A 144,179-nucleotide genomic window follows, 5' to 3' on the forward strand; every position below is an offset into this window, starting at 1 on the left:
TGAGATACCCCCCTCTCCCTGCGCTCACTGCTGATCTCCGGATGAGATACCCCCTCCCCTTGCACTCACAGCTCATCTCCGAGTGAGATACCCCCCTCTCCCTGCGCTCACTGCTGATCTCCGGGTGAGACACAGCCTCCCCCTGCACTCACAGCTCATCTCCGAGTGAGATACCCCCTCCCCCTGCGCTCACTGCTGATCTCCGAGTGAGATACTCCCCCTGCACTCACAGCTCATTTCCAAGTGAGATACCCCCTCCCCCTGCGCTCACTGCTTTTCTCCGAGTGAGATACCCCCTCCCCCTGCACTCACAGATCATCTCCGGGTGAGATACCCCCTCTCCCTGCGCTCACTGCTGATCTCCGGGTGACACACAGCCTCCCCCGGCACTCACAGATCATCTCCGAGTGAGATACCCCCCTCCCCCTGCGCTCACTGCTTTTCTCCGAGTGAGATACCCCCTCCCCCTGCACTCACAGATCATCTCCGGGTGAGATACCCCCTCTCCCTGCGCTCACTGCTGATCTCCGGGTGAGACACAGCCTCCCCCTGCATTCACAGATCATCTCCGGGTGAGATACCCCCTCTTCCTGCGCTCACTGCTGATCTCCGGGTGAGACACAGCCTCCCCCTGCACTCACAGCTCATCTCCGAGTGAGATACCCCCTCCCCCTGCGCTCACTGCTGATCTCCGGGTGAGACACAGCCTCCCGCTGCACTCACAACTCATCTCCGAGTGAGATACCCCCTCCCCCTGCGCTCACTGCTGATCTCCGGGTGAGACACAGCCTCCCGCTGCACTCACAACTCATCTCCGAGTGAGATACCCCCCTCTCCCTGCGCTCACTGCTGATCTCCGGGTGAGACACAGCCTCCCCCTGCACTCACAGATCATCTCCGGGTGAGATACCCCCCTCTCCCTGCGCTCACTGCTGATCTCCGGGTGAGACACAGCCTCCCCCTGCACTCACAGCTCATCTCCAAGTGAGATATCCCCCTCTCCCTGCTCTCACTGCTGATCTCCGGGTGAGACACAGCCTCCCCCTGCACTCACAGCTCATCTCCGAGTGAGATACCCCCTCGCCCTGCACTCACTGCTGATCTCTAGGTGAGATACTCCCCCTGCACTCACAGCTCATCTCCGAGTGAGATACCCCCACCCCCTGCACTCACAGCTGATCTCTAGGTGAGATTCTCCCCCTGCACTCACAGCTCATCTCCGGGTGAGATACCCCCTCCCCTTGCACTCACAGCTCATCTCCGAGTGAGATACCCACCTCTCCCTGCGCTCACTGCTGATCTCCGTGTGAGACACAGCCTCCCCCTGCACTCACAGCTCATCTCCGAGTGAGATACCCCCTCCCCCTGCGCTCACTGCTGATCTCCGGGTGAGATACTCCCCCTGCACTCACAGCTCATCTCCGAGTGAGATACTTCCTCCCCCTGCGCTCACTGCTGATCTCCGGGTGAGATACTCCCCCTGCACTCACAGCTCATCTCCGAGTGAGATACCCCCTCCCCCTGCGCTCACTGCTGATCTCCGAGTGAGATACCCCCTCCCCCTGCACTCACAGATCATCTCCGGGTGAGATACCCCCTCTCCCTGCGCTCACTGCTGATCTCCGGGTGAGACACAGCCTCCCCCTGCACTCACAGATCATCTCCGGGTGAGATACCCCCCTCTCCCTGCGCTCACTGCTGATCTCCGGGTGAGACACAGCCTCCCCCTGCACTCACAGATCATCTCCGGGTGAGATACCCCCTCTCCCTGCGCTCACTGCTGATCTCCGGGTGAGACACAGCCTCCCCCTGCCCTCACAGCTCATCTCCGAGTGAGATATTCCCCTGCCCTCACAGCTCATCTCCGAGTGAGATACTCCCCTGCCCTCACAGCTCATCTCCGAGTGAGATACTCCCCAGCCCTCACAGCTCATCTCCGAGATACTTCCCTGCCCTCACAGCTCATCTCCGAGTGAGATACTCCCCTGCCCTCACAGTTCATCTCCGAGTGAGATACTCCCCTGCCCTCACAGCTCATCTCCGAGTGAGATACTTCCCTGCCCTCACAGCTCTTCTCCGAGTGAGATACTCCCCTGCCCTCACAGCTCATCTCCGAGTGAGATACTCCCCTGCCCTCACAGCTCATCTCCGAGTGAGATACTCCCCTGCCCTCACAGCTCATCTTCGAGTGAGATACTTCCCTGCCCTCACAGCTCTTCTCCGAGTGAGATACTCCCCTGCCCTCACAGCTCATCTCCGAGTGAGATACTCCCCTGCCCTCACAGCTCATCTCCGAGATACTTCCCTGCCCTCACAGCTCATCTCCGAGTGAGATACTCCCCTGCCCTCACAGCTCATCTCCAAGTGAGATACTCCCCTGCCCTCACAGCTCATCTCCGAGTGAGATACTCCCCTGCCCTCACAGCTCTTCTCCGAGTGAGATACTCCCTAGCCCTCACAGCTCATCTCCCAGTAAGATACTCCCCTGCCGTCACAGCTCATCTCCGAGTGAGATACTCCCCTGCCCTCACAGCTCATCTCCGAGTGAGATAAACCCTTTCCCTGTGCTCACTGCTGATCTCCGGGTGAGATACCCCCTCCCCCTGCACTCACAGATGATCTCCGGGTGAGATACCCCCTCCCCCTGCACTCACAGAGCATCTCGGGGTGTGATACCCCCTCCCCCTGCGCTCACTGCTGATCTCCGGGTAAGAAACAGCCTCCCCCTGCACTCACAGCTCATCACCGAGTGAGATACCCCCTCCCCCTGCACTCACAGAGCATCTCGGGGTGTGATACCCCCTCCCCCTGCGCTCACTGCTGATCTCCGGGTAAGAAACAGCCTCCCCCTGCACTCACAGCTCATCTCCGAGTGAGATACCCCCTCCCCCTGCGCTCACTGCTGATCTCCGGGTGAGACACAGCCTCCCCCTGCACTCACAGCTCATCTCCGAGTAAGATACCCCCTCCCCCTGCGCTCACTGCTGATCTCCGGGTGAGATACCCCCTCCCCCTGCACTCACTGCTGATCTCTGGGTGAGATACCCCCTCTCCCTGCACTCACAGCTCATCTCCGAGTGAGATATCCCCCTCTCCCTGCGCTCACTGCTGATCTCCGGGTGAGATACCCCCTCCCCTTGCACTCACAGCTCATCTCCGAGTGAGATACCCCCCTCTCCCTGCGCTCACTGCTGATCTCCGGGTGAGACACAGCCTCCCCCTGCACTCACAGCTCATCTCCGAGTGAGATACCCCCACCCCTGCGCTCACTGCTGATCTCCGGGTGAGATACTCCCCCTGCACTCACAGCTCATCTCCAAGTGAGATACCCCCTCCCCCTGCGCTCACTGCTTTTCTCCGAGTGAGATACCCCCTCCCCCTGCACTCACAGATCATCTCCGGGTGAGATACCCCCTCTCCCTGCGCTCACTGCTGATCTCCAGGTGAGACACAGCCTCCCCCTGCATTCACAGATCATCTCCGGGTGAGATACCCCCTCTTCCTGCGCTCAATGCTGATCTCCGGGTGAGACACAGCCTCCCCCTGCACTCACAGCTCATCTCCGAGTGAGATACCCCCTCCCCCTGCGCTCACTGCTGATCTCCGGGTGAGACACAGCCTCCCCCTGCACTCACAGCTCATCTCCGAGTGAGATACCCCCTTCTCCCTGCGCTCACTGCTGATCTCCGGGTGAGACACAGCCTCCCCCTGCACTCACAGATCATCTCCGGGTGAGATACCCCCCTCTCCCTGCGCTCACTGCTGATCTCCGGGTGAGACACAGCCTCCCCCTGCACTCACAGATCATCTCCGGGTGAGATACCCCCCTCTCCCTGCGCTCACTGCTGATCTCCGGGTGAGACACAGCCTCCCCCTGCACTCACAGCTCATCTCCAAGTGAGATATCCCCCTCTCCCTGCTCTCAATGCTGATCTCCGTGTGAGACACAGCCTCCCCCTGCACTCACAGCTCATCTCCGAGTGAGATACCCCCTCCCCCTGCGCTCACTGCTGATCTCCAGGTGAGATACTCCCCCTGCACTCACAGCTCATCTCCGAGTGAGATACCCCCTCCCCCTGCGCTCACTGCTGATCTCCGGGTGAGATACTCCCCCTGCACTCACAGCTCATCTCCGAGTGAGATACCCCCTCCCCCTGCGCTCACTGCTGATCTCTGAGTGAGATACCCCCTCCCCCTGCACTCACAGATCATCTCCGGGTGAGAGACCCCCTCTCCCTGCGCTCACTGCTGATCTCCGGGTGAGACACAGCCTCCCCCTGCACTCACAGATCATCTCCGGGTGAGATACCCCCCTCTCCCTGCGCTCACTGCTGATCTCCGGGTGAGACACAGCCTCCCCCTGCACTCACAGCTCATCTCCGAGTGAGATATCCCCTCCCCCTGCGCTCACTGCTGATCTCCGGGTGAGACACAGCCTCCCCCTGCACTCACAGCTCATCTCCGAGTGAGATACCCCCTTCTCCCTGCGCTCACTGCTGATCTCCGGGTGAGACACAGCCTCCCCCTGCACTCACAGATCATCTCCGGGTGAGATACCCCCTCTCCCTGCGCTCACTGCTGATCTCCGGGTGAGACACAGCCTCCCCCTGCACTCACAGCTCATCTCCAAGTGAGATACCCCCTCCCCCTGCACTCACTGCTGATCTCTAGGTGAGATACTCCCTCTGCACTCACAGCTCATCTCCGAGTGAGATACCCCCTCCCCCTGTACTCACAGCTGATCTCTAGGTGAGATACTCCCCCTGCACTCACAGTTCATCTCCGAGTGAGATACCCCCTCCCCCTGCACTCACAGATCATCTCCGAGTGAGATATTGCCCTGCCCTCACAGCTCATCTCCGAGTGAGGTACTCCACTGCCCTCACAGCTCATCTCCGAGTGAGATACTCCCCTGCCCTCACAGCTCATCTCCGAGATACTTCCCTGCCCTCACAGCTCATCTCCGAGTGAGATACTACCCTGCCCTCACAGCTCATCTCCGAGTGAGATACTTCCCTGCCCTCACAGCTCTTCGAGTGAGATACTCCCCTGCCCTCACAGCTCATCTCCGAGTGAGATACTCCCCTGCCCTCACAGCTCATCTTCGAGTGAGATACTTCCCTGCCCTCACAGCTCTTCTCCGAGTGAGATACTCCCCTGCCCTCACAGCTCATCTCCGAGTGAGATACTCCCCTGCCCTCACAGCTCATCTCCGAGATACTTCCCTGCCCTCACAGCTCATCTGCGAGTGAGATACTCCCCTGCCCTCACAGCTCATCTCCGAGTGAGATACTCCCCTGCCCTCACAGCTCTTCTCCCAGTGAGATACTCCCTAACCCTCACAGCTCATCTCCCAGTAAGATACTCCCCTGCCCTCACAGCTCATCTCCGAGTGAGATACTCCCCTGCCCTCACAGCTCATCTCCGAGTGAGATAAACCCTTTCCCTGTGCTCACTGCTGATCTCCGGGTGAGATACCCCCTCCCCCTGCACTCACAGATCATCTCCGGGTGAGATACCCCCTCCCCCTGCACTCACAGATCATCTCCGGGTGTGATACCCCCTCCCCCTGCGCTCACTGCTGATCTCCGGGTAAGAAACAGCCTCCCCCTGCACTCACAGCTCATCTCCGAGTGAGATACCCCCTCCCCCTGCGATCACTGCTGATCTCCGGGTGAGACACAGCCTCCCCCTGCACTCACAGCTCATCTCCGAGTAAGATACCCCCTCCCCCTGCGCTCACTGCTGATCTCCGGGTGAGATACCCCCTCCCCCTGCACTCACTGCTGATCTCTGGGTGAGATACCCCCTCTCCCTGCACTCACAGCTCATCTCCGAGTGAGATATCCCCCTCTCCCTGCGCTCACTGCTGATCTCCGGGTGAGATACCCCCTCCCCTTGCACTCACAGCTCATCTCCGAGTGAGATACCCCCCTCTCCCTGCGCTCACTGCTGATCTCCGGGTGAGACACAGCCTCCCCCTGCACTCACAGCTCATCTCCGAGTGAGATACCCCCTCCCCCTGCGCTCACTGCTGATCTCCGGGTGAGATACTCCCCCTGCACTCACAGCTCATCTCCAAGTGAGATACCCCCTCCCCCTGCGCTCACTGCTTTTCTCCGAGTGAGATACCCCCTCCCCCTGCACTCACAGATCATCTCCGGGTGAGATACCCCCTCTCCCTGCGCTCACTGCTGATCTCCAGGTGAGACACAGCCTCCCCCTGCATTCACAGATCATCTCCGGGTGAGATACCCCCTCTTCCTGCGCTCACTGCTGATCTCCGGGTGAGACACAGCCTCCCCCTGCACTCACAGCTCATCTCCGAGTGAGATACCCCCTCCCCCTGCGCTCACTGCTGATCTCCGGGTGAGACACAGCCTCCCCCTGCACTCACAGCTCATCTCCGGGTGAGATACCCCCTTCTCCCTGCGCTCACTGCTGATCTCCGGGTGAGACACAGCCTCCCCCTGACTCACAGATCATCTCCGGGTGAGATACCCCCCTCTCCCTGCGCTCACTGCTGATCTCCGGGTGAGACACAGCCTCCCCCTGCACTCACAGATCATCTCCGGGTGAGATACCCCCCTCTCCCTGCGCTCACTGCTGATCTCCGGGTGAGACACAGCCTCCCCCTGCACTCACAGCTCATCTCCAAGTGAGATATCCCCCTCTCCCTGCTCTCACTGCTGATCTCCGGGTGAGACACAGCCTCCCCCTGCACTCACAGCTCATCTCCGAGTGAGATACCCCCACCCCCTGCACTCACAGCTGATCTCTAGGTGAGATTCTCCCCCTGCAATCACAGCTCAACTCCGGGTGAGATACTCCCTCCCCCTGCACTCACAGCTCATCTCCGAGTGAGATACCCATCTCTCCCTCCGCTCACTGCTGATCTCCGTGTGAGACACAGCCTCCCCCTGCACTCACAGCTCATCTCCGAGTGAGATACCCCCTCCCCCTGCGCTCACTGCTGATTTCCGGGTGAGATACTCCCCCTGCACTCACAGCTCATCTCCGAGTGAGATACCCCCTCTCCCTGCGCTCACTGCTGATCTCCGGGTGAGACACAGCCTCCCCCTGCACTCACAGCTCATCTCCGAGTGAGATACCCCCTCCCCCTGCGCTCACTGCTGATCTCCGGGTGAGACACAGCCTCCCCCTGCACTCACAGCTCATATCCGAGTGAGATACCCCCTTCTCCCTGCGCTCACTGCTGATCTCCGGGTGAGACACAGCCTCCCCCTGCACTCACAGATCATCTCCGGGTGAGATACCCCCCTCTCCCTGCGCTCACTGCTGATCTCCGGGTGAGACACAGCCTCCCCCTGCACTCACAGCTCATCTCCAAGTGAGATACCCCCTCCCCCTGCACTCACTGCTGATCTCTAGGTGAGATACTTCCTCTGCACTCACAGCTCATCTCCGAGTGAGATACCCCCTCCCCCTGTACTCACAGCTGATCTCTAGGTGAGATACTCCCCCTGCACTCACAGTTCATCTCCGAGTGAGATACCCCCTCGCCCTGCACTCACAGATCATCTCCGAGTGAGATATTCCCCTGCCCTCACAGCTCATCTCCGAGTGAGGTACTCCCCTGCCCTCACAGCTCATCTCCGAGTGAGATACTCCCCTGCCCTCACAGCTCATCTCCGAGATACTTCCCTGCCCTCACAGCTCATCTCCGAGTGAGATACTCCCCTGCCCTCACAGCTCATCTCCGAGTGAGATATTTCCCTGCCCTCACAGCTCTTCGAGTGAGATACTCCCCTGCCCTCACAGCTCATCTCCGAGTGAGATACTCCCCTGCCCTCACAGCTCATCTTCGAGTGAGATACTTCCCTGCCCTCACAGCTCTTCTCCGAGAGAGATACTCCCCTGCCCTCACAGCTCATCTCCGAGTGAGATACTCCCCTGCCCTCACAGCTCATCTCCGAGATACTTCCCTGCCCTCACAGCTCATCTCCGAGTGAGATACTCCCCTGCCCTCACAGCTCATCTCCGAGTGAGATACTCCCCTGCCCTCACAGCTCATCTCCGAGTGAGATACTCCCCTGCCCTCACAGCTCTTCTCCGAGTGAGATACTCCCTAGCCTTCACAGCTCATCTCCCAGTGAGATACTCCCCTGCCCTCACAGCTCATCTCCGAGTGAGATACTCCCCTGCCCTCACAGCTCATCTCCGAGATACTTCCCTGCCCTCACAGCTCATCTCCGAGTGAGATACTCCCCTGCCCTCACAGCTCATCTCCAAGTGAGATACTCCCCTGCCCTCACAGCTCATCTCCGAGTGAGATACTCCCCTGCCCTCACAGCTCTTCTCCGAGTGAGATACTCCCTAGCCCTCACAGCTCATCTCCCAGTAAGATACTCCCCTGCCGTCACAGCTCATCTCCGAGTGAGATACTCCCCTGCCCTCACAGCTCATCTCCGAGTGAGATAAACCCTTTCCCTGTGCTCACTGCTGATCTCCGGGTGAGATACCCCCTCCCCCTGCACTCACAGATCATCTCCGGGTGAGATACCCCCTCCCCCTGCACTCACAGAGCATCTCGGGGTGTGATACCCCCTCCCCCTGCGCTCACTGCTGATCTCCGGGTAAGAAACAGCCTCCCCCTGCACTCACAGCTCATCTCCGAGTGAGATACCCCCTCCCCCTGCACTCACAGAGCATCTCGGGGTGTGATACCCCCTCCCCCTGCTCTCACTGCTGATCTCCGGGTAAGAAACAGCCTCCCCCTGCACTCACAGCTCATCTCCGAGTGAGATACCCCCTCCCCCTGCGCTCACTGCTGATCTCCGGGTGAGACACAGCCTCCCCCTGCACTCACAGCTCATCTCCGAGTAAGATACCCCCTCCCCCTGCGCTCACTGCTGATCTCCGGGTGAGATACCCCCTCCCCCTGCACTCACTGCTGATCTCTGGGTGAGATACCCCCTCTCCCTGCACTCACAGCTCATCTCCGAGTGAGATATCCCCCTCTCCCTGCGCTCACTGCTGATCTCCGGGTGAGATACCCCCTCCCCTTGCACTCACAGCTCATCTCCGAGTGAGATACCCCCCTCTCCCTGCGCTCACTGCTGATCTCCGGGTGAGACACAGCCTCCCCCTGCACTCACAGCTCATCTCCGAGTGAGATACCCCCTCCCCCTGCGCTCACTGCTGATCTCCGGGTGAGATACTCCCCCTGCACTCACAGCTCATCTCCAAGTGAGATACCCCCTCCCCCTGCGCTCACTGCTTTTCTCCGAGTGAGATACCCCCTCCCCCTGCACTCACAGATCATCTCCGGGTGAGATACCCCCTCTCCCTGCGCTCACTGCTGATCTCCAGGTGAGACACAGCCTCCCCCTGCATTCACAGATCATCTCCGGGTGAGATACCCCCTCTTCCTGCGCTCACTGCTGATCTCCGGGTGAGACACAGCCTCCCCCTGCACTCACAGCTCATCTCCGAGTGAGATACCCCCTCCCCCTGCGCTCACTGCTGATCTCCGGGTGAGACACAGCCTCCCCCTGCACTCACAGCTCATCTCCGAGTGAGATACCCCCTTCTCCCTGCGCTCACTGCTGATCTCCGGGTGAGACACAGCCTCCCCCTGCACTCACAGATCATCTCCGGGTGAGATACCCCCCTCTCCCTGCGCTCACTGCTGATCTCCGGGTGAGACACAGCCTCCCCCTGCACTCACAGCTCATCTCCAAGTGAGATATCCCCCTCTCCCTGCTCTCAATGCTGATCTCCGTGTGAGACACAGCCTCCCCCTGCACTCACAGCTCATCTCCGAGTGAGATACCCCCTCCCCCTGCGCTCACTGCTGATCTCCAGGTGAGATACTCCCCCTGCACTCACAGCTCATCTCCGAGTGAGATACCCCCTCCCCCTGCGCTCACTGCTGATCTCCGGGAGAGATACTCCCCCTGCACTCACAGCTCATCTCCGAGTGAGATACCCCCTCCCCCTGCGCTCACTGCTGATCTCCGAGTGAGATACCCCCTCCCCCTGCACTCACAGATCATCTCCGGGTGAGAGACCCCCTCTCCCTGCGCTCACTGCTGATCTCCGGGTGAGACACAGCCTCCCCCTGCACTCACAGATCATCTCCGGGTGAGATACCCCCCTCTCCCTGCGCTCACTGCTGATCTCCGGGTGAGACACAGCCTCCCCCTGCACTCACAGATCATCTCCGGGTGAGATACCCCCTCTCCCTGCGCTCACTGCTGATCTCCGGGTGAGACACAGCCTCCCCCTGCACTCACAGCTCATCTCCGAGTGAGATATCCCCTCCCCCTGCGCTCACTGCTGATCTCCGGGTGAGACACAGCCTCCCCCTGCACTCACAGCTCATCTCCGAGTGAGATACCCCCTTCTCCCTGCGCTCACTGCTGATCTCCGGGTGAGACACAGCCTCCCCCTGCACTCACAGATCATCTCCGGGTGAGATACCCCCCTCTCCCTGCGCTCACTGCTGATCTCCGGGTGAGACACAGCCTCCCCCTGCACTCACAGCTCATCTCCAAGTGAGATACCCCCTCCCCCTGCACTCACTGCTGATCTCTAGGTGAGATACTCCCTCTGCACTCACAGCTCATCTCCGAGTGAGATACCCCCTCCCCCTGTACTCACAGCTGATCTCTAGGTGAGATACTCCCCCTGCACTCACAGTTCATCTCCGAGTGAGATACCCCCTCGCCCTGCACTCACAGATCATCTCCGAGTGAGATATTCCCCTGCCCTCACAGCTCATCTCCGAGTGAGGTACTCCCCTGCCCTCACAGCTCATCTCCGAGTGAGATACTCCCCTGCCCTCACAGCTCATCTCCGAGATACTTCCCTGCCCTCACAGCTCATCTCCGAGTGAGATACTCCCCTGCCCTCACAGCTCATCTCCGAGTGAGATATTTCCCTGCCCTCACAGCTCTTCGAGTGAGATACTCCCCTGCCCTCACAGCTCATCTCCGAGTGAGATACTCCCCTGCCCTCACAGCTCATCTTCGAGTGAGATACTTCCCTGCCCTCACAGCTCTTCTCCGAGTGAGATACTCCCCTGCCCTCACAGCTCATCTCCGAGTGAGATACTCCCCTGCCCTCACAGCTCATCTCCGAGATACTTCCCTGCCCTCACAGCTCATCTCCGAGTGAGATACTCCCCTGCCCTCACAGCTCATCTCCGAGTGAGATACTCCCCTGCCCTCACAGCTCATCTCCAAGTGAGATACTCCCCTGCCCTCACAGCTCTTCTCCGAGTGAGATACTCCCTAGCCTTCACAGCTCATCTCCCAGTGAGATACTCCCCTGCCCTCACAGCTCATCTCCGAGTGAGATACTCCCCTGCCCTCACAGCTCATCTCCGAGTGAGATAAACCCTTTCCCTGTGCTCACTGCTGATCTCCGGGTGAGATACCCCCTCCCCCTGCACTCACAGATCATCTCCGGGTGAGATACCCCCTCTCCCTGCGCTCACTGCTGATCTGCGGGTGAGATACCCCCTCCCCCTGCACTCACACATCATCTCCGGGTGTGATACCCCCTCCCCCTGCGCTCACTGCTGATCTCCGGGTGAGATACCCCCTCCCCCTGCACTCACAGCTCATCTCTAAGTGAGATACTCCCCTGCCCTCACAGCTCATCTCCGAGATACTTCCCTGCCCTCACAGCTCATCTCCGAGTGAGATACTCCCCTGCCCTCACAGCTCATCTCCGAGTGTGATACTCCCCTGCCCTCACAGCTCATCTCCGAGATACTTCCCTGCCCTCACAGCTCATCTCCGAGTGAGATACTCCCCTGCCCTCACAGCTCATCTCCGAGTGAGATACTCCCCTGCCCTCACAGCTCATCTCCGAGTGAGATACTCCCCTGCCCTCACAGCTCTTCTCCGAGTGAGATACTCCCTAGCCCTCACAGCTCATCTCCCAGTGAGATACTCCCCTGCCCTCACAGCTCATCTCCGAGTGAGATACTCCCCTGCCCTCACAGCTCATCTCCGAGTGAGATAAACCCTTTCCCTGTGCTCACTGCTGGTCTCCGGGTGAGATACCCCCTCTCCCTGCACTCACAGATCATCTCCGGGTGAGATACCCCCTCTCCCTGCGCTCACTGCTGATCTCCGGGTGAGATACCCCCTCCCCCTGCACTCACAGATCATCTCCGGGTGTGATACCCCCTCCCCCTGCGCTCACTGCTGATCTCCGGGTAAGAAACAGCCTCCCCCTCCACTCACAGCTCATCTCCGAGTGAGATACCCCCTCCCCCTGCGCTCACTGCTGATCTCCGGGTGAGACACAGCCTCCCCCTGCACTTACAGCTCATCTCCGAGTAAGATACCCCCTCCCCCTGCGCTCACTGCTGATCTCCGGGTGAGATACCCCCTCCCCCTGCGCTTACTGCTGATCTCTGGGTGAGATACCCCCTCTCCCTGCACTCACAGCTCATCTCCGAGTGAGATACCCCCCTCTCCCTGCGCTCACTGCTGATCTCCGGGTGAGATACCCCCTTCCCCTTGCACTCACAGCTCATCTCCGAGTGAGATATCCCCCTCTCCCTGCGCTCACTGCTGTTCTCCGGGTGAGACACAGCCTCCCCCTGCACTCACAGCTCATCTCCGAGTGAGATACCCCCTCCCCCTGCGCTCACTGCTGATCTCCGGGTGAGATACTCCCCCTGCACTCACAGCTCATCTCCAAGTGAGATACCCCCTCCCCCTGCGCTCACTGCTTTTCTCCGAGTGAGATACCCCCTCCCCCTGCACTCACAGATCATCTCCGAGTGAGATACCCCCTCTCCCTGCGCTCACTGCTGATCTCCGGGTGAGACACAGCCTCCCCCGGCACTCACAGATCATCTCCGAGTGAGATACCCCCCTCCCGCTGCGCTCGCTACTTTTCTCCGAGTGAGATACCCCCTCCCCCTGCACTCACAGATCATCTCCGGGTGAGATACCCCCTCTCCCTGCGCTCACTGCTGATCTCCGGGTGAGACACAGCGTCCCCCTGCATTCACAGATCATCTCCGGGTGAGATACCCCCTCGTCCTTCGCTCACTGCTGATCTCCGGGTGAGACACAGCCTCCCCCTGCACTCACAGCTCATCTCCGAGTGAGATACCCCCTCCCCCTGCGCTCATTGCTGATCTCCGGGTGAGACACAGCCTCCCCCTGCACTCACAGCTCATCTCCGAGTGAGATACCCCCTTCTCCCTGCGCTCACTGCTGATCTCCGGGTGAGACACAGCCTCCCCCTGCACTCACAGATCATCTCCGGGTGAGATACCCCCCTCTCCCTGCGCTCACTGCTGATCTCCGGGTGAGACACAGCCTCCCCCTGCACTCACAGATCATCTCCGGGTGAGATACCCCCCTCCCCCTGCGCTCACTGCTGATCTCCGGGTGAGATACTCCCCCTGCACTCACAGCTCATCTCCGAGTGAGATACCCCCTCCCCCTGCACTCACAGCTCATCTCCGAGTGAGATACCCCCTCCCCCTGCGCTCACTGCTGATCTCCGAGTGAGATACCCCCTCCCCCTGCACTCACAGATCATCTCCGGGTGAGAGACCCCCTCTCCCTGCGCTCACTGCTGATCTCCGGGTGAGACACAGCCTCCCCCTGCACTCACAGATCATCTCCGGGTGAGATACCCCCCTCTCCCTGCGCTCACTGCTGATCTCCGGGTGAGACACAGCCTCCCCCTGCACTCACAGATCATCTCCGGGTGAAATACCCCCTCTCCCTGCGCTCACTGCTGATCTCCGGGTGAGACACAGCCTCCCCCTGCACTCACAGCTCATCTCCGAGTGAGATACCCCCTCCCCCTGCGCTCACTGCTGATCTCCGGGTGAGACACAGCCTCCCCCTGCACTCACAGCTCATCTCCGAGTGAGATACCCCCTTCTCCCTGCGCTCACTGCTGATCTCCGGGTGATACACAGCCTACCCCTGCCCTCACAGATCATCTCCGGTTGAGATACCCCCCTCTCCCTGCGCTCACTGCTGATCTCCGGGTGAGACACAGCCTCCCCCTGCACTCACAGCTCATCTCCAAGTGAGATACCCCCTCCCCCTGCACTCACTGCTGATCTCTACTTGAGATACTCCCTCTGCACTCACAGCTCATCTCCGAGTGAGATACCCCCTCCCCCTGTACTCACAGCTGATCTCTAGGTGAGATACTCTCCCTGCACTCACAGTTCATCTCCGAGTGAGATACCCCCTCCCCCTGCACTCATAGATCATCTCCGAGTGAGATATTCCCCTGCCCTCACAGCTCATCTCCGAGTGAGGTACTCCCCTGCCCTCACGGCTCATCTCCGAGTGAGTTACTCCCCTGCCCTCACAGCTCATCTCCGAGTGAGATACTTCCCTGCCCTCACAGCTCTTCGAGTGAGATACTCCCCTGCCCTCACAGCTCATCTCCGAGTGAGATACCCCCTGCCCTCACAGCTCATCTTCGAGTGAGATACTTCCCTGCCCTCACAGCTCTTCTCCGAGTTAGATACTCCCCTGCCCTCACAGCTCATCTCCGAGTGAGATACTCCCCTGCCCTCACAGCTCATCTCCGAGATACTTCCCTGCCCTCACAGCTCATCTCCGAGTGAGATACTCCCCTGCCCTCACAGCTCATCTCCGAGTGAGATACTCCCCTGCCCTCACAGCTCATCTCCGAGTGAGATACTCCCCTACCCTCACAGCTCTTCTCCGAGTGAGATACTCCCTAGCCCTCACAGCTCATCTCCCAGTGAGATACTCCCCTGCCCTCACAGCTCATCTCCGAGTGAGATACTCCCCTGCCCTCACAGCTCATCTCCGAGTGAGATAAACCCTTTCCCTGTGCTCACTGCTGATCTCCGGGTGAGATACCCCCTCCCCCTGCACTCACAGATAATCTCCGGGTGAGATACCCCCTCTCCCTGCGCTCACTGCTGATCTCCGGGTGAGATACCCCCTCCCCCTGCACTCACACATCATCTCCGGGTGTGATACCCCCTCCCCCTGCGCTCACTGCTGATCTCCGGGTGAGATACCCCCTCCCCCTGCACTCACAGCTCATCTCCAAGTGAGATACTCCCCTGCCCTCACAGCTCATCTCCGAGATACTTCCCTGCCCTCACAGCTCATCTCCGAGTGAGATACTCCCCTGCCCTCACAGCTCATCTCCGAGTGAGATACTCCCCTGCCCTCACAGCTCATCTCCGAGATACTTCCCTGCCCTCACAGCTCATCTCCGAGATACTTCCCTGCCCTCACAGCTCATCTCCGAGTGAGATACTCCCCTGCCCTCACAGCTCATCTCCGAGTGAGATACTCCCCTGCCCTCACAGCTCATCTCCGAGTGAGATACTCCCCTGCCCTCACAGCTCTTCTCCGAGTGAGATACTCCCTAGCCCTCACAGCTCATCTCCCAGTGAGATACTCCCCTGCCCTCACAGCTCATCTCCGAGTGAGATACTCCCCTGCCCTCACAGCTCATCTCCGAGTGAGATAAACCCTTTCCCTGTGCTCACTGCTGATCTCCGGGTGAGATACCCCTCCCCCTGCACTCACAGATCATCTCCGGGTGAGATACCCCCTCTCCCTGCGCTCACTGCTGATCTCCGGGTGAGATACCCCCTCCCCCTGCACTCACAGATCATCTCCGGGTGTGATACCCCCTCCCCCTGCGCTCACTGCTGATCTCCGGGTAAGAAACAGCCTCCCCCTGCACTCACAGCTCATCTCCGAGTGAGATACCCCCTCCCCCTGCGCTCACTGCTGATCTCCGGGTGAGACACAGCCTCCCCCTGCACTCACAGGTCATCTCCGAGTAAGATACCCCCTCCCCCTGCGCTCACTGCTGATCTCCGGGTGAGATACCCCCTCCCCCTGCGCTCACTGGTGATCTCTGGGTGAGATACCCCCTCTCCCTGCACTCACAGCTCATCTCCGAGTGAGATACCCCCCTCTCCCTGCGCTCACTGCTGATCTCCGGGTGAGATAACCCCTCCCCTTGCACTCACAGCTCATCTCCGAGTGAGATATCCCCCTCTCCCTGCGCTCACTGCTGATCTCCGGGTGAGACACAGCCTCCCCCTGCACTCACAGCTCATCTCCGAGTGAGATTCCCCCTCCCCCTGCGCTCACTGCTGATCTCCGGGTGAGATACTCCCCCTGCACTCACAGCTCATCTCCAAGTGAGATACCCCCTCCCCCTGCGCTCACTGCTTTTCTCCGAGTGAGATACCCCCTCCCCCTGCACTCACAGATCATCTCCGGGTGAGATACCCCCTCTCCCTGCGCTCACTGCTGATCTCCGGGTGAGACACAGCCTCCCCCGGCACTCACAGATCATCTCCGAGTGAGATACCCCCCTCCCCCTGCGCTCACTGCTTTTCTCCGAGTGAGATACCCCCTCCCCCTGCACTCATAGATCATCTCCGGGTGAGATACCCCCTCTCCCTGCGCTCACTGCTGATCTCCGGGTGAGACACAGCCTCCCCCTGCATTCACAGATCATCTCCGGGTGAGATACCCCCTCTTCCTGCGCTCACTGCTGATCTCCGGGTGAGACACAGCCTCCCCCTGCACTCACAGCTCATCTCCGAGTGAGATACCCCCTCCCCCTGCGCTCACTGCTGATCTCCGGGTGAGACACAGCCTCCCCCTGCACTCACAGCTCATCTCCGAGTGAGATACCCCCTTCTCCCTGCGCTCACTGCTGATCTCCGGGTGAGACACAGCCTCCCTCTGCACTCACAGATCATCTCCGGGTGAGATACCCCCCTCTCCCTGCGCTCACTGCTGATCTCCGGGTGAGACACAGCCTCCCCCTGCACTCACAGATCATCTCCGTGTGAGATACCCCCCTCTCCCTGCGCTCACTGCTGATCTCCGGGTGAGAAACAGCCTCCCCCTGCACTCACAGCTCTTCTCCAAGTGAGATATCCCCCTCTCCCTGCTCTCACTGCTGATCTCCGGGTGAGACACAGCCTCCCCCTGCACTCACAGCTCATCTCCGAGTGAGATACCCCCTCCCCCTGCACTCACTGCTGATCTCTAGGTGAGATACTCCCCCTGCACTCCCAGCTCATCTCCGAGTGAGATACCCCCACCCCCTGCACTCACAGCTGATCTCTAGGTGAGATTCTCCCCCTGCACTCACAGCTCATCTCCGGGTGAGATACCCCCTCCCCTTGCACTCACAGCTCATCTCCGAGTGAGATACCCCCTCCCCCTGCGCTCACTGCTGATCTCCGGGTGAGATACTCCCCCTGCGCTCACAGCTCATCTCCAAGTGAGATACCCCCTCCCCCTGCGCTCACTGCTTTTATCCGAGTGAGATACCCCCTCCCCCTGCACTCACAGATCATCTCCGGGTGAGATACCCTCTCTCCCTACGCTCACTGCTGATCTCCGGGTGAGACACAGCCTCCCCCTGCATTCACAGATCATCTCCGCGTGAGATACCCCCTCTTCCTGTGCTCACTGCTGATCTCCGGGTGAGACACAGCCTCCCCCTGCACTCACAGCTCATCTCCGATTGAGATACCCCCTCCCCCTGCGCTCACTGCTGATCTCCGGGTGAGATACTCCCCCTGCACTCACAGCTCATCTCCGAGTGAGATACCCCCTCCCCCTGCGCTTACTGCTGATCTCTGGGTGAGATACTCCCCCTGCACTCACAGCTCATCTCCGAGTGAGATACCCCCTCCCCCTGCGCTCACTGCTGATCTCTGAGTGAGATACCCCCTCCCCCTGCACTCACAGATCATCTCCGGGTGAGATACCCCCTCTCCCTGCACTCACTGCTGATCTCCGGGTGAGACACAGCCTCCCCCTGCACTCACAGATCATCTCCGGGTGAGATACCCCCCTCTCCCTGCGCTCACTGCTGATCTCCGGGTGAGACACAGCCTCCCCCTGCACTCACAGATCATCTCCGGGTGAGATACCCCCTCTCCCTGCGCTCACTGCTGATCTCCGGGTGAGACACAGCCTCCCCCTGCACTCACAGCTCATCTCCGAGTGAGATACCCCCTCCCCCTGCGCTCACTGCTGATCTCCGGGTGAGACACAGCCTCCCCCTGCACTCACAGCTCATCTCCAAGTGAGATACCCCCTCCCCCTGCACTCACTGCTGATCTCTAGGTGAGATACTCCCTCTGCACTCACAGCTCATCTCCGAGTGAGATACCCCCTCCCCCTGTACTCACAGCTGATCTCTAGGTGAGATACTCCCCCTGCACTCACAGTTCATCTCCGAGTGAGATACCCCCTCCCCCTGCACTGACAGATCATCTCCGGGTGAGACACCCCCATCTCCCTGCACTCACAGCTCACCTCCGTGTGAGATACTCCCCTGCCCTCACAGCTCTTCTCCGAGTGAGATACTCCCTAGCCCTCACAGCTCATCTCCCAGTGAGATACTCCCCTGCCCTCACAGCTCATCTCCGAGTGAGAAACTCCCCTGCCCTCACAGCTCATCTCTGAGTGAGATAAACCCTTTCCCTGTGCTCACTGCTGATCTCCGGGTGAGATACCCCCTCCCCCTGCACTCACAGATCATCTCCGGGTGAGATACCCCCTCTCCCTGCGCTCACTGCTGATCTCCGGGTGAGATACCCCCTCCCCCTGCACTCACAGATCATCTCCGGGTGTGATACCCCCTCCCCATGCGCTCACTGCTGATCTCCGGGTAAGAAACAGCCTCCTCCTGCACTCACAGCTCATCTCCGAGTGAGATACCCCCTCCCCCTGCGCTCACTGCTGATCTCCGGGTGAGACACAGCCTCCCCCTGCACTCACAGCTCATCTCCGAGTAAGATACCCCCTCCCCCTGCGCTCACTGCTGATCTCCGGGTGAGATACCCCCTCCCCCTGCGCTCACTGCTGATCTCTGGGTGAGATACCCCCTCTCCCTGCACTCACAGCTCATCTCCGAGTGAGATACCCCCCTCTCCCTGCGCTCACTGCTGATCTCCGGGTGAGATACCCCCTCCTCTTGCACTCACAGCTCATCTCCGAGTGAGATACCCCCCTCTCCCTGCGCTCACTGCTGATCTCCGGGTGAGACACAGCCTCCCCCTGCACTCACAGCTCATCTCCGAGTGAGATACCCCCTCCCCCTGCGCTCACTGCTGATCTCCGGGTGAGATACTCCCCCTGCACTCACAGCTCATCTCCAAGTGAGATACCCCCTCCCCCTGCGCTCACTGCTTTTCTCCGAGTGAGATACCCCCTCCCCCTGCACTCACAGATCATCTCCGGGTGAGATACCCCCTCTCCCTGCGCTCACTGCTGATCTCCGGGTGAGACACAGCCTCCCCCGGCACTCACAGATCATCTCCGAGTGAGATACCCCCCTCCCCCTGCGCTCACTGCTTTTCTCCGAGTAAGATACCCCCTCACCCTGCACTCACAGATCATCTCCGGGTGAGATACCCCCTCTCCCTGCGCTCACTGCTGATCTCCGGGTGAGACACAGCCTCCCCCTGCATTCACAGATCATCTCCGGGTGAGATACCCCCTCTTCCTGCGCTCACTGCTGATCTCCGGGTGAGACACAGCCTCCCCCTGCACTCACAGCTCATCTCCGAGTGAGATACCCCCTCCCCCTGCGCTCACTGCTGATCTCCGGGTGAGACACAGCCTCCCCCTGCACTCACAGCTCATCTCCGAGTAAGATACCCCCTCCCCCTGCGCTCACTGCTGATCTCCGGGTGAGATACCCCCTCCCCCTGCGCTGACTGCTGATCTCTGGGTGAGATACCCCCTCTCCCTGCACTCACAGCTCATCTCCGAGTGAGATACCCCCCTCTCCCTGCGCTCACTGCTGATCTCCGGGTGAGATACCCCCTCCCCTTGCACTCACAGCTCATCTCCGAGTGAGATACCCCCCTTTCCCTGCGCTCACTGCTGATCTCCGGGTGAGACACAGCTTCCCCCTGCACTCACAGCTCATCTCCGAGTGAGATACCCCCTCCCCCTGCACTCACTGCTGATCTTCGGGTGAGATACTCCCCCTGCACTCACAGCTCATCTCCAAGTGAGATACCCCCTCCCCCTGCGCTCACTGCTTTTCTCCGAGTGAGATACCCCCTCCCCCTGCACTCACAGATCATCTCCGGGTGAGATACCCCCTCTCCCTGCGCTCACTGCTGATCTCCGGGTGAGACACAGCCTCCCCCGGCACTCACAGATCATCTCCGAGTGAGATACCCCCCTCCCCCTGCGCTCACTGCTTTTCTCCGAGTGAGATACCCCCTCCCCCTGCACTCACAGATCATCTCCGGGTGAGATACCCCCTCTCCCTGCGCTCACTGCTGATCTCCGGGTGAGACACAGCCTCCCCCTGCATTCACAGATCATCTCCGGGTGAGATACCCCCTCTTCCTGCGCTCACTGCTGATCTCCGGGTGAGACACAGCCTCCCCCTGCACTCACAGCTCATCTCCGAGTGAGATACCCCATTTTTCGTTCGCTCACTGCTGATCTCCGGGTGAGACACAGCCTCCCCCTGCACTCACAGCTCATCTCCAAGTGAGATATCCCCCTCTCCCTGCTCTCACTGCTGATCTCCGGGTGAGACACAGCCTCGCCTCCCCCTGCACTCACAGCTCATCTCCGAGTGAGATACCCCCTCCCCCTGCACTCACTGCTGATCTCTAGGTGAGATACTCCCCCTGCACTCACAGCTCATCTCCGAGTGAGATACCCCCACCCCCTGCACTCACAGCTGATCTCTAGGTGAGATTCTCCCCCTGCACTCACAGCTCATCTCCGGGTGAGATACCCCCTCCCCTTGCACTCACAGCTCATCTCCGAGTGAGATACCCCCTCCCCCTGCGCTCACTGCTGATCTCCGGGTGAGATACTCCCCCTGCACTCACAGCTCATCTCCAAGTGAGATACCCCCTCCCCCTGCGCTCACTGCTTTTCTCCGAGTGAGATACCCCCTCCCCCTGCACTCACAGATCATCTCCGGGTGAGATACCCCCTCTCCCTGCGCTCACTGCTGATCTCCGGGTGAGACACAGCCTCCCCCTGCATTCACAGATCATCTCCGGGTGAGATACCCCCTCTTCCTGCGCTCACTGCTGATCTCCGGGTGAGACACAGCCTCCCCCTGCACTCACAGCTCATCTCCGAGTGAGATACCCCATTTTTCGTTCGCTCACTGCTGATCTCCGGGTGAGACACAGCCTCCCCCTGCACTCACAGATCATCTCCGGGTGAGATACCCCCCTCTCCCTGCGCTCACTGCTGATCTCCGGGTGAGACACAGCCTCCCCCTGCACTCACAGCTCATCTCCAAGTGAGATATCCCCCTCTCACTGCTGATCTCCGGGTGAGACACAGCCTCCCCCTGCACTCACAGCTCATCTCCAAGTGAGATACCCCCTCCCCCTGCACTCACAGCTGATCTCCAGGTGAGACACCCCCTCCTCCTGCACTCACAGCTCATCTCTAGGTGAGATTCTCCCCCTGCACTCACAGCTCATCTCCGGGTGAGATACCCCCTCCCCTTGCACTCACAGCTCATCTCCGAGTGAGATACCCATCTCTCCCTGCGCTCACTGCTGATCTCCGTGTGAGACACAGCCTCCCCCTGCACTCACAGCTCATCTCCGAGTGAGATACCCCCTCCCCCTGCGCTCACTGCTGATCTCCGGGTGAGATACTCCCCCTGCACTCACAGCTCATCTCCGAGTGAGATACCCCCTCCCCCTGCGCTCACTGCTGATCTCCGGGTGAGATACTCCCCCTGCACTCACAGCTCATCTCCGAGTGAGATACCCCCCCCCCTGCGCTCACTGCTGATCTCCGAGTGAGACACAGCCTCCCCCTGCACTCACAGATCATCTCCGGGTGAGATACCCCCCTCTCCCTGCGCTCACTGCTGATCTCCGGGTGAGACACAGCCTCCCCCTGCACTCACAGCTCATCTCCGAGTGAGATACCCCCTCCCCCTGCGCTCACTGCTGATCTCTAGGTGAGATACTCCCCTGCCCTCACAGCTCATCTCCGAGTGAGATACTCCCCTGCCCTCACAGCTCATCTCCGAGTGAGATACCCCCACCCCCTGCACTCACAGCTGATCTCTAGGTGAGATTCTCCCCCTGCACTCACAGCTCAACTCCGGGTGAGATACCCCCTCCCCCTGCGCTCACTGCTGATCTCTAGGTGAGACACAGCTTCCCCCTGCACTCACTGCTCATCTCCGAGTGAGATACCCCCACCCCCTGCACTCACAGCTGATCTCTAGGTGAGATTCTCCCCCTGCACTCACAGCTCAACTCCGGGTGAGATACCCCCCTCCCCCTGCGCTCACTGCTGATCTCTAGGTGAGACACAGCTTCCCCCTGCACTCATTGCTCATCTCCGAGTGAGATACCCCCACCCCCTGCACTCACAGCTGATCTCTAGGTGAGATTCTCCCCCTGCACTCACAGCTCAACTCCGGGTGAGATACCCCCTCCCCCTGCGCTCACTGCTGATCTCTAGGTGAGACACCCCCTCCCCCTGCACTCACAGCTGATCTCCAGGTGAGACACCCCCTCCCCCTGCACTCACAGCTCATCTCCGAGTGAGATACCCCCTCCCCCTGCGCTCACTGCTGATCTCTAGGTGAGATACTCCCCCTGCACTCACAGCTCATCTCCGAGTGAGATACCCTCTCCCCCTGCACTCACAGCTGATCTCTGGGTGAGATACCCCCTCCCCCTGCACTCACAGATCATCTCTGAGTGAGATACCCCCTCCCCCTGCGCTCACTGCTGATCTCTAGGTGAGATACTCCCCCTGCACTCACTGCTGATCTCTAGGTGAGATACCCCCCCCCCCTGCGCTCACTGCTGATCTCTAGGTGAGATACTCCCCCTGCGCTCACTGCTGATCTCCGAGTGAGATACCCCCTCCCCCTGCACTCACAGATCATCTCTGAGTGAGATACCCCCTCCCCCTGCGCTCACTGCTGATCTCTAGGTGAGATACCCCCTCCCCCTGTGCTCACTGCTGATCTCTAGGTGAGATACTCCCCCTGCGCTCACTGCTGATCTCCGAGTGAGATACCCCCTCCCCCTGTGCTCACAGCTCAGCTCTGGGTGAGATCATCTGCTTCGCAGACTAAGTATGGGAAGTGTTTCCCTGCTATCGGGCTCTCAAGTCTGTGAAGCAGATGATCTCACCCGGAGATGAGCTGTGAGCGCAGGGGGAGAGGGTGTCTAACCTGGAGATGAGCTATGAGCTGTGAGCACAATGGGAGGGAGTATCTCACCTGGAGATCATCTGTGAACACAGGGGGGAGGTATCTCACCCGGAGATCAGCTATGAGCACAGGGGGAGAGGGTGTCTAACCTGGAGATGAGCTATGAGCTGTGAGCACAATGGGAGGGAGTATCTTACCTGAAGATCATCTGTGAACACAGGGGGGAGGTATCTCACCTGTTGATCAGCTGTGAGTGCAGGGGGAGGGAGTGTCTCACCCCGAGATCAGCTATGAAGCAGGGGGAGGAGGTGTCCCACCTGGAGATCAGCTATGAGCACAGGGGGAGGGGGTGAATGACAGACACTCTGTGTTTACAGCAGGGAGCCTTGTGACAAAGAATACATTGTGCATAACAATAGAGAACAAATGGAAGTCAGCTCACCCTCCAGGATTTCAGTGTGTTGAAGCCAGGAACAACGTGTGGTCACACTTGGAATCAATGCAAAAAAGAAGTGAAAAATTCCATTAAGTCAAATTCCATTCAGCTAATATGTTACTTTAGACCCAAATTTTAGCCTGCACAATTTATTATGTAATTTCTCCTAAACGCAGCATTGCCCCATACATAGCAGACACTAATATTTTCTAGCTATATACAGTACATGGCATTAAGGGTAAACAAAGCGGTTGTGCCACCATAAAGAATACAGTTAACCAACCAGAAAAGGTGGAAATAAATAGTTTTGTAATTTACAGTGATTCAAAATTATGCTTCATTCAAAAGTTACCAAGCTTTTACTTTTATGAATGCTGCTCTCTGGCGCCACCTGGTGTTATTCCCCTACATCCTGGTAGTGGGTGATCAGCTGGTCGGGTTTGGGCAGTTCCTGTCATAACAGCTTCCAACCGGCAGTCTGCACAATGTATTGCAAGAAAAGAAATGAAAAATTCCATCTCCAAAAAAGTTGTATTAAAAAATTCCAAGTTGTTATTACATCATTTTAACATCTGATGAGGTCACAAGGTACATGGGGATTCACATAGCAATTCGTTTCCAAAGCCAACCAGCTTTCTTTGTCAAGCTACTATGACATGATTCTGTGATCTTTTAAATATTTCCGAAACCAATTACAAGTAATACACCAATTACATGACCAATGAGATCACACCCATTACATGACCAATGAGACAAATACATAGAAAGTTACATATCAAATACACTGCTCATAAAATAAAGGGAACACTTAAACAACAGAATATAACTCCAAGTAAATGAAACTTCTGTGAAATCAAACTGTCCACTTAGGAAGCAACACTGATTAACAATCAATTTCACATGCTGTTGTGCAAATGGAATAGACAATAGATGGAAATGATTGGCAACTTTCAAGACACCCTCAATAAAGGAGTGGTTCTGCAGGTGGGGAGCACAGACCATATCTCAGTACCAATGCTTTCTGGCTGATGTTTTGGTCACTTTTGAATGTTGGTTGTACTTTCATACTTGTGGTAGCATGAGACGGACTCGACAACCCACAGAAGTTGCTCAGGTAGTGCAGCTCATTCTGGATGGCACATCAATGCAAGCTGTGGCAAGAAGGTTTGCTGTGTCTGTCACCGTACTGTCCAGAGGCTGGAGGCACTACCAGGAGACAGGCCAGTACAAAAGTAGACGTGGAGAGGGCTGTAGGAGGGCAACAACCCAGCAGCAGGACCTCTACCTCCGTCTTTGTGCAAGGAGGAACAGGAGGAGCACTGCCAGAGCCGTGCAAAATGACCTCCAGCAGGTCACAAATGTGCATGTGTCTGCACAATCAGTTGGAAACCGACTCCATGAGGGTGGTATGAGGGTCTGACGTCCACAGATGGGGGTTGTGCTCACAGCCCAACACCGTGCAGGACGCTTGGCATTTGCCACATAACACCAGGATTGGCAAAGTCGCCACTGGCACCCTGGGCCTACTTCTGAGGCATCTGTCTGTACAATGAAAGTTTCCTTGAAGTTGGGGCTGATGAGGACCGGCTGTCCACACAGGGCCAACTTCATGGACTGAAAGGCTTCTTCTGCCTGAAGGTTCCACTGAACCATTAGTGATTTTTTTCCTTTCAAGAGATCGGTCAGGGCCGCCGTTCTCCCAGGAAAATTAGGTATAAACCGGCGGTAATACCCAAGGATGTTAAGGAACGCCCTCACCTGCTGTGTATTTGACGGTTTAGGCCAATTTTTTATGGCCTCAACTTTATTGATTTGGGGCTTGATAACTCCTCGGCCAATCGCATACCCCAAATATCGGGCTTCCTCTAGCCCTATCGCACATTTTTTCGGGTTTGCCGTTAACTCAGCGACTCTGAGAGAATCCAGCACTGCTTGTACCTGGGATAGATGCGTATGCCAGTCGGTGCTAAAGATGATAATATCATCTAGATATGCGGAGGCGTACTCCTGATGAGACTTGAGCACTATTTCCATCAACCTCTGGAATGTAGCCAGGGCCCCATGTAACCCAAAAGGTAAGACCGCATAGTGATATAGACCCTCCGGAGTTATGAAGGCGGTCTTTTCCTCCGCTGATTTCGTGAGAGGTACCTGCCAGTAACCCTTGGTGAGATCGAGCGTGGTAAAGTACTGGGCCTACCCCAGTCTCTCAATCAGCTCATCCACCCTGGGCATTGGATAAAGGTCAAACTTCGACACTTAATTTAGTTTTCGGAAATCGTTACGGAAGCGTAACGATCCGTCTGGTTTCGTAATCAGTACAATGGGGCTAGCCCACTCTGTCATTTCTCGATGACGCCTAACTGGAGCATCTGTTTTACCTCAGCCGTGATGGCTTGCCTCCGGACTTTGGGTACCCGGTGCGATCTCTTTCGCACCCTTACCCCAGGTTCGGTGACAATGTCATGTTGGAAAACTGTAGTCCTACCCGGTAGCTCTGAGAACACGTTGGTATTCTGCTGCACCAGTGAGCGAGCCGCCCGTCGCTGCTGTTTAGTGAGAGCATCACTTATCCTGACCTCTCCCCCGGACGCATCCCTGGCTGAAGGTAGAGAACTCTCTGGTGATATGCCCGGAGTGATGTCTGTAACTAACCACTCTCGATCTTTCTAAGGTTTTCGCAGGTTTACATAATAAAGCTGCTCCCGTTTCCTCCTTCCAGGCTGATACACCTGGTAATTTACCTCCCCCACCTTTTCTCGAACCTCATATGGCCCTTGCCACTTGGCCATGAGCTTACTCTCGGCTGTGGGTACAAGTACTAACACCTGATCGCCCTTGTTAAAAGACCTGACTCTGGCTCTTTTATTATATGTGCGCCTCTGGGCTGCCTGGGCATCTAACAAATGTTCTTTCACGATGTCCATGACCGCCGCGATCCGGTCCTGCATGCTAGCCACGTGTTCAGTTATACTCCTATGTTGAGTCGGCTCTTGTTCCCACGTCTCTTTGGCTACGTCCAACAGACCTCTAGGGTGTCTGCCGTACAATAACTCAAAGGGAGAGAACCCTGTGGAAGCCTGGGGTACCTCACGGATGGCGAACATCAAATAAGGTAGCAACATGTCCCAATCCCTTCCGTCCTTAGAAACCACCTTTTTTAACATGAACTTGGCTACTTTGAAGAACCTAGAATATAAGACATATTTTCAGTTGTTTCACACTTTTTTGTTAAGTATATAATTCCACATGTGTTAATTCATAGTTTTGATGCCTTCAGTGTGAATGTACAATTTTCATAGTCATGAAAATACAGAAAAATCTTTAAATGGGAAGGTGTGTCCAAACTTTTGGTCTGTACTGTATATATAATGTATATATATATTATTTTTTCACCCTTACTAATAAGTGTTTCATTACTATACAGAGGAAGATTCTGAGGGAGATGATGCTTCACCTATAGGTATGTACTGCACAATACCATTCCATGTTTCTTAACCCTGTCTCGTGTAAATCAGCCTTAAACTTCCTGACAGCCCCATTTTTCAAGTCTGATACGTCACTTTCTGTGGTAATAACTTTAAAATGCTTCTGTCAGTGATTCTGAGATTGTGATTTTGTTGTTGTAAAACATTTTACCTGTTACTACCGGTAAATTCAGATCTGTTGTTTTGTCTTTATTCATGAAAATATTCCAAATTTTCTGAAGATTTTGAAAAATGTGCAATCTTTAAACTTGTATACCCTTAATGACATGTATATAGTGTAAGATGGCTGACGGACAGGTCCTTGAGGGGAAATATGTATCATCGAGGTTGGTAGCTTCGGTGATGTAAACCCGAGAAAGCATGCTCCAGCACTTATACTGCTGACAGGGTTAATAGGGCGTATCAGGCCGGTTTTAAGAGCAGTCATAAAAAATGGGTGGGAATGGCTGCCCACATATCCCCACCTCTGGAGCGTGGTTTGGTAAATAAAATAGAGACCAAATGTCTCATTCAGTGTCTGTGTCTGGAGACCTGTGGATCTCCAAGGCGTTAGTCTGTACTAAGGATTGGACACTGACCTGAGCAGGCGAACCTGCAACATTGTGTGGACATTTTACTTTGTGCTTCCACTTTGTGCCGGAAAAGGCTGTTTTTGTTTATGCTGTCTGAATAAACCAGTTTGGATTTCAATGAAAATGCTTCCTGTGTCTACCTCAACCGCAGACGAGTGAGTATTAAACCCTACAATTGGTGCTAGAAGCACAGTCACAAATCCCAAGGGGCAGTGTGACTGCTACAGGAAACCGTTTAAGTCTTGGGTGAGGGCCGTCAGCCAGTAGGGGACGTCTGGCATCATGGAGGAGCTGATAAAGCAACTTGTGCAGGCTAATCTCCGGCAGCATCAACAGCAGTAGTGGCAGCAACAGCAGTACAAGCAGCAGATAAACCTCCTAGCCGAGTTAACCCATGGCAGTTCAATCGCCCCACCCCCAAGTCTAAGTGATGACTCACTTGCCAGGAAGATGTTAAGAAGAGCCATACAAAAGATGATCCCGGGTGATGAGGACGAGGCGTTCCTGACAATTTTTGAGAGGGTGGCGGAGCGAGAGATATTGCCTCCAGAGCAGTGGGCGGAGGTTCTGGCATCATATTTAACAGGGCAACAGCAGAAGGCCTATTATGACTTGGCCTTGCAAGATGCAAAAGAGTACACCAAGTTGAAGACTGAGATTTTGACGTGCTTAGGAGTGACTCTGACTGACATGATGCGGGTGTACCACTGGGCCTATTGCAGTGACAAATCTTCCCGGTCCCAAATGTTTTACCTCCTACACTTGGTCCAAAAGTGGTTGCAACCGGAATCTTCCTCTCCAGCACAGTTAGTGGCGAGGATTGTGATGGACAGGTTCATACACTCCCTTCCAAGGCTGGTGCAATCCTGGGTTGCCCAGGGAGATCCCCATAATGTCAATGACCTTGTGAGGTTGGTAGAAAGGTACCAGGCGGTCAAGAGTGCTTTGGGGAAGTAAGGGGTGGGAGCATCTCCATACTGTGGTTCCCAACAGGGGGGATGGACACCCAAAAGAGGGGAACTAGAACCACATCTGGGGGGCGTCCTAGAGTTCAGGAGGGGTCTGAGTTGCTACCAAAGGCCCCATCCAATAACTTAATTTGTTGGCAATGTCACACCCCGGGTCTAATAGTGACCTGTTGCCCTATGACCAACGAGCCAGTAGACTGCAGCACAGGACGGCGCTACTTTGCATATCCTGCCTGCAGTGCTGTCCCTCCACGAGGTGTGGGACCGCAGGCATGCCCCGTGTCAGTGAATGGAGCGCAAATGACTGGTCTGTTCGATTCTGGGAGTTTGGTAACCCTAGTAGGGCCATAATTCCTCATCGTCTGATTCTGCAGAAAAAGGTGGACATCTGCTGTATCCATTGAGACGCTAAGGACTACCCTGTGGTCCTAGTGGTCATAGGCACAAACTGTAGCACTGAGTCCCATGAGGTGGGCGTAGTCAAGGACCTGTTGCACCCTGTTATAATAGGGCAGGACTTTGCCTTGTTTTGGGACTTGTGGGAGAAAGGGAGGAAGCCGGGTTGCCCAGACCACAACCAGGTCGCTCCTAAAGAAACCTCGTCGCAGGCCGCAACCGACAGTTTTCCCTTTCATGTGCTTGTTGGGGGTGAGGATGAGGCAGCATCCCTGAGCTGGAGGTGGGGAAACTTTGGAAACGCCCAGCTCAGGGACTGAACTCTAAAAGGTGTGTTTAATAATGTCACTGTTCTGAATGGTGTTGCTCAAGAGTCTATGGCTGATACCTGATATCCGTACTTTGCTGGAATTGAGGAGTTAATATGACAGGTCACGAAGCTCAGAAGAGAGGTAATCGATCAGTTACTAGTGCCAGGGTCGTACAGACGCAGGGTGTTAGATATGGCCAATGCACATGTCTTAGGTGGTCATCTGGAGGTAGAAAAAACCCAGGAAAGAATCTTCCAGAGGGTCTACTGTCCCAGTTGTCACCGAGAGATTGTGAATTACTGTAGGTCCTGTCACACCTATCAGCTGACCTCCCCTGTGGCTCACTTCCGTAGCCCTTTAGTGCCACTACCTGTCATTGAGGTCCCAATCGATCGCATCACCATGGATCTAGTGGGACCCCTGGTCAAGTCCGCCAGAGCACATCAGTATATCTTGGTGGTACTGGACAACGCTACATGTTACCCGGAGGCTGTACCACCACGAAACTCCTCTGCCAAGTGCATAGTCCAGGAGCTAGTGTTACAACTCTCCTGTTAGGTTTTTTTTAGTTTGCTGGTCACATGACCATTTTTGCCTATTTAATCCGGCTCCACCCTCCTGGCTTTGCTGGACTTCATTTGTATTTACTACTGTTGAGCTAGCTTGTTGCTCTGTTGCCGTTCTTTGTTAGTTTTGCTAGGTCTTCTGACCCCTATGCCTTTTTGTTGTGTGTTTGTCTTTGACTGCTACTATTTCTGCTAGGAGGTGTCCAACTTTTCCCAGTCCCTAGATCTTGTAGGGATCCCTCCCTCACATCTATAGGTCTGCGTTCAGACTAGCCGAGGACTTTAGCGGGTCTGATCGCAGGATCAGGTTCCCCGTTACGTCGTAGGGATCTAGTTTAGTTCTATTGTAGGGACAGATCTCCTCTCTTTCCTTAGTCTCTGTAGCAGATCATAACAGTAAGTCCAGCCATAAAAGAAAAAAAAAAAAAAAAATTTTCTCTAAGGAAAGACCTCCAGTTTTCCATCATGGTCTCGGTGCAAGATTTTTCTCAACGCTTGCAGGGACTCTCTCTGGAGGTGACCAAGCTCCAACAACACGTGAGTAGCTGTTCTGGAGCGCATTTTGTGGAACCAAAGGTACGTCTGCCTGATCTATTTTTTGGCGAACAACAAGATTTTTTTTCTTTTAAAAATGCTTGTCTTATATATTTTCATTTGAGACCCGGATCCTCTGGTGATGAATCACAGCGCATAGGGATCATAATGTCACTTTTGCGCAAAGATCCTCAGGGATGGGCCTTCTCTCTCCATTCTAGTGATCCGTGCTTTAGATCAGTGGATAGTTTTTTTTCTGCTTTGGGTTTGTTGTACGATGATCCTGATCGTGTCTCATCTGCTGAGTCTGAATTAAGACGTTTGAGGCAGGGATCAGGTAATGTGGAAAAATATTGTTCTCACTTCCGTCGGTGGTCTGCCCAGGTGGGGTGGAACGATTCTGCTTTGAAAAGCTTGTTTCTTGCAGGGCTATGTGAAAGGGTAAAGGATTTACTGATTGCTTATCCCACACCTGGAAACTTGCAGGAGGCAATGCAATTAGCTATACGGGTGGACAGGAGACTGCGTGAAAGGGTTAATGAGAGCAAATCCTCTGCTATGTCAGCTCCGAGTCCTGAGAGGGTCTGTGCTGACAATGGAGAGCCGATGGAGATTGGGGCGATGACACCCCGCTCTCAGGAAAAAGACCGCAGGCTTTCTGAAGGCTTGTGTTTCTATTGCGGAAATTCTGGTCATTTTATTAAGAGCTGTGTACTTCGTAAGAAGAAAGAAAAAAATAAGGTCAGTCATGCTCGTATTGCCTGTTTAAATTCTAAGGGAGTATTCCTATCTGCCACTACTGCTGCTCAGGATGAATTAATTGAATTTCGGGTATTTGTGGATTGTGGATCTACTCTAAATGTGATTGATGGGGGATTCTTGGAAAAACTTAGATTAGAACCTAAAACTTTGTCATCCCCTATTGCTGTGGTTTCTGTCGATGGCTCTCCCTTGAAGAGTGTTACTCACAAGGTCTGTGAATTTCCCCTCACTATTAATGGTATTCATCAAGAGAATTTGGATTTGGTGGTATTGGATAATTTGCCTTCTCCAGTAATATTGGGGTTACCCTGGTTAAAATTGCACAATCCTGTACTGGATTGGTCTACCAATGAAATTAAGTCCTGGAGCCCTAAGTGTTATGACAAGTGTTGTAACGGGCGCATTGCTGCTGTGGATAGAGGGGAATTGCCTGTACCTATTCAGGATTTTTGGAGAGTTTTTTCTGAGGAGGAGTCGCAGGTTTTGCCTCCCCCTAGAGACTATGATTGTACCATTGAATTTGTCCCTGGCGCGACTCTTCCTAAGAGTCGTTTATTTAATCTTACTATTCCTGAGAGAAAGGCTTTGGAAGAATACATACAGACAAGCTTGGCTGCCGGTCACATTAGGCCTTCCAAGTCTCCTGTGGCTGTTGGATTTTTTTTTGTAAAAAAAAAAGATGGCGGTTTACGTCCTTGTCTGGACTTTTGTGAGATTAATAAAATTACTGTACGCAATCCTTACCCACTGCCATTGATTCCTGATTTATTTAACCAGTTAGTGGGGGCCAAGTGGTTCTCTAAAATTGATCTCCGGGGGGCATACAATTTGTTGCGCATGAAGGAGGGTGATGAATGGAAGACTGCTTTTAACACTCCTGTGGGTCATTTTGAGAATCTGGTTATGCCTTTTGGTCTCACCAATGCTCCAGCATTTTTTCAGAATCTTATCAATGATATCCTTAGACCTTTAATCGGCAAAAATGTGGTTGTGTATTTGGATGACATTTTGATTTATTCGCCGGATCTGGAGTCTCATTGGCAGAGCGTATGTGAGGTATTACAGTTATTAATGGACAATTCGCTTTTTGCTAAGCTGGAGAAATGTGAGTTCGCTGTACAGAGAATTAGTTTTTTGGGCTACATTATCTCCAGTGAAGGTTTTGAGATGGACCCGGTTAAAGTTCAAGCTGTGCAGGAATGGCCTAGGCCTATTGGTTTCAAATCGATACAGAGGTTTTTGGGTTTCGCCAATTATTACAGAAAATTCATAAAAAATTTTTCTATTATTGTCAAACCGCTGACCGATCTCACCAGGAAAGGTGCTAATGCGGTTCAGTGGACTTCTGAGGCCATTGAAGCTTTTGTGTTTCTAAAGGAGAGGTTCACCTCTGCTCCCATCCTTATGCAGCCTGATGTGACTAAGCCGTTTTTGGTTGAGGTTGATGCTTCTTCGGTGGGGGTCGGTGCGGTGTTGTCTCAGGAAAACAAGGATGGAGTACATCCCTGTGCCTTTTTTTCAAAAAAATTTTCCGAGACTGAACTTAATTACGATATTGGTAATCGGGAATTGCTGGCGATTAAACTCGCATTTGAACACTGGCGTCATCTCTTGGAAGGTGCTGAATTTCCCATTCAGGTTTTCACTGATCATAAAAATCTGATCTATCTTGATGCTGCCAAGCGCTTGAATGCCCGTCAGGCTAGGTGGGCACTTTTTTTCTCGCGGTTTAATTTTTCCGTTACTTACATCCCGGGTACCAAGAATGTTAAAGCGGATGCTTTGTCTCGCAGCTTTTCTCCCATGGTCGGTGTTGAGGAGGAAGAGGAGACCATTTTACAAGAAGGTGTTGTGATTGCTGCTTTGGACTCCGTTTTGGAGGATGAGATTCTTAAAGCACAGGAGAATGCCCCATCTAACACTCCCCATGGGAGGTTGTTTGTGCCTAGGACCTTTAGGAGAGATTTGTTTGTTGAGTGTCATGAGTCTCGGTTGGCAGGTCATCCAGGAATTTCTGAGACCAAGAGACTTGTGGGTCGCAGTTTTTGGTGGCCTGGATGGCAGAAGGAAGTCATTAAGTGGGTGCGCCAATGTACTGTGTGTGCAAGATCCAAGTCTTCGCATGCTCCTGCTGCGGGGTTGCTTTGCCCTCTGGAGGTTCCTAGTGCACCTTGGACACATCTGGCTATGGACTTTATTACTGACCTTCCTCCCTCTGAAGGTTTCACGGTCATCTGGGTGGTCGTGGACCGTTTTAGCAAGATGTGTCACTTGGTTCCCTTCATCAAACTGCCTTGCGCTAAGACACTCGCCAAGGCCTTTGTCAAGGAAATTGTCAGACTACATGGTGTTCCTACTGACATTGTTTCTGATAGGGGACCTCAGTTCGTGGCTCGTTTTTGGCGTGCCTTTTGTGACAGGTTGGGAGTTCATTTGTCGTTTTCATCCGGATATCATCCTGAGTCTAATGGCCAGACAGAAAGGAAGAACCAGGATGTTGAGCAGTTCTTGCGTTGTTTTGTGGCAGACAATCAAGAGGGGTGGTCTGAGTTTCTGCCACTTGCTGAATTTGCTCTTAACAACCATACATCCTCTTCTGCTGGGTGTTCGCCTTTTTTTTGTTGTTCTGGGAGACATCCGTCTTTTTGGTCATTCTCCAAATTGGTTTCGGCTGTGCCTGAGGAGGAGAGTTTTTCCTGTGATTTGGAGAGAGTTTGGACGGATGTGCGTGGTAATCTTCAGGAGGCTAACAAAAAATCTAAGAGGTACTTTGATAGGAAACGGCAAGAGGTTTTGTTTGCTGTTGGTGACATGGTTTGGTTGTCCTCTAAGAATCTGCGATTGAGGATTCCTTCTAAAAAATTGGGTCCCAAGTTCGTAGGGCCCTTTAATGTACTTCAGATAGTTAGCCAATCTGCTGTTAGGCTGGAGGTTCCTACGTCCTGGAGGATTAATCCGGTGTTTCATGTTTCTCTGTTGAAAAAAGCTGATGTGTCGGATGGTGATGCCTCTGTCACTGTTCCTCCTGTGGTGGAGGACGGGGAATATGAAATTTCCCGCATCCTAAATTCTAGACGGTATAGAGGGAGTTTGCAGTATCTCGTCGCTTGGAAGAGTTTCGGACCTGAGGATAACTCATGGGTGAGGGCGGATGATGTTTCTGCTTCCAGACTTGTCCGAGCGTTTCACAGGAGGTTTCCTGGTAAGCCTGGGCCTAGGGGATCCGGAGGATCCTCTTAGAAGAGGGGGTACTGTTACAACTCTCCTGTTAGTTTTTTTTAGTTTGCTGGTCACATGACCATTTTTGCCTATTTAATCCGGCTCCGCCCTCCTGGCTTTGCTGGACTTCATTTGTATTTACTACTGTTGAGCTAGCTTGTTGCTCTGTTGCCGTTCTCTGTTAGTTTTGCTAGGTCTTCTGACCCCTATGCCTTTTTGTTGTGTGTTTGTCTTTGACTGCTACTATTTCTGCTAGGAGGTGTCCAACTTTTCCCAGTCCCTAGATCTTGTAGGGATCCCTCCCTCACATCTATAGGCCTGCGTTCAGACTAGCCGAGGACTTTAGCGGGTCTGATCGCAGGATCAGGTTCCCCGTTACATCGTAGGGATCTAGTTTAGTTCTATTGTAGGGACAGATCTCCTCTCTTTCCTTAGTCTCTGTAGCAGATCATAACAGCTAGTCCACGTCTTTTCTAGAATGGGGTTGCGTAAGGAGATCCTAACGGACCAAGGGACCCCATTTATGTCAAGGGGGATGAGGGAGTTGTGAAAAATCCTGCAAATCACACAACTCAGGACCTCAGTCTACCACCCCCAGACAGACGGCTTAGTGGAGAGGTTTAATAAAACCTTGAAGGCCATGTTGAAGAAGGTCGTTGAGAAAGACGGTCGGGACTGGGACTGTCTACTGCCGTACCTTCTGTTTTCTATTAGAGAAGTCCCACAGGCCTCTACTGGCTTCTCCCCATTTGAGCTGTTATATAGCTGACAGCCCCTTGGACTCCTGGATGTAGCAAAGGAGGGTCTACACCCTACAGGATTGTAATGGAACATGTGGCCCAGATGCAAGAGAGGATTGCTGAGGTGATGCCTATTGTGAAAGAACACCTCCTCAAAGCACAAGAGGCACAGTCAAGGGTGTACTAAAGATCGGTGAGGGTGAGACACTTCCACCTTGGCAATTGGGTACTAGTGCCTACGGTGGAGAGCAAATTCCTGACCAAGTGGCAGGGCCCCTATGAAGTTCTTGAAAAGCTTGGCAATGTCAACTATAGAGTCCACTAACCAGGGAAAAGGAAGCCCTACCAGGTGTACCACGTCAACCTGATCAAGCCAAATGACATAGGGAGTTTGTGGAAGCTCCTGTTTGGTGGCGAAGACCAAAGCCCACGTGGAGGAAGTCAAGCTGGCAAAGTTGCTGTCACATGCCCAGAAGCCACAATGCCGAGAGTTGCTACAGCGGAACTGAGACCTGTTCTCAAAACTACCAGGGTGTACTCGGATCATAGAGCATGAGTTTCTTCCGGGTCATCATGTCCAAGTAAATATGAAGCCGTATCGGATTCCTGAAGCCCACCGAGAGGTAATTGCAAAAGAGGTGAAGCGGATGCTGAGCATGGGAGTCATTGAGGAGTCCAGGAGTGGCTGGTCCAGTCCCAAAGTCTTAGTGCCAAAACCAGATAGAGAATGGCAGTTTTGCAATGACTATAGGAAACTCAACAAAGTCTTGAAGTTTGACACCTACCCAATGCCCAGTGTAGATGAACTGTTTGAAAGATTGGGGCCAGCCAGGTATATTATCACCCTTGACCTCACTAAAGGAATTGGCAAATACCCATGTCCCAAGATGCCAAGGAGAAGACGGTCTTCTCAACGCCAGATGGTTGATTCTACTTCACAAGGATGTCGTTTGGGTTGCAAGAAGCCCTGGCTACCTTCCAGAGGACCATGGACTTGATTCCAGCTCCCCACAAGAAGTATGCAGCAGTCTACTTGGATGACATCGTGATCTATAGCCAGGATTGGGGAAGCCATCTGAGCAAAGTCCAGGCGATACTTGATTCTTTAAAGAAGGCAGGGTTTTCTATAAACCTGAAGAAATGTGCCATGGGCATTGAAGAAACCAAATACTTGGGTTATGTCGTAGGGAGAGGTGAAATAAAGCCCCAAATAAAGTCGACGTGATCAAGAGTTGGCCACAACCCCTCTCAGGGAAACAGGTCAAAGCGTTCCTAGGCATCGTGGGCTATTACCGCCGGTTCATCCCTAACTTCGTCATGATAGCGGCCCCTTTGACAGACCTCCTTACAGGGACAAAGTCGGTTATGGCTAAGTAATCTCCAGAAGCTGAGACTGCCTTCGCGGAACTGAAGGTAGCTCTGTGTAAACAGACAGTTATGGTGGCACCGGATTTCTCAAATAAGTTTGTGGTCCAGACAGACATGTCAGATGTCGGGCTGGGTGCTGTCCTATCACAAGAAGTGAACGGGGAAGAGCATCCCATAATGTATTTAAGTCAGAATGTGACATCCTGTGGGAAGAATTACTCCATTGTGGAAAAGGCCATCAAGTGGGTGTTGGACACTTCAAGATACTACCTCTTAGGCAGGAAGTTCAGGCTAGTGTCAGACCATGCCCCACTAAGGTGGATGAGGGACAAGAAGGGGAACGATGCCGGAGTGACCAGATGGTCCCTAGCCCTTCAGGATTTTAGCTTCCATGCAGAGCATAGGCCCGGGAAACTGCATGGCAATGCTGATGCACTGTCGAGGGTCCACTGCTTGATAGCGTGTCGGGGTGGCGACGCTGCACCGTATGCCCCCTCTACTCCAGACTCATACACAGGTATATAGACTATTCTATACCCGCCTATATTGGTTTATTATTATGGAATAGTTTATACGTTAGGAGCTATTTCCATCATTGCCCTCTCTTGCGTCCTGTGGTTCTTTTGCACAATATTTATTTACACCCTGATAGAGGTAGTACATATGTTTTCCCCATATCTAATACATATAGTCTGTATTGATATACACCTGGTTTCTTATTGTTTTATTTATATGTGTATTATATATATATATATATATGTATATACACATATACATAATGGGTATGGAAAGTATTCAGACCCCTTGTGATCCTCATTGAGATGGTTCTACTCCTTCATTGGAGTCCAGCTGTGTTTAATTAAACTGATAGGACTTGATTTGGAAAGGCACACACCTGTCTGTATAAGACCTCACAGCTCACAATGCATGTCAGACCAAATGAAAACCATGAGCTCAAAGAAACTGCCCAAGGAGCTCAGAGACAGAATTGTGGCAAGGCACAGATCTGGCCAAGGTTACAAAATAATTTCTGCATTACTCAAGGTTCTTAAGAGCACAGTGGCCTCCATAATCCTTAAATGGAAGAAGTTTGGGACCACCAGAAGTCTTCCTAGACCTGGCCATCCAGTCAAACAGTGCAATCGTGGGAGAATATCCATGGTGAGAGAGGTAAAGAAGAACCCCAAAATCACTGTGACTAAGCTCCAGAGATGCAGTAGGGAGATGGGAGAAAGTTCCACAAGGTCAACTATCACTGCAGCCCTCCACCAGTCAGGCCTTTATGGCAGAGTGGCCCGACGGAATCCTCTCCTCAGTGCAAGACAAATGAAAGTCCGCATAGAGTTTGCTCAAAAACACATGAAGGACTCCCAAACTATGAGAAATAAGATTCTCTGGTCTGATGAGATGAAGATAGATCTTTTTGATGATAATTCTAAGCGGTATGTGTGGAGAAAACCAGGCACTGCTCATCACCTACCCAATACAATCCCAACAGTGAAACATGGTGGTGGCAGCATCATGCTATGGGGGTGTTTTTCAGCTGCAGGGACATGACGACTGGTTGCAATTGAAGGAAACATGAATGCGGCCAAGTACAGAGATTTCCTGAGTGAAAACCTCTTCCAGAGTGCTCTGGACCTCAGACTTGGCCGAAGGTTCACCTTCGAACAAGACAATGACCCTAAGCACACAGCTATAATGACAAAGGAGTGGCCTCACAACAACTCTGTGACCATTCTTGACTGGTCCAGCCAGAGCCCTGACCTAAACCTAATTGAGCATCTCTGGAGAGACCTGAAAATGGCTGTCCACCAACGTTCACCATCCAACCTGTCAGAACTGGACAGGAACTTCAACGAAGAATGGCAGAGGATCCCCAAATCCAGGTGTGAAAAACTTGTTGCTTCATACCCAAGAAGACTCATGGCTGTACTAATTCAAAAGTGTGCTTCTACTCAATACCGAGCAAGGGGGCTGAATATTTATGACCATGTGATATTTCAGTTTTTCTTTTTTAATAAATTTGCAAAAATTTCTAGATTTCTGTTTTTTTTCCAGTCAAGATAGGATGCAAAGTGTACTTTAATGAGAATAAAATGAACTTTTTAGAATTTATCAAATGGCTGCAATGAAACAAAGAGTGAAAAATTTAAAGGGGTCTGAATACTTTCTGTACCCACTGTATGTATATATATGTATTCTGGTGGTAATGGTATATATTCCATTGATTTGTACTGTACATTTGCATGTGGGAAACACATGTTGTTCAGCGCTTTCTCCTGGTTGCTTTGTTCCCACCCCTATTCGTATTTTAGCTTGATCCATTAAAATTTGTTATATTTTAGCATAGTCTGGTCTTCTTTTTGGTTCTATATGAGTGGTTTTCTGTGTTTTAGTTACCGATTGGTCTATACAGTCCTTTTTAAACATGCACCCTGACTAGGTAGTGTATGTATGTATGTATGTGTGTATATATATATATATATATATATATATATATGTTTATATATATAATATATATACATACAGTACAGACCAAAAGTTTGGACACACCTTCTCATTTAAAGATTTTTCTGTATTTTCATGACTATGAAAATTGTACATTCACACTGAAGGCATCAAAACTATGAATTAACACATGTGGAATTATATACTTAACAAAAAAGTCTGAAACAACTGAAAATATGTCTTATATTCTAGGTTCTTCAAAGTAGCCACCTTTTGCTTTGATGACTGCTTTGCACACTCTTGGCATTCTCTTGATGAGCTTCAAGTGGTAGTCACCGGAAATGGTCTTCCAACAATCTTGAAGAAGTTCCCAGAGATGCTTAGCACTTGTTGGCCCTTTTGCCTTCACTCTGCGGTCCAGCTCACCCCAAACCATCTCGATTGGGTTCAGGTCTGGTGACTGTGGAGGCCAGGTCATCTCGCGTAGCACCCCATCACTCTCCTTCTTGGTCAAATAGCCCTTACACAGCCTGGAGGTGTGTTTGGGGTCATTGTCCTATTGAAAAATAAATGATGGTCCAACTAAACACAAATCGGATGGAATAGCATGCCGCTGCAAGATGCTGTGGTAGCCATGCTGGTTCAGTATGCCTTCAATTTTGAATAAATCCCCAACAGTGTCACCAGCAAAGCACCCCCACACCATCACACCTCCTCCTCCATGCTTCATCGTGGGAACCAGGCATGTAGAGTCCATCCGTTCACCTTTTCTGAGTCGCACAAAGACACGGTGGTTGGAACCAAAGATCTCAAATTTGGACTCATCAGACCAAAGCACAGATTTCCACTAGTCTAATGTCCATTCCTTCTGTTCTTTAGCCCAAACAAGTCTCTTCTGCTTGTTGCCTGTCCTTAGCAGTGGTTTCCTAGCAGCTATTTTACCATGAAGGCCTGCTGCCCAAAGTCTCCTCTTAACAGTTGTTGTAGAGATGTGTCTGCTGCTAGAACTCTGTGTGGCATTGAACTGGTCTCTGCTGTTAACCTGCGATTTCTGAGGCTGGTGACTCGGATAAACTTATCCTCAGAAGCAGAGGTGACTCTTGGTCTTCCTTTCCTGGGGCGGTCCTCATGTGAGACAGTTTCTTTATAGCGCTTGATGGTTTTTGCAACTGCACTTGGGGACACTTTCAAAGTTTGCCCAGTTTTTCAGACTGACTGACCTTCATTTCTTAAAGTAATGATGGCCACTCATTTTTCTTTACTTAGCTGCTTTTTTCTTGCCATAATACAAATTCTAACAGTCTGTTCAGTAGGACTATATCAGCTGTGTATCCACCAGACTTCTGCACAACACAACTGATGGTCCCAACCCCATTTATAAGGCAAGAAATGCCACTTATTAAACCTGACAGGGCACACCTGTGAAGTGAAAACCATTTCCGGTGACTACCACTTGAAGCTCATCAAGAGAATGCCAAGAGTGTGCAAAGCAGTCATCAAAGCAAAAGATGGCTACTTTGAAGAACCTAGAATATAAGACATATTTTCAGTTGTTTCCCACTTTTTTGTTAAGTATATAATTCCACATGTGTTAATTCATAGTTTTGATGCCTTCAGTGTGAATGTACAATTTTCATAGTCATGAAAATACAGAAAAATCTTTAAATGAGAAGGTGTGTCCAAACTTTTGGTCTGTACTGTACATGCATGCATACATACATACATACATACATACATACACACACACAGTGCTATACTTAATACATTTCCTTCTCAGAACTGATTATTCCTTTTCTAATCTTCATGTGTATCGTGATTTTCGAATTTTGAGTTTTTTTGCTTATTGATAGCCAAGCCCGCCAGCTTTGGGCAGAGGAGGGTATGTAAGATGGCCACCGGACAGGTCCTCGAGGTTGTTAGCTTCGGTGATGTAAACCCAGAAAAGCATGCTCCAGCACATATAGTACTGAAAGGGTTAATAGGTCGTATGAGGGCCGCTTTTACGAGCAGTCATAAGAGATTGGTGGGAATGGCTGCTCACATATCCCCACCCCGGGGGCGTGGTTTGGTAAATAAAATGGAGACCAATTGTCTCATTCTGTGTCTGGAGATATGTGGATCTCCAGGATGCTGGTCTGTGCTAAACACCTAAGGATTGGAAACTGACCTGAGCGGTCGAACCCGCAACATTGTATGGACATTTTACTTTGTATTTCCACTTTGTGCCGGAAAAGGGTGTTTTTGTTTTGCTACCTGAGCAGTTTATGCTGTCTGAATAAACTAGCCTGGATTTCAATGAAAATGCTTCCTGTGCCTACCTCAGCCGCAGCCGAGTGAGTACCAAACCGTACAATAGCTATACAATATTAGTGTCTGCTATACAAGGAGTAATGCTGCATTCAGGAGAAATTGCGTAATAAATTGTGCAGTCTAAAAATTAGGGCTGAAGTAACATTTTAGCTGAATGGAATTTGACTAAATGGAATTATTAATTTTTTTTTCTTATATTTTCATTAATGCAAAGCACCTCAAGGAATAGCAAACTTCTTGTATGCTTTGAAACCTCCATTCTTTAAATTGGGGTGTTTTTTAGGGGGTTACAATAAAAGGCTCTTCAAAGTCACTTCAAAAGTGAATAGGTCCATAAAAATGCAGTTTATTTTAAATTTCCTTGGAAATATGAAAAATTGCTGCTAAAATTGTAACCCTTTCATGACCTTTGACATACCTATACGTCCTGATCGGGAAGGGATTCCCAACCACTGACATACAGTAACATCATGACGATTGTGCGGGGCCCAGGGGCTGTGCCCTCACCATCATCGTCGGGAGCTTGGCTTAAGTGATAGCAGAGCCTCAGCTGTCACTGTCAGGAGCATTGCCCTCACCATTCCCAGCTTTTTAACCCCTTAAATGTCGATATCAATAGAAATAACAGCATTTAGAAGGCTTGAGGAGGGAGAGGGCTCCCTCTCCTACGTGATCTGCATCGGGTGCCATCATACACTGGGAGATCCACTGAGGTGCCATAACAGCCTGAGGACCGCATTTTACAAAGTACACCTCTCAGTGAACTCATCTAGGGGTGCAATGATCATATTAACACCATGGGTGTGTCACAGAATTTTATACCATTGGGCAGTGAAGAAAAAATAATTACATTTTTATCTCAAATATTTTGTTTTAGCCCCAGATTTTACGTTTTAAATGGGGTTAATGGATAAAACTGGCCCCTAAAATGTGGCCCACAATTTCTGCTGAATGTGGCAATACCTCATATGTGGCTGTACAGTACTGCTTAGCCACACGGCGACACTCGGGAAGGACGGAGCGCTATTTGACTGCTGGAGTATAGGTTTTCCTAGAATAGTTTGCGGACTCCATATACAGAGACCCTAAATGCTAAAAGAGCAGAATACCCCCCCTCAAGTGACCCCATTTTGTAAGTTATACCCCTGCCAAACATGTGGATGGTAAATCTGATGTAGGCACACACTGGAGCTCTGGAGGGCGGGGGTGGGAGGGTAGCATTAAAATTTCGGAGCACAGAATTTGCTATATTTCTTTTGGGGGCGAGGAGTTATTTCACTTTTCCAGTGCCCTTGTGCTACCAGTAACGTGGAAGCACCCTATATTTACATTGACAGATGAAACCAGGGGAGGAGTCCTGAGGAGATAATTTGCATACTCCCACTGCATTTTGGGATAAGTGAAGAGTCTCCGCGAGCTCAAAGAACACTGGATTTTGGCCGTTGGAGCTGAAAGGAGGATATCGGTAAACCGAATTTTGGAGCGTTTTTCACTGTTTTCATAACACATTAACAATAAGAACATGGAAGAGTCCAGGAGCCATTTGGTGAGCTGCATATCCTGATACATGTTCACATACTTGCCAGGGAAAAGCCAAACTTCACATGCCAGAAATGCAAGCTTGTGTCCCTGTTGGAGGAAAAGTTGCAAAATCTAGAAGAGAGGTTAACTACCTTGAAAATCATTAAGGAAGGTGAAGAGTTCTTAAGACAGAGGAGAATTATCTCTTCATGATACAGGAAGAGAAGAAATTCGAACTGCACCTGATGAAACAGAGGAATGGAAGCATGTGACCCAGAGAAGCAGGAGTATCGAGAGGCAGTCAGCACCCATACTGCTCAGGAACCAGTACCAGGCTCTCACACAGGAGAACCATGAAGAAATACAGCAAGATAAGACTTTGCCCACAATGAATAAACTTGTAAGCCCTCAGAATCCTCCTGGATAGAGAAAGAAAATGTTGTGAAGAAAAAACGGAGAGTGGTGGTCATGGGGGATTCCCTGTTGAGAGGAACAGAGGCCGCTATCTGCAGACCAGACATAACCTCAAGAGAAATGTGCTGTCTTCCAGGAGCAAAAATTAAAGATGTGTCTGACTGGATACCAAGACTTTTCAGACCTACAGATCACTACCCATTCCTGCTAATACATGTGGGAACAAATGACCCTGCAAGAAAGGACCTGGAAACCATCTGCAGTGACTTTGAAGACTTAGGCAAGAAAGTGAAAGAATTGGGAGCGCAGGTGGTCTTCTCATCCATCCTCACAGTGGATGGCCATGGAGCAATGAGGTGGAATAAGATTCTAAAGGTAAACAACTGGCTAGTTCGATGGTGCTGTCAACAAGGATTTGGATTTCTGAATCATGGAATAAATTACCTATATGATGGACTACTTGCTAGAGATGGGATGCCCCTTACGAAGACTGGAAAACATGTATTTGGAAGTCGCCTTGCTACACTCATCAAGAGAGCTTTAATCTAGAACAATATGGGAAGGGAAGCAAAAGGCCAGAAAAAGCCATACAGCTGACAAATACTATTGAGATCTCTGCTATTGGAAGTGGAAAGGAAGAACAAAGACAAAAAAATCTAAGTAATAAAAATATGGGAGGAAGAGAAACCAATCACAAACTAAAATGTTTTTATACAAATGCACAAAGCATGGGCAAGAAACAAGGAGAATTGGAACTACTAACGCAGGAAAAGAAATATGATGTCATTGGAATCACTGAAACTTGGTGGGACGATACACATGATTGGAATGCAAGGCTAAAAGGATACAACTTATTTGCAAGAAGCAGACTTGATAAACGAGGAGGAGGTGTTGCATTGTATGTTAGAAAAGCGTATATCTGCAGAGAGATTGAAGCAGAGACTTCGAGTTCTGTGGAAAGTGTTTGGGTCAGAATGCAAGGAGAGAACAACGGAAAGGACACCATTGTAGGCATTTACTACAGGCCACCTGGGCAAGCTGAAGATATGGATGAACTCTTTATGTATCAAATGACCAAGTTCTCCAAAAAATATGACGTAGTGGTCATGGGAGATTTCAACTATCCAGACATTTGTTGGGAATCTCTCTCAAGTAAACTAACAGGTCAAGCAAATTCTTATCCTCTCTTGCTGACAACTTTATCTTCCAAAAGGTAGGGGAGAAAACAAGGGGATCTGCTACTTTGGATCTAATCCTTATAAACAGGGAGGAAATGGTTGAGGAGATAAAAGTGGCTGTGACCCTAGGAGGCAGCGATCATGCTATTATAGAATTTTGGATAACTAGAGGAGGAAGACATGTGAAGACTCAAACTTCAAGGTTAGATTTTAGATAGGCAGATTTTAAGAGACTCAGAAAGAGAATAGGAGGGATCCAATGGCTGGATGTCCTTAAGGACAAAAATGTCCAGGAAGGATGGGAAATTTTTTAAAAATGAGATTCTCAAAGCACAATCGTTAACAATCCCGAAAAGTAGGAAGAATGGGAAGCATTTAAGGAAACCAGGATGGATGAACACAGCACTTAAACACATGCTAAAAAGAAAGAAAGAAATGTTTATCAAATGGAAAGAAGGAGTCATATCTAAAGAAGATTATAATGCAGTCTGCAGATCCTGCAGGGCACGTATCAGGTCAGCTAAAGCTGACAATGAATTAAGGCTTGCAAGAGATGTCAAAAGCAATAAAAAAGGATTTTGGGGGTATGTCAAAAGTAAAAGAAAAGTCAAAGATGCTATAGGATTTTTACAGGATGAAAATGGTGAAATGGTAAGAAAGGATGTTGAGAAGGCCGAACTTTTTAATTCCTATTTTGCATCTGTTTTCTCTCAGAAAGAAAATGGAACATCAACTGATCTTCACTGTCCTATTAAAGGAATTAAAGAATCCAGGTTATCTGTAAACAGAAAGATTGTGAGGGAATATTTAGCTAGCATAAATGAGTTCAAGTCTCCAGGTCCAGATGAATTAAACCCCAGAGTACTGAAGGAGATCGTAGAAGAAATTTTAGAACCACTCTCCATAATCTTTGAAAATTCTTGGAGAACAGGAGAAGTCCCAGAAGACTGGAGAAGAGCAAATGTTGTTCCTATCTTCAAAAAGGGGAAGAAAGTGGACCCAGGGAACTATAGGCCGGTGAGTCTGACTTCTATACCAGGAAAGATCTTTGAACAAATTATTAAACAACATGTATGTAAGTACCTGGATAAGAATGAAGTGATTAACCAGAGTCAGCATGGGTTTGTAACTAACAAGTCATGTCAGACTAACTTAATTTCCTTCTATGACAGAATCACTGACTGGGTGGATCAGGGAAATTATTAAGGGGACGGTTGCAAACAACTTTTATTAAATAATGGAAAGCAACCGTACACGGGGTCCGCGATGCAGCCTGGTGGACTGCGGCCAAACACCTTCCGGGTGAGAAGGTAAAACAACCAACTTAAATAACAATCCCTTCCGTGTTACTGCACACCGGAACGGGAATAGGGATTCGCACTATCTTCGTTAACAGCACGAGAGATGTGCGATAAATAATATATCTGTAGCCCTGTTAACTGCACAGGGACTACACAGCAGACGCTAGGATGCGTGTGTGACTCACGTCGGCGAATACGTGCTCCCAGCCTGCGTGCTACCGGACTGAGGAGAATCTCTCCACGTGGCTTACAGGCGGTGCCGGGAATAGGGTGTCTGCAGACTGCTCGGGGTGTATGGTGACCCCTTTGTCGGAGCCAGACTGTCAGATGAAGCTACCTGCCTATTTCATCTAAGCCTGCCTATTTCCACTAAACCTGCCTGCCAGAAACTAAAGCACACGTGGAGCCCAAAAGACCAAGCGTCCACACAACACCATCACAGCTCAATGATCAGAGCGCGCCGCCATATCTGTGGGCGGGCTATTTAAAGATTAAGCCCTGCCCACCATCGCACTATTGGTGACGTCACCCGCAACCAATCAGGTGGCGCCAGGTCACCGGATCAGCTGACTCCCAAACCACCAATCACGGTCCACCATGTCACGGGCATGCTCGGTGCAGAGAATCCTGGACTTAAGCTTTAGCAGCCCTGTTTCCCTCCGCAACCTATCCTTCATGTTGCTAGGAACAAAGACCAAAGAGACAACCTGTATATCTCGTGCACCAGCTAGGCGTTGGGACTGATGATGATGCTGAGCACCATCAGCCCTGGCTGGACCAGAATGGGAGACTACAGAATCCACTGATGGTTCTGAACCCATTTCAAATCCAGCAAACACCCGACGCCTAACAGAAATGCTGTAGATATAGTATATCTTGACTTCAGCAAAGTATTTGACAAAGTATCTCACACCATCCTTATTGAAAAAATGACCCAGTATTGAAAGGACAAGGCAACTGTTAGGTGGATTCATAACTGGCTTAGTGATCGACTCAACGGGTGGTCGTAAATGGCTTCACATCCAGCTGGATGAATGTCTCAAGTGGGGTACCACAGGGCTCTGTCCTGGGACCTGTATTGTTCAACATCTTTAGCAATGATTTAGATGACGGAATTGAGGGTAAACTGATTAAATTTGCTGATGACACAAAGCTAGGAGGGATAGCTAACACTAGAGAAGAGAAAGAGAGGATTCAAAAAGACCTTAATAAACTGGAGCAGTGGGCAGCAAGTAACAGAATGTTTTTTAACAGGGAAAAATGCAAAGTACTACATCTGGGCAATAAAAATGAAAAAAGCATGTACAAAATGGGAGGAATAGAGCTAAGCAACAGTACATGTGAAAAATACTTAGTTATACTAATAGATCATAGACTGAACATGAGTCAACAGTGTGATGCAGCAGCAAAAAAAGGCAAATACAATTCTGGGATGTTTTAACAGAAGCATACAATCTAGATCACGTGAAGTCATTATCGGACTTTACTCCTCTTTGGTGAGACCTCATCTGGAATACTGTGTCCAGTTTTGGGCACCACATTTTAAAAAAGACATCGACAAACTGAGCAAGTTCAGAGAAGAGCGACCAGAATGGTGCCCGGTCTGCAAACCATGTCCTATGAGGAACGGTTGCAGGATTTGGGAATGTTTAGCTTGCAAAAAAGAAGACTGAGAGGAGACTTAATAGCTGTCTACAAATATGTCAAGGGCTGTCACATTGTAGAAGGATCATCTTTATTCTCATTTGCACAAGGAAAGACTAGAATCAATGGGATGAAACTGAATGGGAGGAGACACAGATTAGATATTAGAAAAAACTTTTTGACAGTTAGGATGATCATCGAGTGGAACAGGCTGCCACGAGAGGTGGTGAGTTCTCCTTCAATGGACGTCTTCAAGCAGAGGCTGGACAGACATCTGTCTGAGATGATTTAGTGAATCCTGCTTTGAGCTGGGGGTTGGACCAGATGACCCAGGAGGTCCCTTCCAACTCTACAATTGTATGATTCTATGGATCTGAGTGTTTTGTTTGTTTTGTGGATAGATTTGAAGCTTTTATTGGGAACATTTAACATAACATTTTGGATCATATTTATCCTGTGCTCTATGCTGAGCACTTATTTTGGGGTTTCCATCGAAATCTCTGGGTGACGTGATTCAGGTGACACCCCCCAGTGGATCCATTCATTATAATGAGGCAGCAGAGTTACTCTTCTGGGCTCCATCTTACCTCTGTTCAGCGTTGTCCTACTTTTCAGAGGTGTCCAAAACTGCGGCCGATCGCGCATTTATGCACACCTAAAAAGACGGACAATACCAACTCACAGGCCAGACGGCGTCCAGTGTTGCCATCTGCCTTGTTTTAGGGAATCGTCCTCTGGGACAGTCATGTAAGGGCTTGTTTTTTGCGGGACGATTTGACGTTTTTATTGGTACCATTTTTGGTCACATGTCATTTTTTGATTGCTTTCTATTCTAAATTTGGGGAGGGAAAATAAACAAAAACTGGCAATTCAGGAATTGTGTTTTTTTTTTTTTTAATGCCGTTCCGCGTGTGGTAAAATTGATAAGGCAGAGTTATTCTTCAGCTCTGTACGTTTACAGCGGTACCACATTAATAGCGTTTTTATACAAAAAATATATATATTTTTTGCATCGCGTTATTCTGAGAGCTATAATTTTTTTATTTTTTCACTGATGGGGCTGTATGGCGGCTTGTTTCTTGTGGGACAAGATGACGTTTTCAGCGGTACTAATTTTATTTAGATTTGGTTTTTTTATCGTGTTTTATTCCCCTTTTTTTTTTGATGATAAAGCATCGTTAGCCTCGTTTTTTTAAGTTTTTTTTGTGCGGCGTTCACTGAAGGGGTTAAATAGTGTGACACTTTTATAGGTCGGGTTGTTCCAGACTCGGCAATACCAAATATGTGTACTTTTTTTTATTTTTTTATTTTTTTTTACATAAAAATGTGTATTTATTAGTGAATATTTTTTTTAATTATTATTATTATTATTATTATTTTTTTTTTACACATTTTTTGCCATTTATTTTTTACTTTTTTACTTAGTCCCTTTATGGGACTTTCACTTGTTTCTCTTTGATCACAGGTATAATGTATTGCAATGTACTAGATTGCAGTGCATTCATTATACCTTTAGTGAACGCTCCTGAGCCCATGCTGTGAGCATGGTCTCAGCAGCTTTCCGTAGCTTGGTGACCAGGGGGTCGTCATGACGACCCCTGGTCACCATGGCAATGATTGGGCCCCACGACATCGCAGGGGCACCGATCTGTCAGGGGGTTAACAGCCAGGGGTGGTGCTGACACGGCTACTAGCTGTTTAGTGCCGGAGCTCAGCCACTGGCGGCGCTGAACTCTGACACTGATCGGGCTGGAGACGCTGATATTTCAGCATCTTCTGCACGATCATGCTGAGATCGGTCAGTCAGATTGACTGACCGATCGCAGCGATCTAGGTGTGCGGACCGACCATATGGCTCCCTGCACCCCTTCTTGTGCTGCTCAGCTGTCACAGATAGCTGTCCGCACTTATCTGTCACTGCGTGTTTACACGCTGTGACAGTTTAAAGCCATAACGGACACTGCACGGCAAGGAGCATTAACTTACACCTGCTCATGCCGTGCAGTGTCCGTCATTGGGCGTTATGGGGTTAATACTGCTGTCAAGTGTGATGGTGACATGTAACAGACTTTAACATAATGGCCATCAGTTCTAATGAACATGGGGCCACCGTGCAGTATGAATGCAGATTGACGAAGGGTTACCTTGACTGCCGGATGACCACTTTAAAAAAATATATATATGGCTCTCAGAATATGGTGACAAAAGCCAAATTGTTTTTGTAAATGTTTTATTTTATTTTTAATTAGTAAATCATGAATAGAAATATATAGCTTTGGTTTCCCGTAACCATACTGACCCATAGAGCAAAGGTAACAGATCACCACTAGATTAGCACAAAGTAAGGCTGAGTTCACACGATGCGTTTTTCGTGCGTTTCCGCGGCGTTTTTGCAGTTGCGTAAACGCCGCGGAAAAGCATGAAAAACGCATGGTAGAAGGGCAGCAATGTTCCCCAATTGAAATCCGCATGTACTGTGCCCATGATGCGGATTTTTCCGCAGCGTAAACGCTGCGGTCAAAAATCCGCAGCATTTCAATTAATTTTGGGGAAACGCTGCTCTTTTGCCGCCATTAACTTGCATTAGACTGCATGAAATCCGCATCACTGTATATGTTGATGCGCTTTTCATGCGGTCTAATGTGCGGATGGTACCCGGGTGTGGAGGAGAGGACTCTCATCCAGACCCAGGTACCATTAAAAAAAAAAGAATAAAATAAAAAAACATATATTCTCACCTTCTGACGGCCCGCGCAGCGTCCTCCAGGCTTCCCGGGCACTTTGCGGTTGAATGAAGGACCTTCGCTGATGTCAGAGTCATGTGACGGGTCACGTGACGCTGACGTCGGAAGGTCCTACAGTCTTCACTGCCGGCAGCCGGGACCGATGAAGCAGGACACCGGGGGCCATCAGAGGGTAAAGTATAGATTTATTTTTTATTTTTTGACATTCACATACTATATAAATCCATGCCGTTTGCATGGATTTATATAGTGTGAAGTTGACAAGCACTTTCCCCAAGTGATGCTAAAATCGCTTGGGAAGCGCTTGTCAACCCGCATGCGGAAATGCAAGTGAAGAAAGCTTCACATCCGCATGTCCCTGGCAGGAAACCGCATGTACAATCCGCATGTACAATCCGCATGCGTTTTTTCCTGCCAGAGAGATGCAGAAACGCTCAGGAAAAAATCCTGAGCATTTCTGCATCGTGTGCACATACCCTAAGTGGCGCTAGTACAAAACCTTGAAAAAGAAAATGTGGAATTACAGTTTTTTTCCTCACCGTTTCCACTTATTTCATAGAATAAGTTGTGTTCTGCAAAAAACAAGCCCTCTTGCGGCTATGTCGAAATATTAGAAAGGTTATGGTTCTTGTTACAAGGAGAGGAAAAACTAAGTTACAATATCCTGGGGAAAAGCTCTGTGTCTGCCTCCTGAAAACCTCCAGCTCAGGGTTTGTTACCCGACCGACGACATGTTTAACAGATTCCTTTGACTAAACCACCCTTCACATGTCCATATAATACCGGTACTGGAAAAATGGTACCGGTGTCATAAGTATTTTGGATCAGTGTGCCGTCCGTGTGCCATCAGTGTTCCATCCGTGTGCAATTCATTTTTTTTCCACCATGACTTAAATATCAATTCCAAAGCTTCTCCTATACTTTGCAATGTTAAACATGTACAGCACACGGTTGTCACAAGGATGTTTCACACGGAGCCAGAAATGTGTATTGGCCCTTGTAATCCATGCGGACGGGTCTCATGCAAAGATCACCATAGATTATGATAGGTATGTGTGGATACGTGTCTTCAATGCATGTGAAAGCGAATGCCACACGTGCTGAAAACATGTACATGTGAAGGAAGCTTTACACACTGTGTGAACAAGTATGAAAAGTCACCTCTTAATCATTGAATTAAGGTTTTCTCTTTTGGTTCATTGCCATGGGTATAAAATCCAGCATCTAAGCATGTAGTCTGCCTGTGCGAACAGTTGTGATAAAATGGCTTGTTCTAAAGAGCTCCCTGAATTCAGCATCTTGCTGTCATATGTTGTCACAAGTCAGTTCATGAAAGTTCAAATAAGACATGGCTGGGTGAGTTTGGTGTGGAAGAACATGACTGACCCTTCAAGAGACCTAACCTCAACTCCCTCAGATAGATACCTTTTGGATTAACCAGAGATTACAAGCCAGGTCCCCTTGTCCAACATCAGTGTCTGACCTGATAACTGCTCTTCTGGAAGAATGGACAACAAATTGCACAGAAATATCCCCAATTTTTTTTTTTAGAGTGGAAGCTTTATTAGCTGCAAAGGGAGATCAACTCCATGTTAATGACCCTGGATTTAAAAAGCAATGTCATAAAATTTCCTCCAGGAGTAATGTGTATGTGTCCCAATAATTTTATCCCTACAGTGTGTAATAGGTTCTGCTTCTTCCATGGTGAGAGGTGGAGACTGCTTCTCTGATGATGTGTAAATCTGGAGGTGAATGAGAATCATAATCAGTTTTGTTATATATTTTAGGAAGGACGTCCAGAATAAGAGGCAGAAAGCGTCCGATTATTGAGGACGACAGTGAGGAGGAGGTGCAGCCAACGTAAGCACTAAATACGACTATCATTCGTTACATTGTATTGTAAGGCTATGTTCACATGTCTGGTAGTTATACCTGTTTTTGGATTTGTTAGGGGTGATAAAAAATGAAAAGATACAATGCAAAATTAGTTCATTCAAATAAGGACGGGAATGTCTTAAATAGTTTTCTTTTTTACTGCAATCTGTTTTTTAGCAGGATCATGTGCCGATTTGCCATGAGCGTTACCCGTTGGCCATCGCTCATAGCAGATGATCATTTTAACCATGTGTAGCACAAGTGATCGGATGAAAGCACCTTCAAGTCTTCTAAGGAAACTATTAAGGCCAGAAAAAAGTAAAAAAAAAAATTATTTTTTTTTTAAATATAAACGTTCAAATCACCCCCCTTTTGCCCCATTCAAAATAAATGAATAATAAAACAAAAATATACATATATTGCTGCATTCTGAATCGCCCGATCTATCAAGATATAAAAAGAATTAATCCAAATGGTAAACTGTGTAACGAGAAAAAAAATCAAAACACCAGAATTAAGTTTTTTTGGTCGCTGCAACATCGCAATAAAACGCAATCACCGGCGATTAAAACATATCTACCTAAAAATATTATCAATAAAACCTTCAGCTCAGCGTGCGAAAAATAAGCCCTCACCCAGCCCCAGATCCTGAAAAAGGGAGACGCTACGGGTCTCGGAATATGGTGCCATTATAATTTTTTTTACAAACTTTGGAATTTATTTCACCACTTTAAAAAAAATAACCTATTCATGTTTGGTATCTACAAACTCATAATGACCTGGAGAATCATAATTGCAGGTCAGTTTTAGCATTTAGTGATCATGGTAAAATAACAACAACCAAGAAACAAGTGTAGAATTATACTTTTTTTGCAATTTTGACGCACTTTTGAATTTTTTCCTTTTTCTCCAGTACACGACATTGTAAAACCAATGATGTCGTTCAAAATTACAATTCGTCCCAGAAAAAATAAACCATCACAGGGACATATTAAAAAATAAAAAAGTTATGCCTCTGGGAAAAAGGGGAGCGAAAAACGGAAAATCCCAAGGTCGTGAAAGGGTTAAAGGATAGAGATCCTCAACTATATTGATTGTATTGATTGAACAGTACCACCACATACCACCATAGCATTACTGAATCTCTCTATACCATGTGTGGTTAATACCGTAACTAATACTGCCATATAGTTACTAAATTATACTTTTATAACATGATTTTAGAACCACCATACTGTAACTGAAAAACAGCATCATATTGTGACTTTATCACTTGGGGTCTGAGCTGTTTTGATGCCCAGCGATCAAAAAGTTATTTAATTCTAAATGCCCTGAGACTCATGAGATAGAAGTTGGCTAAACCCGGTGATTTTGGCTTGAATCGGTTAGCTTCCTAACGTCTGTGGGGACAGGCCTGATTCTAGCTTTTTTTTTGGTGCCCAAGGCGAAAATTCAAGTGGCACCCCTCCCAGCAGTTCATGGTATACCTGCAGTGAATAAACACAATCCCATCATTGTTTTTTAGGTTTTGCTTTTAAGATATTCTTTATGTGGTAAAAGTGACGTGTGAACATGATTCTCCAGGTCTTTGTGATTACAGTAATCCCTAACTTTCAGAGATTCTTATTTTTGTAAAAAAAAAAACAACATTTAGCTTGTGATGCTTTTTTTAGGACCTGTTAGAACAATAAAAATATATCTATGAAGCTATGTGAGGGCTGTTTTTTGCATAGTAAGTTGAAATATTTATTGCTATCAATTCAGGGTGCATACATTTGGATGGCTTTTTGCTGTAAGAGGTGTGGTGACACAAAAAAGTAGTTCTTCTATTTTTTTTTCTCTTTACTGCATATGTTAGTTCTTTTTATATTTTGATAGATCAGACTTTTAAGGATGTGGACATACCAAATTTTTTTTAATTGTTTAATTTGTTTTTAATGAGGGAAGACCGCACCAGATCCATGATCATTAAATGAATACATCACCAGAACATTCCATCAGTACATGAATGGCACCAGCATCATCATCAGTACTTAGATACAGCACCAAAACAACCATTAATACACTAATTCATTATTAGAACCATAATCAGTAATTGAATATAGCACTGGAACCATCATTATTAATTGAATACATCGCCAGAACCACCAACTGCACATGAATACAGTGAAGAGCAAAAGAGTATCAATGTTTTGAACTTTTGACTTTCAGGCTCCATATCTCACCATCCACTACTTCTTTTATTGTGACACTATCCTCATTTTATAGACAATCATCTTGTCTATCTCATATATAAACTTGAGTTGCAACTATTTAGCATATGATTAATTATGCAGATTCTTGTCATGTCACTGCACTGTTACTGTTTTGCTCCTAAAAATCTAAATACAATTTTTTATTATTTTATTAGTATTTTGTAAATCCACCTTTGGCTTTCAACACTGCCTGAATCCTTCTGGGCATGCTCTCGATCAGATTCAAACATGTCTTGACCGACATCTAATTCCGGTTCTCTTTTACATGTTCCCAGTTGGTGCATGCTCTTCGACTCGCTTGGATATGTATATAGTTTTTTATTCCATTCTACCCACAAGTGTTAAATTGGATTAAGGTCTGAGGTCTGTGGGGGCCAATCCAGCACTTTGACTTCATTGTCATTGAACCATTTATTTGCCAATCTCAACGTATGCTTTGGGTCGTTGTCCTGCTGGAACACTATGTTGTCCTTTTCATACCGATGGTACTCGAGTGTACAAAGTAATTCGTCTTGTAGGATACTCACATATAGCTCAGCATTGAGACCACCATTGATTCTGGTAAAGTATCCAACGCCTTTAGCTGTGAAACAACCCCATATCATCAGGCTTCCTTCACCGAACTTGACAGTTCCTTCAATTTCTCCATCCGTTAGCCCCATTTTCCTTTGTTTCTTCCAGACCCATTTGCACCCATCATAGCCTAGTCTATTGACTTTTGTCCCATAGCTCCAAACCACCCGTTTCCTATCTTCTACAGTTCACTTTTCATACCTTTTTGCAAACTTGTGTCGACGCTTCTTATGATGATATTGAAGTTGATGCTTCTTCATCTTTTTTTGAGCCACCATTCAAGACTTGTGTAACATGCGTTACACGGTGCTTGCATAGACATCTGTGATCTCACTATTACGAAACTTACAAGTCACTCCAGCCCGTGATATTGGAAGCAGACTTTGCATCCGTAAGTATGGCAAAAGAGGTGACGGGGAATGCATGATTGGAGCAGTAGGCTGGTACTTAAAAGGAGTTGGATATGCTGGAGACCTTGAAATGGTCTGGGAAGAAGCGCTCCCTGAAGGATGATACATTGCATACCGCATAGACCGCTCTTATCTAGGAGAGGTATCAGTGAGGAAGTGGTGGGTGCTGCCTTTCATGGTAATTGTAGGGTCTTGTGATGGTGTAGGTGTCTATCTGCCCTTTCTGACACCCACCTGGTTAGGTAAAATGCAATATCCAAGTCGTTGTTGGTGAATTAAGACCCATGAGAACAATGAACATTTCTTCACTCCACATTTGCAAGTACAACTCCCTCTACCTTGATGGTTTTATCATTTAAAATAGTATTTTTCTTTTCACTTTGACTCTTAACACAGACCTTGATTTGTATGTTTCTACAGAAAGAAATTCACAAGAAATGAGGAAACCCCTCCGTCGTCTTTTGTGGCTTTTGAAAGCGACGTTTTGTGAGTAATTTTGACAACATATAATAAGTTCAAGTTAAACTTCACTTAAAAGCTATGTTCACGCATGTTGTGTTTTTTTTTAGCATTTTTTGCTGCAGATTTTTATGCAAATTTTCAGCTGTGTTTTGCAGTACCTACCAGCAAAGTCTATGAGAAACCAGAATTGTCTGTTCACACATCATGCTTTTTTGTTGTTGTGTATTTTGTGCCTTGGTTGGGTTTTTGGAAAATAGAGCATGTCACTTCTTTCAGCATTTTTGTCAGTGTTTTTTCACCCATGGGAAATAATGGGTGGTTGTAAAGGGAAGTGTCCCAGGTTGTACATGTATATACATGCTAGCCATGCTTGCAGATAAGTATACATGTATATATTGGCCCCACATCTCCCCATGTGTTTCAGTCTGTTTGCTGCTGGGGGAGGTTTCAATAGAATGTCCAGCCATGTGCTAAAACAGGTTTTGCGAGTATGGTTGGACTTGAACAAAGACCTTAGCCAGTGAGCAGGGAATAATACATCATTTCCTGTGACATGAAGCTGGACACTGGCTGGACTTAAAACCCCAGAATGCACATGTGCTAAGGCCCCTTAGACTCTTGAAGATGGACATAACAACACATGGCTGAGTATCTCTCTTCCCCTGTAACTTCTTTACTTACTAGCCCTACATACCCTGTACTAACCCTCCTAGATATTGATAGATATATATAGGCAAAGTTGGTATAGTTGGGTGGGCCGATATTGCATGAGTGATTAGCAAACGTGGGTGGAAAATATATTAGGTAATTGGGAATTGTGAATCCGTTTTGTGTACTGTGTTAGTGTGATACATAGTAGTATATTAACTGTAGACTTTTGTGTAATAAATACCTTTTATTAGCACACGGTTTTGTCTCAGTTGGTATATAGTATAGGGCTCAGATAACGTTAGTGGAAATTAATTATTAATAGTCAAGTTTGATGTTAATAGTTAATATCGGACCTCAATAGAGGTGTAGGAGAGTTCCCCCATTAATTACTGATAGTTTGGAGGAAAATCGCATCCTTATACAGTGGTGAAAAAAACGCTGAAAAAATGCACTAAAATTTGCAGCAGCGTTTTTGATGGTGAAATAGAATGGGGTTCTTTTTTAACAGAACTTTATGTACATGCATAAATAGAGACAGGACAGTGAAAAAAATCGCTGAAAAAACTCAAAAAACGCAGCAAAACGTTTTTGACACAGCTGATTTCCTGCCAGAGATTGTGTTTTGATGCAGTTTTCTGAAGCTGAAAAACACAACATGTGTGAACACAGCCAAAGTAAAAAAGTTAAAGGGGTTTACCCGCAAAGTTCATTTTAATCAATAGATCTTGATAATAATAAATTCCACAATTGGATGTGTTTATCTCTGCACAGGAACATTTTATTTAATCTTATAAATGGGCCCCTGCTGTGTACTGTGTAATGGCTTTGTCTGACGGTACAGGGACATGGACAGATAATTCCACAGCTCCTGGGAAGGGGGAGACGCAAAAGAGTCTACAGACATTACAGGACTGGATCACAAAAAATTCTTTCTTTGAGGTAAAACATTTTTTAAAAACAGGCAGGGAAATGTTTTATCTCACATTCATTTTCAAGGAAAACGAACGAGTGCAATCCGATAAAAAATTGGATTCTACTTTGACCAATATTAATTTATGAGTTACAGCTCATCTGTGATTTTTTTCACAGCTGAAATCGGACTTAGAAAAAAATCGCAAGTCAATGGGTGCGAGAAAAATAAAATCACACGGCTCTCGGACCTTGCGAGTGCCGCTCAATTTTTAAATACCTAGAATCAATTAATTTATTTGAAAGAAACACATAGACTCCTTTAATAAATCTAAATTTAACTAATAACATAACACCCATTCCATTGAAGCCGATGTCAATTGAAATAAAATAATAAAGCATCATCATCCTCACCTGTCCCTGACGTGAATAAAATCATCCATTTGTTGCGCGACAGGTCTAGGTCTGCTACATCAAGATGGCAGGCTGTATTGTCGCAAGATACGACTATACAGTCTGCCATCCTGCAGAGACAATTAGCTGTGCAAGCTTGCGCACCTCAGTGTCTCCCGTGCTGGCAGAAAGGTCATCGGAGTCCTTATCCAATGAACTCTGTTCACCTCACTGACATTAACGCATGTGCGGTGAGAACTTTCCAACAGCACTGCAGTAAAAAAAGAACACACTTTGTAACGTGTGTTTTCACAGCGCAAATGCACCCAAAAACACATGCATATCATAAATAAATAAAAAAAAATGATGTATGTTCCCCCCTACTTTTTATAACCAGCCTATGTAAAGAACAGAGGTGTGCTCTTGTATTAACAAGATAGGAAGGTCCATAGATATTGGCCCTTTCCCAGCCTAAAAATAAAAGCCTGCAGTTACCCCAGAATTGGTGCATCGATGAGATGCGCCAACTCAGGCTCTTTGCTGGCTTTTCCTGATTGCGATGGTGCAGTGGCAATTGGGGTAGTAGTTTTATCAGGTTGATGTCAGCTTTGTAATGTAATGATTGACAAAAGTCTGGGATGGGCTGAAATGTTTTGTATGTGGACCTCCATTAAAAAGAACTTTTAATCAACCACATGAGTGACGGGATTTGTCATTTTAAGCCTTGTAATGTCAGCTGGCATCAAAACCAAGGGTTAGTAATGGAGCGGTGTCTATCAGACACCCCCATTACTAACCCAGTAATAAAAAATAAAAAAAAACACACACACAGGAAAACATAGTTTATTTTAAAGAACACTCCCCCACACCTCGTTCACCTATTTATTAAAAAGCAAAAAAAAAACATGAAGATCCAACGTAATCCAGCCAATCAGAAGAAGTCCAAAAATGGGAACCTGAAAGACATAAAAGGAAAGTTAAATAAATAAAAGGAAGAAACTCTCGCTCATTCGCCAATTTATTTTTAAATTACAATCTCTGCACCTGCGACGTAACCCATTGGGGTTCCCACGACATCTAACGATTCTGTACAGCAAGCTATGGAGCGTCGTTTTGAGAACCATGCTTCATAGGTCACTCCCGGTTATGTCTCACAACTAGTGTTGAGCATTCCGATACTGAAATATCGGGTATCGGCCGATATTCGCGGTATCGGAATTCCGATACTTAATTCCGATACTTTTACAATATCGAATACCGGAATCGGAAGTTCCCATAATGCCTGTGCTCTGCAGTGTCTCTGAAGGATGACAAGCTGGATGGCAGCGCTCAGCTGAGATCCATCCTGTCATCAGAACGCCATCCCAGCGTGAGAGAATTCTCCTGATTGTTTAAAAGCCGGCGGGCGGTAAAAAGCCGCCGGCTTTTAAATATTCACACAGTCCCATACTGCTTCCCCGCAGCCTCCCACCCCGATCCTCCGCTCCCCTCGCCACCTCCCATCCCGATCGTAAGTTAGGACCGGGCGGGGAGCACAGCACCAAGGAGCGGGGAGCGAAGGACCCGGGCGGGGAAGCCGGCAGTGAAAAGTCTTCACCGCCGGCTTTCCCGTTCTGTGCTGCGCTTTCCCGCCGGATATTTCAAATGAACAGCTGAGGTATCAGCTGATGCCGATCAGCTGTTCATTTGAAGTCGCCGCGTTGCCCTCAGAGGGTTCATGTGAGTTCATGCTTGACTGCATGAGCTCACATGAACTTTCCCACGGCCGCACAGGTCAGCCACACCTCCCAGACCCGTCATGATTGGTGTGTGTGGGTGTCTGTGCGATGTGTGCGGGTGTGCGCGGTGTCTGTGCGATGTCTGTGCGGTGTCTGTGCGATGTGTGCGGTGTCTGTGCGATGTGTGCGGGTGTGTGCGGTGTCTGTGCGATGTGTGCGGGTGTGTGCGTGCAGGCAGACATAGGCCGATGTGACACTACTACTCCCATCGGCCTATGTCTGTCCCCCGTCCACTCGTGCCAGCAGGATCAGCTTGATGGGAGCAGTAGTTCCCATCAGCCTGATCCTGCTATTTAAATTGCACTACTGTGTCCCCAATAAATGTTAGATACATGTCATTGGTGGCCAGTGGTTACCTAAAAGAAATTAGTTCATACATTACCTGTCCCCGCCGAACGCCACCTAAAATAAAGTAAAAAATAAAAAACTACACCTATACTCACCTAGACACCTAATTCCCCGAAGCCATCGATCTCCTGTAATAAAATATAAAATAATAAACCACAACCTTATCCTTACCCCTCCGTAGTAGTCCACGAGTGTCCCACGAAGATCTCCATTTCAGAGCAGCCACATAGAATGTGACCGCTCTGAACCGCTGCCGCCGCTAGAATGATGGGGCCGTAAAGCAGCCCCGTCATTGCATAAGCGGGTTCGCCGGAGTTCAGGCAGCGCTGCTCCGGTTAGCTGCTTTACGGCCCTACTGTATCGTGAGAAATTCCCATGGTACAGCAGTGCCGTAAAGGAAGTCTCCGGAGCTGCGCTGCCTGAATGCACTCCGGTGACCTCAGTCAGTGGCTCCCGCTGCCGGGAGCGGACGTGTTCCCGGCAGCGTGAGCTTACAGCAGCCATGCACAGCTGTCACCTTCTCCAGATGTGACAGCTGTGCATGGGAGATCAGCGCAGGAACGTGGACAGGTAACTATTTTTTTTTAGTAAACTAAGAATTAAATAAAATGGTGTGTTTTATTTCAAATAAATTATTTTTTTCTGGGTGTAGTGTGTTTTTTCTTTTTAACACTTTGTAGGTTAGTAATGGGGGTGTCTTATAGACGCCCATCATTACTAACCTGGGCTTCATGGCAGCTGGCGCTGACATGAACCCCAGCCCTATTACCCCCTGCCACCGCACCAGGGCAGCGTGGAAGAGCGAGGCTAAGTGCCAGAATTGTCGCATCCTATGGATGCGCCATTTCTGGGGCGGCTGACGGCTGGTGTTTCTAGCCTGGGAGGGGGCCAATATTCATGGCACCCTTCCTGGGCTATTAATATCAGCCCCCAGCTGTCTGCCTAGCCTTTGCTAGCTATTAAAATAGGGGGGACCCCACGTCATTTTTTTGGGGGGGTCCCCCATTTTAATAGCTAGTAAGGGCTAGGTATTCAGCTGGGGGCTGATATTAGTTGCCCGGGAAGCTCCGTGGGTATTACCCCCTTCCCAGGCTTCAAACATCTTCCCCAGCCGTCTGCTTAACCTCCGCTAGAGACTAAAATTATAGGGGATCCCACGCCAATTTTTTTTAAAATAAATCCTTTATTTTAACACTAAATGACATTTGATGAGTTAATAAAGATGCAGTCCCTAAATTATTATTTATTTTTTAATTAATTTTTCCCAAAAATTTTGACGTGGGCTTTGTCATATTTTTGTATGCCAGCCAGGTATAGCATCCAGCTTCTATGAACGCGCCATTTTCCGGGGCGGCTGCGGACTGCAATTTGCAGCGGGTGGGGCCCAGAAAGCTTGGGTCTCCCTGCGCTGCAGATTCCATCCCCCAGCTGCCTAGTTGTACCTGGCTGGACACAAAAATAGGGCGAAGCTCCACGTATTTTTTTTTTTAATTATTTCATGAAATTCATGAAATAATAAAGAAAAAAAGGGCTTCCCTATATTGTTGTGTCCGGCCAGGTACAAATAGGCAGCTGGTGGTTGGGGGCAGCCCGTTCCTGCCTGCTGTACCTGGCTGGACACAAATATAGTGCAAAGCCCCACGTCAATTTTTTTTTAATTATTTCAGAAAATTCATGAAATAATTTAAAAAAAATTGATGTGGGGCTTCGTCCTATATTTGTGTCCAGCCAGGTACAGCAGGCAGGAACGGGCTGCCCCCAACCACCAGCTGCCTATTTGTACCTAGCCGGACACGACAATTTAGGGAAGCCCTTTTTTTAAAAAATTATTTCATGAAATAATTAAAAAAAAATTGACGTGGAGCTTCGCACTATATTTGTGTCCAGCCAGGTACAGCAGGCAGGAACGGTCTCCCCCAACCACCAGCTGCCTATTTGTACCTGGCCGGACACAACAATATAGGGAAGCCCTTTTTTTCTTAATTATTTCATGAATTTCATGAAATAATGAAAAAAAAAAAATACGTGGGGCTTCGCCCTATTTTTGTGTCCAGCCAGGTACAACTAGGCAGCTGGAATCTGCAGCGCAGGGAGACCCAAGCTTTCTGGGCCCCACCCGCTGCAAATTGCAGTCCGCAGCCGCCCCGGAAAATGGCGCGTTCATAGAAGCGCCATCTTCTGGCGCTGTAGCCAACTCATCCAGGGCCCTGGTCCGGTGGCTCACTGGGTAATAAAGGGGTTAAGGCCAGCTTGGCATTATCAGCTGGCCCTAAGCCCGAAATTCATGGGGTCACGCCAATATTAGACATGACCACCATGAATTTCTAGTAAAGTATTTAAAAAAAACACAACACCCAGAATAAAGTCCTTTAATTGAAATAAAGACACAATTCTTTATTGTTCTAAATTAAACTATACTTACCATCATTCCCATTCCAGCTGAAGCCAACGATCTCCTGCAATAAAAGAAAAATAATAAACCAACCTCATCCTTACCTTCCCATGGATCCCACGACAGCTTCAGCTCTGCTACATCGAGATGACAGGCTGGACCGCAGCAGAACGCTGCCATCCAGCCTGTCATCCCGCAGACACTGAGAAGCGCAGGCATGCTTGCGCTCCTTAGTGTGTCTCTGTGACGGCATAAAGATGAGTCGAGTTCATGTCCAATGAACTCAGCTCACCTCATGCACGTCACTGACAGCGTGGGAAAATTCTCCTGCACTCAACGCTTCAGCGTGAGAATTCTCCCACGCTGTCAGTGACGTACATGAAGTGAGCTGAGTTCATTGGACATGAGCTCACTTCATGCACGTCACTGACAACGTGGGGAAATTCTCATGCTGAAGCGCTGAGTGCAGGAGAATTTTCCCACGCTGTCAGTGACGTGCATGAGGTGAGGTCATGTCCAATGAACTCGGCTCACCTCATGCACGTCACTGACAGCGTGGGAAAATTCTCCTGCACTCAGCGCTTCAGCGTGAGAATTCTCCCACGCTGTCAGTGACGTGCATGAGGTGAGCCGAGTTCATTGTCGGCTCATCTGGATGCCGTCACAGAGAGACACAGGAGCGCAAGCATGCCTGCGCTTCTCAGTGTCTGCGGGATGACAGGCTGGATGGCAGCGTTCTGCTGCGGTCCAGCCTGTCATCTCAATGTAGCAGAGCTGGAGCCGTCGTGGGAACCATGGAAAGGTAAGGATGATGTTGGTTTATTGTTTTTCTTTTATTGCAGGAGATCGTTGGCTTCAGCTGGAATGGGCGTGACGGTAAGTATGGTTTAATTTAGAACAATAAAGAATTGTGTGTTTATTTCAATTAAAGGACTTTATTCTGGGTGTTTGTGGTTTTTTTTTAACTTTCACTATGGGGTTAGTAATGGGGGTGTCTTATAGACGCCTCTCCATTACTAACCTGGGCTTGATGTCAGCTGGCATTATAAGCTGACATCAACCCCAGCCCTATTACCCCACTGCCACCGCTACAGAGCAGTGGGAAGAGCGAGGCTAAGTGCCAGAATTGGCGCATCCTATGGATGCGCCATTTCTGGGGCGGCTGACGGCTGGTGTTTCTAGCCTGGGAGGGGGCCAATATTCATGGCTCCCTTCCTGGGCTATTAATATCAGCCCCCAGCTGTCTGCCTAGCCTTTGCTAGCTATTAAAATAGGGGGGACCCCACGTCATTTTTTTGGGGGGGTCCCCCATTTTAATAGCTAGTAAGGGCTAGGTATTCAGCTGGGGGCTGATATTAGTAGCCTGGGAAGCTCCGTGGGTATTACCCCCTTCCCAGGCTTCAAACATCTGCCCCAGCTGTCTGCTTAACCTCCGCTAGAGACTAAAATTAAGGGGAACCCCACGCCAATTTTTTTTTAAATAAATCCTTTATTTTAACACTAAATGACAAGTACAGTAATCAACACTATCACTGTACTTCATATATATGTGACTGACATGTTTCTATCTATCTAATCTATGTATGATTCTCTATTCCTTCTATTCTAAATTGTCGGGTACAGATGCTGAATTGCCGGCCGGCTTTCTTAAAGAGACGGTGCATGAAAACACTATTATTTTTTTAAATAAATCCTTTACACTAAATGACAAGTACAGTAACCAACACTGTCACTGTGCTTCTTATATGTGTGACTGACATGTTTCTATCTATCTAATCTATGTGTGAAGCTCTATTCTGTCTGTTATAAATTGTCGGGTACAGATGCTGAATTGCCGGCCGGCTTTTTTAAAGAGACGGTGCATGAAAACACTATTGTTTTTTTAAATAAATCCTTTACACTAAATGACAAGTACAGTAAGCAACACTGTCCCTGTACTTCATATATATGTGACTGACATGTTTCTATCTATCTAATCTATGTGTGAAGCTCTATTCTTTCTGTTGTAAATTGTCAGGTACCGGTGTATGCCGCTGCTGAATTGCCGGCTTTTCGCATAATACATTCTACATTATTCTTAGTTGTTTTACTTCATGTAGAATTAACCTACAAGGAAAGAAAGGGTTTATTTTCATTCCGATATTAGTGTCCCATTGACTTCCGGTTTCCGGTATCGGAATCGGCGATATCCGATACTTTTTGAGTATTGGTCCGATCCAATCCATACTATATTTCCTGATATCGGAAGGTATCGCTCAACACTACTCACAACCGATAACATCAGTAACTTAGTAATGTCATCGCTCATGAGTAGTGTTGAGTGATACCTTCCGGTATCAGGAAATATCTGGGGGCGGCTGACGGCTGGTGTTTCTAGCCTGGGAGGGTGCCAATATTCATGGCACCCTTCCTGGGCTATTAATATCAGCCCCCAGCTGTCTGCCTAGCCTTTGCTAGTTATTAAAATAGGGGGGACCCCACGTCATTTTTTTTGGGGGGTCCCCCATTTTAATAGCTAGTAAAGGCTAGGTATTCAGCTGGGGGCTGACATTAGTAGCCTAGGAAGCTCCATGGGTATTACCCCCTTGCCAGACTTCAAACATCTGCCCCAGTCGTCTGCTTAACCTCCGCTAGAGCCTAAAATTACGGGGAACCCTACGCCAATTTTTTTTGTAATAAATCCTTTATTTTAACACTAAATGACAAGTACAGTAACCAACACTGTCTCTGTACTTAGAAACATGTTAGTCACATACATAATATCTATCTAATCTATGTGTGATGCTCTATCTTTCTGTTCTAAATTGTCGGGTACCGCTGTTGAATTGCCGGCCGGCTTTTTTAAAGAGACGGTGCATGAAAACACTATTATTTTTTTAAATAAATCCTTTACACTAAATGACAAGTACAGTAAGCAACACTGTCACTGTACTTATTATATATGTGACTGACATGTTTCTATGTATCTAATCTATGTGTAATGCTCTATTCTTTCTATTCTAAATTGTCGGGTACCGCTGCTGAATTGCCGGCCGGCTTTTTTTAAGATACGGTGCATGAAAACACTATTATTTTTTTTAATAAATCCTTTACACTAAATGACAAGTACAGTAAGCTGAGCGCTGCCATCCAGCTTGTCATCCTTCAGAGACACAGAGACCTATGAGCCCATTCCAATAAAATGAAGGTAAACTATTTCATCAACTGTTGTGTTCAAACTTTTTATTGGTATTGTACATGAGCATCCCTTTATAGTGAACCCCTTCAGTGCTGTTACTTTTTCTTCTCTTTGTAATTTATTACTCAAGAAGCTGTCCTCTTTTCTCATATATCCTGAAGTTCTAAATGTTGAAGGGGTTGTCCGGTCCAAATGGATAAGTCTGCAGTCACACTGTGTGACTGCAGACTCATGAATCCCCCTAGCGCAGGCACTTTGCGCTATGGGGATTTGCCGATATGAGACCCGGGACCGGAGGCTATGTATGTGTTATACATACCCCTGGCCAGTCAGCGCCGCCTCGCTTCGTTCACTTGTATGGAGTGAGGCCAGGCCCTGTCTAGTGCCGTGGATTGCCAGTAGGAGCTTCGACTAGAAGACGCAGCCTTTCTCAATACAAGTGTATGGAGAGTGAGGCCTGTCCACTGGCCAAGGGTATGTATAACACATGCATACCCTCCATTACCAGGTCTCATACCGGCAAATCACCGCATCGCACAGTGCCTGTGCTGGGGGTTGGGATTCATAAGTCTGAAGTCACATAGAGTGACTGCAGACTTATCACTTTTGACCAGACAACCCCTTTAAATTTACTTGGTTTCATGTATGTGTATGTGAATGGTTAAAGTGGATCTGTCTCCAGATTTCACAATCCTTCCTGCACTGCTACTGGTGACATCTCTCACTGCTAAGTGCAAACAGATACCGTGGGTATGGAAAGTATTCAGACCCCTTTAAATTTTTCACTCTTTTTTCCATTGTAGCCATTTGGTAAATTCTAAAATGTTCATTTTTTTCCCATTAAAGTACACTCTGCACCCCATCTTGACTGAAAAAAACAGAAATGTAGACATTTTTGCAAATTTATTAAAAGATAAAAACTGAAATATCATATGGTCATAAGTATTCAGACCCTTTGCTCAGACACTCATATTTAAGTCACATGCTGTCCATTTCCTTGTGATCCTCCTTGAGATGGTTCTGCTCCTTCATTGGAGTCCAGCTGTGTTTAATTAAACTGATAGGACTTGATTTGAAAAGGCACACACCTGTCTGTTTAAGACCTCACAGCTCACAGTGCATGTCAGACCAAATGAGAATCATGAGCTCAAAGGAACTGCCCAAGGAGCTCAGAGACAGAATTGTGGCAAGGCACAGATCTGGCTAAGGTTGCAAATGAATTTCTGCATTACCCAAGGTTCCTAAAAGCAAAGTGGCCTCCATAATCTTTAAATGGAAGAAGTTTGGGACCACCAGAAGTCTTCCTAGACCAGGCCGTCCAGCCAAACAGAGCAATCATGGGAGAAGAGCCTTGTTGAGAGAGGTAAAGAAGAACCCCAAGATCACTGGCTGAGCTCCAGAGATGCAGTAGGGAGATGGGAGAAAGTTCCACAAAGTCAACTATCACTGTAGCCCTCCACCAGTTGGGCCTTTATGGCAGAGTGGCCCAATGGAAGCCTCTCCTCAGTGCAAGAAATATGAAAGCCTGCATAGAGTTTGCTGAAAAACACATGAAGGACTCCAGACTATGAGAAATAAGATTCTCTGGACCGATGAGACGAAGATAGAACTTTTTGGTGATAATTCTAAGCGGTATGTGTGGAGAAAACCAGGCACTGCTCATCACCTGCCCAATACAATCCCAACAGTGAAACATGGTGGTGGCAGCATCATGCTATGGGGGTGTTTTTCAGCTGCAGGGACATGACGACTGGTTGCAATTGAAGGAAACATGAATGTGGCCAAGTACAGAGATATCCTGGATGAAAACCTCTACCAGAGTGCTTTGGACCTCAGACTTGGTTCACCTTCGAACAAGACAATGACCCTAAGCACACAGCTATAATGACAAAGGCGTGGCTTCAGAACAACTCTGTGACCATTCTTGACTGGTCCAGCCAGAGCTCTGGCCTAAACCCAATTGAGCATCTCTGGAGAGACCTGAAAATGGCTGTCCACTAACGTTCACCATCCAACCCGACAGAACTGGAGAAAGGAAAAATGGCAGAGGATCCCCAAATCCAGGTGTGAAAAACTTGTTGCATCATTCCCAAGAAGACTCATGGCTCTACTAGCTCAAAAGAGTGCTTCTACTCAATACCGAGCAAAGGGGCTGAATATTTATGACCATGTGATATTTCAGTTTTTCTTGTTTAATAAATTTGCAAAAATTTCTACATTTCTGTTTTTTTTTCAGTCAAGATGGGGCGCAGAATGTACTTTAATGAGAAAAAAATGAACTTTTTAGAATTTACCAAATGGCTGCAAAGAAACAAAGAGTTAAAAATTTAAAGGGGTCTGAATACTTTCCGTACCTACTGTATATTGTCCTCTATTTGGTTCTTCCTGAACCTTGGTATTTGGTGATTCTTCCTATGGTCAGAATACACCTAGGTCTTTCTAGTGTCTCAACTGATGTAATATTATTTTTTCTTTCCTTAAAGGGAACCTGTGACATGAAAGAAGCTATTTTTCTGCATATATGGAGTTAATCTGCAGATTAATAGCGTTCTGAACCTGCCCAGCACTTAGACCCCTACTGTCATGAGGAAATGATCTTTATTCCTCCTTTTAGCATTCTGGTTTCAGTCACGGGCGGCGCGGGTTCAGTCACCGTTCTCTGTATAGAGAGCGGCGGCTGTAACCTCGTCCCCGGCAGTGATTGACAGCCGACCCTACTGCTGAGCTGCTGTAAGTCAGTGCAGGGGAGTGTTTGCTGCCACTTCTCACTATACACAGAGCGGTGACTGAATCCAATGGATGCCAGGAGAAATAAAGTTCAGAGCAGGGTTAATCTGGAGATTATCCCCATATCTGCAGGCTGATTGTGTTTTTTTCAGGTGACAGGTTCCCTTTAAGGAAAGAACCATTTTTTATTGTAGTTAATAATTCTTACATGCATGTAGTAATGTCTTTTTTTTTCTTAAATCTGCAGTGCAAGTGGGCCTAGCGGACAACTCTACGAGCATTCAGAAGGTATAATGAAATCTATGACTTTATATTTTATTGATTCCAAACTTTTTATAGGTTTTATAAAAGGTACATATAAACAATAGCTTGACACCGGCAACAAAATCTAAAAGGGAATTTGTCGGCAGGTTTTTTCTACTCATCTGAGAGGAGCGTAATGTAGACAAATAGAAGCTGAATCTATCAATGTATCACTTAGATTACTGGGTGCAGCAGTTCTGACCCAATCAGAGCTTTTAGATTTAGAATGAAGCAGAGCTGAGAAAGCTGTCCCCACCCACACCAGGCTCTCCATGTACAAAGTCCATAGACGGTGTGCTGCTTATCACAGCAGGGGGCGTTGCTGGACTAGTGTTGTCCGGCAATGTTAATCTCTTCTTGATAAATCCTTGACAATTACTAAGCAACACCGCACGCACTTTGACAAGTGACACATCTCTGAATTCTGTGTTTCAGCCCCTATCTCCTGCTGTCCTCAGATTACATAGCAAAAACCTGCTGACGGATTCCCTTTAACCCCTTTACAACCTAAGGTGGTTTGCACGTTAATGACCGGGCCAATTTTTACAATTCTGACCACTGTCACTTTATGAGGTAATTACTCTGGAACGCTTCAACGGATCCCCCTGATTCTGAGATTGTTTTTTCGTGACATATTGTACTTCATGATTGTGGTAAAATTTCTTCGATATCACTTGCGTTTATTTGTGAAAAAAATGGAAATTTGGCGAAAATTTTGCAATAAATAACATTTCCCACAGGTCTACTTTACATCAGCACAATTTTGGAAGCAAAATTTTTTTTTGTTAGGGAGCTATAAGGGTTAAAAGTTGACCAGCGATTTCTCATTTTTACAACAAAATTTACAAAAACATTTTTTTTAGGTACCACATCACATTTGAAGTCACTTTGAGGGGTCTATATGACATAAAATACCCAAAAGTGACGCCATTCTAAAAACTGCACCCCTCAAGGTGCTCAAAACCACATTCAAGAACTTTATTAACCCTTCAGATGCTTCACACCAATTAATTGAACATGAAAGGAAAAAATTAACATTTAACTTTTTTTCACTAACATTTTATTTTAGACCCCAATTTTTTTATTTTCACAAGGGTACCAGGAGAAATTGCACCCCATAAGTTGTTGTGCAATTTCTCCTAAGTACGCAGATACCCCATGTGTTGGAGAAAACTACTGTTTGGGCGCATGTCAGGGCTCGGAAGGGAAGGAGTGACGCTTTTGAACGCAGACTTTGATGGAATTGTCTGCGGGCGTCATGTCACGTTCTCAGAACCCCTGATGTGCCTAAACAGTGGAAATGCCCAACAAGTGCCCCCCTTTTGGTAGTGGTAGTTGATTTTTGAATTTTATAATGTAGTTGTTAGGAGGGCGGTTGCAGACAACTTTATTAAAATGGAACGCAACCGACCCCGGGGTCCGCGATTCAGCCTGGAGGACTGCTGCCGAACACTTTCCGGGTGGAAAGGTACGCAACCAACTTCCGTGTTACCGCACACAGGAACGGGTGTAGCGGTTCGCTCTATCTCCGTTAACTGCACGGGAGAAGAGTGACCGGGATAGCACCTACTTAACTGAAGAACCACTCCGTGTTAATGCACACGGAGCGGGCTTCAGCGGTTCACACAATCTCTAAGAACTGCAAGGAGACGTGCGACTGGAGGGAAAGCAGTAGCCCTGTCTTCGATACAGGTGCTACTCTGTAGGGATTGGCGCTAGATGCGTGTGTGACTACGCGATGGGTACACGTGCCTCCAGCCGGCGTGCCACCGGACTGAAGGGTACTACTCCACGTGGCTGACAGGCGATACCCGTGGACAGGGTGTCTGCAGGCTGCTCGAGGTATTAGGAAACCCCATTGGCTGAGCCAGGCTGCTAGACGTAGCTACCTGCCTAAGCAAATCTAAGCCTGCCTGAGTGACCTACGCTAATTAGCCGAGCTAACTCTGGCATCGGCAGGTCACGGAGAGAGCAGCTAGAGAGCACGTGGAATACACTCGTCCACACAAACAACACTTGCAAAATGATCTGAGCGCGTCGCCATGTTTGTGGGCGGGTCTTTTAAAGACTAAGCCCTGCCCACCGACGCGCCATTGGTGATGTTACCCGTGGACCAATCAGGCGGTGGCAGGTCACCGGGTCAGGTGAGTGCCAACCCACCAATCATGATCCGCCAGGTCACGGACATGCTCAGTTCGGCAAATCCTGGACTTAGATTCCACAAGCCCTGTCTCCTTCTGCAACCCAGGCTTAACATTGCTAGGCACAACTACCTGGGAGATAAACAGTGCTCGTGGACCAGCTAGGCGTTGGGGCTGATGGTGATTCTGAGCAGAATCAGCCCTGGCTGGACTGAAATGGGAGACCATATAAGGTCTTGGACCCATTTCGAATCCAGCACCAGACCGACACCTAACAGTAGTGTTATACATCAGTTGTGTAGGACAACCTGACGAGCACTGCACAACTGACGTATGACAACCTGACGAACACTACGTCAGTTGTGTAGTGTTTGTCAGGTTCTCATACGTCAGAAATTAATTTAATAGTCCATCAAAGTATGGTACCTTTTGAAGCAGTCTTTCATACACAGGCCAGGTTTGTCAGGGCAGTTGTCACATTGATAAATGGGTGTCCTTGCGTATTCCACTTTTATAACACACTCGGCACCTCTTTTGTGACTTTCCTTTTTTCCGCTGTGAGGGATCTGCCCTGGGAAATGCTGGCCTGGTACAATTCTCAGTCCTTCAATTCTGGAACTACTAGGGCCTGCTCTGTCTCCGCTGCCAAATATCAGGGCCTTGATAACAGTCTCCTGGAAGTGAAGGTACGACGTAGAAGTCTGGCCTGCACATTGTGACAGAAGGAAAGCGTTGTGCATTGCCATCTGTACAATGTGCACGGCCAGCTTCTTATACCATACCTTGGCCTTTCTCAAAGCACTGTACGGCTGGAGGACTTGATCTGAAAGATCAACTCCCCCCATGTACTTGTTGTACCCCACTACACAGTCTGGTTTGGCGACCTGTGTAGTGGAACCTCTTACAGAGCTGAGGGTGCTGCCATCACCATGTATGGTGGTCAACAAAAGGACATCCCTTTTGTCCTTGTACTTGACCATCAGCAGGTGGTCGCTACATTAGGCTCTGCTCTCACCCCTTCTGAGCAGCTGCCCAATTAGCGTCTTTGGGAGGCCTTTCTAATTTTTGCGGACAGTACCGCAGGCTGCAGTACGTCGCGCAGAGAGGGACTTGAAGAGCAGGATACTTGTATAAAAGTTATCCACAAAGAGGTGATAACCTTTATCCAGCAGTGGGTGCACCAAGTCCCACACAATTTTCCCACTCACTCCCAGAACGGGGAGGCATTCAGGGGGTTCAATCCGGGAGTCCTTCCCTTCATCAACTCTAAACTTGTGAGTGTACCCTGAGGTACTCTCAAAAAGTTTATACAGCTTGATCCCATACCTGGACCTCTTACTGGGCAGGTACTGCCGCAATCCAAGCCGCCTTTTAAAAGAGATTAAGGACTCATCCACACAGATGTCCCTTTGGGGCACGTACACTTCAGCAAACTTGTTGTTGAAGTGTTCGATGACCGGCCGAACTTTGAAAAGACGATCAAAGTTTGGGTCATCTTGTGCAGGACACCTTGCATTATCTTGGTAATGCAAGAACTTGTGGATGGCCTGAAAGCGTCTCCAGATCATGGCCATTCGGAACACTGGAGTGTTATACAAAACGTCAACACTCCAGTATTGCCGAAGCTCGGGCTTGTTCAGGATCCCCATAAGAAGGACCAGGCCCCAAAACTTCATCATTTCTACTGTGTCTCCAGGAGACCAGTTAGAAAATGATGAAGAGGAGTTTTGTTCTAAAAATTGATGAGCGTATAAATTAGTTTGGCCCACCGTGAGGTTTACAAAATCCTCAGAGAAAAAGACTTTGAAAAAGTCTATTTCTGTGAGGCCGGTGGTGTCAAACTTGATTCCTGATTCCGCCACAAAATCAGAAATCAGTGGTTCATAATTTTCGGGGGGCGAGGTCCATATGGGATCAGTAGTGGGGAGCGCTGGATCATTGTCTCTCCTGCGACGACGGCGGGGCAGTCCAGCAGAACCGGAGGAAGAAGAGGAAGACGACGAGGAGTCGGAAAAATAAATAAATGTGGGATCCTCGCCCTCGCTGTCAGTGTCGGTGGCAAGAATAGCGTATGCCTCCTCCGCTGAATAGCAAGTTTGGGATGAGCAGGACATTGTTTGTTATGTATGTGGTGCGTGTGTGTCAATACTTTATTTAGAGTGTGTGTGTGTCAATACTTTTTTTAGAGTGTGTGGAAAAAGGAAATACTGTATGTGGTGCAAACAGCAACGATGTCACTGATCAATACTCGGCGGCTGCTGGATGTGCGCACGGATGTGTGGGGAGTGGGAAGAGGGGAATTGGGGTGGATGAGGAGAGATCAGAGATGATTTACCAAAGTCCTCTCTGTTCTTCTTTCAGGATCAGGAGCCTGGAGCGGGAGCCCGGCGCTGGTGACCGGGAGCCCGGCGCTGGTGACCGGGAGCCCTGCGCTGGTGACCGGGAGCCCGGTGCTGGTGACCAAGAGCCCGGCGCAGGAGACTGGGAGCCTGGAGCAGGAAACCGGGAGCCCGGAGCAGGAGACCAGCGCTGGTCACCGGGAGCCCAGAGCAGGAGACCGGGAGCCCGGAGCAGGAGACCGGAAGCCCGGAGCAGGAGACCGGTACTGGAGCTGGAGAACAGAACCAAGAGAATTAACAGGGACACTGGTGTGAGGCGGATTGGGGTGGGAAGGGGGGGTAAAAAGATGGGGGAGTGGGGAGAGGGGGATTGGGGTGGACGAGGGGAGATCAGAGATGGACTTACCAAAGGGTCAGCAGGACTGGAACAGAAGACCCAGAGCAGGAGACCGGGAGCCCGGAGTAGGAGACCGGGAGCCCGACGCTGGAGACCAGGAGCGGCGCTGGAGACCAGGAGCGCGGAGCAGGAGACCGGGAGCCCAGAGCAGGAGACCGGGAGCCCGGAGCAGGAGACCGATACTGGAGCTGGAGAACAGAACCAAGAGAATTAACAGGGACACTGGTGTGAGGCGGATTGGGGTGGGAAGGGGGGGTAAAAAGATGGGGGAGTGGGGAGAGGGGGATGGGGGTGGACGAGGGGAGATCAGAGATGGACTTACCAAAGGGTCAGCAGGACTGGAACAGAAGACCCAGGACAGGAGACCGGGAGCCCGGAGCAGGAGACCGGGAGCCCGACGCTGGAGACCAGGAGCGGCGCTGGAGACCAGGAGCGCGGAGCAGGAGACCGGGAGCCCAGAGCAGGAGACCGGGAGCCCGGAGCAGGAGACCGATACTGGAGCTGGAGAACAGAACCAAGAGAATTAACAGGGACACTGGGGTGAGGCGGATTGGGGTGGGAAGGGGGGTAAAAAGATGGGGGAGTGGGTAGAGGGGGATTGGGGTGGACGAGGGGAGATCAGAGATGGACTTACCAAAGGGTCACCAGGACTGGAACAGAAGACCCAGAGCAGGAGCCCGGAGCAGGATACCGGGAGTGGCGCTGGAGACCGGGAGCCCAGAGCAGGAGTCCGGTACTGGAGCTGGAGACCAGAACCGAGATAATTAACAGGGACACTGAAGTGAGGGAGATTGGGTGGGAAGGGGGGTAAAAAGATGGGGGAGTGGTGAGAGGGGGATTGGGGTGGATGAGGGGAGATCAGAGATGGACTTACCAAGGGGTCAACAGGATCAGCAGCAGGACCAGAACAGGAGACGGTGCCCGGAGCAGGAGACCGGCGCTGGTGACCGGGAGCCCGGAGCGAGAGCCCGGCGCTGGTGACTGGGAGCCCGGCGCCGGAGCCCGGCGCTGGTAACCGGGGGCGGAGCTGGAGACTCGGACCGGAGCTGGAGACTGCTGCAGACGCAAAAAAAAAAAATGGTGGTGGGGGGGAGGGGTAAAAAGAGGGGGGAGGGGGGATTGGGGTGGATGAGGGGAGAACAGACTTACCAAAGTCTTCTCTGCAGGATCAGCAGCAGGATCAGCAGCAGGCTCTGGAGCAGGATACCCAGGACTCTGGAGCAGAAGATCCAGGAGCAGCAGCAGCAGCGACTGGAACAGGTGAGAAAATGGTCTTGTAGTGTCACAGAATATTCTGTAGCACTACAAGGCCCAGCACAGACACATCAGATGTGACCGCTCTGTAGAAATCCTCACCAAGTGTGAGGGTCTGCAGGGCGGTCACAGGGAGATGATGGGGTGGTGACAGGTGGAGGTAGTCAGGTAATCTGATTGGAGCAATCAATGTCACCAATGATTGCTCCAATCAGAGTTCCTGAATACAGGTGACCGGGCGGTCACAAGGAGGTGTTCTTTGATCTGCAGCCTAGGATCAGTGCTCCTCTGTTTCCGGCAATCACATTGCCGGAAACAGTGAGAAATGCTGTAAAGGGGTGTAAAGGGGTTAACAGAGCATGGATCGGGGGTCGGCAATTAGTTTTCTCAAGGGCTCACATGAAATACTGTGACTGTAGTGCAGGGCTAAACCAACACACTGAATTTAAGAATATTACTGGAAATATTAAGCAAAGTTATATTAATTTATACTGCTTACTATTGATGAGAATTAAGTATGTTGATCCACTGCCACTATTAGGCAATGTGCCCACAATGCAGAAACGCTCTGGATTTTTCCTGAGCGTTTCTGCATCTCCTTGGCAGAAAAAACTCATGAGGATTTTACATGCGTATTTTCAGCCCGGAACAAGCGTTTGTCACGCGTTTAGCACATGCGATTTCCCATGCGGGTTGTCAAGCGTTTTCTAAAAGATTTTGGCTTGGAAAAGTGCTTGACAACTTGGTCACACTATATAAATCCATGCAACCGTGTGACCAAGTTAGTTAAAAAAAAAGAATAAAAATGGTAAAAACTATAAAAAAAAACATTATACTCACCTTCCGATGGCCCCCGGTTTCCTTCTCCGTTCTCCCTGGTGGCCCGCGGTGGTGTAAAAGGACCTTCCATGATGTAATTTAGTCAGGTGACAGGTCACATGACCGCTGACGTTGACGAGCCACCGGGGAGCCAAGACACACCGGAGAGAAGACCGCAGGCCATCAGAAGGTGAGTATAATGTTTTTTTTTATTTTAATTTTTTTTTTTACAGGTACTATGGTACCCGGGTCTGGATGAGAGTCTCCTCTTCTCCATCCGCACATTGAATTGCTTAATTTCCACATGTGTTCATGTAGTCATGCGGATATTATGCGATTCAATGCAAGTCAATGGCGGCAAAAACGCTGCGCTTACGCAAAATAGTTGGTAGTGCTGCGCTTTTTTCCGTAATAATAATCCGCAGCGGAAATTTCTGCAGCATGTGCACAGCACATGTGGATTATCATTGGGGAACATTGCAGACCTCCTACCAAGCGTTTTTTAAGCGTAATTGCCGCTGCGGAAACGCTTAAAAAATGCATAGTGGGCACACAGCCCACTAGAGCTTATTTTATTGTGTTCTTACTAGGAGCAGCCAATCAAAACCATATGATTTATGAATTATTATAACGTCTCATGCAGGGGCGGGCACTGAGACCAAAGGGTCCCTGTGCAAGAATTGTGTATGCCCCCCCCCTTCTTAAAGGGGACTTTCATTTTAATTATTTTTGTGCTCATCGGCTTGCGCTAGGGAAAAAAAATAATAAAATCAGAGTTACACATTTTCACCTAGTCTAAAAATAATAAGATCAGCGTTACTCATTTTCACCTAGTCTAAAAATAATAAAATCAGCGTTACTCATTTTCACCTAGTCTAAAAATAATAAAATCAGCGTTACTCATTTTCACCTAGTCTAAAAATAATAAAATCAGAGTTACTCATTTTCACCTAGTCTAAAAATAATAAAATCAGCGTTACTCATTTTCACCTAGTCTAAAAATAATAAAATCAGAGTTACTCATTTTCACCTAGTCTAAAAATAATAAAATTAGCGTTACTCATTTTCACCTAGTCTAAAAATAATAAAATCAGAGTTACTCATTTTCACCTAGTCTAAAAATAATAAAATCAGCGTTACTCATTTTCACCTAGTCTAAAAATAATAAAATCAGAGTTACTCATTTTCACCTAGTCTAAAAATAATAAAATCAGCGTTACTCATTTTCACCTAGTCTAAAAATAATAAAATCAGCGTTACTCATTTTCACCTAGTCTAAAAATAATAAAATCAGAGTTACTCATTTTCACCTAGTCTAAAAATAATAAAATCAGCGTTACTCATTTTCACCTAGTCTAAAAATAATAAAATCAGAGTTACTCATTTTCACCTAGTCTAAAAATAATAAAATTAGCGTTACTCATTTTCACCTAGTCTAAAAATAATAAAATCAGAGTTACTCATTTTCACCTAGTCTAAAAATAATAAAATCAGCGTTACTCATTTTCACCTAGTCTAAAAATAATAAAATCAGAGTTACTCATTTTCACCTAGTCTAAAAATAATAAAATCAGAGTTACTCATTTTCATCTAGTCTAAAAATAATAAAATCAGAGTTACTCATTTTCACCTAGTCTAAAAATAATAAAATCAGAGTTACTCATTTTCACCTGGTCTAAAAATAATAAAATCAGCGTTACTCATTTTCACCTAGTCTAAAAATAATAAAATCAGAGTTACTCATTTTCACCTGGTCTAAAAATAATAAAATCAGCGTTACTCATTTTCACCTAGTCTAAAAATAATAAAATCAGAGTTACTCATTTTCACCTAGTCTAAAAATAATAAAATCAGAGTTACTCATTTTCACCTAGTCTAAAAATAATAAAATCAGAGTTACTCATTTTCACCTAGTCTATTGATGTCTTTGTGCTCCTGGCCTGTCCGTGTTTACAGGCTGCAGTGGTAATATCTCATGTGACCACTGTAGCCAATCATAGGGTCAGCAGCTTGTTCCATCTACCAGGGAAGGCTGCAAAATACAATGCAGACATTACAGCACGGGATCGCATAGGATTGTGTAACATACCTGGCGGCGTCCTTGCATGGTGGTCCATCTCCCACTGTGCAAGAGAGCGCACTTGATCTCCTGTCCAGAATGTCTCTCTGGCTTCCCTCCATGCTGTCTGTTTGTGTCTGTCTCTGCTGCTTATGGGCGGCGCCCGATCACTTCCTGCTCTTTGTACCTGCTGTGGGTCACGCCCCTTGTGCGTCCTCAGCCTATTGCTGTCTGACACTTGGTATATAGCTCAGCAGCTCCCTTCTATCCCTGCCTGAGCATATGTGTTTCTTTCAGTGTGTGCTTGCACTCTGAAGTTGCCAGGTCCCGTTCCTGTTTCCCTGTCCGCCCTTCCTGGAGGCTGTATTTCCAGGCCTGTCTGAACTGTGTCCTGTATGTCTCCTGCCTTGCGGTGTCAGCTCCCGTGTCTGAACTGTGTCCTGTATGTCTCCTGCCTTGCGGTGTCAGCTCCCGTGTCTGAACTGTGTCCTGTATGTCTCCTGCTTTACGGTATTAGTTCCCGTGTCTGAACTAAGTCCTGTATGTCTCCTGCTTTACGGTATTAGTTCCCGAGTCTGAACTGAGTCCTTTCTGTGTTCTTTAGTCTGTCCTGTCTGAACACGCTCCTTGCCTGTTCGTTCCGCCTCTCTGGGGGCAGTATTCCCAGACCCGCTCCTGTATCCCGCTGCAGTGTCGGTCTCCTCCGTACACTCAGTTCCAGTCTGAACTCTCTCCTATCCTTTACCTGTTTTGCCTCTATGCCCGTTCCCTTCCTTTTTCTGCAGAGTCTGTACTCGTACCTATCTCCTGCCTGTTGTCTCTGTACTCCCGTTTGTGAGTTTGTGGTCCACTCGCTACTTCACTGCAAGTACCCTGTGGGTGTCTGGCTCTGCCTTTCCCTTCCTGTCTGTTCAGTGTGAACAGAGCCCTGTCCTCCCTGCTCAGTCTTCTGCACTCTAGTTGTGCTTGCCTGTACCCCTCTGCCTGTATTGTTCCTGAATCCCGGTGTGTACTGGGTCCTATCCCGCCTGTGTTCCTACTTGCCAGTGCCTCCCTGTCTGCACTCTAGCTGTGCTTACCTTTACCCCCCGGCCTGCATACCCGCCTGCCTGCATACCCGCCTGCCTGCATACCCGCCTGCCTGCATACCCGCCTGCCTGCATACCAGTCTGTTCCTGTATTCCCCTGTGTGGGTCAACAGCCGTGTCCGGGGTCTGTCCTGGAGTAGCACCTGGTCCCTCTGCTCGGTTCCTCCTTGGTGCTCTGGCGTCGTATGCCGTCGTGCGACCCTGGTCGGATCGGGCAGATACTTAGTTACGCCCCTCCAGGCATACACTCTCCGGCACGGTCCAGTGGAATCACTACCAATCACACGCACACGCCGCTTAGCCCGGGCGTGTGCATAACAGCTTGATTCATTTTGTGAGGTAAAATATTTCACTGCCTGTGTTTAAACAATATTTTACCTCTCAAAATGAATCCTATGTGAATCCTTTGTGATCCCCTGATGTAATGTCTGTATTGTCTTTGGCTTCCTCCTCCGCTCAGGAGCTGTGGTATTTTCCATACACGGTCAGACACAGACCATTTTTAAAATGAACTTTTGTTTGTGGGAAAACCCCTTTAAGCTCCAGCAGTCACGTGTTTTAGTCAGGACATCACGGCTGCAGCCTGAAAACAAAGACCAGGGCAGTAGCGGAAGAGGAATTGCTGACCCTGAGAGTATCCCTGATTTTATTGTTTTTCTCTAGGGCAAGCCTAAGGGCAGTAAAAGAATTAAAACAGAAATTCACTTTAAGCAACATTATTTGATGCAATAAAAACATGTTAGGCACACATCAAAAAATCACTTGTCACACACCAGACAAATCGCACAAGCACAGCGCAGACTTGAGAGATGTCACACAAGCACAGCTCTGACTTGAGAGATGTCACACAAGCACAGCTCTGACTTGAGAGATGTCACACAAGCACAGCGCAGACTTGAGAGATGTCACACAAGCACAGCGCAGACTTGAGAGATGTCACACAAGCACAGCTCTGACTTGAGAGATGTCACACAAGCACAGCGCAGACTTGAGAGATGTCTCACAAGCACAGCTCTGACTTGAGAGATGTCACACAAGCACAGCTCTGACTTGAGAGATGTCACACAAGCACAGCGCAGACTTGAGAGATGTCACACAAGCACAGCGCAGACTTGAGAGATGTCACACAAGCACAGCGCAGACTTGAGAGATGTCACACAAGCACAGCGCAGACTTGAGAGATGTCACACAAGCACAGTGCACAAATCACACAAGTAGATGTGCACATATCAGAAAGATCACAAGAATAAGCTGCACACATCTTACAAGTACTCCAACACGCATCACAGAAGTGCAGGACATACCGAGGAATTCTGAAGAGACAAGTTAGAATGGCTCTACATTCAGGTTCTAAAATGGTCGTTCTGGAGGAATAGAAAGAGATAGATGTTACTTTATGTCACCAACTTATTCGTTCCATGTGTAGAAGACTTGGTGCTGTCCTTAACAATCATAGAGGTCATACAAAATACTACATGTAGTAGTTTTGGTGTAGGGTGCATCACTGAATTTGGGTAAAACTGAAGATTTTGTAATGAAAGTTATAATATTAACATTACTTTCATGCTATGGGTGAAAAAAATGTTCTGTGAAACTCCGTCTTGTCAGTATTTTGGAAACTGTTCTTGTGTTCAGTGAGGTATTAACTAAAATCCTACTTCTTGTAGTCACTTTATGCTGGGCACTGAAAAAAAAAAAAGATATTTATACATACCACTCACCTACATGTTACATACATTGTTTTATCACCCTGACTAATCAGTATTTCCTTTTATTACTGGCATGATATGCCTGCACTTTTGAGCATAGGTATGTACTGCACATTACCATTTCATGTTTCTTAACCCTGTCTCATGGTAATCAGTATTAACCTTTCTGACAGCCCCATTTTTCATATCTGAAACGTCACTTTATTTGGTAATAACTTTGAAATGCTTCTGCTAGTCATTCTGATATTCTGATCTTCTTTTTGGAACAAATTGTACCTGTTGCAGCTGGTAAATTTTAAATTAATACGTTTTGTTGTTATTCATGAAAATATCCCAGATTTTCTAAAAATTTAGAAAAATGTGAAATTTTAAACTTAAAGCGGTTGTGCCACCATAAAGAATACAATTGACCAACCAGAAAAGGTGGAAATAAATCGTTTTGTAATTTATAGTGATTCAAAATTATGCTTCATTCAAAAGTTACTAAGCTTTTATTTTTCAAATGCTGTTCTCTGGCGCCCCCTGGCGATATTCCATTACGTCCTGGTAGTGGGTGATCAGCTGGTCGGGTTTGCGCAGTTCCTTGCGTAAGAGCTCTCTACCCGCAGCATGCAAAATGTATTCTCTGTCACAACACTCCCTGCTGTAAGCACAGAGTGTGTGTGATTCACCCCCTCCCCCTGTGCTCATAGCTCACAGCTGATCTCCGGGTGAGATACCCCCTCCCAATGCACTCACAGCTCACCTCTGGGTCAGAAAACCCCCTCCTCCTCTGCTCATAGCTCTCAGTTGATCTCCGGGTGAGATACCCCCTCCCCCTGAGCTCACTGCTGATCTCCAGGTGAGACATGGCCTCCCTCTGCACTCACACCTCATCTCCAAGTGAGATACCCCCTCCCCCTGCGCTCACTGCTGATCTCTAGGTGAGATACTCCCCTGCCCTCACAGCTCATCTCCGAGTGAGATACTCCCGTGCCCTCACAGCTCATCTCCGAGTGAGATACTCCCCTGCCCTCACAGCTCATCTCCGAGTGAGATACTCCCCTGCCCTCACAGCTCATCTCCGAGTGAGATACTCCCCTGCCTTCACAGCTCATCTCCGAGTGAGATACTCCCCTGCCCTCACAGCTCATCTCCGAGTGAGATACTCCCCTGCCCTCACAGCTCATCTCCGAGTGAGATACTCCCCTGCCCTCACAGCTCATCTCCGAGTGAGATACTCCCCTGCCCTCACAGCTCATCTCCGAGTGAGATACTCCCCTGCCCTCACAGCTCATCTCCGAGTGAGATACTCCCCTGCCCTCACAGCTCATCTCCGAGTGAGATACTCCCCTGCCCTCACAGCTCATCTCCGAGTGAGATACTCCCCTGCCCTCACAGCTCATCTCCGAGTGAGATACTCCCCTGCCCTCACAGCTCATCTCCGAGTGAGATACTCCCCTGCCCTCACAGCTCATCTCCGAGTGACATACTCCCCTGCCCTCACAGCTTATCTCCGAGTGACATACTCCCCTGCCCTCACAGCTTATCTCCGAGTGAGATACTCCCCTGCCCTCACAGCTCATCTCCGAGTGAGATACTCTCCTGTCCTCACAGCTCATCTGCGAGTGAGATACTCCCCTGCCGTCACAGCTCATCTCCGAGTGAGATACTCCCCTGCCCTCACAGCTCATCTCCGAGTGAGATACTCCACTGCCCTCTCAGCTCATCTCCGAGTGAGATACTCCCCTGCCCTCACAGCTCATCTCCGAGTGAGATACTCCCCTGCCCTCACAGCTCATCTCCGAGTGAGATACTCCACTGCCCTCTCAGCTCATCTCCGAGTGAGATACTCCCCTGCCCTCACAGCTCATCTCCGAGTGAGATACTCCCCTGCCCTCACAGCTCATCTCCCAGTGACATACTCCCCTGCCCTCACAGCTCATCTCCCAGTGAGATACTCCCCTGCCCTCACAGCTCATCTCCGAGTGAGATACTCCCCTGCCCTCACAGCTCATCTCCGAGTGAGATACTCCACTGCCCTCTCAGCTCATCTCCGAGTGAGATACTCCCCTGCCCTCACAGCTCATCTCTGAGTGAGATTCTCCCCTGCCCTCACAGCTCATCTCCGAGTGAGATACTCCACTGCCCTCTCAGCTCATCTCCGAGTGAGATACTCCCCTGCCCTCACAGCTCATCTCCCAGTGACATACTCCCCTGCCCTCACAGCTCATCTCCCAGTGAGATACTCCCCTGCCCTCACAGCTCATCTCCGAGTGAGATACTCCCCTGCCCTCACAGCTCATCTCCGAGTGAGATACTCCACTGCCCTCTCAGCTCATCTCCGAGTGAGATACTCCCCTGCCCTCACAGCTCATCTCTGAGTGAGATACTCCCCTGCCCTCACAGCTCATCTCCGAGTGAGATACTCCCCTGCCCTCACAGCTCATCTCCGAGTGAGATACTCCCCTGCCCTCACAGCTCATCTCCGAGTGAGATACTCCCCTGCCCTCACAGCTCATCTCCGAGTGAGATACTCCACTGCCCTCTCAGCTCATCTCCGAGTGAGATACTCCCCTGCCCTCACAGCTCATCTCCCAGTGAGATACTCCCCTGCCCTCACAGCTCATCTCCGAGTGAGATACTCCACTGCTCTCTCAGCTCATCTCCGAGTGAGATACTCCCCTGCCCTCACAGCTCATCTCCGAGTGAGATACTCCACTGCCCTCTCAGCTCATCTCCGAGTGAGATACTCCCCTGCCCTCACAGCTCATCTCTGAGTGAGATAAACCCTTTCCCTGCGCTCACTGCTGATCTCCGGGTGAGACACCTCCTCCCCCTGTGCTCACAGCTCAGCTCTGGATGAGATCATCTGCTTCACAGACTAAGCATGGGAAGTGTTTCCCTGCTATCGGGCTCTCAAGTCTGTGAAGCAGATGATCTCACCCGGAGATGAGCTGTGAGCGCAGGGGGAGAGGGTGTCTAACCTGGAGATGAGCTATGAGCTGTGAGCACAATGGGAGGGAGTATCTCACCTGGAGATCATCTGTGAACACAGGGGGGGAGGTATCTCACTCGGAGATGAGCTGTGAGGGCAGTGGAGTATCTCACTCGGAGATGAGCTGTGAGGGCAGTGGAGTATCTCACCCGTTGATCAGCTGTGAGTGCATGGGGAGGGAGTGTCTCACCCCGAGATCAGCTATGAAGCAGGGGGAGGAGGTGTCCCACCTGGAGATCAGCTATGAGCACAGGGGGAGGGGGTGAATGACAGACACTCTGTGCTTACAGCAGGGGGCCTTGTGACCAAGAGTACATGGTGCATAACAATAGAGAACAAATGGAAGTCAGCTCACCCTCCAGGGATTTCAGTGTGTTGAAGCCAGGAACAACGTGTGGTCACACTTGGAATCAATGCAAAAAAAGAAGTGAAAAATTCCATTAAGTCAAATTCCATTCAGCTAATGTTACTTTAGACCCAAATTTTAGCCTGCACAATTTATTATGTAATTTCTCCTAAACGCAGCATTGCCCCATACATAGCAGACACTAATATTTTCTAGCTATATACAGTACATGGCATTAAGGGTAAACAAAGCGGTTGTGCCACCATAAAGAATACAGTTAACCAACCAGAAAAGGTGGAAATAAATAGTTTTGTAATTTACAGTGATTCAAAATTATGCTTCATTCAAAAGTTACCAAGCTTTTACTTTTATGAATGCTGCTCTCTGGCGCCCCCTGGCGTTATTCCATTACGTTCTGGTAGTGGGTGATCAGCTGGTCGGGTTTGGGCAGTTCCTGTCATAAGAGCTCCCAACCGGCAGTCTGCACAATGTATTGCAAGAAAAGAAATGAAAAATTCCATCTCCAAAAACGTTGTATTAAAAAATTCCAAGTTGTTATTACATCATTTTAACATCTGATGAGGTCACAAGGTACATGGGGATTCACATAGCAACACGTTTCCAATGCCAACCACCGTTCTTTGTCAAGCTACTATGACATGGTTCTGTGATCTTTTAAATATTTCCGAAACCAATTACAAATAATACACCGATTACATGACCAATGAGATCACACCCATATTAAAAAAAAACTCTTAACAACACACCCCAATAAGAACAAGTAGAGACAAATACATAGAAAGTTACATATCAAATACACTGCTCAAAAAATAAAGGGAACACTTAAACAACAGAATATAACTCCAAGTAAATCAAACTTCTGTGAAATCAAACTGTCCACTTAGGAAGCAACACTGATTGACAATCAATTTCACATGCTGTTTTGCAAATGGAATAGACAATAGATGAAAATGATTGTCAATTTTCAAGACACCCTCAATAAAGGAGTGGTTCTGCAGGTGGGGAGCACAGACCATATCTCAGTACCAATGCTTTCTGGCTGATGTTTTGGTCACTTTTGAATGTTGGTTGTACTTTCATACTTGTGGTAGCATGAGACGGACTCGACAACCCACAGAAGTTGCTCAGGTAGTGCAGCTCATTCTGGATGGCACATCAATGCAAGCTGTGGCAAGAAGGTTTGCTGTGTCTGTCACCGTAGTGTCCAGAGGCTGGAGGCACTACCAGGAGACAGGCCAGTACAAAAGGAGACGTGGAGAGGGCCGTAGGAGGGCAACAACCCAGCAGCAGGACCGCTACCTCCGCCTTTGTGCAAGGAGGAACAGGAGGAGCACTGCCAGAGCCGTGCAAAATGACCTCCAGCAGGTCACAAATGTGCATGTGTCTGCACAATCGGTTGGAAACCGACTCCATGAGGGTGGTATGATGGTCTGACGTCCACAGATGGGGGTTGTGCTCACAGCCCAACACCGTGCAGGACGCTTGGCATTTGCCACATAACACCAGGATTGGCAAAGTTGCCACTGGCACCCTGGGCCTACTTCTGAGGCATCTGTCTGTACAATGAAAGTTTCCTTGAAGTTGGGGCTGATGAGGACCGGCTGTCCATACAGGGCCAACTTCATGAACTGAAAGGCTTCTTCTGCCTGAAGGTTCGACTGAACCATTACTGATTTTTTTCCTTTCAAGAGATCGGTCAGGGCCGCCGTTCTCCCAGCAAAATTAGGTATAAACCGGCGGTAATACCCAAGGATGTCAAGGAACGCCCTCACCTGCTGTGTACTTGACGGTTTAGGCCAATTTTTTATGGCCTCAACTTTATTGATTTGGGGCTTGATAAATCCTCGGCCAATCACATACACCAAATATCGGGCTTCCTCTAACCCTATCGCACATTTTTTCGGGTTTGCCGTTAACTCCGCTGCTCTGAGAGAATCCAGCACTGCTTGTACCTGGGATAGATGCGTATGCCAGTCGGTGCTAAAGATGGTAATATCATCTAGATATGCGGAGGCGTACTCCTGATGAGACTTGAGCACTATGTCCATCAACCTCTGGAATGTAGCCAGGGCCCCATGTAACCCAAAAGGTAAGACCGCATAGTGATATAGACCCTCCGGAGTTATGAAGGCGGTCTTTTCCTCCTCCGATTTCGTGAGAGGTACCTGCCAGTAACCCTTAGTGAGATCGAGCATGGTAAAGTACTGGGCCTACCCCAGTCTCTCAATCAGTTCATCCACCCTGGGCATTGGATAAAGGTCAATCTTCGACACTTCATTTAGTTTTCGGAAATCGTTACGGAAGCGTAACGATCCGTCTGGTTTCGTAATCAGTACGATGGGGCTAGCCCACTCCGTCATTTCTCGATGACGCCTAACTGGAGCATCTGTTTTACCTCAGCCGTGATGGCTTGCCTCCGGGCTTCGGGTACCCGGTACGGTCTCATTCGCACCCTTACCCCAGGTTCGGTGACAATGTCATGTTGGAGAACTGTAGTCCTACCCGGTAGCTCTGAGAACACGTCGGTATTCTGCTGCACCAGTGAGCGAGCCGCCCGTCGCTGCTGTTTAGTGAGAGCATCACTTATCCTGACCTCTCCCCCGGACGCATCCCTTGCTGAAGGTAGAGAACTCTCTGGTGATATGCCCGGAGTGATGTCTGTAACTAACCACTCTCGATCTTTCCAAGGTTTTCGCAGGTTTACATGATAAAGCTGCTCCCGTTTCCTCCTTCCGGGCTGATACACCGGTAATTTACCTCCCCCACCTTTTCTCGAACCTCATATGGCCCTTGCCACTTGACCATGAGCTTACTCTCGGCTGTGGGTACAAGTACTAACACCCAATCGCCCTTGTTAAAAGACCTGACTCTGGCTCTTTTAATATATGTGCACCTCTGGGCTGCCTGGGCATCTAACAAATGTTCTTTCACGATGGGCATGACCGCCGCGATCCGGTCCTGCATGCTAGCCACGTGTTCAGTTATACTCCTATGTGGAGTCGGCTCTTGTTCCCACGTCTCTTTGGCTACGTCCAACAGACCTCTAGGGTGTCTGCCGTACAATAACTCAAAGGGAGAGAACCCTGTGGAAGCCTGGGGTACCTCACGGATGGCGAACATCAAATAGGGTAGCAACATGTCCCAATCCCTTCCGTCCTTAGAAACCACCTTTTTTAACATGAACTTGAGGGTTTTATTGAACCGTTCTACTAGCCCGTCGGTTTGAGGTTGGTACACCGAGGTGCGCAATTGTTTAATTTTTAGCAGTTTGCACAGTTCCCTTGTGATTTTGGACTTAAAAGGGGTCCCCTGATCCATCAGGATCTCCTTAGGTAGTCCAAGGCGACAGAACATAGCAAACAGCTCCTGTGCAATTTGTTATGCCAAGGTGTGGCGTATCGGTATAGCCTCCGGGCACCGGGTGGCACAGTCAACGACCACCAGTATATGTTGGTGGCCACGAGCGGATTTTACAATGGACCCTACCAAGTCCATTGCAATCCGTTCAAAAGGTACCTCTATTACTGGCAGGGGTACCAATGAGCTACGGAAACTTGCGGTGAATGTGGTCAACTGACATTCAGGGCAGGATTCACAGTACTTTTGGACCTCCGCGTAAATCCCCAGCCAAAAGAACCGCTGCAAGATACGCTCTTACGTCTTTTTAACCCCCAATTGTCCACCCAGCTGGTGTGTGTGTGCCAACTGCAGATGGTACAACTGAGATACCACTAACTGTTCCACGACCTGGTCCCTGATTTTGTCTACCCTATAGAGCAACTCACTCTTGACTACCATGCGTGTAAATACAGTATCTGCACGGGGCTGTTGAGCTACGCCATTTACCTCTAACACCCTTTCCTGCGAGTCAGAGTGGCATCCTGTAGCTGAACTGTCCCAAACGTGTCCCGGGACACTTCCAGCTCGGGGATCGATGGGGTCTCCTCGACCTCTCCTGCCAGCACCTCTAGGGGAAACCTATCGGGGTCACACTCTGTCCCTAGGTTGGATACCACTACGGCAGGTACCCCTGAATCAGGTTCGTCGGGTACAGCGCCTGTAATACATTTTATCGGGGGAGAGTGGATTTTGTTTTTCCACAGAGTCCAGAACAGGGGCAAGTCTCTTTCCAACACAGTCCCATAGGGAAGAGTTTTTACCACCCCCACCACATGTTTTATGTCTCCACATGGCTTGGATAAAACTACCTGTGGTTGGGTACTCTCGGAGGTCCCCATGGATGCACACAACCCCCGACAGTCCGTCCACTGAGGTTGTCTCCTGCCACCATCGACCCATGTACCAAAGTCACTAGGCTCCCCGAATCTAGGAGGGCCTCTGTGGGGTACCCATTAACCAGTACCTGGCACAGTTGGGGTTCACTGTCAGAGGGGTCGGCGCTCGCAGTGCAGACAGTCTGGGCGTACATTGAGACCGGGTGGATAATCCCGCAGTCCATGGGTTCCGTAGTTAGGGGGCAGTTAGCAACCACATGTCCCTTCCCCTGACACCGTCATCACCTAATGGTGGAGGTACTGTTAGGTCTTATGACTGTTTGGGAGGGAACAGGTCTCCTGCGACTCTCATTTCGGGGTACCCCTTCAGCACGGGTACGGTGCTGACTGTCCTCAGCAGAGGGGCGCGACCCCTTTCCAGGTTCCTGAGTTGGCAGGGATCGGTGTGACAGGGGGCAGAGTCCTGGATAAAGTCCTGAATGGCCGAGTAGCGCTCGATCAGGCTGACCACCTGGTCGAGTGTGCTGGAGTCCCCTTGCCCCACCCAACTTTGGATAGCGGCTGGCAGAGTCCTCACCAGCCGGTCAACCACCACCCTCTCCACCATCTGGGCTGGAGACAAAGTCTCAGGCTGGAGCAACCTCTTTACCAGCTGCAGGAGTTCATAAGCCTGAGACCGGGCGTGTCGGGTCTCCACATAAGCCTATGAAATTACATGCTGAGCCCTCACGTATGTATTGACTCCCAGTCGGGCAAGGATCTCACCTTTCAGTCTCTGGTCGTCCTGGGCGTCCTCCCGACTTAGGTCGAAGAAGGCCTTTTGGGCATCGCCGACCAGAAACTGAGCCACCACTTCTGCCCACTGGCCATCCGGTAGGTTTTCCCGCTCCTCTGTGCGCTCATAAATGGTCAGGAAGGCTTCCACATCGTCCTCCGGTCCCATCTTCCTCAACGCTGAGCGAACCTTGTCCCTGGCCTCGCGACGTTCCGGGGCTGGTGCCGTCGGCGTCTCCCGCAGGGCAGCAATCTGTTGCAGCAACAGTTCTTTGGTTTTTGCTGCTGCTGGTACAGTAGCTGCTGCTGCTGATTATGCTGCTGTTCCAGCTCCTACCTCTGAGACTGCAGCTGCTGCTGCTGGGTAAGTACCAGCTGCTTTAACAGCTCCTCCATTTTGTCCACAGGGTGGGGCTGAAAGGTGGCCGGCCGGATTGTGGTCATGCAGCGGCCAGTGGGGTATGCCTCAGTCACTATGCCCGCATTCTCCACCAAGCTGTAAGGCAGCGGTGTTCACAACCTGCAGTAACTGAGGCAGTGACCCAAGCAAGTCCAATATAAACAGCTTTATTCAGCAACTCACCGGTAAACAGAAAAGTCCTCTGGGATAACACAAGTCCTTAAACAAACGGTTGCCATAGGCAACGGCCGCGCCGGGCCACTCAGAGCCTGACAGGTGCAGAGCCTTCCCAGGCGTGGGTTCAGCCACACTCAATCCTGATGAGCTTTCCTGCTATGCTCCTAGCAGGTTCCAACATAGAACCACACTAATCCTTAGTGCAGGGTTTTTAAAGGACCTGTGGCAAGAGCCACTGGAAAACCCGGCTTGGAGGGAGGAGGCCGCCCCACTGCCTTCCTGTAGCCTCCCCCAAGAAATGAAGGCCCTGCCGGGTTTTACTTAATCTGCCTTAGCCAGATAGCCTGACCAGGTCAATGCTCACCTTCATTCCTGCATTGCAGCCGGAGGTGAGCGTGTGACTGCAATGCACTCCAATGGATTTAATAGGTCTCTGTACACATTCTGGGGGATATATCACATCCCTCGTATACAATCCCAGTCACTGCATCATATTGGTTTCAGAAATATTTAAAAGATCACAGAATCATGTCATAGTAGCTTGACAAAGAACGGTGGTTGGCATTGGAAACGTGTTGCTATGTGAATCCCCATGTACCTTGTGACCTCATCAGATTTTAAAATGATGTAATAACAACTTGGAATTTTTTAATACAACGTTTTTGGAGATGGAATTTTTCATTTCTTTTCTTGCAATACATTGTGCAGACTGCCGGTTGGGAGCTCTTGTGACAGGAACTGCCCAAACCCGACCAGCTGATCACCCACTACCAGGATGTAATGGAATAACACCAGGTGGCGCCAGAGAGCAGCATTCATAAAAGTAAAAGCTTGGTAACTTTTGAATGAAGCATAATTTTGAATCACTGTAAATTACAAAACTATTTATTTCCACCTTTTCTGGTTGGTTAACTGTATTCTTTATGGTGGCACAACCGCTTTAATTGTTTATGACGCGCCCCCTGGGACATATTCCTTTTGAGGGGAATACCCGGCACCGGATCAGATGGGGGTTGTAGTCTCCGAGTGGCTGTGACCCGGCCCGTGCCCAGGGCGTCAAACTCAGAGTTATGTGGCAGTCCTACAGATGTTATTTAAAGTTCTTTTGTGTCGACTACGCCACCCGTTGTGTTGCGGTCACTGTGGCCGCCGCTGCAGCAGGGTCCGCTGAGGCTGATGGTGTGGTGCAGCTTGGTAGGATAACCCCCAACGGGAGGGGTATAGCCTCAGGGGGACAGGTGCAGAGGATGGGGGTTGTGGTGGTGCGGTGCAGACGGCAATTAATGACAGAGTCGGGTTGTGCAGTTCAGGGTATTTACTTACTGCAGATGTTGTACTGGTCACTCCAGCTCCGAGTGACCACCCGAGCCGTGCTGCGTCCACCAGGTCCTGGATCCGGCCAACCCCCAAACAAGTCCGGAGCGTGGCCCTGAGCTCTCCCTCTGTCCGTTCTTCTGCCGTCCCCACTAGTGATCCGCCTAGGTCCAGCTCCCTCGGGCCTTCTGTTGGGCAACCCTTGGCCTTGGGTTCCCTGACCCTCCACGTGGTTTGCCTTCAGGGTGGATGTAGTGGGTGGCCGTGGCAGATGCTGCCCACAGCCTCCGGTCTCTGGCTAGGGATGTGTTTTCTGCCCCCACCAGTTTGGGTTCCGGTACCCTTGTGCTGACTCCTCACCCGGTGTTCTGATTTGGGTTCTTGGGTCCTTTCTTTGTCCCCCTCTGGGTCTTTCTTCACTGCTCCTCTCTCGCTCTCTCCAGGGCCACTCTTTCCTTCAGCTGCTCCTCTGCCTGCTTCAGCTCCTCCTCTCCTGCTGACTTGTTCTCTGCACTGACTGACCCTGATCTTAGTTGGTGCCCTCCTTTTATATCCCTCTATGTGTGAGCTCAGGTGACCAGCACCCAATGAGCTCCTATCACTACCCAGACTGCTCCCCCTATCTGCCCCTACACTACTGGGATGTACCAACCCCCTCCCACTCCAGCCAGAGACAGACTCGGTCGTACCTGCACATTTCTAAGTGGGAGTACCGTCGGCCTGCCTCTCGGAAATGGGATGTGTGTAGTGCATGCAGCCTATCTGAGCTCAGTTCCACACTCCTTCCTTACCCGGGAGTGGAATATCACACCTCTGGGTTGAGGTGCAATACCCCTGTAGCAGCCGGATCCTCAGGGTGCTACATTCCCCCCTGGTAAATCACAGCACGTCCTCGGGCTGTAAGACACAAAACACCAAAACATACATTTTTTTTTTTTTTTTTTTTCAATATAACCATATAAAACACTATATAAATATATATATATAACATTCTCGTCGTCTCTTTCTTTCTTCCTCATCTGGTCACCGTGCAACTCGTGACCAGGTAAAGTGCGACAGTCTTTTGAAAAGCAGTTTCTCATAAAACCAGTAGGGGGCGCCTTAAGAAGCGCAGCTATATACAAGGGGAAGTGGCCGCTCTCAGTCCTCGGCCAGGTAAAGGGAAATAGGGGTGGCTGCTCACAGTCCTCAGCCTGGTTATGGATAGGGGACACACGGGTTAAACTGTTCACTGGTCCCAACGGGGACTAAACTTCACAGTAGTCACGGCTACTTGGGTACCCCGACGGGTAACTATATACAGTTTTTCTTTACTACTGTTCTTAATCGTAGTACCTCCTAGCCTTGAACCCGTCCGGGTCTTCTGGCTCTTCCTCCCTACACCGCAACTCCTCCTCCGTCAGGCGGTGTACGTGGAGGGCGTACGGTCCCTTGGCACACTTGTGCCGGGTGAACGTGACCTCGTCACCGACGTAGAGGTCACGGCCTTTGTGACCCTCCGGCAAGTGAGACTCGACGTCCCGTCGGGTAACGAAGACGTCACCCATGGTGTTGCGGTCCTTTATAAAGCCCCACCCATGCTGCGCGTTGAACTTTATTACCGTCCCGATGGTACGGGGACGATCCGCTGCACGGGGGTCCCTCCTGGTCCGGCTCTTTTGCTCCGCGCTGCGGGTCTGGGCCCATTGCTCTCTGACCCGCCTCTCCTCCCGCTCCTTGGCGAATTGCGCAAGCTGCTGACGACAGATCTCACTGCGCTCTTCTGCGGCCGCCCGGCTCTTTTCGGTGAACCCCATCAAATCTTCTCCCGTGGGGTCCCACGCGAATTGAGCCTCTTCAAGAGGAGGCGAGACCCGAGTCACGGGCTTTGGAGCCGGGATCAGGGGCTCACACAAGGGACCTATTTTCTTCTGTCGCTCCAGCTCCAAAAACTCTTCGGGCCAGATGAAAGGCCGCCCGTCCGGCCATGTTAGCTGGCTGAAGGGGTCCTCTCCCAGATGTGGCACCCTTGGTTTCACGGGTGCGGGCGCGATGGTGGGAGCGCCCAGGTTTCCCAGGCCTTGCGGCCAGGCCGGGGGCATCTGGAAGGTGAACGGAACTGTTAGCACGGCGGCGCCCTGGGCTACCTGGCCTTGCGACCAGGCCGGGGGCTCCGCGGAGGTAGATGGCGCTGTTGTTGACGCGGCGCCCGGAAACGCTAGGCCTTGCGACCAGGCCGGAGGCTCTTCCTGCTTCGTCACGCTCCGGGTCACGACGCGTGACGTCACGGGGGTCGCGGCGGCGGCTTCCGGTCGGGGCCTAGTCGGTGGCGGTGTCTTGGCGGTTTCGGGTACTGCAGGGGGACTTTCAGGCTCTGCGACGGGGAGCTGGGGCAGGTGGGCGGTTTCCCGGTATGGGGTATAGGCGTCCCCTTTACCTGCCTCCTTGCGTCCGGCTCCCTTCTCTGCGCCGTCTCCGGCCTTGGGTCCTCCCGCGCCATCCTCGGAGGTGGTCGGCTTCTTCTTCCAGGGCAGCGTGCTCTGCGGACGGGTCTTAGTTTTCTGGGCCATCTCCCGGCTCCACTCCGCCAAGATCTCACGCTGCACCCGGGCCATCCTCCTTGCGAGGCCCTCCAGGGCATTTTGTGCGCACTCCCGGTCTCGGGGGAGCTGCGCCAGAACCTCCGCTAAGCCTAGCGGGGTGGTTGACTCTAACAGGCTCCTGACCATCGGGTCGGTGCTGCACTGTTCTTCTTCTGGCAGGCTCCTGGCCTGCGGGCCGGTGCTGCTCTGCCCTCCTTCTTCTTCTTCCTTTTGCAGGCTCCTGGCCATCGGGCCGGTGCTGCTCTGCCGCCGCTCCATTCCCGGGTCAGCTCTTCCTCTACTCGACTCCGGGTGCTCTCTCTCCATACTCCTTAACTCCGGGTGCGTTCGTTCTAGACTGCACCAGGCGACACCCATCTTCGCTCTTTTCTTTCGTCTCCTCCCCCTTCGAGGGCGGTCCCGGGGCAATTCGGTGACTGTCAGCTCCAGGGGTAGTTCTTTCACGCTGACAGACACCTCCAGCATCACAGTCTCTGTTGGTGGGGGCGGTTTCCACTTTTGGCGCCGTTTTCTGTCCTGGCCCACGATGGGAGGTGGCCTCCTGCCCTCCTTTGGCACGCCCATAATGGCGTCCGCTGCTCTTCCAAGGCGGGAAAAAGCTGGAATTGGCGGGAACCGCTTCCCAGTGGCGGGAAACTCGGCAGATGGCGGGAACAAGCTGGAAATGGCGGACAATCGGCGGGAAACGACTGGTGATGGAGTCCGATGGCGTGGACCCTCCGGAACCGGCAGGAGACTTCTTTTTGAGGTAACGGTGTTCTTTCCCTCAGGCACGCAGTACCCGGGTGTTGCGGGCACGTAATCCTGCCGACTACGCCAAAGTTGACGCGCCCCCTGGGACATATTCCTTTTGAGGGGAATACCCGGCACCGGATCAGATGGGGGTTGTAGTCTCCGAGTGGCTGTGACCCGGCCCGTGCCCAGGGCGTCAAACTCAGAGTTATGTGGCAGTCCTACAGATGTTATTTAAAGTTCTTTTGTGTCGACTACGCCACCCGTTGTGTTGCGGTCACTGTGGCCGCCGCTGCAGCAGGGTCCGCTGAGGCTGATGGTGTGGTGCAGCTTGGTAGGATAACCCCCAACGGGAGGGGTATAGCCTCAGGGGGACAGGTGCAGAGGATGGGGGTTGTGGTGGTGCGGTGCAGACGGCAATTAATGACAGAGTCGGGTTGTGCAGTTCAGGGTATTTACTTACTGCAGATGTTGTACTGGTCACTCCAGCTCCGAGTGACCACCCGAGCCGTGCTGCGTCCACCAGGTCCTGGATCCGGCCAACCCCCAAACAAGTCCGGAGCGTGGCCCTGAGCTCTCCCTCTGTCCGTTCTTCTGCCGTCCCCACTAGTGATCCGCCTAGGTCCAGCTCCCTCGGGCCTTCTGTTGGGCAACCCTTGGCCTTGGGTTCCCTGACCCTCCACGTGGTTTGCCTTCAGGGTGGATGTAGTGGGTGGCCGTGGCAGATGCTGCCCACAGCCTCCGGTCTCTGGCTAGGGATGTGTTTTCTGCCCCCACCAGTTTGGGTTCCGGTACCCTTGTGCTGACTCCTCACCCGGTGTTCTGATTTGGGTTCTTGGGTCCTTTCTTTGTCCCCCTCTGGGTCTTTCTTCACTGCTCCTCTCTCGCTCTCTCCAGGGCCACTCTTTCCTTCAGCTGCTCCTCTGCCTGCTTCAGCTCCTCCTCTCCTGCTGACTTGTTCTCTGCACTGACTGACCCTGATCTTAGTTGGTGCCCTCCTTTTATATCCCTCTATGTGTGAGCTCAGGTGACCAGCACCCAATGAGCTCCTATCACTACCCAGACTGCTCCCCCTATCTGCCCCTACACTACTGGGATGTACCAACCCCCTCCCACTCCAGCCAGAGACAGACTCGGTCGTACCTGCACATTTCTAAGTGGGAGTACCGTCGGCCTGCCTCTCGGAAATGGGATGTGTGTAGTGCATGCAGCCTATCTGAGCTCAGTTCCACACTCCTTCCTTACCCGGGAGTGGAATATCACACCTCTGGGTTGAGGTGCAATACCCCTGTAGCAGCCGGATCCTCAGGGTGCTACATTTACCCTTAATGCTATGTACTGTATATAGCTAGAAAATATTAGTGTCTGCTATGTATGGGGCAATGCTGCGTTTAGGAGAAATTACATAATAAATTGTGCAGGCTAAAATTTGGGTCTAAAGTAACATATTAGCTAAATGGAATTTGACTTAATGGCATTTTTAATTCTTTCATTCCATTTTGCATTAATTAACCCCTTTATGGACTTGGACATATTCATACACCCAGGTCCCTTGTACTTAAAGGGGTTGTCCACTACTATGTAAAATATGGCAAAGCATTTTTATGTTGAAAAGCTGCTTCTTTGTAATTGCCTCCCTCTTCCTTTTCTGCCTGTGAGTGGCGCTATGACTGACCGCTCACAGGCATCACTTAACCCCCGGCTGCAGCCGGCTCTGACATCCGCTGATGTCACGACAAGTCCAGACTGCTGCCGGGGGTCTCTCTCTTCCGCGTTCCATGGTGGCTGCTGGGTTGTGTGCGGGGTTATCCCCTCAAGTCATACCCAGCATCCACCGCATGCTGTCCCTCTCCCCATTCATTGGGAAAACGCGCGGTGGATGCTGGGTGTGACACGGTGGGGTAACCCCGCCTTCAACCCAGAAGCCACCACGGGGACCCCAGCGCTGAGTCACGCCTCAATAAACGGGACGTCAGCGGGGGTTCACGTGCTGCCTGTGAGCGGCCAGTGATAGCGCCGCTCACTGACAGAGGAAGGTAATTATAAAGAAGTTGCTTTTCATTATAAAAACGCTTTGGCATATTTTAAATATTAGTGTACAACCCCTTAAAAGCGCACCTCAGCATAAATCTACCATTAGGTGTAAGAGGACAATGCTGCCAGTTCCCTTTCATCTTGTTTCTGCCGGACATAACGTTTCACAATTACGCTACTTGGAGTCTATTCCTTTGAAAAGGCGAGGTGGCAACAGAATACACAGATTGAAGGAGAGGCAGGCATATGGCCTCAATCCAGAGTATGAACTGTCTTATTGATTAACATATTCCTTTGTTTCCTCTGTGTTATTTAACCAGTGGATTAGCGATATCTGTTGACATAATTTTACTGTTAAATACATACAGTACAGACCAAAAGTTTGGATACACCTCATTTAAAGATTTTTCTGTATTTTCATGACTATGAAAATTGTACATTCACACTGAAGGCATCAAAACTATGAATTAACACATGTGGAATTATATACTTAACAAAAAAGTGTGAAGCAACTGAAAATATGTCTTATATTCTAGGTTCTTCAAAGTAGCCACTTTTTGCTTTGATGACTGCTTTGCACACTCTTGGCATTCTCTTGATGACCTTCAAGTGGTAGTCACCGGAAATGGTCTTCCAACAATCTTGAAGGAGTTCCCAGAGATGCTTAGCACTTGTTGGCCCTTTTGCCTTCACTCTGCGGTCCAGCTCACCCCAAACCATCTTGATTGGGTTCAGGTCTGGTGACTGTGGAGGCCAGGTCATCTGGCGTAGCACCCCTTCACTCTCCTTATTGGTCAAATAGCCCTTACACAGCCTGGAGGTGTGTTTGGTGTCATTATCCTGTTGAAAAATAAATGATGGTCCAACTAAACGCAAACTGGATGGAATAGCATGCCCCTGAAAGATGCTGTGGTAGCCATGCTGGTTCAGTATGCCTTCAATTTTGAATAAATCCCCAACAGTGTCACCAACAAAGCACCCCCACACCATCACACCTCCTCCTCCATAATTCACGGTGGGAACCAGGCATGTAGAGTCCATCCGTTCACCTTTCCTGCGTCGCACAAAGACACAGTGGTTGGAACCTAAGATCTCAAATTGCACTCATCAGACCAAAGCACAGATTTCCACTGGTCTAATGTTCATTCCTTATGTTCTTTAGCCCAAACAAGTCTCTTCTGCTTGTTGCCTGTCCTTAGCAGTGGTTTCCTAGCAGCTATTTTACCATGAAGGCCTGCTGCACAAAGTCTTCTCTTAACACTTGTTGTAGAGATGTGTCTGCTGCTAGAACTCTGTGTGGCATTGTCCTGGTCTCTAATCTGAGCTGCTGTTAACCTGCGATTTCTGAGGCTGATGACTCGGATAAACTTATCCTCAGAAGCAGAGGTGACTCTTGGTCTTCCTTTCCTGGGGCGGTCCTCATGTGAGCCAGTTTCTTTGTAGCGCTTGATGGTTTTTGTAACTGCACTTGGGGACACTTTCAAAGTTTTCCCAATTTTTCGCACTGACTGACCTTCAATTCTTAAAGTAATGATGGCCACTCATTTTTCTTTATTTGGCTGCTTTTTTCTTGCCATAATACAAATTCTAACAGTCTATTCAGTAGGACTATCAGCTGTGTATCCACCTGACTTCTGCACAACACAACTGATGGTCCGAACCCCATTTATAAGGCAATCCCACTTATTAAACCTGACAGGGCACACCTGTGAAGTGAAAACCATTTCCGGTGACTACCTCTTGAAGCTCATCAAGAGAATGCCAAGAGTGTGCAAAGCAGTCATCAAAGCAAAAGGTGGCTACTTTGAAGAACCTAGAATATAAGACATATTTTCAGTTGTTTCACACTTTTTTGTTAAGTATATAATTCCACATGTGTTAATTCATAGTTTTGATGCCTTCAGTGTGAATGTACAATTGTACAATTTTCATAGTCATGAAAATACAGAAAAATCTTTAAATGAGAAGGTGTGTCCAAACTTTTGGTCTGTACTGTAATTTTATGTGTTTCCTACATATATATCCTAATTGTTTTTTTCCCCCTTTTGTCTTCCTTTAGGTCATTTGAACGCTTCACCAGGTATAAAAAAAAACTTATTTTTGGCTCTTACTTTTCTTGTCTATGTTTGCCATCCCATTTCCCCTTTTCTGTATTCTTTCTTTTTCTTTGTTTTATCCTTCTGACTCATTCTACACATCTACCATGCCCTATTTCTTTAATTATGTTGTTCGCGTGTGCGCCGTTTAACCTTGAGTGCTAGATTCATGGTGCTCTTCTTTCAAGTCCTGCTCTATGGTACCATGTTCCCTATGCTCAGACTTTTGAGTAAAATGGTGCTCGCGTGTGCACAGTAGCATCTCTCGGCAACCAAAAGATGCTACTGCACATGCGCGGGCGTCCATGTTGGGGATGTAAATTTCACATGGGCAGAGAAATTACACAGGCAGTATGTAAAAGAGTAGGCAGGTCACTGAAAGCACAGTGACCTGTCAGAGGAAAGAGATAGGAATACATGAATACAGAAGCAGAGCACCAGAGCACATACATATCATTATGGCAGCAGAACTGAAACTAAAGATGATAAAAGAACCACTGGACGTATTACAACATCCAAGGTATCATTTTACTCAGTTTAACGGCGCCCACCTGACAGTGTATGTAGTTTTCTAAGCACAATCCTGCTGACAGGTTCACTTTAACAAACTTGGACGTATGGATACCTCATGGCGATAGACATCGATCGGAGCATTTAGAGAGCTTGTATAGGGAGGAAGCCCTCTCTGCCCTTGGATTGGCGCCCCAAAAATCAGAATAGAAAGCGATCAAAAAATGTCATGTGCCTGAGAATGATACCAATAAAATGTCAACTCGTTCCGTAAAACAAGCCCTCACATGACGCTGTTGGACAAAATCTGGAAAAATTATAGCTCTCAAAATATAGTGATGCCAAAAAAAAAGCGTCTTTTAGTGTGTGACAGCTGTCAAACAAAAAGAAAACGATTAAACCTACAATAATCTCCAAGAGGAATATTCTGTCCCCATGGCTGTGCTGTAAATATAGGGTGCTGTGTCTTCACCTTTACTTACAAGGGAGATGGACACAGATAGCTTTAACTCGGCTGCAGGCAGGCACGTTGTAAAGAATTCAGAAGAAGCTTTATTTATCTTGAGAAATCTTGTAAGAATGCATGCATCAACAGCAAGTAAAAATAACTTTTCCTGAGACAGGCTGTAAGCACATGAGCTCCTAATTGTTGCAAGATTGAGAATTAGGAAAGGCTGGAAGAAGAAGGGAGGGGCTAGCTACATCACAGTCACATAAGAGGGAGACAGGGAGAGAGAAGGGACAAACTTCAAGGAAGGTGAACCTTGCAGCAATGCAATCAAACAGTAATACACAGCAACTGTAAAAAGTTCAGTATATAGTCAGCAAATTTCCCATTCATGGGACGTAACACTCCCCGTCTGAAATCTTTAGATTTTAATGATTCGTTTAATGTGATGTTTTCTGGGAATGTCATGGTAGACCTGAAAGACAAAAGAAAATACACAAGCAAACAACAATAACAGTAATAGTTGTAGTCCAATTTTCCATTGAAGTCTTCAACAGCCGGATAATCCGAGTCCAAAACAGAAACCCATCTTCGGATTGGGGAAGCCGCAATGTGCAAACACTTCCACCAACCTAAGAATCCACTGGGAAAAGTTCAAATGTCCCAACACAGCTGGAAGTATATGGCGGTAGGCTCTCCGTCGTAAGCTGTGTCCTGAAGCAGTGTCTTTCATGTGATGACCTCCTTTTGTAAAAGGAGTAGAAGTTCAGTGACTGGACGAAAGAAAACGCGAGATGACCTTGCCTTCTACCTTACAAGTCTTTCCATCATTGCTTGGTGTAACCTTGGTGATAAGACCCATTGGCCAGTCATTGCGATGAGCTTCTTTATCTTTAAGGAGGATGAGGTCTCCCTCTTGGAGGTTAGGTTTTGCAGTCTGCCATTTGTGACTGGTTTGAAGTAAGTGCAGGTATTCAGCCTTCCAGCGGTGCCAAAAGACATTAGAAAAGTGTTGTACCTGTTTCCACTGACACCTGTAAATGTCTCTGTCCACAAACTTCCCTGGAGGGATTTCAGCATCTCCAACCTTCTGAGTAAGAAGTGTGGCAGGAGTAAGAATCATTGGAGCTTTGGGGTCCGATGATAATGGTACCAATGGTCTTGCATTTATCACAGCAGACACTTCAGCAAGGAAGGTAACCAGGACTTCATGGGTGAGAGGTAGCTTATGATCCAGCAACATCGAATCAAGGATTCCTCGAGCAATGCCAATCATGCGTTCCCAGGATCCTCCCATATGCGATGAATGAGGAGGGTTGAACACCCAAGTGCACCCATTGTCAGTCTAGAAGTTGTCTAACTGTAGTTCCTTGCACGCTCCCACAAAGTTAGTGCCACAGTCAGATCTGAGCTATTTGGCTGGTCCCCAGATAGAAAAGAATCTTCTGAGAGCATTTATGAAGCAAGAGGAATCCATGGATTCAATTACCTCAATGTGAACTGCTTGGATGCTAAGACAGGTGAAAAGCACAGCCCACCACTTACTTTTTGCGGCTCCACCACGGGTCCTTCTTGTAACAACCGACCATGGTCCAAAAACATCTACTCCGACATATGTGCATGGCTGGTCTGTGTTTAGCTGATCTGCTGGGAGATTTGCCATCTGTAGATGTTAGTGTTTTCTTCTTACTTTTTCTCACATAAAGCATTTATGGAGCTCTGAGGAGACACATCTCTTCATCCCCACGATCCAGAGGCCAGCGGACCTTATGATGCCTTCGGTAAACTGTCTGCCTTGGTGCTGCACTTTTTCATGATGGTGATGGAACAATAGCGTAGCATTGTAGTGCCGACCCGGAATGATGATACGATTCTGCTCCTTATTACATAGATCAGACTTCTCTATATGACCATCCACCTTTAACAGTCCGTAATGATCGACCACTGGGTTCAATTCAAGCAGTAAACTGTTCTTGGACAGGCTGGTACCCTTTTGTGATACTGTCGATCTCGTGACCATATTCTTGTTGCACTCACCGCTGAATTGCTCGGCATGTCTGATGTCAGCAACAGTAGGGTATCCTCTACACATGTGCCAGCCACAACACTGATGATTTGTCACTGGCAAAGGAATGAGCGATGTGAACAAGACGAGCTATGGCCCGCACAACAGCTGACCATTTTGAGAAGCTTTCAAAGCGGTGAGATCTTAGTTTTGATTTTGGCATCACAGAAGTGTAGCGAGTAGAGGTGATTGGTCTGATCTCTTTTTCAGACTCCGGTTCCACCAGCTTATAAGTGTTGTTGATGTCCTTTGAACTAGAATCCTTATATAAGAGACTTGGAGGTGACAGCCACATGTTGTCATTGAGCTTAGACGCGGCTGTGAATCTTGTCCCTCGGTCAGCTGGGTTCAGGTCAGTAGAGACGTAGTGCCAGTATTCAGGGATAGAAAAGCTTCTGATACGCTCTACTCTATTGCTGATGTAGACGTAAAATTGTTTTTTTGGTTGTAAATGTAACCAAGTACCGCTCTACTGTCTGTGTAGAATGTAAATGAATCAATCACAATGTCAATTTCATCCTTTATAGCTTCAGCTAATTCCACTGCCTGTACGGCAGCACAAAGTTTGAGTATTGGTACAGAGTGAGACGGTTTCAGTGTTAGTTTTGCCTTGCCAAGGATGAATCCACAATGTACCTTGTTGTTGCTTTCTGAGGTTTTCAGGTAGGCTACTGCAGCTATGGCCTCTGTAGATGCGTCGGAGAAAATGTGGATTTCTCTCCTGGTGGAGGCTGAAAGGGTGCTTAGGGAATAACTGCGTGAGACTTGGACATGCTCTAAGACCTTCAGAGACTTCTTCCATATCTCCCACCTTTGTTGTTTCTGGGATGGTAGCGGAGTGTCCCAATCCATGCTCTCGGGGGTCAACTGTCTCAACAGTATATTGCAGTGATGGCAAACCTTTTACAGACCGAGTGCCCAAACTGCAACCCAAAACCCACTTATTTATCGTAAAGTGCCAATATGGCAAATTAACCCGAATACTGAGGATTTAGTTTAGGAAAAACAACTCGTACAGAGAGCTGGTGAGGGCAGCATAGAGCAGCCACAGAAAGGAGCAGGGTATGAGACTGCAGAAATAAAGAATGTGCTCACTCCCATCTTGGTATATGCCAAAATCCATGTATATATGTTGCCCCCCCCCCACCAATCCATGTATATATGCTTCCTCCCCCCCACCAATCCATGTATACACAGTGGTGGCCAAAAGTATTGGCACCCCTGCAATTCTGTCAGATAATACTCAGTTTCTTCCTGAAAATGATTGCAATCACAAATTCTTTGGTATTACTCTCTTCATTTAATTTGCTTGCAAGGAAAAAACACAAAAGAGAATGAAGCAAAAATCAAATAATTGATCATTTCACACAAAACTCCAAAAATGGGCCAGACAAAAGTATTGGCACCCTCAGCCTAATACTTGGTTGCACAACCTTTAGCCAAAATAACTGCGAACAACCGCTTCCGGTAACCATCAATGAGTTTCTTACAATGCTCTGCTGGAATTGTAGACCATTCTTCTTTGGCAAACTGCTCCAGGTCCCTGATATTTGAAGGGTGCCTTCTCCAAACTGCCATTTTGAGATCTCTCCACAGGTGTTCTATGGGATTCAGGTATGGACTCATTGCTGGCCACATTAGAAGTCTCCAGTGCTTTCTCTCAAACCATTTTATAGTGCTTTTGGAAGTGTGTTTTGGGTCATTGTCCAGCTGGAAGACCCATGACCTCTGAGTGAGACCCAGCTTTCTCACACTGGGCCCTACATTATGCTGCAGAATTTGTTGGTAGTCTTCAGACTTCATAATGCCATGCACACGGTCAAGCAGTCCAGTGACAGAGGCAGCAAAGCAACCCCAAAACATCAGGGAACCTCCGCCATGTTTGACTGTAGGGACCGTGTTCTTTTCTTGAAAGCCTCTTTTTTTTTCCTGTGCACTCTATGTTGATGCTTTTTCCCAAAAAGCTCTACTTTTGTCTCATCTGACCAGAGAACATTCTTCCAAAACGTTTTAGGCTTTCTCAGGTAAGTTTTGGCACACTCCAGCCTGGCTTTTTTATGTCTCGGGGTAAGAAGTGCGGTCTTCCTGGGTATCCTACCATACAGTCCCTTTTCATTCAGACGCTGAGTGATAGTACGGGTTGACACTGTTGTACCCTCGGACTGCAGGGCAGCTTGAACTTGTTTGGATTTTAGTCGAGGTTCTTTATCCACCATCCGCACAATCTTGCGTTGAAATCTCTCGTCAATTTTTCTTTTCCGTCCACATCTAGGGAGGTTAGCTACAGTGCCATGGGCTTTAAACTTCTTGATGACACTGCGCATGGAAGACACAGGAACATTCAGGTCTTTGGAGATGGACTTGTAGCCTTGAGATTGCTCATGCTTTCTCACAATTTGGTTTCTCAAGTCCTCAGACAGTTCTTTGGTCTTCTTTCTTTTCTCCATGCCCAATGTGGTACACACAAGGACACAGGACAGAGGTTGAGTCAACTTTAATCCATGTTAACTGGCTGCAAGTGTGATTTAGTTATTGCCAACACCTGTTAGGTGCCATAGGTAAGTTACAGGTGCTGTTAATTACACGAATTAGAGAAGAATCACATGATTTTTCAAAGGGTGCCAATACTTTTGTCCACCCCCATTTATAGGTTTGGTGAGGAATTATATCCAATTTGGCTTTAGGACAATTCTTTTTGTGTTTTTTTCATTGAAGACAAATTAAATGAAGAGAATAATACCAAAGAATTTGTGATTGCAATCATTTTCAGGAAGAAACTGAGTATTATCTGACAGAATTGCAGGGGTGCCAATACTTTTGGCCAGCATTGTATGAAGTCAGCACTCCATTTTTTTCATTATATTTATATAATTGAATATGAATTTCTTCTAAATGTGATCCTTGAAATTAATGTAAATAGGGTATAATGATATTTACATGAAATTATTTTCAAGATACCCAATTAATTTCTCTGTCAATTTCTTAATAGAATGAAAACCTACAAGCTGGCCATAAAGAATATATATATGGTCAGTAATCCCTAGAAAACTGAAAAAACTGATAAATAGCCTATTTTGGGGAAAAGGGGTGGTTATGTGGGAGAGAATAATCGCCCTAGTAGTCTATATCCCAATCCACGTGTTAGTGGACCCCAGAAGGACAAAAGAGGGATTTAATTCCAAAAATATCAATTTTATTAGAAATTTTAAAAATTACATCATAATTCACAATATAAGAGAAGGGAAGAAGAAGAGGTGGTAGGTAAACCATAGGGGCAGGTTTTAAGGAATAAAATCCTGCCAGGAGACTAATATCCCTAAACCAGCATAGAAGGTAAGCCAGGTACGCGTACTAGCTGCTATTTAAAAGATAATGGAAGGATCATATCAATCTATGTCCACACTAGTAATAACAGTGAGGTATAAAGCATGGTATACAAGATAATAATATTGATATGTGGGCATATGGCAGCATATATCAGATCATATAGCAGTGATATATGGGTAAGAGCATTAAACAAATAGCATTAGATAGATAGCATAAAACATGTACACCGGTGATACATAAGTGTAAATAGATCGATAGTGCTATTGATATAGTATTACTGTCTAGTCTGGAGCTGTCTAGTCTGGAGCTGCGGCTCTATAGAAAATCAATTACCTTGTGCCATATGAGAAGTGATAAAGCAGCGTGTCCTGGAGAGCTGGGGGGGATGTGGAGCTCTTTTGTCCTTCTGGGGTCCACTAACACGTGGATTGGGATATAGACTACTAGGGCGATTATTCTCTCCCACATAACCACCCCTTTTCCCCAAAATAGGCTATTTATCAGTTTTTTCAATTTCTTAATAGAAGAGGTATAGTAACGCTCATGATGGTGTCATCAGCACTGGCTATATTGGAGTATTCGAAGCAGCGCAACACGGCACAAACGTCCTTCATGGAAGCCCATTCATTGGTGGTTAAGTGGTGTTGTTCTTCACAGCATCCCACCCCCGTGCGTGCTGCAGCTGAAACTCCACCATTGCCTGCTGCTGCTCACACAGTCTCTCCAGCATATGTAAGGTGCAGTTCCATCTTGGCACATTGCATATGAGGCAGTGAGTGTGAAGGTAGAAGTGATGCTGCAGCGCAGGCAGGTCGGCAGCCGCAGGGTGAGAACGCCAAAAGCATGCACATGCTGCCCTCACTTTCAGCAGCACCTCTGACATATGTGGGTCATTTTTAAGGAAGCTCTACACCACCAAATTCAGCACATGCGCCAGGCAAGGGATGTGAATCAAACCAGCTAGGCCCAGAGCTGCTAGAGTTTAGAAGAGAGTTTTCTTTTATTTCAAACATGTTTTCTGATGTCTCCTGTTGCTGTTTTATTTGTGCCATTTTCATCCTTTAAAAATCTGTTCATCTCTCAGAGGAAGTGACCATCCCTTCCCTTTTTTGTCACCCCTCTATCTACAGCCCACCTGGATTTACCACCTACTGTACAGTAAGTGTTTTACAATTTGTAGATATTTTTTAACTAAAAGTAGCAGCCTAGTAAAACTTTTTTTTTTAATTAATTCGGTCACTTGTCCACCAGACTACATCATTTTGCTAGTATTAATTTATTAAGTTGTTCTCATAGAGACTCCTTCAGAATTACATGTCTTTGTCTTTCCTGAGGAGGGTCACAAGAAATGAGTGCATTTGATTGAATTGCATGGTCTGTACCACACAAGATCTACACTGTGAAAAGCAAAATGACCTATGACAGTTACTGATGAGAATAAGACTGCTCCTGGCACACATGTATGAAGAAGATAAAGACAGTTTAGCCATCCTCACTAAATAGTTGTAATCTAATCATGTAATTGGTGGTGGCAAATTCTGACAGGTTAAGCTGGAGAGCATAGAGGGCTTTATGGGGGAGTAGTTGGGGCAATTAGTCTTGGTTTCATCTCTCCACGTCTTGGCTGGTGCCATTCAGCCTCACTTCATTCACTTTCAGTATATATAACCCATGAGGTATAGTAGACAATGCGTTGGAATAAGCTGGTTTATGTCCTCAGTCATGCGCTTACATAGCACGGTGCCTAAAAATGAGCCTCTGTTCTGCACTTTTAATCATATTTGTCTATTGGAGAAAACACTACTTTAGTGGTGCACAGTCTCAGCTGTATTATTGTCTTCTAATACTTTATTGACATGGATTACATACAGTACAGACCAAAAGTTTGGACACACCTTCTCAATTAAAGATTTTTCTGTATTTTCATGACTATGAAAATTGTACATTCACACTGAAGGCATCAAAACTATGAGTTAACACATGTGGAATTATATACTTAACAAAAAAGTGTGAAACAACTGAAAATATGTCTTATATTCTAGGTTCTTCAAAGTAGCCACCTTTTGCTTTGATGACTGCTTTGCACACTCTTGGCATTCTCTTGATGAGCTTCAAGAGGTAGTCACCAGAAATGGTCTTCCAACAATCTTGAAGGAGTTCCCAGAGATGCTTAGCACTTGTTGGCCCTTTTGCCTTCACTCTGCGGTCCAGCTCACCCCAAACCATCTCGATTGGGTTCAGGTCTGGTGACTGTGGAGGCCAGGTCATCTGGCGTAGCACCCCATCACTCTCCTTATTGGTCAAATAGCCCTTACACAGCCTGGAGGTGTGTTTGGGGTCATTGTCCTGTTGAAAAATAAATGATGGTCCAACTAAATCCAAACTGGATGGAATAGCATGCCTCTGCAAGATGCTGTGGTAGCCATGATGGTTCAGTATGCCTTCAATTTTGAATAAATGCCCAACAGTGTCACCAGCAAAGCACCCCCACACCATCACACCTCCTACTCCATGCTTCACGGTGGGAACCAGGCATGTAGAGTCCATCCATTCACCTTTTCTGCGTCGCACAAAGACACGGTGGTTGGAACCAAAGATCTCAAATTTGGACTCATCAGACCAAAGCACAGATTTCCACTGGTCTAATGTCCATTCTTTGTGTTCTTTAGCTCAAACAAGTCTCTTCTGCTTGTTGCCTGTCCTTAGCAGTGGTTTCCTAGCAGCTATTTTACCATGAAGGCCTGCTGCACAAAGTCTCCTCTTAACAGTTGTTGAAGAGATGTGTCTGCTGCTAGAACTCTGTGTACCATTGACCTGGTCTCTAATCTGAGCTGCTGTTAACCTGCGATTTCTGAGGCTGGTGACTCGGATAAACTTATCCTCAGAAGCAGAGGTGACTCTTGGTCTTCCTTTCCTGGGGTGCTCCTCATGTGAGCCAGTTTCTTTGTAGCGCTTGATGGTTTTTGCAACTGCACTTGGGGACACTTTCAAAGTTTGCCCATTTTTTTGGACTGACTGACCTTCATTTCTTAAAGTAATGATGGCCACTCGTTTTTCTTTACTTAGCTGCTTTTTTCTTGCCATAATACAAATTCTAACAGTCTATTCAGTAGGACTATCAGCTGTGTATCCACCTGACTTCTGCACAACACAACTGATGGTCCCAACCCCATTTATAAGGCAAGAAATCCCACTTATTAAACCTGACAGGGCACACCTGTGAAGTGAAAACCATTTCTGGTGACTACCTCTTGAAGCTCATCAAGAGAATGCCAAGAGTGTGCAAAGCAGTCATCAAAGCAAAAGGTGGCTACTTTGAAGAACCTAGAATATAAGACATATTTTCAGTTGTTTCACACTTTTTTGTTAAGTATATAATTCCACATGTGTTAATTCATAGTTTTGATGCCTTCAGTGTGAATGTACAATTTCCATAGTCAAGAAAATACAGAAAAATATTTAAATGAGGTGTATCCAAACCTTTGGTCTGTACTGTATGTGGAAATGAAAGCACTCATATTGAATGGCATAATACCTTTCCATGTAGTTAGTTAAATTACTAATATTTTTTCCTAATGTAGTATGTGTTGTTGCAAATACTGTATTTATAGAAGGTAAAACTAGTTTCTGCATTATATAGTGACACATTTTGTGCATATTTAGACACTACTTACTTCCTGACATGCTGGAGGATGACCCGGATCCTTATTTTGGGAATATGAACAGCTCTCCCGAATTGCCAGAACCATTCCTTATACCGCAGGTAAAATACTGTGTATGATAGTCTGTGTGACGCATTTTGAACTGTTTCAACACATAATTTAAATGTATTGGGTATGGGCATGACCAAGTGAAGCACTACATTGTTTCATCCTTCATGTTGATGTCTATATTTAAATTTACATTCTGCCAATATTTGTTGTGATAGATTGGTTCTATTCATGTTTCATTAAAAAGAAAGTCTGCCTAAGTGCTCCATGTTAGAAGATTTTCTCCTCTCTACATGACAGGTTAGGAAGCTGTTAGAAAAGACGTCTCCGAACCGCAGGAGAGCGAGCTATAAAGAAGGTGAGATTGGAAGGACACAGAAAATATGACTGTCCATTTGATATAGCTTGAATACTAATATTCATCAAAGATGATTTTACTAAATAACACTTATTAAAGGGGTTTTCCATTTCAGAAAAGCCTGGTCTCCAGACGTAGTCCAGGATCGGACTGGGGAGTCTGGGGCCCACAGGGGTAATTGACTCTAGGTGCCCACCTACAGCAATATGCAAATATCTGTTATCCGCTATCCCTGTTATAGTGGAGCATTGACTGACGGCTCCGGCACATCTGCCGTGCATATACTATAACTGGGATGTACAATTACGATAGTATGCATTAAAGGGGTTCTTTGGTTAAAGCAAGTTATCACCGATCCATGGGCTCCACAGGATAGGTGATCACTTATTGATCGTTTTGGTCCGAACATTGGAAAAGCATCGGAAGCATGGGGAAGTTTTATCCCTGTCAGGACACTTATCCCCATTTTAAAATGCAGTGACAGATGGGATGTCTGACCGCAGCTCCATTCATTCTCTTGGGGGCTTCCAAAAAAAGAGCAGCGCTCGCAGCCACTGTGGGAATGATTGGATCAGTGATCGAGTCGCACATGAGCTCCAGTCTAATGGGGAGAAAAGCTTCACATTCTGCCGATTGTATGCCAGCAGTCAGGACCCGACCAATCAGTAACTTATCACTTATCCTGTGGAGAGGTGATTACTTGTTTTCACCAGAGACCCTTGTAAGTGTACCTCTGACGCTCTGGTACAACTCCTAAAATATATACTAAATTGGGTACAGTAGTTCAATGCAGTTTGTGGAAAATATTTTTTTCATAAGAATTTGGGAAAGTTATGAAATGTTCTATAAATGTCTGTCCTATTCCTGTTCTAAGGATCTAGACTTTTTTAAATTCATCACTTAAATATGAACCATGTATGAGGGAGTCGGAGTCGGAAAGATGGAAATTGAGGAATCAGAGTCTGGGTCGAAGGTTTGGCTTACCGACTCCACAGCCCTGCATATTACCGCCACTTACTGACCGAATAATACCACATACAAAGAACAAGTACGGCCACACCATGACCAGACCACATATTACCACCACAAAGTGACAATAATACCACATGCAAGGAAAAAATACTGCCACGCCATGACCGGACTACATATTACCACCACCACAAAGTGACCAAATACTACAATGCTGATCATGAATACAAACCACAATACTAACAACACTGTTATTACCACCAGCGACATTATACACAGGAGTTCTGTATATACACCGCGTGCAGAATTATTAGGCAAATGAGTATTTTGATCGCGAGATACTTTTTATACATGTTGTCCTACTCCAAGCTGCATAGGCTTGAGAGCCAACTACCAATTAAGTAAATCTGGTGATGTGCATCTCTGTAATGAGGAGGGGTGTTGACTAATGACATCAACACCCTATATAAGGTGTGCTTAATTATTAGGCAACTTCCTTTCCTTTGGCAAAATGGGTCAGAAGAGAGATTTGTTTGGCTCTGAAAAGTCCAAAATTGTGAGATGTCTTGCAGAGGGATGCAGCAGTCTTGAAATTTCCAAACTTTTGAAGCGTGATCACCGAACAATCAAGCGTTTCATGGCAAATAGCCAACAGGGTCGCAAGAAGCATGTTGGCCAAAAAAGGCGCAAAATAAGTGCCCATGAATTGAGGAAAATCAAGCGTGAAGCTGCCAAGATGCCATTCGCCACCAGTTTTGCCATATTTCAGCGCTGCAGCGTTACTGGAGTATCAAAAAGCACAAGGTGTGCGATACTCAGGGACATAGTCAAGGTAAGGGAGGCTGAAAAACGACCACCTTTGAACAAGAAACATAAGATAAAACTTCAAGAATGGGCCAAGAAATATCTTAAGACTGATTTTTCAAAGGTTTTATGGACTGATGAAATGAGAGTTACTCTTGATGGGCCAGATGGATGGGCCAGAGGCTGGATCAGTAAAGGGCAGAGAGCTCCACTCCGATTCAGACGCCAGCAAGGTGCAGGTGGGGTACTGGTATGGGCTGGTATCATCAAAGATGAACTTGTGGGACCTTTTCGGGTTGAGGATGGAGTGAAGCTCAACTCCCAGACCTACTGCCAGTTTCTGGAAGACAACTTCTTCACTTCAAGCAGTGGTACAGGAAGAAGTCGGTATCGTTGAAGAAAAACATGATTTTTATGCAGGACAATGCTCCATCACATGCATTCAACTACTCCACAGAGTGGCTGGCCAGTAAAGGTCTAAAAGAAGAAAAAATAATGACATGGCCCCATTGTTCACCTGATCTGAACCCCATAAAGAACCTGTGGTCCATTATAAAATGTGAGATGTACAGGGAAGGAAAAGAGTACACCTCTTGGAACAGTGTCTGGGAGGCTGTGGTGACTGCTGCACGCAATGTTGATCGACAACAGATCAAGCAACTGACAGAAACTATGGATGGAAGGCTGTTGAGTGTCATCATAAAGAAAGGTGGCTATATTGATCACTAATTTTTTTGTTTTTGCATGTCAGAAATGTTTATTTCTAAATTTTGTGCACTGATATTGGTTTACCTGGTGAAAATAAACAAGTGAGATGGGATTATATTTGTTTTTCATTTTTTCATTAAGTTGCCTAATAATTCTGCGCAGTAATAGTTACCTGCACAAACAGATATCCTCCTAAGATCTAAAAAAAAAACCACTCCAACTTCCAAAAATATTAAGCTTGGATATTTGAGTCTTTTGGGTTGATTGAGAAGATAGTTGTTGATCAATAATAAAAATAATCCTCTAAAATACAATTTGCCTAATAATTCTGCACACAGTGTAGTGTCAGTGTACAGATAATATAGTGATCACTAGTGACATTATAAACAGGAGCTCTGTGTATAGTGTACAAATAATACAGTGATCACCAGTGACATTATACACAGGAGCTCTGTATATACTATATAGTGTAAGTGTTCATGTAATACACTGACTCACCAATGATGTCTCTAGGTGAAGTCCTTCATCTTCGCTTTTCTTCTTCATCTGGTACAGACCGCCATCACTTCTTCCAGTCATGAATCATCTCTGCAGAAAATAACACACAGTTATCAATAACTGATCTCTTCTAGAGCACATTCCCACTTTTTCCCCCCTGACTTCTACACTACACCAGTTGAAGAAAAAAAAGCGACATAGTGCCGCCCTGCACAGTAACAGGACCCCACTTTTGGTCCCTCCCATGGAAAACAGTTTCCTAAAAAGTAAATTATATTACAGAAGTAATAATGTTCATAATTGGAATCTAAAGTAATTATGTTCCCCACTCGCCACCATAAACAGTAATTAAGTCGCTTGTCCAGCCTGGCTCCCCCCCATATATCCCTTCTGTTCCCCATATGTCCAGCGTGGCCCCTTTATATTTATCCTAGCCCACGTGTATCGAGCCTGCGCCCCCCCCCCCATATATCCATCCTGGCCCCCATGTGTCGAGCCTGCCCCCCCCATATATCCATCCTGGCCTTCATGTGTCCAGCTGCCCCCCATATATCCATCCTGGCCTCTGTGTCCATTCCCCCCCCCATATATCCATCCTGGTCTCCATCTGTCCAGCCTGCCCCCCCATATATCCATCCTGGCCTCCATGTGTCCAGCCTGCCCCCCCATATATCCAACCTGCCCCCCCCATATATCCATCCTGCCCCCCTTCCCATGTGTCCAGCCAAACCCCCCATCCTTACATGTTCAGCCAGGCCCCCCCTTATGTATCCAGCCAGCCCCCCCATTTATGTGTCCAGCCAGGCCCCCTCACCCATGTGTCCAGCCAGGCACCCCCTTATGTGTCCAGCAGGCTCCCCCTTATGTGTCCAGGCAGGCTCCCCCTTATGTGTCCAGCCAGGTTCCCTCCCCTCCCATGTGTCCAGCCAGGCTCCCCCCTTATGTGTCCAGCTAATCTCCCCCTTATGTGTCCAGCCAGCCACCCCTCCCATGTGTCCAGCCAGGCACCCCCTTGTGTGTCCAGCCAGGCTCCCTCATGTGTCCAGCCAGGCTCCTTCCTTATGTGTCCAGCCAGGCTCCTTCCTTATGTGTCCAGCCAGGCTCCCTCCTTATGTGTCCAGGCAGGCTCCCCCTCCCATGTGTCCAGCCAGGTCTCAGTTGTGTGTCCAGCCAGGCCCTCTTGTGTGTCCAGCCAGGCCCCCCCCCTTGTGTGTCCAGCCAGGCTCCCCCTCGTGTGTCCAGCCAGGCCCACCTTGTGTGTCCAGCCAGGCCCCCCCCTTATGTGTCCAGGGAGGCTCCCCCTCCCATGTGTCCAGCCAGGCCCCCCCCTTGTGTGTCCAGCCAGGCCCCCCTTGTGTGTCCTGCCAGGCCTCCCCCCTTGTGTGTCCAGCCAGGCCCCCCCTTGTGTGTCCAGCCAGGCCCCCCCTTGTGTGTCCTGCCAGGCCTCCCCCCTTGTGTGTCCAGCCAGGCCCCCCCTTGTGTGTCCAGCCAGGCCCCCCCTTGTGTGTCCAGCCAGGCCCCCCCTTGTGTGTCCAGCCAGGCCCCCCCCCTTGTGTGTCCAGCCAGGCCCCCCCTTGTGTATCCAGCCAGGCCCCCATCCCATTCTGCATTCATTCACACACACAAAGATTCCTCTTAATATAATCAAAATATAAACCAATAACTCTAGTATTTTTCATCTTTGCAGGATACAACCAGGCTCTGTAGTGTTGGTTGGGGAAATAGGATGCTTGTCCCTGTAGTGTGTTCTTATACATAATAAGCCAGCATGGTGCACTACATGCATCTATGTGACTGGCACATTATACAGGTTTTATTCATGTGCATTTAAATTCTAATCATTCACCCCTTTCCCTATGAATGGTCGGTGTGAGTGGTTGTTCATCAGTATGTTGCACCTGTGCTACCTCCCATCTTTTATCCCTGGAGTTTGTCTGTATCCAGCAGTTAAATTAAGAATAAAAATAGGATTTTTTTTTTACAAAATCTTCAGTTTTTCTCAAATTTGTTAATGCAAAAATGTATACACCCCACATCAAAAACTACTACTTGTAGTGTTTTGTATGACCGCCATGACTTTTAAGGACAGCAACAAGTTTTCTAGGCATGGAATGAACAAGTTGGAGACATACTGCAGCATCTATTTTTTCCCTTTCTTCAAGAACAACCTCTTTAGAGCCTGGATGCTGGATGGAGAGTGATGCTTAAAGGGGTTTTCCTCACAAAAAAAAGTACATTTTAATCAATAGATTTTGTAATAATAAGTTCCACAATTGTATGTGTTTAAATAAAATGTTCCTGTGTTGAGATGATGTTATAAATGTGCCCCTGCTATGTATGGCGTAATTGCCGTGTCTGATCGTACAGGGACCTGGTCTGATCATTCCATAGCTCCTGGGCAGGGGGAAGCAAAAGAATATACAAACATTACAGCATGGGGTCACAACTGATTCTTTTTGTGAGGTAAAACATTTCCCTGCCTGTTTTTAAACAATGTTTTACTTCAAAGAAAGAATCATCTGCGATCCCCTGATGTAATATCAGTGCACATTTTTTTTCTACCCCCTGCCCAAGAGCTGTGGTATAATCAGACCATGTTCCTGTACAGTCAGACACAGCCATTACACAGTACACAGCAGGGACACATTTATAAGATTATCTCAGCACAGGAACATTTTTTAAACATATCCAATTGTGGAAATTATTAGTATTCCAAGATATATTGATTAAAATGTACTATTGTTTGTGGGAAAACCCCTTTATTTTGTCTCTTCAGAATTCCCTGTAGGTCTTTTGATTGGGCTCAGATTAATTCTTGGCGACTGAATCTCTTTCACCCTGTTCTTTTTCAAAAATGCAACTTATGTGTGTTTTGGATCATTGTCATGTTGGAAATTGCATGTCTACCAAGGGCACAGAGTTATGGTTGCAGATTTTCTTTCAATATAGAGCAGTACATCTTTGAACTCATGATACCTTCAATGAAATATAGCTCCCCAGCACCAGCAGTACTCATAGAGCTCCACATAAGGATACTGCTGCCACCATGTTTTAGTGTTGGCATTATGCATTTACAAATATGAAATTAGAAAAATGCATGATGCCTACAGTAAAACATGGTGGTTGCATCAGTATCCTTAAGTGAGGCTGCATGAGTGCTGCTGATGTCGGGAGCTACATGACTATGATCCAAAGCACACATATGTTGCATTTCTGAAGAACAGATTGAAAATGATTCAGTGAGTATGTCTTCTAATCTGAACCCAAATGAAACACCTATGGGAGAAATTCTGAAGAGATAAGTTGAGCATCACGCTGCATCCAGCATCCAGTCTCTAAAAAGATTGCTTTTATGCCGCCAAGTTGTTTATTCCACTCCTAGAAGAGCTGCTTTTTTCTTGCTATAATACAAATTCTAACAGTCTATTCAGTTGAACTATCAGCTGTGTATCCTCCAGACTTCTGCACAACACAACTGATGGTCCCAACCCCTTTTATAAGGCAAGAAATCCCACTTATTAAACTTGACAGGGCACACCTGTGAAGTGAAAACCATTTCCGGTGACCACCTCTTGAAGCTCATCAAGAGAATGCCAAGAGTGTGCAAAGCAGTCATCAAAGCAAAAGGTGGGTACTTTGAAGAACCTAGAATATAAGACATATTTTCAGTTGTTTCACACTTTTTTGTTAAGTACATAATTCCACATGTGGTAATTCATAGTTTTGATGCCTTCAGTGTGAATGTACAATTTTCAAAGTCATGAAAATACAGAAAAATCTTTAAATGGGAAGGTGTGTCCAAACTTTTTGTCTGTACTGTATATATAATGTATATATATATTATTTTTTCACCCTTACTAATAAGTGTTTCATTACTATACAGAGGAAGATTCTGAGGGAGATGATGCTTCACCTATAGGTATGTACTGCACAATACCATTCCATGTTTCTTAACCCTGTCTCGTGTAAATCAGCATTAACCTTCCTGATAGCCCCATTTTTCAAGTCTGATACGTCACTTTCTGCGGTAATAACTTTAAAATGCTTCTGTCAGTGATTCTGAGATTGTGATTTTGTTGTTGTAAAACATTTTACCTGTTACTACTGGTAAATTCAGATCTGTTGTTTTGTCTTTGTTCATGAAAATATTCCAAATTTTCTGAAAATTTTGAAAAATGTGCAATCTTTAAACTTGTATACCCTTAATGACATGTATATAGTGTAAGATGGCTGACGGACAGGTCCTTGAGGGGAAATATGTATCATCGAGGTTGGTAGCTTCGGTGATGTAAACCCGAGAAAGCATGCTCCAGCACGTATACTGCTGACAGTGTTAATAGGGCGTATCAGGCCGGTTTTAAGAGCAGTCATAAAAAATGGGTGGGAATGGCTGCCCACATATCCCCACCTCTGGAGCGTGGTTTGGTAAATAAAATAGAGACCAAATGTCTCATTCAGTGTCTGTGTCTGGAGACCTGTGGATCTCCAAGGCGTAAGTCTGTACTAAGGATTGGACACTGACCTGAGCAGGCGAACCGGTAACATTGTGTGGACATTTTACTTTGTGCTTCCACTTTGTGCCGGAAAACGCTATTTTTGTTTATGCTGTCTGAATAAACCAGTTTGGATTTCAATGAAAATGCTTCCTGTGTCTACCTCAACCGCAGACGAGTGAGTATTAAACCCTACAATTGGTGCTAGAAGCACAGTCACAAATCCCAAGGGGCAGTGTGACTGCTACAGGAAACCTTTTATGTCTTGGGTGAAGGCCGTCAGCCAGTAGGGGACGTCTGGCATCATGGAGGAGCTGATAAAGCAACTGGTGCAGGCTAATCTCCGGCAGCATCAACCGCAGCAGTGGCAGCAGCAGCAGTACAAGCAGCAGATAAACCTCCTAGCCGAGTTAATCCATGGCAGTTCAATCGCCCCACCCCCAAGTCCAAGTGATGACTCACTTGCCAGGAAGACGTTAAGAAGAGCCTTACAAAAGATGATCCCGGGTGATGAGGACGAGGCGTTTCTGACAATTTTTGAGAGGGTGGCGGAGCGAGAGATATTGCCTCCAGAGCAGTGGGCGGAGGTTCTGGCACCATATTTAACAGGGCAACAGCAGAAGGCCTATTATAACTTGGCCTTGCAAGATGCAAAAGAGTACATCAAGTTGAAGACTGAGATTTTGGCGTGCTTAGGAGTGACTCTGACTGACATGATGCGGGTGTACCACTGGGCCTATTGCAGTGACAAACCTTCCCGGTCCCAAATGTTTTACCTCCTACACTTGGTCCAAAAGTGGTAGCAACCGGAATCTTCCTCTCCAGCACATATAGTGGCGAGGATTGTGATGGACAGGTTCATACACTCCCTTCCAAGGCTGGTGCCATCCTGGGTTGCACAGGGAGATCCCCATAATGCCAATGACCTTGTGAGGTTGGTAGAAAGGTACCAGGCGGTCGAGAGTGCTTTGGGGAAGTAAGGGGTGGGAGCATCTCCATACTGTGGTTACCAACAGGGGGGATGGACACCCAAAAGTGGGGAACTAGAACCACATCTGGGGGGCATCCTAGAGTTCAGGAGGGGTCCCGAGTTGCTACCAAAGGCCCCATCCAATAACTTAATTTGTTGGCGATGTCACACCCCGGGTCTAATAGTGGCCTGTTGCCCTATGACCAACGAGCCAGTAGACTGCAGCACAGGACGGCGCTACTTTGCATATCCTGCTTGTAGTGCTGTCCCTCCACGAGGCGTGGGACCACAGGCATGCCCCGTGTCAGTGAATGGAGCGCAAATGACTGGTCTGTTCGATTCTGGGAGTTTGGTAACCCTAGTGAGGGCCATAATTCCTCATCGTCTGATTCTGCAGAAAAAAGTGGACATCTGCTGTATCCATCGAGACGCTAAGGACTACCCTGTGGTCCTAGTGGTCATAGGCACAAACTGTAGCACCGAGTCCCATGAGGTGGGCGTAGTCAAGGACCTGTTGCACCCTGTTATAATAGGGCAGGACTTTGCCTTGCTTTGGGACTTGTGGGAGAAAGGGAGGAAGCTGGGTTGTCCAGACCACAACCAGGTCGCTCCTAAAGAAACCTCGTCGCAGGCCGCAACCGACAGTTTTCCCTTTCATGTGCTTGTTGGGGGTGAGGATGAAGCAGCATCCCTGAGCTGGAGGTGGGGATACTTTGGAAACGCCCAGCTCAGGGACTGAACTCTAAAAGGTGTGTTTAATAATGTCACTGTTCTGAATGGTGTTGCTCAAGAGTCTAGGGCTGATACCTGATATCCGTACTTTGCTGGAATTGGGGAGTTACTATGTCAGGTCACGAAGCTCAGAAGAGAGGTAATCGATCAGTTACTAGTGCCAGGGCCGTACAGACGCAGGGTGTTAGATATGGCCAATGTACATGTCTTAGGTGGTCATCTGGAGGTAGAAAAAGCCCAGGAAAGAATCTTCCAGAGGGTCTACTGGCCCAGTTGGCACCGAGAAATTGTGAATTACTGTAGGTCCTGTCACACCTATCAGTTGACCTCCCCTGTGGCTCACTTCCGTAGCCCTTTAGTGCCACTACCTGTCATTGAGGTCCCAATCGATCGCATCACCATGGATCTAGTGGGACCCCTGGTCAAGTCCGCCAGAGCACATCAGTATATCTTGGTGGTACTGGACAATGCTACATGTTACCCGGAGGCTGTACCACCACGAAACTCCTCTGCCAAGTGCATAGTCCAGGAGCTAGTCCACATCTTTTCTAGAATGGGGTTGCCTAAGGAGATCCTAACGGACCAAGGGACCCCATTTATGTCAAGGGGGATGAGGGAGTTGTGAAAAATCCTGCAAATCACACAACTCAGGACCTCAGTCTACCACCCCCAGACAGACGGCTTAGTGGAGAGGTTTAATAAAACCTTGAAGGCCATGTTGAAGAAGGTCGTAGAGAAAGACTGCCGGAACTGGTACTGTCTACTGCCGTACCTTCTGTTTTCTATTAGAGAAGTCCCACAGGCCTCTACTGGCTTCTCACCATTTGAGCTGTTATATAGCTGACAGCCCCTTGGACTCCTGGATGTAGCAAAGGAGACTTCGGAGGCGGGGTCTACACCCTACAGGAATGTAATCAAACATGTGGCCCAGATGCAAGAAAGGATTGTTGAGGCGATGCCTATTGTGAAAGAACACCTCCTCAAAGCACAAGAGGCACAGTCAAGGGTGTACTAAAGATCAGCGAGGGTGAGACACTTCCACCTTGGAAATTGGGTACTAGTGCCTACGGTGGAGAGCAAATTCCTGACCAAGTGGCAGGGCCCCTATGAAGTTCTTGAAAAGCTTGGCAATGTCAACTATAGAGTCCACTAACCAGGGAAAAGGAAGCCCTACCAGGTGTACCAGGTCAACCTGATCAAGCCATGGCGACATAGGGAGTTTGTGGAAGCTCCTGTTTGGTGGCGAAGACCAAAGCCCACGTGAAGGAAGTCAAGCTGGCAGAGTCGCTGTCACATGCCCAGATGCCACAGTGCCGAGAGTTGCTATAGCGGAACTGAGACCTGTTCTCAGAACTACCAGGGCGTACTCGGATCATAGAGCATGAGTTTCTTCCGGGTCATCATGTCCAAGTAAATATGAAGCCGTATCGGATTCCCGAAGCCCACCGAGAGGTGATTGCAAAAGAGGTGAAGCGGATGCTGAGCATGGGAGTCATTGAGGAGTCCAGGAGTGGCTGGTCCAGTCCCATAGTCTTAGTGCCAAAACCAAATAGAGAATGGCAGTTTTGCAATGACTATAGGAAACTCAACAAATTCTTGAAGTTTGACACCTACCCAATGCCCAGTGTAGATGAACTGTTTGAAAGGTTGGGGCCAGCCAGGTATATTACCACCCTTGACCTCGCTAAAGGAATTGGCAAATACCCATGTCCCAAGATGCCAAGGAGAAGACTGTCTTCTCAACGCCAGATTGTTGATTCTAGTACACAAGGATGTTGTTTGGGTTGCAAGAAGCCCTGGCTACCTTCCAGAGGACCATGGACTTGATTCTAGCTCCCCACAAGAAGTATGCAGCAGCCTACTTGGATGACATCGTGATCTATAGCCAGGATTGGGGAAGCCATCTGAGCAAAGTCCAGGCGATACTTGATTCTTTAAAGAAGGCAGGGTTTTCTATAAACCTGAAGAAATGTGCCATGGGCATTGAAGAAACCAAATACTTGGGTTATGTCGTAGGGAGAGGTGAAATAAAGCCCCAAATAAAGTCGACGTGATCAAGAAGAGTTGGCCACTACCCCTCTCAGGGAAACAGGTCAAAGCGTTCCTAGGCATCGTGGGCTATTACCGCCGGTTCATCCCTAACTTCGTCATGATAGCGGCCCCTTTGACAGACCTCCTTACAGGGACAAAGTCGGTTATGGCTAAGTAATCTCCAGAAGCTGAGACTGCCTTCGAAGGTAGCTCTGTGTAAACAGACAGTTATGGTGGCACCGGATTTCTCAAATAAGTTTGTGGTCCAGACAGACATGTCAGATGTCGGGCTGGGTGCTGTCCTATCACAAGAAGTGAACGGGGAAGAGCATCCCATAATGTATTTAAGTCAGAATGTGACATCCTGTGGGAAGAATTACTCCATAGTGGAAAAGGCCATCAAGTGGGTGTTGGACACTTCAAGATACTACCTCTTAGGCAGGAAGTTCAGGCTAGTGTCAGACCATGCCCCACTAAGGTGGATGAGTGACAAGAAGGGGAATGATGCCGGAGTGACCAGATGGTCCCTAGCCCTTCAGGATTTTAGCTTCCATGCAGAGCATAGGCCCGGGAAACTGCATGGCAATGCTGACGCACTGTCGAGGGTCCACTGCTTGATAGCGTGTCGGGGTGGAGACGCTGCACTGTATGCCCCCTCTACTCCAGACTCGTACACAGGTTTATAGACTATTCTATACCCGCCTATATTGGTTTATTATTATGGAATAGTTTATACGTCAGGAGCTATTTCCATCATTGCCCCTCTCTTGCATCCTGTGGTTCTTTTGCACAATATTTATTTACACCCTGATAGAGGTAGTACATATGTTTTCCCCATATCTACTACATATAGTCTGTATTGATATACACCTGGTTTCTTATTGTTTTATTTATATGTGTATTATATATATATATACACACATATACATAATGGGTATGGAAAGTATTCAGACCCCTTCAAAGTTTTCACTCTTTGTTTCTTTGCAGTCATTTGGTAAATTCTAAAAAGTTCATTTTTTTTTCTCATTAAAGTACACTCTGCACCCCATCTTGACTGAAAAAAAAAACAAATGTAGAAATTTTTGCAAATGTATTAAAAAAGAAAAACTGAAATATCACATTATCATAATCAGACCCTTTGCTCAGACACTCATATTTAAGTCAAATGCTTTCCATTTCCTTGTGATCCTCCTTGAGATGGTTCTACTCCTTCATTGGAGTCCAGCTGTGTTTAATTAAACTGATAGGACTTGATTTGGAAAGGCACACACCTGTCTGTATAAGACCTCACAGCTCACAATGCTCACAATGCTTGTCAGACCAAATGAAAACCATGAGCTCAAAGAAACTGCCCAAGGAGCTCAGAGACAGAATTGTGGCAAGGCACAGATCTGGCCAAGGTTACAAAATAATTTCTGCATTACTCAAGGTTCCTAAGAGCAAAGTGGCCTCCATAATCCTTAAATGGACGAAGTTTGGGCCACCAGAAGTCTTCCTAGACCTGGCCATCCAGTCAAACAGAGCAATTGTGGGAGAAGAGCCATGGTGAGAGAGGTAAAGAAGAACCCCAAAATCACTGTGACTGAGCTCCAGAGATGCAGTAGGGAGATGGGAGAAAGTTTCACAAAGTCAACTATCACTGCAGCCCTCCACCAGTCAGGCCTTTATGGCAGAGTGGCCCGACGGAATCCTCTCCTCAGTGCAAGACAAATGAAAGTCCGCATAGAGTTTGCTCAAAAACACATGAAGGACTCCCAGACTATGAGAAATAAGATTCTCTGGACTGATGAGATGAAGATAGATCTTTTTGATGATAATGGAGAAAACCAGGCACTGCTCATCACCTACCCAATACAATCCCAACAGTGAAACATGGTGGTGGCAGCATCATGCTATGGGGGTGTTTTTCAGCTGCAGGGACATGACGACTGGTTGCAATTGAAGGAAACATGAATGCGGCCAAGTACAGAGATATCCTGGGTGAAAACCTCTTCCAGAGTGCTCTGGACCTCAGACTTGGCCGAAGGTTCACCTTCGAACAAGACAATGACCCTAAGCACACAGCTATAATGACAAAGGAGTGGCTTCACAACAACTCTGTCACCATTCTTGACTGGTCCAGCCAGAGCCCTGACCTAAACCTAATTGAGCATCTCTGGAGAGACCTGAAAATGGCTGTCCACCAACGTTCACCATCCAACCTGTCGGAACTGGACAGGAACTGCAAGGAAGAATGGCAGAGGATCCCCAAATCCAGGTGTGAAAAACTTGTTGCTTCATACCCAAGAAGACTCATGGCTGTACTAGTTCAAAAGGGTGCTTCTACTCAATACCGAGCAAAGGGGCTGAATATTTATGACCATGTGATATTTCAGTTTTTCTTTTTTAATAAATTTGCAAAAATTTCTAGATTTCTGTTTTTTTTCCAGTCAAGATAGGATGCAGAGTGTACTTTAATGAGAAAAAAATGAACTTTTTAGAATTTATCAAATGGCTGCAATGAAACAAAGAGTGAAAAATTTAAAGGGGTCTGAATACTTTCCATTCCCACTGTATGTATATATATGTATTCTGGTGGCAATGGTATATATTCCATTGATTTGTACTGTACATTTGCATGTGGGAAACACATGTTGTTCAGCGCTTTCTCCTGGTTGCTTTGTTCCCACCCCTATTCGTATTTTAGCTTGATCCATTAAAATTTGTTATATTTTAGCATACTCTGGTCTTCTTTTTGGTTCTATATCATTGGTTTTCTGTGTTTTCGTTACCGATTGGTCTATACAGTCGTTTTTAAACATGCATCCTGACTAGGTAGTGTATGTATGTATGTATATATATATATACATACATGCATGCATGCATGCATACATACATACATACACACACACAGTGTTATACTTAATGCATTTCCTTCTCAGAACTGATTATTCTTCTTCTAATCTTCATGTGTATCGTGATTTTCGAATTTTGAGCTTTTTTGCTTATTGATAGCCAAGCCCGCCAGCTTTGGGCAGAGGAGGGTATGTAAGATGGCCACCGGACAGGTCCTCGAGGTTGTTAGCTTCGGTGATGTAAACCCAGAAAAGCATGCTCCAGCACATATAGTACTGAAAGGGTTAATAGGTCGTATGAGGGCCGCTTTTACGAGCAGTCATAAGAGATGGGTGGGAATGGCTGCTCACATCTCCCCAACCCAGGGGCGTGGTTTGGTAAATAAAATGGAGACCAATTGTGTCATTCTGTGTCTGGAGATGTGTGGATCTCCAGGATGCTGGTCTGTGCTAAAGACCTAAGGATTGGAAACTGACCTGAGCGGGCGAACCCGCAACATTGTATGGACATTTTACTTTGTATTTCCACTTTGTGCCGGAAAAGGGTGTTTTTGTTTTGCTACCTGAGCAATTTATGCTGTCTGAATAAACTAGCCTGGATTTCAATGAAAATGCTTCCTGTGCCTACCTCAGCTGCAGTCGAGTGAGTACCAAACCGTACAGTAGCTATACAATATTAGTGTCTGCTATACAAGGAGTAATGCTGCATTCAGGAGAAATTGCGTAATAAATTGTGCAGTCTAAAAATTAGGGCTGAAGTAACATTTTAGCTGAATGGAATTTGGCTAAATGGAATTATTAATTTTTTTTCTTCTATTTTCGTTAATGCAAAGCAACTCAAGGAATAGCAAACTTCTTGTATGCTTTGAAACCTCCATTCTTTAAATTGGGGTGATTTTTAGGGGGTTACAATAAAAGGCCCTTCAAAGTCACTTCAAAAGTGAATAGGTCCATAAAAATGCAGTTTATTTTAAATTTCCTTGGAAATATGAAAAATTGCTGCTAAAATTGTAACCCCTTCATGACCTTTGACATACCTATACGTCCTGATCGGGAAGGGATTCCCGACCACTGACATACAGTAACATCATGACGATTGTGCCGGGCCCAGGGGCTTTGCCCTCACCATCATCGTCGGGAGCTTGGCTTAAGTGATAGCAAAGCCTCGGCTGTCACTGTCAGGAGCATTGCCCTCACCATTCCCAGCTTTTTAACCCCTTAAATGTCGTTATCAATAGAAATAACAGCATTTAGAAGGCTTGAGGAGGGAGAGGGCTCCCTCTCCTACGTGATCTGCATCAGGTGCCATCATACACTGGGAGAACCCCTAAGGTGCCATAACAGCCTGAGGACCCCATTTTACAAAGTACACCTCTCAGTGAACTCTTCTAGGGGTGCAATGATCATATTAACACCATGGGTGTGTCACAGAATTTTATACCATTGGGCAGTGAAGAAAAAATAATTACATTTTTATCTCAAATATTTTGTTTTAGCCCCAGATTTTACGTTTTAAATGGGGTTAATGGATAAAACTGGCCCCTAAAATGTGGCCCACAATTTCTGCTGAATGTGGCAATACCTCATATGTGGCTGTACAGTACTGCTTAGCCACACGGCGACACTCGGGAAGGACGGAGCGCTATTTGACTGCTGGAGTATAGGTTTTCCTAGAATAGTTTGCGGACTCCATATACAGAGACCCTAAATGCTAAAAGAGCAGAATACCCCCCTCAAGTGACCCCATTTTGTAAGTTATACCACTGACAAACATGTGGATGGTAAATCTGATGTAGGCACACACTGGAGCTCTGGAGGGCGGGATGGGGGGGGGGGTAGCATTAAAATTTCGAGGAGCACAGAATTTGCTATATTTCTTTTGGGGGCGAGGAGTTATTTCACTTTTCCAGTGCCCTTGTGCTACCAGTAACGTGGAAGCACCCTATATTTACATTGACAGATGAAACCAGGGGAGGAGTCTTGAGGAGATAATTTGCATATTCCCACTGCATTTTGGGATAAGTGAAGAGTCTCCGCGAGCTCAAAGAACACTGGATTTTGGCCGTTGGAGCTGAAAGGAGGATATCGGTAAACCGAATTTTGGAGCGTTTTTCACTGTTTTCATAACACATTAACAATAAGAACATGGAAGAGTCCAGGAGCCATTTGGTGAGCTGCATATCCTGATACATGTTCACATACTTGCCAGGGAAAAGCCAAACTTCACATGCCAGAAATGCAAGCTTGTGTCCCTGTTGGAGGAAAAGTTGCAAAATCTAGACGAGAGGTTAACTACCTTGAAAATCATTAAGGAAGGTGAAGAGTTCTTAAGACAGAGGAGAATTATCTCTTCATGATACAGGAAGAGAAGAAATTCGAACTGCACCTGATGAAACAGAGGAATGGAAGCATGTGACCCAGAGAAGCAGGAGTATCGAGAGGCAGTCAGCACCCATACTGCTCAGGAACCAGTACCAGGCTCTCACACAGGAGAACCATGAAGAAATACAGCAAGATAAGACTTTGCCCACAATGAATAACCTTGTAAGCCCTCAGAATCCTCCTGGATAGAGAAAGAAAATGTTGTGAAGAAAAAACGGAGAGTGGTGGTCATGGGGGATTCCCTGTTGAAAGGAACAGAGGCCGCTATCTGCAGACCAGACATAACCTCAAGAGAAATGTGCTGTCTTCCAGGAGCAAAAATTAAAGATGTGTCTGACAGAATATCAAGACTTTTCAGACCTACAGATCACTACCCATTCCTGCTTATACATGTGGGTACAAATGACACCGCAAGAAAGGACCTGGAAACCATCTGCAGTGACTTTGAAAACTTAGGCAAGAAAGTGAAAGAATTGGGAGCGCAGGTGGTCTTCTCATCCATCCTCCCAGTGGATGGCCATGGAGCAATGAGGTGGAATAAGATTCTACAGGTAAACAACTGGCTACGTCGATGGTGCTGTCAACAAGGATTTGGATTTCTGGATCATGGAATGAATTACCTATATGATGGACTACTTGCTAGAGATGGGGTGCCCCTTACGAAGACTGGAAAACATGTATTTGGAAGTCGCCTTGCTACACTCATCAGGAGAGCTTTAAACTAGAACAATATGGGAAGGGAAGCAAAAGGCCAGAAAAAGCCATACAGCTGACAAATACTATTGAGATCTCTGCTATTGGAAGTGGAAAGGAAGAACAAAGACAAAAAAATCTAAGTAATAAAAATATGGGAGGAAGAGAAACCAATCACAAACTAAAATGTTTTTATACAAATGCACAAAGCATGGGCAAGAAACAAGGAGAATTGGAACTACTAACGCAGGAAAAGAAATATGATGTCATTGGAATCACTGAAACTTGGTGGGACGATACACATGATTGGAATGCAAGGCTAAAAGGATACAACTTATTTGCAAGAAGCAGACTTGATAAACGAGGAGGAGGTGTTGCATTGTATGTTAGAAAAGCGTATATCTGCAGAGAGATTGAAGCAGAGACTTCGAGTTCTGTGGAAAGTGTTTGGGTCAGAATACAAGGAGAGAACAACGGAAAGGACACCATTGTAGGCATTTACTACAGGCCACCTGGGCAAGCTGAAGATATGGATGAACTCTTTATGTATCAAATGACCAAGTTCTCCAAAAAATATGACGTAGTGGTCATGGGAGATTTCAACTATCCAGACATTTGTTGGGAATCTCTCTCAAGTAAAACTAACAGGTCAAGCAAATTCTTATCCTCTCTTGCTGACAACTTTATCTTCCAAAAGGTAGGGGAGAAAACAAGGGGATCTGCTACTTTGGATCTAATCCTTATAAACAGGGAGGAAATGGTTGAGGAGATAAAAGTGGCTGTGACCCTAGGAGGCAGCGATCATGCTATTATAGAATTTTGGATAACTAGAGGAGGAAGACATGTGAAGACTCAAACTTCAAGGTTAGATTTTAGATAGGCAGATTTTAAGAGACTCAGAAAGAGAATAGGAGGGATCCAATGGCTGGATGTCCTTAAGGACAAAAATGTCCAGGAAGGATGGGAAATTTTTAAAAATGAGATTCTCAAATCACAATCGTTAACAATCCCGAAAAGTAGGAAGAATGGGAAGCATTTAAGGAAACCAAGATGGATGAACACAGCACTTAAACACATGCTAAAAAGAAAGAAAGAAATGTTTATCAAATGGAAAGAAGGAGTCATATCTAAAGAAGATTATAATGCAGTCTGCAGATCCTGCAGGGCACGTATCAGGTCAGCTAAAGCTGACAATGAATTAAGGCTTGCAAGAGATGTCAAAAGCAATAAAAAAGGATTTTGGGGGTATGTCAAAAGTAAAAGAAAAGTCAAAGATGCTATAGGATTTTTACAGGATGAAAATGGTGAAATGGTAAGAAAGGATGTTGAGAAGGCCGAACTTTTTAATTCCCATTTTGCATCTGTTTTCTCTCAGAAAGAAAATGGAACATCAACTGATCTTCACTGTCCTATTAAAGGAATTGAAGAATCCAGGTTATCTGTAAACAGAAAGATTGTGAGGGAATATTTAGCTAACATAAATGAGTTCAAGTCTACAGGTCCAGATGAATTAAACCCCAGAGTACTGAAGGAGATCGTAGAAGAAATTTTAGAACCACTCTCCATAATCTTTGAAAATTCTTGGAGAACAGGAGAAGTCCCAGAAGACTGGAGAAGAGCAAATGTTGTTCCTATCTTCAAAAAGGGGAAGAAAGTGGACCCAGGGAACTATAGGCCGGTGAGTCTGACTTCTATACCAGGAAAGATCTTTGAACAAATTATTAAACAACATGTATGTAAGTACCTGGATAAGAATGAAGTGATTAACCAGAGTCAGCATGGGTTTGTAACTAACAAGTCATGTCAGACTAACTTAATTTCCTTCTACGACAGAATCACTGACTGGGTGGATCAGGGAAATTGTTAAGGGGACGGTTGCAAACAACTTTTATTAAATAATGGAAAGCAACCTTACACGGGGTCCGCGATGCAGCCTGGTGGACTGCGGCCAAACACCTTCCGGGTGAGAAGGTAAAACAACCAACTTAAATAACAATCCCTTCCGTGTTACTGCACACCGGAACGGGAATAGGGATTCGCACTATCTCCGTTAACAGCACGAGAGATGTGCGATAAATAATATATCTGTAGCCCTGTTAACTGCACAGGGACTACACAGCAGACGCTAGGATGCGTGTGTGACTCACGTCGGCGAATACGTGCTCCCAGCCGGCGTGCTACAGGACTGAAGAGTATCTCTCCACGTGGCTTACAGGCGGTGCCGGGAATAGGGTGTCTGCAGACTGCTCGGGGTGTATGGCGACCCCTTTGTCGGAGCCAGACTGTCAGATGAAGCTACCTGCCTATTTCATCTAAGCCTGTCTATTTTCACTAAACCTGCCTGCCAGAAACTAAAGCACACGTGGAGCCCAACAGACCAAGCGTCCACACAACACCATCACAGCTCAATGATCAGAGCGCGCCGCCATATCTGTGGGCGGGCTATTTAAAGATTAAGCCCTGCCCACCGTCGCACTATAGGTGACGTCACCCGCAACCAATCAGGCGGCGCCAGGTCACCGGATCAGCTGACTCCCAAACCACCAATCACGGTCCACCATGTCACGGGCATGCTCAGTGCAGAGAATCCTGGACTTAAGCTTTAGCAGCCCTGTTTCCCTCCGCAACCTATCCTTCATGTTGCTAGGAACAAAGACCAAAGAGACAACCTGTATATCTCGTGCACCAGCTAGGCGTTGGGACTGATGATGATGCTGAACAGCATCAGCCCTGGCTGGACTGGAATGGGAGACTACAGAATTCACTGATGGTTCTGAACCCCTTTCGAAACCAGCAAACGCCCGACGCCTAACAGAAATGCTGTAGATATAGTATATCTTGACTTCAGCAAAGTATTTGACAAAGTATCTCACACCATCCTTATTGAAAAAATGATCAAGAATTGAAAGGACAAGGCAACTGTTAGGTGGATTCATAACTGGCTTAGTGATCGGACTCAACGGGTGGTCGTAAATGGCTTCACATCCAGCTGGATGAATGTCTCAAGTGGGGTACCACAGGGCTCTGTCCTGGGACCTGTATTGTTCAACATCTTTAGCAATGATTTAGATGAAGGAATTGAGGGTAAACTGATTAAATTTGCTGATGACACAAAGCTAGGAGGGATAGCTAACACTAGAGAAGAGAGAGACAGGATTCAAAAAGACCTAAATAATCTGGAGCAGTGGGCAGCAAGTAACAGAATGTTTTTTAACAGGGAAAAATGTAAAGTACTACATCTGGGCAATAAAAATGAAAAAGGCATATACAAAATGGGAGGAATAGAGCTAAGCAACAGTACATGTGAAAAATACTTAGTTATACTAATAGATCATAGACTGAACATGAGTCAACAGTGTGATGCAGCAGCAAAAAAAGGCAAATACAATTCTGGGATGTTTTAACAGAAGCATACAGTCTAGATCACGTGAAGTCATTATCGGACTTTACTCCTCTTTGGTGAGACCTCATCTGGAATACTGTGTCCAGTTTTGGGCACCACATTTTAAAAAAGACATCGACAAACTGGAGCAAGTTCAGAGAAGAGCGACCAGAATGGTGACCGGTCTGCAAACCATGTCCTATGAGGAACGGTTGCAGGATTTGGGAATGTTTAGCTTGCAAAAAAGAAGACTGAGAGGAGACTTAATAGCTGTCTACAAATATGTCAAGGGCTGTCACATTGTAGAAGGATCATCTTTATTCTCATTTGCACAAGGAAAGACTAGAAGCAATGGGATGAAACTGAATGGGAGGAGACACAGATTAGATATTATAAAAAACTTTTTGACAGTTAGGATGATCATCGAGTGGAACAGGCTGCCACGAGAGGTGGTGAGTTCTCCTTCAATGGACGTCTTCAAGCAGAGGCTGGACAGACATCTGTCTGAGATGATTTAGTGAATCCTGCTTTGAGCTGGGTGTTGGACCAGATGACCCAGGAGGTCCCTTCCAACTCTACAATTGTATGATTCTATGGATCTGAGTGTTTTGTTTGTTTTGTGGATAGAATTGAAGCTTTTATTGGGAACATTTAACATAACATTTTGGATCATATTTATCCTGTGCTCTATGCTGAGCACTTATTTTGGGGTTTCCATCAAAATCTCTGGGTGACGTGATTCAGGTGACACCCCCCAGTGGATCCATTCATTATAATGAGGCAGCAGAGTTACTCTTCTGGGCTCCATCTTACCTCTGTTCAGCGTTGTCCTACTTTTCAGAGGTGTCCAAAACTGCGGCCGATCGCGCATTTATGCACACCTAAAAAGACGGACAATACCAACTCACAGGCCAGACGGCATCCAGTGTTGCCATCTGCCTTGTTTTAGGGAATCGTCCTCTGGGACAGTCATGTAAGGGCTTGTTTTTTGCGGGACGATTTGACGTTTTTATTGGTACCATTTTTGGTCACATGTCATTTTTTGATTGCTTTCTATTCTAAATTTGGGGAGGGAAAATAAACAAAAACTGGCAATTCAGGAATTGTGTTTTTTTTTTTTTTAATACCGTTCTGCGTGTGGTAAAATTGATAAGGCAGAGTTATTCTTCAGCTCTGTACGTTTACAGCGGTACCACATTAATAGCGTTTTTATACAAAAAATATATATATTTTTTGCATCGCGTTATTCTGAGAGCTATAATTTTTTTATTTTTCCACTGATGGGGCTGTATGGCGGCTTGTTTCTTGTGGGACAAGATGACGTTTTCAGTGGTACTAATTTTATTTATATTTGTTTTTTTTATCGTGTTTTATTCCACTTTTTTTTCCCAGTGGCATGATGATAAAGCATCGTTAGTCTCGTTTTTTTACGTTTTTTTTGTGCGGCGTTCACTGAAGGGGTTAACTAGTGTGACACTTTTATAGGTCGGGTTGTTCCAGACTCGGCAATACCAAATATGTGTACTTTTTTTATTTTATTTTTTTTTTTTTTTACATAAAAATGTGTATTTATTAGTGAATATTTTTTTTAATTATTATTATTTATTTATTTATTTATTTTTTTACCTATTTTTACACATTTTTTGCCATTTATTTTTTACTTTTTTACTTAGTCCCTTTATGGGACTTTCACTTGTTTCTCTTTGATCACAGGTATAATGTATTGCAATGTACTAGATTGCAGTGCATTCATTATACCTTTAGTGAAAGTTCCTGAGCCCTGGTCACCATGGCAATGATTGGGCCCCACGACATCGCAGGGCCACCGATCTGTCAGCGGATTTAACAGCCAGGGATGGTGCTGACACGGCTACTAGCTGTTTAGTGCCGGAGCTCAGCCACTGGCGGCGCTGAACTCCGACACTGATCGGGCTGGAGACGCTGATATTTCAGTATCTCCTGCACGATCATGCTGAGATCGGTCAGTCAGATTGACTGACCGATCGCAGCAATCTAGGTGTGCGGACCGACCATATGGCTCCCTGCACCCCTTTTTGTGCTGCTCAGCTGTCACAGATAGCTGTCCGCACTTATCTGTCACTGAGTGTTTACACGCTGTGACAGTTTAAAGCCATAACGGACACTGCACGGCAAGGAGCATTAACTTACACCTGCTCATGCCGTGCAGTGTCCGTCATTGGGCGTTATGGGGTTAATACCGCTGTCAAGTGTGATGGTGACATGTAACAGACTTTAACATAATGGCCATCAGTTCTAATGAACATGGGGCCACCGTGCAGTATGAATGCAGATTGACGAAGGGTTACCTTGACTGCCGGATGACCACTTTAAAAAAATATATATATGGCTCTCAGAATATGGTGACAAAAGCCAAATTGTTTTTGTAAATGTTTTATTTTTTTTTTAATTAGTAAATCATGAAAAGAAATATATAGATTTGGTTTCCCGTAACCATACTGACCCATAGAGCAAAGGTAACAGATCACCACTAGATTAGCACAAAGTAAGCGGCGCTAGTACAAAACCTTGAAAAAGAAAATGTGGAATTACAGTTTTTCTCCTCACCGTTTCCACTTATTTCATAGAATAAGTGGTGTTCTGCAAAAAACAAGCCCTCTTGCGGCTATGTCGAAATATTAGAAAGGTTATGGTTCTTGTTACAAGGAGAGGAAAAACTAAGTTACAATATCCTGGGGAAAAGCTCTGTGTCTGCCTCCTGAAAACCTCCAGCTCAGGGTTTGTTACCCGACCGACGACATGTTTAACAGATTCCTTTGACTAAACCACCCTTCACATGTCCATATAATACCGGTACTGGAAAAATGGTACCGGTGTCATAAGTATTTTGGATCAGTGTGCCGTCCGTGTGCCATCAGTGTTCCATCCGTGTGCAATTCATTTTTTTTCCACCATGACTTAAATATCAATTCCAAAGCTTCTCCTATACTTTGCAATGTTAAACATGTACAGCACACGGTTGTCACAAGGATGTTTCACACGGAGCCCGAAATGTGTATTGGCCCTTGTAATCCATGCGGACGGGTCTCATGCAAAGATCTCCATAGATTATGATAGGTATGTGTGGATACGTGTCTTCAATGCATGTGAAAGCGAATGCCACACGTGCTGAAAACATGTACATGTGAAGGAAGCTGTAGCGTCGGCGTCCCTGCCCTCTGCTAGGCAGGGACGCTGTTCCCCTCACCTCTCCGCTCCGAGCCCGGCGTCCTCCTCCCGCTCTGCTGGCAGCGCGCGCTCCTTCCCGGCCATGGTGCTTAGGGCGCGCGCGCTCCCCCCCTCTTAAAGGGGCCGCGCGCGCCGTCCTAAGGAGTCCCCGGCCAATGGCCGGAGGACTTCACCATATATAAGGCACCTCCTCCAAAATGGAGGTGCCTAAGCAATGTTGTTGCACTGTTCACTACTCTGCTTCAGCCCTCAGGTCCCGTTTCCAGTTACCTGCCAGTCACCTGCCAGTTTCCTGCCAGATTGCTGTCTGATTCCTGCCTGTTATCCGCTTACCTGCTTGCTAGCCTGAGGTCCGACGGTCTGCCTTCCGACACCTGTCAGTCTGTCTATGGACCAGCTTGCCCGCTCACCTGGGAGCGCTCATCTGCTACCTGTCTGCTAGCCTACCTGGAGGCTCCGCCGTCACGTGCTGTGACCACCTGCCAGTCCAGAGACTCTTGCCCGCTCACCTGGGAGCGCTCATCTGCTACCTGCCTGTTAGCCTACCTGGAGGCTCCGCCGTCACATGCTGTGACCACCTGCTTATCCAGAGATTCTCGCCTGCTCACCTGGGAGCACACATCTGCCATCTGCCTGCTAGCCTACCTGGAGGCTCCGCCGTCACATGCTGTGACCACCTGCTTATCCAGAGACTCTCGCCTGCTCACCTGGGAGCACACATCTGCCATCTGCCTGCTAGCCTACCTGGAGGCTCAGCCGTCACAGGTCGTACCTACCCTTTACCCAGAGACTGTCCCGGTCACTTGCCGTGACCTCCTGCCCGTTCACCCAGAGACTGTCCCGGTCACTTGCCGTGACCTCCTGCCCGTTCACCCAGAGACTGCCCCGGTCACTTGCTGTGACCTCCTGCCCGTTTACCCATAGACTGTCCCGGTCACCTGCTGTGACTACCTGCCTGTCTTCCCTGGTCGCCACCCGCTTCCTTACAAGGACCGCCCCCTTGTATAAGTTGCTCAGAGGTTCCGCCTCCCAGACCCGTTACAGAAGCTTTACACACTGTGTGAACAAGTATGAAAAGTCACCTCTTAATCATTGAATTAAGGTTTTCTCTTTTGGTTCATTGCCATGGGTATAAAATCCAGCATCTAAGCATGTAGTCTGCCTGTGCGAACAGTTGTGATAAAATGGCTCGTTCTAAAGAGCTCCCTGAATTCAGCATCTTGCTGTCATATGTTGTCACAAGTCAGTTCATGAAAGTTCAAATAAGACATGGCTGGGTGAGTTTGGTGTGGAAGAACATGACTGACCCTTCAAGAGACCTAACCTCAACTCCATCAGATAGATACCTTTTGGATTAACCAGAGATTACAAGCCAGGTCCCCTTGTCCAACATCAGTGTCTGACCTGATAACTGCTCTTCTGGAAGAATAGACAACAAATTGCACAGAAATATCCCCAATTTTTTTTTTAGAGTGGAAGCTTTATTAGCTGCAAAGGGAGATCAACTCCATGTTGGATTTAAAAAGCAATGTCATAAAATTTCCTCCAGGAGTAATGTGTATGTGTCCCAATAATTTTATCCCTACAGTGTGTAATAGGTTCTGCTTCATCCATGGTGAGAGGTGGAGACTGCTTCTCTGATGATGTGTAAATCTGGAGGTGAATGAGAATCATAATCAGTTTTGTTATATATTTTAGGAAGGACGTCCAGAATAAGAGGCAGAAAGCGTCCGATTATTGAGGACGACAGTGAGGAGGAGGTGCAGCCAACGTAAGCACTAAATACGACTATCATTCGTTACATTGTATTGTAAGGCTATGTTCACATGTCTGGTAGTTATAACTGTTTTTGGATTTGTTAGGGGTGATAAAAAATGAAAAGATACAATGCAAAATTAGTTCATTCAAATAAGGACGGGAATGTCTTAAATTGTTTTCTTTTTTACTGCAATCTGTTTTTTAGCAGGATCATGTGCCGATTTGCCATGAGCGTTACCCGTTGGCCATCGCTCATAGCAGATGATCATTTTAACCATGTGTAGCACAAGTGATCGGATGAAGGCACCTTCAAGTCTTCTAAGGAAACTATTAAGGCCAGAAAAAAGTAAAAAAAAAAATTATTTTTTTTTTAAATATAAACGTTCAAATCACCCCCCTTTTGCCCCATTCAAAATAAATGAATAATAAAACAAAAATATACATATATTGCTGCATTCTGAATCGCCCGATCTATCAAGATATAAAAAGAATTAATCCAAATTGTAAACGGTGTAACGAGAAAAAAAATCAAAACACCAGAATTAAGTTTTTTTGGTCGCTGCAACATCGCAATAAAACGCAATCACCGGCGATTAAAACATATCTACCTAAAAATATTATCAATAAAACCTTCAGCTCAGCGTGCGAAAAATAAGCCCTCACCCAGCCCCAGATCCTGAAAAAGGGAGACGCTACGGGTCTCGGAATATGGTGCCATTATAATTTTTTTTACAAACTTTGGAATTTATTTCACCACTTTAAAAAAAATAACCTATTCATGTTTGGTATCTACAAACTCATAATGACCTGGAGAATCATAATTGCAGGTCAGTTTTAGCATTTAGTGATCATGGTAAAATAACAACAACCAAGAAACAAGTGTAGAATTATACTTTTTTTGCAATTTTGACGCACTTTTGAATTTTTTCCTTTTTCTCCAGTACACGACATTGTAAAACCAATGATGTCGTTCAAAATTACAATTCGTCCCAGAAAAAATAAACCATCACAGGGACATATTAAAAAATAAAAAAGTTATGCCTCTGGGAAAAAGGGGAGCGAAAAACGGAAAATCCCAAGGTCGTGAAAGGGTTAAAGGACAGAAATCCTCAACTATATTGATTGTATTGATTGAACAGTACCACCACATACCACCATAGCATTACTGAATCTCTCTATACCATGTGTGGTTAATACCGTAACTAATACTGCCATATAGTTACTAAATTATACTTTTATAACATGATTTTAGAACCACCATACTGTAACTGAAAAACAGCATCATATTGTGACTTTATCACTTGGGGTCTGAGCTGTTTTGATGCCCAGCGATCAAAAAGTTATTTAATTCTAAATGCCCTGAGACTCATGAGATAGAAGTTGGCTAAACCCGGTGATTTTGGCTTGAATCGGTTAGCTTCCTAACGTCTGTGGGGACAGGCCTGATTCTAGCTTTTTTTTTGGTGCCCAAGGCGAAAATTCAAGTGGCACCCCTCCCAGCAGTTCATGGTATACCTGCAGTGAATAAACACAATCCCATCATTGTTTTTTAGGTTTTGCTTTTAAGATATTCATTATGTGGTAAAAGTGACGTGTGAACATGATTCTCCAGGTCTTTGTGATTACAGTAATCCCAAACTTTCAGAGATTCTTATTTTTGTAAAAAAAAACCCAACATTTAGCTTGTGATGCTTTTTTTAGGACCTGTTAGAACAATAAAAATATATCTATGAAGCTATGTGAGAGCTGTTTTTTGCATAGTAAGTTGAAATATTTATTGCTATCAATTCAGGGTGCATACATTTGGATGGCTTTTTGCTGTAAGAGGTGTGGTGACAAAAAAATGTAGTTCTGCTATTTTTTTTCTCTTTACTGCATATGTTAGTTCTTTTTATATTTTGATAGATCAGACTTTTAAGGATGTGGACATACCAAATTTTTTTTAATTGTTTAATTTGTTTTTAATGAGGGAAGACCGCACCAGATCCATGATCATTAAATGAATACATCACCAGAACATTCCATCAGTACATGAATGGCACCAGCATCATCATCAGTACTTAGATACAGCACCAAAACAACCATTAATACACTAATTCATTATTAGAACCATAATCGGTAATTGAATATAGCACTGGGACCATCATTATTAATTGAATACATCGCCAGAACCACCAACTGCACATGAATACAGTGAAGAGCAAAAGAGTATCAATGTTTTGAACTTTTGACTTTCAGGCTCCATATCTCACCATCCACTACTTCTTTTATTGTGAGACTACCCTCATTTTATAGACAATCATCTTGTCTATCTCATATATAAACTTGAGTTGCAACTATTTAGCATATGATTAATTATGCAGATTCTTGTCATGTCACTGCACTGTTACTGTTTTGCTCCTAAAAATCTAAATACATTTTTTTATTATTTTATTAGTATTTTGTAAATCCACCTTTGGCTTTCAACACTGCCTGAATCCTTCTGGGCATGCTCTCGATCAGATTCAAACATGTCTTGACCGACATCTAATTCCGGTTCTCTTTTACATGTTCCCAGTTGGTGCATGCTGTTCGACTCGCTTGGACATGTATATAGTTTTTTATTCCATTCTACCCACAAGTGTTAAATTGGATTAAGGTCTGAGGTCTGTGGGGGCCAATCCAGCACTTCGACTTCATTGTCATTGAACCATTTATTTGCCAATCTCAACGTATGCTTTGGGTCGTTGTCCTGCTGGAACACTATGTTGTCCTTTTTATACCGATGGTACTCGAGTGTACAAAGTAATTTGTCTTGTAGGATACTCACATATAGCTCAGCATTGAGACCACCATCGATTCTGGTAAAGTATCCAATGCCTTTAGCTGTGAAACAACCCCATATCATCAGGCTTCCTTCACCGAACTTGACAGTTCCTTCAATTTCTCCATCCGTTAGCCCCATTTTCCTTTTGTTTCTTCCAGACCCATTTGCACCCATCATAGCCTAGTCTATTGACTTTTGTCCCATAGCTCCAAACCACCCGTTTCCTATCTTCTACAGTTCACTTTTCATACCTTTTTGCAAACTTGTGTCGACGCTTCTTATGATGATATTGAAGTTGATGCTTCTTCATCTTTTTTTGAGCCACCATTCAAGACTTGTGTAACATGCGTTACACGGTGCTTGCATAGACATCTGTGATCTCACTATTACGAAACTTACAAGTCACTCCAGCCCGTGATATTGGAAGCAGACTTTGCATCCCTAAGTATGGCAAAAGAGGTGACGGGGAATGCATGATTGGAGCAGTAGGCTGGTACTTAAAAGGAGTTGGATATGCTGGAGACCTTGAAATGGTCTGGGAAGAAGCGCTCCCTGAAGGACGATACATTGCATACCGCATAGACCGCTCTTATCTAGGAGAGGCATCTGAGGTATCAGTGAGGAAGTGGTGGGTGCTGCCTTTCATGGTAATTGTAGGGTCTTGTGATGGTGTGGGTGTCTATCTGCCCTTTTTGACACCCACCTGGTTAGGTAAAATGCAATATCCAAGTCGTTGTTGGTGAATTAAGACCCATGAGAACAATGAACATTTCTTCACTCCACTTTTGCAAGTACAACTCCCTCTACCTTGATGGTTTTATCATTTAAAATAGTATTTTTCTTTTCACTTTGACTCTTAACACAGACCTTGATTTGTATGTTTCTACAGAAAGAAATTCACAAGAAATGAGGAAACCCCCCCGTCGTCTTTTGTGGCTTTTGAAAGCGACGTTTTGTGAGTAATTTTGACAACATATAATAAGTTTAAGTTAAACTTCACTTAAAAGCTATGTTCACGCATGTTGTGTTTTTTTAGCATTTTTTGCTGCAGATTTTTATGCAAATTTTCAGCTGTGTTTTGCAATACCAGCAAAGTCTATGAGAAACCAGAATTGTCTGTTCACACATCATGCTTTTTTGTTGTTGTGTATTTTGTGCCTTGGTTGGGTTTTTGGAAAATAGAGCATGTCACTTCTTTCAGCATTTTTGTCAGTGTTTTTTCACCCATGGGAAATAATGGGTGGTTGTAAAGGGAAGTGTCCCAGGTTGTACATGTATATACATGCTAGCCATGCTTGCAGATAAGTATACATGTATATATTGGCCCCACATCTCCCCATGTGTTTCAGTCTGTTTGCTGCTGGGGGAGGTTTCAATAGAATGTCCAGCCATGTGCTAAAACAGGTTTTGCGAGTATGGTTGGACTTGAACAAAGACCTTAGCCAGTGAGCAGGGAATAATACATCATTTCCTGTGACATGAAGCTGGACACTGGCTGGACCTAAAACCCCAGAATCCACATGTGCTAGGGCCCCTTAGACTCTTGAAGATGGACATAACAACACATGGCTGAGTATCTCTCTTCCCCTGTAACTTCTTTACTTACTAGCCCTACATACCCTGTACTAACCCTCCTAGATATTGATAGATATATATAGGCAAAGTTGGTATAGTTGGGTGGGCCGATATTGCATGAGTGATTAGCAAACGTGGGTGGAAAATATATTAGGTAATTGGGAATTGTGAATCCGTTTTGTGTACTGTGTTAGTGTGATACATAGCAGTATATTAACTGTAGACTTTTGTGTAATAAATACCTTTTATTAGCACACGGTTTTGTCTCAGTTGGTATATAGTATAAGGCACAGATAACGTTAGTGGAAATTAATTATTAATAGTCAAGTTTGATGTTAATAGTTAATATCGGACCTCAATAGAGGTGTAGGAGAGTTCCCCCATTAATTACTGATAGTTTGGAGGAAAATCGCATCCTTATACAGTGGTGAAAAAAACGCTGAAAAAATGCACTAAAATTTGCAGCAGCGTTTTTGATGGTGAAATAGAATGGGGTTCTTTTTTAACAGAACTTTATGTACATGCATAAATAGAGACAGGACAGTGAAAAAAATCGCTGAAAAAACTCAAAAAACGCAGCAAAACGTTTTTGACGCAGCTGATTTCCTGCCAGAGATTGTGTTTTGATGCAGTTTTCTGAAGCTGAAAAACACAACATGTGTGAACACAGCCAAAGTAAAAAAGTTAAAGGGGTTTACCCGCAAAGTTCATTTTAATCAATAGATCTTGATAATAATAAATTCCACAATTGGATGTGTTTATCTCAGCACAGGAACATTTTATTTAATCTTATAAATGGGCCCCTGCTGTGTACTGTGTAATGGCTTTGTCTGACGGTACAGGGACATGGACAGATAATTCCACAGCTCCTGGGAAGGGGGAGACGCAAAAGAGTCTACAGACATTACAGGACTGGATCACAAAAAATTCTTTCTTTGAGGTAAAACATTTTTTAAAAACAGGCAGGGAAATGTTTTATCTCACATTCATTTTCAAGGAAAACGAACGAGTGCAATCCGATAAAAAATTGGATTCTACTTTGACCAATATTAATTTATGAGTTACAGCTCATCTGTGATTTTTTTCACAGCTGAAATCGGACTTAGAAAAAAAATCGCAAGTCAATGGGTGCGAGAAAAATAAAATCACACGGCTCTCGGACCTTGCGAGTGCCGCTCAATTTTTAAATACCTAGAATCAATTAATTTATTTGAAAGAAACACATAGACTCCTTTAATAAATCTAAATTTAACTAATAACATAACACCCATTCCATTGAAGCCGATGTCAATTGAAATAAAATAATAAAGCATCATCATCCTCACCTGTCCCTGACGTGAATAAAATCATCCATTTGTTGCGCGACAGGTCTAGGTCTGCTACATCAAGATGGCAGGCTGTATTGTCGCAAGATACGACTATACAGTCTGCCATCCTGCAGAGACAATTAGCTGTGCAAGCTTGCGCACCTCAGTGTCTCCCGTGCTGGCAGAAAGGTCATCGGAGTCCTTATCCAATGAACTCTGTTCACCTCACTGACATTAACGCATGTGCGGTGAGAACTTTCCAACAGCACTGCAGTAAAAAAAGAACACACTTTGTAACGTGTGTTTTCACAGCGCAAATGCACCCAAAAACACATGCATATCATAAATAAATAAAAAAAAATGATGTATGTTCCCCCCTACTTTTTATAACCAGCCTATGTAAAGAACAGAGGTGTGCTCTTGTATTAACAAGATAGGAAGGTCCATAGATATTGGCCCTTTCCTAGCCTAAAAATAAAAGCCTGCAGTTACCCCAGAATTGGTGCATCGATGAGATGCGCCAACTCAGGCTCTTTGCTGGCTTTTCCTGATTGCGATGGTGCAGTGGCAATTGGGGTAGTAGTTTTATCAGGTTGATGTCAGCTTTGTAATGTAATGATTGACAAAAGTCTGGGATGGGCTGAAATGTTTTGTATGTGGACCTCCATTAAAAAGAACTTTTAATCAACCACATGAGTGACGGGATTTGTCATTTTAAGCCTTGTAATGTCAGCTGGCATCAAAACCAAGGGTTAGTAATGGAGTGGTGTCTATCAGACACCCCCATTACTAACCCAGTAATAAAAAATAAAAAAAAACACACACACAGGAAAACATAGTTTATTTTAAAGAACACTCCCCCACACCTCGTTCACCTATTTATTAAAAAGCAAAAAAAAAACATGAAGATCCAACGTAATCCAGCCAATCAGAAGAAGTCCAAAAATGGGAACCTGAAAGACATAAAAGGAAAGTTAAATAAATAAAAGGAAGAAACTCTCGCTCATTCGCCAATTTATTTTTAAATTACAATCTCTGCACCTGCGACGTAACCCATTGGGGTTCCCACGACATCTAACGATTCTGTACAGCAAGCTATGGAGCGTCGTTTTGAGAACCATGCTTCATAGGTCACTCCCGGTTATGTCTCACAACCGATAACGTCAGTAACTTAGTAATGTCATCGCTCATGAGTAGTGTTGAGTGATACCTTCCGGTATCAGGAAATATCTGGGGGCGGCTGACGGCTGATGTTTCTAGCCTGGGAGGGTGCCAATATTCATGGCACCCTTCCTGGGCTATTAATATCAGCCCCCAGCTGTCTGCCTAGCCTTTGCTAGTTATTAAAATAGAGGGACCCCACGTCATTTTTTTGGGGGGGTCCCCCATTTTAATAGCTAGTAAAGGCTAGGTATTCAGCTGGGGGCTGATATTAGTAGCCTGGGAAGCTCCATGGGTATTACCCCCTTCCCAGACTTCAAACATCTGCCCCAGCCGTCTGCTTAACCTCCGCTAGAGCCTAAAATTACGGGGAACCCTACGCCAATTTTTTTTTTAATAAATCCTTTATTTTAACACTAAATGACAAGTACAGTAACCAACACTGTCTCTGTACTTAGAAACATGTCAGTCACATACATAATATCTATCTAATCGATGTGTGGTGCTCTATCTTTCTGTTCTAAATTGTCGGGTACCGCTGCTGAATTGCCGGCCGGCTTTTTTAAAGAGACGGTGCATGAAAACACTATTATTTTTTTAAATAAATCCTTTACACTAAATGACAAGTACAGTAAGCAACACTGGCACTGTACTTATTATATATGTGACTGACATGTTTCTATGTATCTAATCTATGTGTGATGCTCTATTCTTTCTATTCTAAATTGTCGGGTACCGCTGCTGAATTGCCGGCCAGCTTTTTTAAAGAGACGGTGCATGAAAACACTATTATTTTTTTAAATAAATCCTTTACACTAAATGACAAGTACAGTAAGCAACACTGTCACTGTACTTATTATATATGTGACTGACATGTTTCAATGTATCTAATCTATGTGTGATGCTCTATTCTTTCTATTCTAAATTGTCGGGTACCGCTGCTGAATTGCCGGCCGGCTTTTTTTAAGATACGGTGCATGAAAACACTATTATTTTTTTTAATAAATCCTTTACACTAAATGACAAGTACAGTAAGCTGAGCGCTGCCATCCAGCTTGTCATCCTTCAGAGACACTGCAGAGCGCAGGCATTATGGGAACTTCTGATTCCGGTATTCGATATTCTAAAAGTATCGGAACTCAGTATCAGAACTCCGATACCGCGAATATCGGTCGATACCCGATTTTTCAGTATCGGAATGCTCAACACTACTCATGAGACATGACCGGGAGTGACCCGTGAAGCGACCTATGAGCCCATTCCAATAAAATGAAGGTAAACTATTTCAGCAACTGTTGTGTTCAAACTTTTTATTGGTATTGTACATGAGCATCCCTTTAGGGTATGTGCACACGATGCAGAAATGAAGCAGAAAATTTCTGCATCATTTCTGCATCTCCCTGGCAGAAAAAACGCATGCAGATTGTGCATGCGTTTTTCCTGCAGAATACATGCGGATCCACATGCAGATTCACATGCGTTTCCGCATGCAGATTGACAAGCGCTTTCCAGGCGATGTTAGCATCACCTGGAAAGTGCTTGACAACTAGGTCACACTATATAAATCCATGCAAACAGCATGGATTTATATAGTGTGACCAGAGAGAGTGTATATACTTACCTCCGATGGCCCGCGCTGTCCTGCTCAATCTGTTCTCCCTCGCCGGCAACTTTGAATTGAAAGACCTGCCGACGTCAGCGTCACGTGACCCGTCACATGACTCTGACGTCAGATCAGGTCCTACAACTCAATGCAAGTGCCGGGAACCAAGCGGGAGCGCTGCGCGGGCCGACAGATGGTAAGAATACATTTATTTTTTATTTTATTCTTGTTTTACAGCTTTTTTAATGGTACCTGGGTGTGGATGAGACTCTCCTCTCCTCCACACCCGGGTACCATCCGCATATTAGAACGCGCCAATAACGCAAGTACAAATGCTGTCTTGCGGAATTGGCGCGTTCTAATGCAAGTCAATGGCGGCGAAATCGCCGCGTTTCCGCAAAATTAATTGACATGCTGCGGATTTTTGACCGCAGCGTTAACGCTGCGGAAAAATCCGCATCATGGGCACAGCACATGCGGATTTCCATTGGGGAACATTGCTTCCCTTCTACCATGCGTTTTTCATGCGTTTCCGCTGCGTTTACGCAACTGCAAAAACGCCGCGGAAACGCATGAAATACGCATCGTGTGAACTAAGCCTTATAGTGAACCCCTTCAGTGCTGTTACTTTTTCTTCTCTTTGTAATTTATTACTCAAGAAGCTGTCCTCTTTTCTCATATATCCTGAAGTTCTAAATGTTGAAGGGGTTGTCCGGTCCAAATGGATAAAGTCTGCAGTCACACTGTGTGACTGCAGACTCATGAATCCCCCTAGCGCAGGCACTTTGCGCTATGGGGATTTGCCGATATGAAACCCGGGACCGGAGGCTATGTATGTGTTATACATACACCTGGCCAGTCAGCGCCGCCTCGCTTCGTTCACTTGTATGGAGTGAGGCCAGGCCCTGTCTAGTGCCGTGGATTGCCAGTAGGAGCTTCGACTAGAAGACGCAGCCTCGCTCAATACAAGTGTATGGAGAGTGAGGCCTGTCCACTGGCCAAGGGTATGTATAACACATGCATACCCTCCATTACCAGGTCTCATACCGGCAAATCACCGCATCGCACAGTGCCTGTGCTGGGGGTTGGGATTCATAAGTCTGAAGTCACATAGAGTGACTGCAGACTTATCACTTTTGACCAGACAACCCCTTTAAATTTACTTGGTTTCATGTATGTGTATGTGAATGGTTAAAGTGGATCTGTCTCCAGATTTCACAATCCTTCCTGCACTGCTACTGGTGACATCTCTCACTGCTAAGTGCAAACAGATACCGTGGGTATGGAAAGTATTCAGACCCCTTTAAATTTTTCACTCTTTTTTCCATTGTAGCCATTTGGTAAATTCTAAAATGTTCATTTTTTTCCCATTAAAGTACATTCTGCACCCCATCTTGACTGAAAAAAAAACAGAAATGTAGACATTTTTGCAAATTTATTAAAAAATAAAAACTGAAATATCATATGGTCATAAGTATTCAGACCCTTTGCTCAGACACTCATATTTAAGTCACATGCTGTCCATTTCCTTGTGATCCTCCTTGAGATGGTTCTACTCCTTCATTGGAGTCCAGCTGTGTTTAATTAAACTGATAGGACTTGATTTGAAAAGGCACACAGCTGTCTGTTTAAGACCTCACAGCTCACAGTGCATGTCAGACCAAATGAGAATCATGAGCTCAAAGGAACTGCCCAAGGAGCTCAGAGACAGAATTGTGGCAAGGCACAGATCTGGCTAAGGTTGCAAATGAATTTCTGCATTACCCAAGGTTCCTAAAAGCAATGTGGCCTCCATAATCTTTAAATGGAAGAAGTTTGGGACCACCAGAAGTCTTCCTAGACCTGGCCGTCCAGCCAAACAGAGCAATCATGGGAGAAGAGCCTTGGTGAGAGAGGTAAAGAAGAACCCCAAGATCACTGGCTGAGCTCCAGAGATGCAGTAGGGAGATGGGAGAAAGTTCCACAAAGTCACTGTAGCCCTCCACCAGTTGGGCCTTTA

This window comes from Phyllobates terribilis, unplaced genomic scaffold (assembly GCF_046119375.1).
Source record: "Phyllobates terribilis strain yellow unplaced genomic scaffold, ASM4611937v1 Scaffold_23__1_contigs__length_19252631, whole genome shotgun sequence".
Taxonomy (NCBI): Eukaryota; Metazoa; Chordata; class Amphibia; order Anura; family Dendrobatidae; genus Phyllobates; species Phyllobates terribilis.